Genomic DNA, 144,179 nt, shown 5'->3' with positions numbered 1-144,179 from the left:
TTGAGTCAAAATTTTTGTTTAGAACATCATGGCTAATGGTCGATCCACACCTACTGCTGCTCAAATTGAAGAGATGATCCAAGAACGTGTAGCCGCAGCCCTAGCTGAAAGAAACCTCCAAGCTCCACCGCCACCACCACCAGTTATCCCACCCGTTCGAAATGGGTGTACATACAAGGAATTCCAGAGCTGCAAACCACATAACTTCAGTGGAACTGAGGGACCGGTTGGTCTCACCAGATGGTTCGAGAAACTTGAATCAGTATTCCGAGTTAGCAACTATTCGGAGGAAAATAAAACCAAGTTTGCTTCGTGCACGCTATCGGACGGCGCGCTAACGTGGTGGAACACGTTAGCTCAAGCGAAAGGCATTGATGAGGCGTATGCTACGCCATGGGAGGAATTTAAAGCAGCTATGATTGATGAGTATTGTCCGAGGACCGAAATACAAAAGATGGAGATGGAATTCATGCAGTTAAAGGCCGTTGGGAACAACCTTGATGGTTACAACAGGAGATTTTTGGAACTAGCCCTGATGTGTCCGACAATGGTCACCCCGAAATTCAAGCGTATGGAGAGATACTTCTGGGGACTCCCTAAGTCTATCAAAGGAAATATCACATCGTCCAAACCACCGAATGTTCCCGAAGCAATGCGCATGGCGCATACTCTCATGAACCAAATCATTATTGATGAGCCGGAGAAGGCTAAGTTTGAAGCTGGTAGTAGCGAAAAGCGAAAGTGGGATAACAACAACAACCACCACAACAACAGGGGGAGAACCTATGACCAGACCCCCGCCAAGAGGCACAACAATGGTGGAAACCCTAACCCCAACAACAACACCAACTCCAATCCTAACTACAAGAAAACCTTACCACAATGCAAGAGGTGTTACAAGCACCATACTGGATATTGCAATGTTGTCTGTGAGAAGTGTCAACGGGCTGGGCATATCGGGAAAGACTGCAAGGTCACCACCTTGAATGGGAAGCCGAACACCAATGGACTGAAGAAGTGCTACGAATGCGGACAAACGGGCCATTTCAGAAATGCGTGCCCAAACAAGCGAAAAGATGGCGGACCACCCCACTGAAATGTCCTGTTCTTATTGATTAAAAACGTTCCATATTAATTGATTTCGTTGCGAGGTTTTAACCTCTATATGAGACGTTTTTCAAAGACTGCATTCATTTTTAAAACAAACCATAACCTTTATTTCATAAATAAAGGTTTAAAAAGCTTTACGTAGATTATCAAATAATGATAATCTAAAATATCCTGTTTACACACGACCATTACATAATGGTTTACAATACAAATATGTTACATCGAAATCAGTTTCTTGAATGCAGTTTTTACACAATATCATACAAACATGGACTCCAAATCTTGTCCTTATTTTAGTATGCAACAGCGGAAGCTCTTAATATTCACCTGAGAATAAACATGCTTTAAACGTCAACAAAAATGTTGGTGAGTTATAGGTTTAACCTATATATATCAAATCGTAACAATAGACCACAAGATTTCATATTTCAATACACATCCCATACATAGAGATAAAAATCATTCATATGGTGAACACCTGGTAACCGACATTAACAAGATGCATATATTAGAATATCCCCATCATTCCGGGACACCCTTCAGATATGATATAAATTTCGAAGTACTAAAGCATCCGGTACTTTGGATGGGGTTTGTTAGGCCCAATAGATCTATCTTTAGGATTCGCGTCAATTAGGGTGTCTGTTCCCTAATTCTTAGATTACCAGACTTAATAAAAAGGGGCATATTCGATTTCGATAATTCAACCATAGAATGTAGTTTCACGTACTTGTGTCTATTTTGTAAATCATTTATAAAACCTGCATGTATTCTCATCCCAAAAATATTAGATTTTAAAAGTGGGACTATAACTCACTTTCACAGATTTTTACTTCATCGGGAAGTAAGATTTGGCCACTGGTTGATTCACGAACCTATAACAATATATACATATATATCAAAGTATGTTCAAAATATATTTACAACACTTTTAATATATTTTGATGTTTTAAGTTTATTAAGTCAGCTGTCCTCGTTAGTAACCTACAACTAGTTGTCCACAGTTAGATGTACAGAAATAAATCGATAAATATTATCTTGAATCAATCCACGACCCAGTGTATACGTATCTCAGTATTGATCACAACTCAAACTATATATATTTTGGAATCAACCTCAACCCTGTATAGCTAACTCCAACATTCACATATAGAGTGTCTATGGTTGTTCCGAAATATATATAGATGTGTCGACATGATAGGTCGAAACATTGTATACGTGTCTATGGTATCTCAAAATTACATAATATACAATACAAGTTGATTAAGTTATGGTAGGAATAGATTTGTTACCAATTTTCACGTAGCTAAAATGAGAAAAATTATCCAATCTTGTTTTACCCATAACTTCTTCATTTTAAATCCGTTTTGAGTGAATCAAATTGCTATGGTTTCATAGTGAACTCTATTTTATGAATATAAACAGAAAAGTATAGGTTTATAGTCGGAGAAATAAGTTACAAGTCGTTTTTGTAAAGGTAGTCATTTCAGTCGAAAGAACGACGTCTAGATGACCATTTTAGAAAACATACTTCCACTTTGAGTTTAATCATAATTTTTGGATATAGTTTCATGTTCATAATAAAAATCATTTTCCCAGAATAACAACTTTAAAATCAAAGTTTATCATAGTTTTTAATTAACTAACCCAAAACAGCCCGCGGTGTTACTATGACGGCGTAAATCCGGTTTTACGGTGTTTTTCGTGTTTCCAGGTTTTAAATCATTAAGTTAGCATATCATATAGATATAGAACATGTGTTTAGTTGATTTTAAAAGTCAAGTTAGAAGGATTAACTTTTGTTTGCGAACAAGTTTAGAATTAACTAAACTATGTTCTAGTGATTACAAGTTTAAACCTTCGAATAAGATAACTTTATATGTATGAATCGAATGATGTTATGAACATCATTACTACCTTAAGTTCCTTGGATAAACCTACTGGAAAAGAGAAAAATGGATCTAGCTTCAATGGATCCTTGGATGGCTCGAAGTTCTTGAAGCAGAATCATGACACGAAAACAAGTTCAAGTAAGATCATCACTTGAAATAAGATTGTTATAGTTATAGAAATTGAACCAAAGTTTGAATATTATTATTACCTTGTATTAGAATGATAACCTACTGTAAGAAACAAAGATTTCTTGAGGTTGGATGATCACCTTACAAGATTGGAAGTGAGCTAGCAAACTTGAAAGTATTCTTGATTTTATGAAACTAGAACTTTTGGAATTTATGAAGAACACTTAGAACTTGAAGATAGAACTTGAGAGAGATCAATTAGATGAAGAAAATTGAAGAATGAAAGTGTTTGTAGGTGTTTTTGGTCGTTGGTGTATGGATTAGATATAAAGGATATGTAATTTTGTTTTCATGTAAATAAGTCATGAATGATTACTCATATTTTTGTAATTTTATGAGATATTTCATGCTAGTTGCCAAATGATGGTTCCCACATGTGTTAGGTGACTCACATGGGCTGCTAAGAGCTGATCATTGGAGTGTATATACCAATAGTACATACATCTAAAAGCTGTGTATTGTACGAGTACGAATACGGGTGCATACGAGTAGAATTGTTGATGAAACTGAACGAGGATGTAATTGTAAGCATTTTTGTTAAGTAGAAGTATTTTGATAAGTGTATTGAAGTCTTTCAAAAGTGTATAAATACATATTAAAACACTACATGTATATACATTTTAACTGAGTCGTTAAGTCATCGTTAGTCGTTACATGTAAGTGTTGTTTTGAAACCTTTAGGTTAACGATCTTGTTAAATGTTGTTAACCCAATGTTTATAATATCAAATGAGATTTTAAATTATTATATTATCATGATATTATCATGTATGAATATCTCTTAATATGATATATATACATTAAATGTCTTTACAACGATAATCGTTACATATATGTCTCGTTTAAAAATCATTAAGTTAGTAGTCTTGTTTTTACATATGTAGTTCATTGTTAATATACTTAATGATATGTTTACTTATCATAGTATCATGTTAACTATATATATATCCATATATATGTCATCATATAGTTTTTACAAGTTTTAACGTTCGTGAATCACCGGTTAACTTGGGTGGTCAATTGTCTATATGAAACATATTTCAATTAATCAAGTCTTAACAAGTTTGATTGCTTAACATGTTGGAAACATTTAATCATGTAAATATCAATCTCAATTAATATATATAAACATGGAAAAGTTCGGGTCACTACAGTACCTACCCGTTAAATAAATTTCGTCCCGAAATTTTAAGCTGTTGAAGGTGTTGACGAATCTTCTGGAAATAGATGCGGGTATTTCTTCTTCATCTGATCTTCACGCTCCCAGGTGAACTCGGGTCCTCTACGAGCATTCCATCGAACCTTAACAATTGGTATCTTGTTTTGCTTAAGTCTTTTAACCTCACGATCCATTATTTCGACGGGTTCTTCGATGAATTGAAGTTTTTCGTTGATTTGGATTTCATCTAACGGAATAGTGAGATCTTCTTTAGCAAAACATTTCTTTAAATTCGAGACGTGGAAAGTGTTATGTACAGCCGCGAGTTGTTGAGGTAACTCTAGTCGGTAAGCTACTGGTCCGATACGATCAATAATCTTGAATGGTCCAATATACCTTGGATTTAATTTCCCTCGTTTACCAAATCGAACAACGCCTTTCCAAGGTGCAACTTTAAGCATGACCATCTCTCCAATTTCAAATTCTATATCTTTTCTTTTAATGTCAGCGTAGCTCTTTTGTCGACTTTGGGCGGTTTTCAACCGTTGTTGAATTTGGATGATCTTCTCGGTAGTTTCTTGTTTAATCTCCGGACCCGTAATCTGTCTATCCCCCACTTCACTCCAACAAATCGGAGACCTGCACTTTCTACCATAAAGTGCTTCAAACGGCGCCATCTCAATGCTTGAATGGTAGCTGTTGTTGTAGGAAAATTCTGCTAACGGTAGATGTCGATCCCAACTGTTTCCGAAATCAATAACACATGCTCGTAGCATGTCTTCAAGCGTTTGTATCGTCCTTTCGCTCTGCCCATCAGTTTGTGGATGATAGGCAGTACTCATGTCTAGAAGAGTTCCTAATGCTTGCTGTAATGTCTGCCAGAATCTTGAAATAAATCTGCCATCCCTATCAGAGATAATAGAGATTGGTATTCCATGTCTGGAGATGACTTCCTTCAAATACAGTCGTGCTAACTTCTCCATCTTGTCATCTTCTCTTATTGGCAAGAAGTGTGCTGATTTGGTGAGACGGTCAACTATTACCCAAATAGTATCAAAACCACTTGCAGTCCTTGGCAATTTAGTGATGAAATCCATGGTAATGTTTTCCCATTTCCATTCCGGGATTTCGGGTTGTTGAAGTAGACCTGATGGTTTCTGATGCTCAGCTTTGACCTTAGAACACGTCAAACATTCTCCTACGTATTTAGCAACATCGGCTTTCATACCCGGCCACCAAAAATGTTTCTTGAGATCCTTGTACATCTTCCCCGTTCCAGGATGTATTGAGTATCTGGTTTTATGAGCTTCTCTAAGTACCATTTCTCTCATATCTCCAAATTTTGGTACCCAAATCCTTTCAGCCCTATACCGGGTTCCGTCTTCCCGAATATTAAGATGCTTCTCCGATCCTTTGGGTATTTCATCCTTTAAATTTCCCTTTTTTAAAACTCCTTGTTGCGCCTCCTTTATTTGAGTAGTAATGTTATTATGAATCATTATATTCATAGATTTTACTCGAATGGGTTCTCTGTCCTTCCTGCTCAAGGTATCGGCTACCACATTTGCCTTCCCCGGGTGGTAACGAATCTCAAAGTCATAATCATTCAATAATTCAATCCACCTACGCTGCTGTAGCGACCCCGACAAATCGTCAAATGACGGCGTCAGCTACCTACGGTCCCATTACATGGTTATAAGTATTTATAACAAGGTTTGACTGAAAATATGTCGCATTCATTTCATAAAAGGATGTTTCAACGTTTACAAAGTAATTCCCAAGACAAGTACACAACAAAGTTATAGTTCATATGAAACACGTGCGACATAGTTTAAAGACGCTCCACGTATGCAATTATACTCGACATCCAAAGCAAGTATCAAAAAGTATGAGCGGAAGCATGTATCACCTAAGTTCAAGGACCTGAGAAAAACATAGAGAATCTGTCAACGAAAACGTTGGTGAAATCATAGGTTTAAATAAGTAAGTGAGTAATAGTAAGTTGAACCACAAGATTTGCAACATCGATAAAGTCATAGTACATTCTAAAAGTTAATATTCACGAGCACTCAATTATCAAAGCTTAACATTCCGTCCGTTGAACCCCGTAATAATAGTGTTAGAACATACACTGTTTCCCGAAAATATATTTCACCCGTAGACGGTAGCGAACCGTCCGAAGTGAGGGTTTGTCAAACCCATATGGCCATATAACATAAGTTCTCGCTTACACCATCTGATGTAACTAATGATAATCGAATTGAGGATTTGTGTTCAAACTCGTATGTAGAATGTTTGTTTTCCCTGTACTTGTGTTCACGTAGTTTAAAAGACCGTTTATGTTTTCTCATCCCAAAAGTAAGTTCAAAAAGAGTAAAAGTGGGACTATGATCTCACCTTTGATTGCAAGAGTGAAATAGTACTTCAACAAGTAAACGTGCAAAGAACAATGCTAGTCTCGACCTAAACAATTAGGTTGTATCAATAACGATAGTCACGAAGGGTCAAAGATGTTCAATTAGTCCTATGGCTCAATACGACTCGATTAATATAGCATGTGAAGCAAATTGTCAAGTTTCATGCAAGATACAAGTATAAAAGCATGTTAGGAAGATTGCATAATTAATTGGTTAAGTTTGACAAAAAGTCAAACTTGGTCGGGTCAAAGTCAACGAAAAAGTCAACATGTTCGGGTCGGGTCCCGGACAAATTTTCCATGCTAATTATTCATATACAAGTATATTAAAACAAGTTTCATGTGAATCGGAGGTCGGTAGCTAGTCAAACATTTCACGTTAAAAGGGACATGGAGGTCAGAATCTGTCCAGGCCATTTGGCGCGCCGCGCGGGGTAGGGTGCGCGCCGCGCGACCTGTTGTTCAGCTATTTTTCTGTCTTTCAAACTATGCACGAGCCAAAACCAATTCTAACACAACTCTTGACCCGCAAACACTTATAACGTCTATCATACATCGTTGGAAAGGTATTTTGACGAGAAATGCAACTAAACACATATCATCAATCAAACTTCCACTTATAACAACCAAAAACCACAATTAATGTTCCCCATTCAATGCATACAAGTCATAAATGCAATTTAATGACTTGGCAACCAAATTACACGAACGATATGCCGTAGCGAAGGTAATTAAGCATACAACACAACCTAACACTTACAATCGACATTTTCAAGCATTTAAAGCATCAAAAATCCATTCCTAGTTCATGAAACCCTAACCAAAAATCACCAAATTTCATAATCAAGTTTAAGAGGTTTCTTTGATAAATCTTTACATCCAAATGAAGCTAGTAACACTAGGAACAAGATTAAAACATGAACTCTTAACATCAAACAACATATAACCACTTAAAATTCAAGATTAAGCATGTGAACTTTTAATGTGAACTAGTTACATTAAAATAGCAAGAACAAGCATACAAAACACATAATCAAACTAGACTTGAGCCATAGACACTAATTAACAACATTTTAATTCAAAAATCTCAAGAACACATAAAATTAGTGATTTTAGAAAGTTACCCAAATTTGATGAGGTCGGTATGGAATCGAAGAGGAGATCACGAGGAGTTCAAATATGTAATTTGTTTGGCAAGATGACCGCTAGCTCGATTTTGGATGATGAATCTTTGTATGGAAGTTGAGAGAAAAGTTGAAGTAGTAAGAGTGAAAGAGATGAGATTGAATGGATGAGGATGAGGGTTGACTCTTTGACCTAGTCAAAAGTTTCAACCCTTGGCAAGTTTGGTCCCTTAACTTTAAAACGGGTGTGGGAATTACCTAAACAAGATAATTCAAACACGTATCAACGAGACGTGTTATAAACATATAACGGAACATAAATAGTTAAACGGAAAAGTTGACGGAAAAAGGCGGGATGTTACATTACCTACACCTTAAAAGAAATTTCGTCCCGAAATTTAGGTAGGCGTAGTAGTCGTTGTTTCTTCCTCGGAATCTGACGTTTCCGGAACCGGGAATAGATGAGGGTGTTTCTTTCGCATTTGATCTTCTCTTTCCCAAGTAAACTCGGGTCCTCTTTTGGCGTTCCAACGAACCTTAACAATCGGGATCCGGCTTTGTTTTAATTCCTTCTCAACGTAGTCCACAATTTCAACCGGTTCCTCCACAAAATGGAGTTTGTCGTTAATAGTGAGTTCCTCAAGAGGAACGACGATATCGGGCTCGGCAAGACATTTCTCCAAGTTAGATACGTGAAATGTAGGGTGGACGGAGCTTAGTTGCGGCGGAAGATCCAAACGATACGCAACGGTTCCAACACGCTCTAAGATTTCGAAAGGGCCAACATACCGTGGATTTAGTTTCCCACGTTTCCCAAAACGAATGACACCCTTCCAAGGTGCGACTTTTAACATGACGCGGTCACCGACTTGAAATTCGAGGTCTTTGCGTCTTTTGTCGGTATAGCATTTTTGACGACTCCGGACCGTCCGAAGCCTATCTCGGATTTGAAGAATCTTCTCGGTGGTTTTGTGAATGAGTTCGGGCCCGGAAATTTGCACGTCACCCACTTCGGCCCAACAAAGAGGAGAGCGACATTTTCGACCATATAACGCTTCAAAAGGTGCGGCCTTAATACTCGCGTGATAACTATTGTTGTAAGAGAATTCGGCGAGAGGTAAGTGATTGTCCCAAGCTTTTCCAAAATCAACAACGCAGGCTCGTAACATATCCTCTAAGGTTTGTATTGTACGTTCACTTTGCCCATCGGTTTGGGGATGATATGCGGTGCTCATGTCCAAACGCGTTCCCAACGCTTCTTGTAACGTACGCCAAAATCTAGAAACGAAACGACCATCTCGGTCGGAGATAATCGATAAAGGTACACCGTGTCGGGCTACAATCTCCTTAATGTATAGTCGTGCAAGTTTCTCCATTTTGTCGGTCTCTTTCATGGCGAGAAAGTGCGCGGATTTGGTGAGGCGATCGACAATGACCCAAATAGTATCATAACCGCCCGACGTTTTTGGTAGTTTGGTGATAAAATCCATCGTGATCCTTTCCCACTTCCATTGCGGGATCTCGGGTTGTTGAAGTAACCCGGACGGTCTTTGGTGTTCGGCTTTGACTTTTGCGCAAGTCAAACATTTGGCAACGTATCTAGCAACTTCCTTTTTGATGTTCGGCCACCAATATTGTTCTTTAAGGTCATGGTACATCTTATTGGCGCCGAGATGAATCGAGTATCGTGATTTGTGGGCTTCATCTAAGATGAGGTTTCGTAAATCGCCATATCTAGGCACCCAAATCCTTCCGGCGTAATATCGAAGTCCGTTCTCCTTAACTTCGAATCGAGAGACGAGGATGTTTAAAAGTTCACGTCCGATGTGGTTGTCTTTAAGAGCCTCCTCTTGGGCTACACGAATTTGGCTATTAAGGTTTGAGTGGATGGTGATGTTTAATGCTCGGACGCGAAGAGGCACCGCTCTTTCCTTTCGACTTAAGGCATCGGCCACTACATTTGCCTTTCCGGGGTGATAACGAAGCTCGCAATTATAATCGTTCAAGGTCTCAATCCACCTTCGTTGTCTCATGTTTAGTTGCTTTTGATCGAAGATATGTTGGAGACTTTTGTGATCGGTAAAGATAGTACTCTTGGTACCAAGAAGATGATGTCTCCATAGCTTAAGTGCAAAGATGACGGCACCGAGTTCAAGATCATGTGTCGTGTAGTTTCGTTCGTGAACTTTGAGTTGTCGAGAGGCATAAGCAATGACTTTCTTTCGTTGCATTAGTACACACCCATAACCGTTTTTCGAGGCATCACAATATACAACAAAATCATCATTGCCTTCGGGAAGTGACAAGATAGGAGCGGTGGTTAGCTTGGTTTTCAAGATTTGAAAAGCGGTTTCTTGTTCGGATGACCAAATGAACTTTCGGTCCTTGTGAGTTAACGCGGTTAAAGGGCGAGCGATTAAGGAAAAGTCCTTGATGAATTTACGATAGTATCCGGCGAGACCCAAGAATTGACGAATTTGAGTAGGAGTAGTAGGAGTCTCCCATTTACTAATGGCTTCGATTTTCGCGGGATCGACTTTAATGCCTTGATCACTTACAACATGACCGAGGAATTGAACTTCCTTCAACCAAAATTCACACTTGGAGAACTTGGCATAGAGTTGTTCTTTTCTCAAGAGTTCAAGCACGAGTCGGAGATGTTCTTTGTGTTCCTCTTTGTTTTTAGAATAGACCAAAATATCATCGATGAACACGATAACGAATTTGTCGAGGTAAGGTTTGCACACGCGGTTCATGAGATCCATGAACACCGCCGGTGCGTTAGTGAGACCGAAAGGCATGACAAGGAATTCATAACTACCATAACGAGTCCGGAAAGCGGTTTTGGAGATATCTTCCCCCTTAACCCTTAGTTGATGATAACCCGAACGGAGATCGATTTTTGAATATACACGAGAACCTTGTAGTTGATCAAAGAGGTCATCGATGCGAGGAAGAGGATATCGGTTCTTAACCGTCAATTTGTTTAGTTCACGATAATCAATGCACATTCGTAGGGATCCGTCTTTCTTCTTGACGAACAAAATCGGAGCGCCCCATGGTGAATGGCTAGGTTGAATGAAACCACGGTCGAGTAACTCTTGGATTTGACTTTGCAATTCTTGCAATTCAGATGGAGCGAGTCTATATGGTGCACGCGCTACGGGTGCGGCCCCTGGAATAAGATCGATTTGAAATTCAACCGGTCGATGAGGTGGAAGACCCGGTAGTTCGTCGGGAAACACATCGGAAAAGTCACTAACAATCGGCACATCATCGATGCGTTTCTCGTCGGCCTCGACTTTCTTAACGTGGGCAAGAATCGCGAAACAACCCTTGCGAAGTAGCTTTCGAACTTTAAGGCACGAAACGAGATTGAGTCCGGTGCAATTTTTGTCGCCATAGACAATCAATGGTTCACCATTCTCGATAGGAATTCGGATTGCGTGAAGATCGCAAAGAATGTGAGATTTATTTTTGACCATCCAATTCATACCGATTATTACATCAAAACTCCCTAGTTCTATGGGTATCAAGTCAATTTCAAATTCATTACCCAAAATGTTTAAAGTACACCCCCGGTAATATGTGTCGGCACTTAAGAGTTTTCCGTCGGCCACTTCGATGGAATAAGTAGTATCTAAGGGGTGTGGTGGAGTACAAAGAGTAGGAGCCAAAGTCTTAGACACAAAACATTTATCGGCACCCGAATCGAATAAGCAAGTAACATAAGTGTTGTTGAGAAGAAACGTACCCGTGACTAGTTCATTGTCATCTCGGGCTTCCTCGGTGTTGATGTTAAAGGCTCGGCCTCGGTTGTTGGGGTTGGTTTTCTTTTTCGGGCATTCGTTCTTATAATGGCCCGTTTGGCCACATTCGTAACAAGTGACCGTTTTTGGAGGATTGGGCCCCTTTCGAGCAACGGGGGCGGCGCTTGTGCAATTGTTGGCCCTATGACCAACACCTTGGCAACGGTGACAAACTAACTTGTTACATTCGCCGTGATGATGCTTGTGGCATTTGTTGCAAAAAGGTAAGTTTCCGACATAACCCTTCTTGCCGTCGTTGTTGAAAGGCTTTTTGGTGAAGGTGTTGTTGTTGTAGTTGGTTGATGGAGTGGCTTCCCATTTCCTTTTGTTGCCACCCGACTTGTCCTCGGCCTTAGGAGCCGGCACTACGATTTCGTCAACCGTTTCGATTAATTGACGGGCCATGTTCATAGCGGCTTGATGAGTAGCGGGTTTGGATGACATCACCCCTTGTTTGATGCTTTTTGGAAGACCGAGCATGTAGAGCTCAATCCTTTGAGATTCGGGGTTAACAAGATTAGGACACATCAAGGATAGTTCGGCGAAGCGTTGATTATAAGCCTTAAGATCGTTTCCGACCGCTTTCAAAGCTCTTAGTTCTTCCTCAAGCTTTCGGGTTTCTTCGCGCGGAAAATATTCAACAATCATCTTTTCCCTTAGATCGGCCCAAGAGAGGGCATGAGCTTCATCGGTACCTACCGATTGAACATAGGTGTTCCACCATGTTAGAGCAATTCCGGAGAAAGTGTGGGTGGAGTATTTGACCTTGTCTTGATCCCGACAACCGCTTATGCTAAAGACGGCCTCGGTTTGTTCAAACCAACGAGTAAGCACAACCGATCCCCCGGTTCCATCATAAGTGTGGGGTTTGCACCCCATGAAAGCTTTGTAGGAGCACCCTTCGCTAGAGTTACCGGCTCCTTGGTTGTTGTTGTTGTTGTTATTGTTATTGTTGTTGTTGGACGAGTGACCGGCCATGGCCGCATCCACGGCGGTGGCTATCATGCGTTGCAAAGCTTGTTCGGGAGTTTCATTGCGTCGTACACGGCGAGGAGGCATTGTTCCTTCAAAACAAAAGAATACCGTTGGTTAGTATTCTAAATAATACTAACCGCGATATGGAATAAAGATAAAGAGAAAATTATCCTTGACTCGCCTTAAATTCTTTATGGCATAATGTCGGTATGTTCATATGAGTCACCGTAATATAATTTCCGGGAATTATATTACCCTAATTCATATGTGCATTCGACATTACATCATATAGTCAAGGTGGCGTGTCAATTAAATTATACAACGCAAGATTTAGATAGAATAAGAGTAGATATGAGTAGAAGAGTTAGAGTATAAATGCACAATTTGCCAAGTAATTCCTATGTCAAGTCTATATGCCGGTTGTAGTCTAGACTCACCAATGTACCCTATGACTCGGGGTTGACACCAATGAACTCTAAATCCCTACAACCAAGGCTCTGATACCACTTGTAGCGACCCCGACAAATCGTCAAATGACGGCGTCAGCTACCTACGGTCCCATTACATGGTTATAAGTATTTATAACAAGGTTTGACTGAAAATATGTCGCATTCATTTCATAAAAGGATGTTTCAACGTTTACAAAGTAATTCCCAAGACAAGTACACAACAAAGTTATAGTTCATATGAAACACGTGCGACATAGTTTAAAGAAGCCAAAAAGACGCTCCACGTATGCAATTATACTCGACATCCAAAGCAAGTATCAAAAAGTATGAGCGGAAGCATGTATCACCTAAGTTCAAGGACCTGAGAAAAACATAGAGAATCTGTCAACGAAAACGTTGGTGAAATCATAGGTTTAAATAAGTAAGTGAGTAATAGTAAGTTGAACCACAAGATTTGCAACATCGATAAAGTCATAGTACATTCTAAAAGTTAATATTCACGAGCACTCAATTATCAAAGCTTAACATTCCGTCCGTTGAACCCCGTAATAATAGTGTTAGAACATACACTGTTTCCCGAAAATATATTTCACCCGTAGACGGTAGCGAACCGTCCGAAGTGAGGGTTTGTCAAACCCATATGGCCATATAACATAAGTTCTCGCTTACACCATCTGATGTAACTAATGATAATCGAATTGAGGATTTGTGTTCAAACTCGTATGTAGAATGTTTGTTTTCCCTGTACTTGTGTTCACGTAGTTTAAAAGACCGTTTATGTTTTCTCATCCCAAAAGTAAGTTCAAAAAGAGTAAAAGTGGGACTATGATCTCACCTTTGATTGCAAGAGTGAAATAGTACTTCAACAAGTAAACGTGCAAAGAACAATGCTAGTCTCGACCTAAACAATTAGGTTGTATCAATAACGATAGTCACGAAGGGTCAAAGATGTTCAATTAGTCCTATGGCTCAATACGACTCGATTAATATAGCATGTGAAGCAAATTGTCAAGTTTCATGCAAGATACAAGTATAAAAGCATGTTAGGAAGATTGCATAATTAATTGGTTAAGTTTGACAAAAAGTCAAACTTGGTCGGGTCAAAGTCAACGAAAAAGTCAACATGTTCGGGTCGGGTCCCGGACAAATTTTCCATGCTAATTATTCATATACAAGTATATTAAAACAAGTTTCATGTGAATCGGAGGTCGGTAGCTAGTCAAACATTTCACGTTAAAAGGGACATGGAGGTCAGAATCTGTCCAGGCCATTTGGCGCGCCGCGCGGGGTAGGGTGCGCGCCGCGCGACCTGTAGTTCAGCTATTTTTCTGTCTTTCAAACTATGCACGAGCCAAAACCAATTCTAACACAACTCTTGACCCGCAAACACTTATAACGTCTATCATACATCGTTGGAAAGGTATTTTGACGAGGAATGCAACTAAACACATATCATCAATCAAACTTCCACTTATAACAACCAAAAACCACAATTAATGTTCCCCATTCAATGCATACAAGTCATAAATGCAATTTAATGACTTGGCAACCAAATTACACGAACGATATGCCGTAGCGAAGGTAATTAAGCATACAACACAACCTAACACTTACAATCGACATTTTCAAGCATTTAAAGCATCAAAAATCCATTCCTAGTTCATGAAACCCTAACCAAAAATCACCAAACTTCATAATCAAGTTTAAGAGGTTTCTTTGATAAATCTTTACATCCAAATGAAGCTAGTAACACTAGGAACAAGATTAAAACATGAACTCTTAACATCAAACAACATATAACCACTTAAAATTCAAGATTAAGCATGTGAACTTTCAATGTGAACTAGTTACATTAAAATAGCAAGAACAAGCATACAAAACACATAATCAAACTAGACTTGAGCCATAGACACTAATTAACAACCTTTTAATTCAAAAATCTCAAGAACACATAAAATTAGTGATTTTAGAAAGTTACCCAAATTTGATGAGGTCGGTATGGAATCGAAGAGGAGATCACGAGGAGTTCAAATATGTAATTTGTTTGGCAAGATGACCGCTAGCTCGATTTTGGATGATGAATCTTTGTATGGAAGTTGAGAGAAAAGTTGAAGTAGTAAGAGTGAAAGAGATGAGATTGAATGGATGAGGATGAGGGTTGACTCTTTGACCTAGTCAAAAGTTTCAACCCTTGGCAAGTTTGGTCCCTTAACTTTAAAACGGGTGTGGGAATTACCTAAACAAGATAATTCAAACACGTATCAACGAGACGTGTTATAAACATATAACGGAACATAAATAGTTAAACGGAAAAGTTGACGGAAAAAGGCGGGATGTTACAGCTGCCTCATATTCAGTTGTTTCTGATTAAATATGTGTTGAAGACTTTTGTGGTCGGTATATATAATACTTTTGACCCCATATAAGTAGTGCCTCCAAGTCTTTAATGCAAAAACAACCGCGCCTAATTCCAAATCATGCGTCGTATAATTTTGTTCGTGAATCTTCAATTGTCTAGACGCATAAGCAATCACCTTCGTTCGTTGCATTAATACACAACCGAGACCTTGCTTTGATGCATCACAATAAATCACAAAATCATCATTCCCTTCAGGCAATGACAATATAGGTGCCGTAGTTAGCTTTTTCTTCAATAACTGAAACGCTTTCTCTTGTTTATCATTCCATTCAAATTTCTTCCCTTTATGCGTTAATGCAGTCAAGGGTTTTGCTATTCTGGAAAAGTCTTGGATGAACCTTCTGTAGTAACCAGCTAGTCCTAAAAACTGGCGTATGTGTTTCGGAGTTTTCGGGGTTTCCCACTTTTCAACAGTTTCTATCTTTGCCGGATCCACCTTAATACCTTCTTTGTTCACTATGTGACCGAGGAATTGAACTTCTTCCAACCAAAATGCACACTTTGAAAACGTAGCGTACAATTCTTCCTTCCTCAATACTTCTAACACCTTTCTCAAATGTTCACCGTGTTCTTGGTCATTCTTTGAGTAAATAAGTATGTCATCAATGAAAACAATGACAAACTTGTCAAGGTATGGTCCACACACTCGGTTCATAAGGTCCATGAACACAGCTGGTGCATTAGTTAAACCAAACGGCATGACCATAAACTCGTAATGACCGTAACGTGTTCTGAAAGCAGTCTTTGGAATATCATCTTCTTTCACCCGCATTTGATGATACCCGGAACGTAAGTCAATCTTTGAATAAACAGACGAGCCTTGTAGTTGATCAAATAAGTCATCGATTCTCGGTAGTGGGTAGCGGTTCTTGATGGTAAGTTTGTTCAACTCTCGGTAGTCGATACACAACCTGAATGTACCATCTTTCTTCTTGACAAACAAAACAGGAGCTCCCCACGGTGATGTGCTTGGTCGAATGAAACCACGCTCTAAAAGTTCTTGTAATTGGCTTTGTAGTTCTTTCATCTCGCTGGGTGCGAGTCTGTAAGGAGCACGAGCTATTGGTGCAGCTCCTGGTACAAGATCTATTTGAAATTCAACGGATCGATGTGGGGGTAATCCCGGTAATTCTTTCGGAAATACATCAGGAAATTCTTTTGCGACGGGAACATCATTGATGCTCTTTTCTTCAGTTTGTACTTTCTCGACGTGTGCTAGAACAGCATAGCAACCTTTTCTTATTAGTTTTTGTGCCTTCAAATTACTAATAAGATGTAGCTTCGTGTTGCCCTTTTCTCCGTACACCATTAAGGGTTTTCCTTTTTCTCGTATAATGCGAATATTTTTGTAACAAACGATCTCTGCTTTCACTTCTTTCAACCAGTCCATACCAATTATCACATCAAAACTCCCTAACTCTACTGGTATCAAGTCAATCTGAAATGTTTCGCTAACCAGTTTAATTTCTCGATTCCGACATATATTATCTGCTGAAATTAATTTACTATTTGCTAATTTGAGTAAAAATTTACTATCCAAAGGCGTCAATGGACAACTTAATTTAGCACAAAAATCTCTACTCATATAGCTTCTATCCGCACCCGAATCAAATAAAACGTAAGCCGATTTATTGTCAATAAGAAACGTACCCGTAATAAGCTCCGGGTCTTCCTGTGCCTCTGCCGCATTAATATTGAAAACTCTTCCACGGCCTTGTCCATTCGTGTTCTCCTGGTTCGGGCAATTTCTAATAATGTGGCCCGGTTTTCCACATTTATAACAAACTACATTGGCATAACTTGCTCCGACACTACTTGCTCCGCCATTACTCGTTCCGACACCATTTGTTCCTTTCGTTCTATTAACCCCTGGTCCGTAGACCTCACACTTCACCGCGCTATGACCATTTCTTTTACACTTGTTGCAAAATTTGGTGCAGAACCCCGAGTGATTCTTTTCACACCTTTGGCATAGCTGCTTCTGATTGTTGTTGTTGTTGCGGTTATTATTGTTGTTGGGATGATTGTTGTAGTTGTTGTTGTTGTTGTTGTTGTTGTTGTTGGGTCGTTTGTTGTAGTTGCGATTGATGTTGCGATTGTTGGGATAATTGTTGCGATTATTGTTGTAATTGCTGTTGTTGTTGTATTGGTGATTCTTATCACCGTTTTCCTCCCACTTTCTTTTGACTTGCTTCACATTGGCCTCTTCAGCAGTCTGTTCTTTAATTCTTTCTTCAATTTGGTTCACGAGTTTGTGAGCCATTCTACATGCCTGTTGTATGGAGACGGGCTCGTGTGAACTTATATCTTCTTGGATTCTTTCCGGTAATCCTTTCACAAACGCGTCGATCTTCTCTTCCTCATCTTCGAATGCTCCCGGACACAATAGGCACAATTCTGTGAATCGTCTTTCGTACGTGGTAATATCAAATCCTTGGGTTCGTAACCCTCTAAGTTCTGTCTTGAGCTTATTGACCTCGGTTCTGGGACGGTACTTCTCGTTCATCAAGTGCTTGAATGCTGACCACGGTAGTGCGTACGCATCGTCTTGTCCCACTTGCTCTAGATAGGTATTCCACCATGTTAACGCAGAACCTGTGAAGGTATGCGTAGCGTACTTTACTTTGTCCTCTTCAGTACACTTACTTATGGCAAACACCGATTCGACCTTCTCGGTCCACCGTTTCAATCCGATCGGTCCTTCGGTTCCATCAAATTCCAAAGGTTTGCAGGCAGTGAATTCTTTGTAGGTGCATTGATGTCAAAGCAGAGGTGTATATAAAATAGTTATTATTTTACTAGAAAAATACTATTAAATACGATACAATTTTACACAAGATATTTATTTATTTATAGAATGGATATACTTAAACCTTGCTACAACACTTATAGGCAGTGTACCTAATCGTACAGTAGTGTAGTTTTTAGTAAGTCCGGTTCGTTCCACAGGGAAATCTTTAAACAAAGCTCAACGCTATATTAGTTTACTTTTATAAAAATACAAATATATATATAGGTAATATTATTATTATAAAGGGGGGTTTTTACCGTTTAATGACCGGTTTGTCGATTTTAAAACTTTAGTCGCAGTTAAAACCTAATGTAAAATATAAAATAAATACAAGACTTAAATTAAAGCGTAAAGTAAATAACGATAATGAAATTGCGAATAATAAAAGTGCGATAAAATGAAATAACAATAAATAAAAGTGCGATAATTAGAAGTGCAATTAAATATAAAATAAAGGAAATTAAATATGAAATAAAAGAATTATGCTTATTTAAACTTCCGTAATCATGATGTTTGACGTGTTGATTTTAGTTTTATGCCCTTGGGTTAATTGTCCTTTGTCCTGGATTATTCAATATGTCCGTCTGGTTTTTGTCCATAACAGTCCATCAGTCATAAATATAAATTGCAAGTGTCCTTGTCAAATTATTATTATACCCGAAGATAAATATTCCAACTAATTGGGGATTCGAATTGTAACAAGGTTTTAATACTTTGTTTAATGAATACACCAGGTTATCGACTGCGTGTAAACCAAGGTTTTACTACTTTGTTAACAATTACACCAATTACCCTTGAATGTAATTTCACCCCTGTTTTAATTATTCTAGTGGCTATTAATCCATTCCCGTGTCCGGTTAAATGAACGATTATTCGTACATATAAATACCCCGCCCATCGTGTCCGATCGAGTGTATATGGTAGTTTATAGGGACGCCCAATTGTAAATCTTTATATTAACATTAACAAACTTTCATTTAGTTAAACAAATATAAAGCCCATTAATAGCCCATAGCCTAGTTTCCACAAGTGTCGTTCTTTTGTCCAAACCCCAATTATGGTACAAAGCCCAATTACCCAATTTTAGTAATTAGCCCAACATCATGATTACTTCGTTTTAAATAAGCATAATAATAACTTAGCTACGAGACATTAATATAAAAAGGTTGAACATAACTTACAATGATTAAAAATAGCGTAGCGTTACACGGACAGAATTTCGACTTACACCCTTACAACATTCGCTAACATACCCTTATTATTAGAATTATAATTAAAATTAAAATATAAATTATAAATATAAATATATTACTTCGTATGAAGAGAAGAAAAAATATGATAAAAACTCGTCAGAAAACTGGCTATTTATAGGACCTGACCAGCAATCTTACACCATGCGACTCGCATGGTTTTGTGCTTCTGGCCATGCGAGTCGCATGGCCACCCTGGATTCAGCCAACTACTTTTGTTTTCTTCTTGCCGACGTAATATAATAATAATAATATATATAATATATAATTATATATAATTATATATATATTATATTATATTCTTGTGCATAGTAGACTAGATATTTTTGGTCCGTTGCGTCGGGCGTTTCTTCTTGGCTCAGGTCCCGGTTCCGGATTTTCGGACGTCCTCGCGTATTATTTTATATCGTGTACTTTGCGTTCCGCAACTTGTACTCTTGTCATTTTGAGACGTTCCTCATCAATATTTTGAACCTTTTTGATTGTCTTTTGTTCTTTTGAGCTTTTTGGTCGTTTGCGTCTTCAAATCGTCGAATCTGTCTTTTGTCTTCACCTTTTATTATTTAAACGAATATCACTTGTAAATAGAACAATTGCAACTAAAAGCTTGTCTTTCTTGAGGAATAATGCTATGAAATATATGTTCGTTTTTAGCATTATCAAATATTCCCACACTTGAGCGTTGCTTGTCCTCAAGCAATATCGTCTTGAAATACTAGAATCACTTTTTTATTCTTCACACTTTGTACATCAGTGATTTCTATACGGCGGTATAAACAATGGTAGTAACGATATGGTTTACAGTCCCACATGACTATAAAAATTTAGATCCATTAAGGAAATTGGATCTTTATGAAAACATTTGATCTTTCGAAATCTAGTTTTTACCCTAGATAAGTTTTCCGGAATAACCCTTTACCGGTGTTTGCAAAATATTTTTGTGGGTTTGGTGGGGTTCAGATTTGAAAATTTTAGCTCAAAACTTGCGGTTTTGTGTCACCCACTTGCTAACCTTGTATTTGGAAAGCAACACGTCCAGTTTACTTGTTCCGTATATTACCTTTCGGTAAACTACCGTCCGGTTGTAAAGGAAAGCGTTGAACAAGCAACTGTTAAGGCAATGTCTTGTGACATGCTTTTGATTATGGCCTATAACGTGTCGGACGCAATTACTATCCTTGGTAGGAGCAATAGTAAAGCTCACCCTTATAATTTGTCGGTTTGGCACAAGGTCCTGTCTTTGACCATGTTATGCAACCACCGTTCTTACGGTTGACACCCGATTTAGTTCAGGTGACCTAATGAATTCCAGGTGAATTCCTAGGATTTTACGTTCAATGGTAATGAACGCATTGAAAATAGGGTTTTCAGAAAACAAATCGGTTTGTATTTTTTATCAAAATATTTTCTCGTTTCAGCTCGAGTTTTAGATATCATTGAATTCCATGAGTTTGAATTCTCAATCTTTACGGTCAATCTCTAGGATTGAGTAATATCAGTCTTAAAAGCTGATTTTTAATCTTTAAGGAGATTATCCTTTCTGGGGATCTGATTCATTAGTCTTATCCAGCTAATTTGCACGGTGCCTCCCCATTGTACGAGATAAATCCTTCTCATGGTTAGGATAAATCTGACCACTTGGCGACCCTGTTTAATGCTGAGGTCCGTGGATTTCCTGCTGATTTTAGTGATGACTTTTCTAGATTTTTCGTCAACCTACAGCTGGTCTGAACGACAACTTCATGACCTAAATCAAGAAGCGCGTGTCTTTTTCGGAAGACTTTACTTCCTTTTAATGATGGAATTGATTCATCGTGTAGATCCATCTCTTCTTTTCTTTCATCGGGTAAAACAGTTTAGTTTAGTCCAAAGCAAAAGTATTTTCAGTTATTTGTTACAAATATATGTGACATATGTTTAAAATAACTTGGTAAATTTTCCCACACTTGGCTTTTATTTTCCTTTTTATCGTCCTCTATTTCATTTTAAATGAATTTTAACATTTTAGTTTGTTTCTCAATTTATGTCCTTTCCGAGGTAACAATAATTTCGGTGTTAAAACCTAGTTTTATCGTTCATAAATATGTATAAACATGATTTTGAATTCATTTAATTGAAAATTTTAAAAAATTTTACTAGAATTGGGTAGTCAGTATATAAGACTAGGGCTGTTCTTTTTTATCAGAGAGCACTAGATTCTAATACACTACTGCTTTACTAGTATTTTTAATGGTAACCAAGTGTTTAATATAAAAATTTTAAAATCCGAAAGAATTTAACCCCTTCCCACACTTAAGATCTTGCAATGCCCTCATTTGCAAGAAATCAGTAACAATTTAAATTATTGAGGGTGATTTGTGTGAAAATGATTAAATTTTTTACCAAAGTTTCCAAATATATTGGCGTTTGTTTGCTGAATGATAAATGGTGCACGTCATTTGTTCATTCCGTCTTGTTGTTATTTCACATACATTTTGCATCATTGTCGTCAAAATTACTTGCTTTTGCTGAACTTAATGCCAGTCTTTGAAAACGCGTTGTTTTACCCTGTTTTGTGCATAAAATAGAATACATACAATACAAATATAATCATACATGCAATTTGAAATGGAACTTTGGCATCCCACTTTCAAACTATAAGAAAAATATTAGTACACAATAATAATAAAATATCCAACATTACATAAACATAATAAAATGTTAAGTGTTTAAAATAAAAATAAAAATTACCAACTTATCTCATCTCTACTGATCAGGAGGTGGGTTAGGAGGAAAATTAGGATATGGATCCCAATTCATGTTCGCGTCCGGGTTCCATGGCTGATTATAGGTGTACTGGTATGCTGCGTCATAATCATATGAATCATAGGGTGGTCTCATCTCTGGCTGATGTGCGGGATAGTATGCGGGTCGGGTCGGATAATACATCTCACCAGGCTGCAACTGGCTTATAATTTGGCGCTGATGATAATCCCATCGGCCATGCTCTCGTTGCCGGGAATGCTCGTAGTCATTCCGGCGTTGCCATGCCTCGTACTGCATATGCCTATCATAGTTCGTCATGTATTCATCCTCCATACGAATACCTAAATCAAGAGCAGTCTCCCGAACAACTCCTATAATGTTGTTCGCCTCCTCCATCTCGTCATCCGAACCTCTCTCTACCTGTCGCTGAGGTCCCTCGTATCGATGTACCCGACCACGTCTCATCAATAATACCCTTGCACCGTGATAAAGGTTTGAACTTATGGTTTCACCTCCGTCCTCTATTTCGTTCATTGGACCCCCTTGGTGCTTATCTACACCTAAATACTCTCCAATGAGAGTAATGAAAATACCACCACCTATAATACTCCCCGATTTCATCCCCGAAACTACATTAGCGAGATAATAACCAACACAATAGGGAATGTTAACGAAACTCCTCGGGTCTCTAATACACTTGAGGTAGAACAAATCATTTACGGTCAATTTCTCCTTATTCCTACCCCTTTGTGTGATTGTGTTTGCTAAGAATCTATGAATCACCCGGAGTTCAGCTCTGTCTATATCTAAGTATGTATGATTTCCACTGGCGTGAAATTCATTAAAGTGTGACATACGCCTCCAGACAGCGTTAACATCAAATTCCCTATCTACCCTTTCTCCTTGGGCAATCAGGCTATTACAGTCGGGGCTCAAAAGTTCAGCAGGGGTGTAAATCTGTAAGGCCCTAGCTAAATCTATCATGGACATTCTGTACATGCGTCCACCTAACAGAAATCTAATAAAGCTTCTATCATCTATCCTCCTAACATCACTGTTTAACTTAATAGTACTAAGTAATTCTATACACCATTCCCTATATATGGTTCTACGAATGGAAAATAGGCGCATCCAATCGTTAAACTGAGAATTACCATACCTTTGCACCAATAATTGCCGAATCGGTTCGGCAAGGTCAACTGTTTCCAAAGGTACCCAGTCAATTGCCCTTGGCATTTCAACAACCTTAAAGTAGAGAATGTGCATGTTCTTTTGATAATCTGGATACTCTATCCAACATCTATCAAATCTCAGATTTGGGTGTAACTGATCTTCATTAATGTCTAAACTCAGAATCCTTTGATGTGGAGCGAATTGACGAAACTGATTCACGAATAATTGATCTTGATCGTGATAAGGAATATGTTGCTCCTCCTGTTCTTCTTCTTCTTGTTGCATATGTTGTTCCTGTTCATGAAACATTTCCGGTTCGGGCTCTGGTTGCCTGGACGATGATGCTCCTGATCCTCCAGTATCGGCTTTCTGCAAAACACATTAAACACAAAATTTGTGCATCCAAATATGCATTAGTGTTAGCAAAATAATAACTTGAAACAATTATGATGACCTGTTCAATTCATAACACATTTTATACACATTTTCTTAACGATAACAATTCTACACTTTTACATACGAAAATGTGTACAATGTTTTATCACATTTAAACTCTTAAACATGTCAACAATAATTATTATAACAATTAAACACTTGTTACATGGCATTCAAATCAAACTAGTGCTCATTTTCATATTTTTGTCAAGTCTACACTTTGTCAAATAAGCATATACGAAAAATGTACATCAAGTTCATAAGCATTTATCTCAAATAACATGCCAAAATAATCACTACTAGCAATGAAACAAGTTTCAAATGGCCTTTATATCAAATTATCCAAGTTCATGAATTTTTAGGCTTAAAAAGTCTACTTTAATTCTCAAAAACATGTTTAGGCTCAAAGTTTGGATCAATTAACTACCTAAACATGTTACACTACTTAATTTAGCAACAATTCATGACAAAAATCGGCCATAACCTGTTTATATCAAAAAGCCCCAAATTGCTCAAGAACACAAACCCTAGATTCTTAAAAATTTGAAGTTTTTAGCTTCAATTCATGTTAAATAGCTTCTATCTAGGATATACATGCATAATATAACATCAATTTAGCTCTAATTACACCTAAAAATTAACAAAATTCAAATTATGAAAATATGCTCAAGAACACACTAAAATTCGGATTTAAAGGTGATTTGGGGTGTAATTGTACCTGTTTTCTTGAGTAGTTCCTAGATATCATCCTTCTCAACATGATTTTAGCAAAAAATTTGGTGATTAACGGTTAAAAATTGAGATTTTTGGGGGTGATTTTCGTGGGTTTTCGGGTTCTGTTCGAGCTGTATTTGGGTGTTTATGTGTGTGTGAGAGTGATCAGTTCGAGCAGCTAGTTTTATTTTTTTTTTCTGTAATTTGGTCCCTCCGCGAGTCGCGGAGGTTTTCACTGAAAACTCCGCGAGTCGCGGAGTTATTTTTTTTTTTTTTTTTTTTTTTTTTTTTTTTTTTTTTTTTTTTTTATAATCTTTAACTTATAAAACAATTAAGAAATTAATTTTAAAATTTTGTTTCCCTTGTTATTTAGGACGAGGTCGTTTCGGATCGATGTCCTAGTCCGTCCTTCGACAAAATTTTAAAATTTGTCTTTTTGTAGCGATTGTTTTAAAAGCTAAGATTTTTGGGTTTTTTAATGTTTTTGGCATACTTTAAATCAATAAGATTAAAAATAATGATAATAAAAGTTCTCGTCCCTCCCTCGGGTAAAGCAATTTCGGTTCAAAGACCTAGTCTTCAACTTACGACGAATTTTAAAAATCATATTCTTAACTTAATGAGATAAAGTAAATTTTTGTTTTTAAATTCACACAACTTAAATATAAAATTCAAAATTAAAAATTAAAAATTCACACCAAACTCAAAATTTAAAATGCATAAAATTAAAAATTAATATTTTAAAAATTAAAAATTCACACCAAACTTAATTTTAAAAATTTATAAATTCATACCAAACTTATATTAATTTTTCAAATATTTACAATTTTAAATATATTGTTTTTATAAAGTTTACAATATTAATTTAAGGTTTAAATATTAAGATTAAAAACATAATAAAATTAAAAATCTTTTTGTCTTTTTATCCCACTTTAATCAATCAAATATTATCAAAAATATGCGCCCCTCTTTTCGGTAAAGTAATTTCGGTTCCAAGACCTAATTTAACTCATGACGAATTTTTGAAATATTTTGGGTTGATTGTTTAAAGATATTTATACCTTAAGAATAAACGTTAAATTTCGCAGTGATGTAATAAATTTTTGAACGATATCAATAATTTCGGTCGCCAAACCTAATTTTATTTAATACCAATTTAATACTTTTTAGCGAACAAATTAGCGTTTATTATCAAAAGGTTAAAAATAAAAATAAAAATAAAAAAAACTGTACAGACATACCTGTGAAATAGATTTCTTAGTTATATGATCTTTTATATTCATAAGATAGTCGGTTTAATTGGTCTTCCATGGCTGCATAGGCGTAACCTCGAGCATTCATTGTCTTTTCTTCTAAACATATGAACGGTCCGTCTCTGCATAAAGTAACAAATTCGGTATTTGAATAGGTTTGATTATTTGAACATTTACCTCCATGTGACCATTTTCCGCATTTGTGACATTTTTCTAGGTGTCGTGCTCTTCTTTTCGCTGCGGATTTTGATTTTCCTTTACCAAATTGTAACTTATTATCTTCGCATCTGGATCCTTTTCTAACTCCGTCCATTCTTTCTCTGATTACTGATACTAATTCACTCGGTAGTATGTCATTATTTCTTTTAGTGATCAAAGCGTGTAGCATTAGACCATGGTTTAGTTCACAGGCAGTCTTCATTTCGTAAAAACCTAAAAAAAATAAAAATTCAGAATGGGGGGAGAAGACTAGTTCTTTAGGGTCTGCTAGGGAAAGACCATACGTGTTCCATTTTCGAGAACTACACGAAAACAGACAATCTAACTCTAACAGAAATACATATTATCCTTTAAAAACTTGATTCTCCCCATACTTAGTTAGCTGTGGTGTCGAAATTGTGATTAACTTCGTTGTCGACTTCCATCGGACCCTGTATATAATGTTTAACTCTGTGACCATTAACTTTAAATTCAATCCCATTTGAATTTATTAATTCTATCGTTCCGTATGGGAAAACTCTTTTGACTATGAATGGTCCAGACCATCTTGATTTCAATTTTCCAGGAAATAGCTTGAATCGTGAATTGAAAAGAAGAACTCTGTCTCCTTCTTTAAATTCTTTTGAACTTCTGATTCTTTTATCATGCCATTTCTTCGTTCTTTCTTTATAGATTAACGAATTTTCGTATGCTTCATGTCTTAATTCTTCTAATTCGTTTAGTTGACTTAATCGTAGACGTCCAGCTTCATGTAAATCAAGATTACATGTCTTCAAAGCCCAAAATGCTTTGTGTTCAATTTCTACTGGAAGATGACATGCTTTTCCATAAACAAGTCTAAAAGGTGTGGTTCCAATTGGAGTTTTGTAGGCTGTTCTAAAAGCCCAGAGTGCATCCTCCAATTTAATGGACCATTCCTTCGAATTTGATCCTACGGTTTTCTCTAGAATACGTTTTAAAGCTCGGTTGGTATTTTCAACTTGTCCACTTGTTTGTGGATGATATGCGGTGGAGATTTTATGAGTTACTCCATATCTTTTAAGAACTTTCTCAAGTTGATTATTACAGAAATGAGTACCCCGATCACTTATTAAAGCTTTCGGTGTTCCAAACCTTGCAAAAAGACGTTTTAAAAAGTTGACTACAACTCGTGCATCGTTAGTTGGGAGAGCTTGTGCTTCCGCCCATTTAGATACATAATCAATGGCTACGAGTATATATAGATTATTATGAGATTTTGGAAATGGACCCATAAAGTCAATACCCCAAATGTCAAATACTTCACATACTTGGATGACATTTTGTGGCATTTCATCACGTTGACTTATTTTTCCGGCCCTTTGACATGCATCACAGGATTTGCAAAGAAGGTGTGCGTCTTTGTAAATTGTAGGCCAATAGAATCCAGCTTCATAAACTTTTCTTGCTGTTAGTTGAGGCCCATAATGCCCTCCTGTTGGTCCTGTGTGACAATGGTTTAAAATTTTACTAGCTTCATCTCCAAATACACATCGGCGTATTATTCCATCGGGACAACTTTTAAACAAATGTGGATCTTCCCAGAAATAGTGTTTTATATCACTGAAGAATTTCTTTCGTCTTTGGTATGATAATCCTTTTTCAAGGAATCCACAAACTAAGTAGTTTGCATAGTCCGCAAACCATGGGATTTCTTTATAATCTATCTTCAATAGATATTCATCAGGAAAGTTGTCTTGTATGGCCGATTCATTTAGAACTTCTAATTCAGGATTTTCCAGACGAGAAAGATGATCAGCGGCGAGATTTTCTGCTCCTTTTTTATCTCGGATTTCAATATCAAACTCTTGTAAGAGTAAGATCCAACGGATTAATCTTGGTTTAGCATCTTGTTTTGAAAATAGGTATCTAAGAGCAGAATGGTCGGTATAGACCACCGTTTTTGCTAGAACGAGATATGATCGAAATTTGTCAAAAGCAAAGACAATAGCAAGGAGTTCTTTTTCAGTAGTTGTATAGTTCGTTTGTGCTCCTTGTAACGTCTTACTAGCATAATATATAGGTTGAAATCGTTTTTCAATCCTTTGTCCTAAAACGGCTCCCATTGCAAAATCACTTGCATCGCACATTAGTTCAAATGGTAGATTCCAATTTGGTGTTATCATGATTGGTGCATTAGTGAGTTTTTCTTTAAGAATATTAAAAGATTTGATACATTCATCTGAAAAGATGAATGGCGCATCCTTTTCTAGGAGTTTATTCATAGGAGTGGCAATTTTAGAAAAATCTTTTATGAAACGTCGGTAAAAACCGGCATGCCCTAGAAAACTCCTAACTCCTCTAACATTGGTGGGATGTGGAAGTTTAGCAATTACATCTACTTTAGCTCTATCCACTTCAATTCCTTCTTTTGAAATTTTATGTCCAAGAACGATGCCTTCTTTAACCATGAAATGGCATTTCTCCCAATTAAGTACTAGATTTGATTTTTCGCATCTAATTAGCATTCGTTCCAGATTAACTAGACATGATTTAAATGTATCACCGAAGACTGAAAAGTCATCCATGAATACTTCCATGCATTCTTCTATCATGTCATGAAAAATCGCCATCATGCACCTTTGAAAGGTTGCAGGGGCGTTGCAAAGTCCAAATGGCATGCGTTTGTAAGCAAAAGTACCATAAGGGCACGTGAATGTGGTTTTCTCTTGATCTTCGGGTGCTATTGGAATTTGAAAATATCCGGAAAATCCATCTAGAAAACAATAGTAACTATTTCCGGCTAATCTTTCCAACATTTGATCTATGAAAGGTAAGGGAAAGTGATCTTTTCTGGTGGCGTCATTTAATTTTCTATAATCAATACATACACGCCATCCTGTTACAGTCCTAGTAGGAATAAGCTCATTTTTCTCATTTGTAATAACAGTCATGCCACCCTTCTTAGGCACGCATTGAACTGGGCTTACCCATGGACTATCAGAGATTGGATATATCAAACCTGCATCTAGCAGTTTAATAATCTCTTTCTTAACTACGTCTTGCATATTAGGATTTAGTCTTCGTTGGCGTTGCACATACGTTTTATGACCTTCTTCCATAAGGATTTTATGTGTGCAATACGAAGGACTTATTCCTTTAATATCATGAATCTTCCATGCAATGGCTGGTTTATGAGCTTTCAACACAGAAATGAGTTGTGATTTCTCATTTTCAGTAAGAGAAGACGATATTATTACAGGTAATTCAGATTCACCATGTAAATAAGCGTATTCCAAATGGTTTGGAAGTGGCTTTAACTCTAATTTCGGAGGTTCTTCTATCGATGACTTATATCGATATCTGTCTTCTTCTTTTAGCATTTGAATTTCTTCTGTTGTTGGTTCATATCCATTAGCTATAAGTGTAGCTAACATTTCAGCTTCATCAATTGGTTCATTTCCTTCTCCTAAAGAACATTCTCCCGTTCCTTGTAATTCTGGAAATTCTTCTAATAATTCTGCATGTGCATCTATAGTTTGAATATAGTAACATGTATCATCTGCAGATTGTGGTTGTTGCATGGCTCTATCCACTGAAAAGGTAACACTCTCATCCTCTATACTTAGGGTCAGTTTCTTACCGAACACGTCTATCATTGCTTTAGCCGTGTTTAAGAATGGTCTTCCTAATATGAGAGGAACTTGAGAATCTTCTTCCATGTCCAAAACAACAAAATCTACTGGAAATACTAAAGTACCAACTTTAACTAGCATGTTTTCCATTATCCCTCTAGGATATTTTATTGATCTATCGGCTAGTTGTATGCTTATTCTGGTTGGTTTCAATTCTCCAAGGTCTAGTTTAGCGTATAGTGAATACGGCATTAGATTTATACTAGCACCTAAATCTGCTAATGCTTCTATTGAACTAAGACTACCCAGAAAACATGGAATTGTGAAACTTCCTGGATCAGATAGTTTTTCTGGTATCTTATTCAACAGCACTGCTGAACAATTAGCATTCATAGTAACAGCCGAGAGTTCTTCCATTTTCTTTCTATTCGTAATTAGATCTTTCAAGAATTTAGCATACCTTGGCATTCCTGAAATCACATCAATGAAAGGAAGATTTACATTTATCTGTTTAAACATATCCAAGAATTTGGATTGCTCGGCTTCAAGTTTTTCTTTCTTCATTTTACTCGGGTAAGGAAGTGGTGGTTGGTATGGTTTAACATAAGGTTTAGCCTTAACTGTGTTATCTTCATTAACCTTTTCAACTACCGGTTCTTTTTCCTTATCTTGATCAGGTTGTGGTTCTTGTGGAGTAGGAATAGTTTCATCAGAAGTTACTGGTATTTCAGGTGTTTTAAGTGTTGTACCACTTCTTGTGGTAATAGCTTTAGCTGTTTCATTCCGGGGGTTAGCATTTGTATCGCTTGGTAGACTTCCCGGTTTTCTTTCACCTATTAACCTTGCTAGGTTACTTACTTCTTGTTCTAGATTTTGAATAGAAGCTTGTTGATTTCTAAATGCTTGAGCATTTTGTTCATTGGTTTGTTTCTGAGATGTGAAAAACTGCGTTTGAGTTTCAACTAGCTTCGTCATCATATCTTCTAAATTCGGCTTTTTATCATCGGTTTGTTGTGGTGGTTTGTTTTGAAAATTAGGTCTTTGCTGATTATAAGTATTATTGGATACTTGTTGATTGCTAGGACCTTGTTGGTTGTTGTATGGAATATTTCGGTTATAATTCTGGTTTTGATTGTAAATCGGTCTTGTCGGTTGATAATTATTCTGATAATTATTTCCAGGCCTTTGGTTTATGTATGAAATATTCTCTCTTTGTTCCATTGTTAATTCAATACTGAGACAATCTTTTGTCAAATGTGGTCCTCCACACTGCTCACAACTAATTCGTATAGCATGAATATCCTTAGTCATCTTTTCCATTCGTCTCTCGAAAGCATCTATCTTTGCGGAAATGGAATCTAAGTCATGGCTAGAATCGGCTCTAGCTGCTTTAGATGATCTAATGATATCTTTTTCTTGGTGCCACTCATGTGAGTGGGAAGCAGTATTATCAATAATTTTGTAAGCATCAGTTTCGGTTTTCTTCATAATAGAACCACCGGCTGCTATATCTATGTCTTTTCTTGTAGTGATGTCGCATCCTTGGTAAAATATTTGTACTATTTGACAGGTGTCTAAACCATGTTGCGGACATCCTCTTAACAACTTTCCATATCTTGTCCACGCCTCATATAGAGTTTCATTTGGCTTTTGTGTGAACGTAACAATTTCTGCTTGAAGTCTTACGGCTTTAGATGCAGGAAAGAATTGTTTAAGAAATTTATCAATTAAAACGTCCCATGTATCGATCGCCCCTTCAGGTAACGATTCCAACCAATCTTTGGCTTCTCCCTTTAAAGTCCAGGGAAATAACATGAGATATATTTGTTCATCCTCCACTTCTCGTATTTTAAATAGTGTGCAGATCCTATTAAAGGTACGTAGATGTTCATTTGGATCTTCCTTCGGCGCACCACTAAATTGGCATTGATTAGTCACCATGTGTAGAATTTGTCCTTTGATTTCATAATCTGGCGCATTAATGTCTGGATGAGTAATTGCGTGACCTTGGCCAGTGCGTTTAGCTCTCATTCGATCTTCCATACTTAGAGGTTCCAGATTCTCCATAATTGAATTTGTTGAATCGGTATCACTGAATGATTCTGATTTAATAGTTCGTTCCTCAACAATCTCTGTTTGAATGATTGGTGGTTCCGGAGGAAAGTTTAATGGTTCAGGATCTATGAACCGTTCCTGAATATTTTCTGGATTCTCAATTGTGAGGTTTGTTTCAAAAACTGGATTATCGGAAATTTGAACTGAAGTACTTGGTCGACTGGATGACGATTCTAAAGAAAAATCAACGGCGGTTATATTTGTTAAACGATGTCTTGATCTAGTTACAGGTGGTGAACGTACAAAAGGTGATGAACGTCTTGCTCGGTGCATTCACTGAATATCTTATTAGTTTTAAAAAGGAAAGAAAAATTATAATAAGTTATCCAATCAATAGACTTTTCTGATTTTGCCCACGTTTCGAATAGCCAAAAGATGCAGCAGAGGGGCAGGATTCGTTTGGTCTCAATATAATTGAGGACTGTTTGGCTCCAATAACCCGGTCCACGTACAAATCCAACTATTACTACGAACCAGAAAATTTTTATGTCTATCAATTTAACTACTTAAAATAAATTTTCGTAATTTTAAGAAATTTTAGATAAGAAGTAGAAAAAATTCTATGTCCTAAAAACTAGAATAGCGAGAAATAAGAAAGACAAAGATTGCGCGTCGAAAAATGTCGAAAAAGAAAAAATGGTTGAAAAATAAAAGGTGACGGAAAAATAAAAGAAACTTATAAAAACTTAAAAATACTTAACTAATTTAACCTTATTACTATAACTAACTTAAAATTATAATCGCAAATTGAAATTACTAATTGAAATGATAATTGGTACATAGTAAAAGGTCTCTAAAAATATTAAAGCTTACAGGAAAAACTAAATCCCAAATGGAAATAACTTAAAAAGAAACTAAAACTTAAAAAGGCGTCGCAAAATTCTAAAGCATCTAAATCTTAGTCTAAAGAAAAAGCACTTAAGGAATTCTACGGCAAAGCCTAAAAATCTAGGAGTAAAAATAACTATAGCAAAAACTAAGTTTAAAATTAATTATGAGCTAAAAAATACAAATATTATGCTACAACGATTAAAAAGGGACAAAATATAAAAGTTATAATAAGTTATAAAAATATTAGATTTTATAAAAATATTATTTTCATATTTTATAATAAAAGTATTAAGTAAATAAATAATAAAACTAAATAAAAGTAAAAATAATTAATTAAATTAAACTTAATTATAATAATAATAATAGAATTAGGGTTTAGTTATAATAATAATATAATATACTCCGTAATAAATGCGAAATTAGGGTTGGATGTGGCCCTGTCAGACCCCTCATGCGAGTCGCATGATTTAAGCCGGGGGGTCATGCGAGTCGCATGACTGAACTGGACCGGTTCAACTGGACAGGTCCAATTTTGACAGGTCACGTTTTATTTAATATTTATTTTCTTTTTTTTCTGTTTTATATTTAAAATATAAATATATATATAATTAAAATAAAACTTAATGATAAAAACTAAAAATAAACTTAAAATACTTTATAATTTTGTAAAAATAAAAGAAAAACTTAAAAATATACTTAAAATACCTTCTTTTTTTTTTTTCGATTTTAAAAGTTTTTTTTTTTTTATCTTTTTAATTTTTAAACAAAAATATAAATTTTACAAAAACTAATTATAACTTAAAAATTAAAAATATGGCGTTTCGCTTCGGCGAAGAGGTCCCCGGCAGCGGCGCCAAAAAATACTTGATGTCAAAGCAGAGGTGTATATAAAATAGTTATTATTTTACTAGAAAAATACTATTAAATACGATACAATTTTACACAAGATATTTATTTATTTATAGAATGGATATACTTAAACCTTGCTACAACACTTATAGGCAGTGTACCTAATCGTACAGTAGTGTAGTTTTTAGTAAGTCCGGTTCGTTCCACAGGGAAATCTTTAAACAAAGCTCAACGCTATATTAGTTTACTTTTATAAAAATACAAATATATATATAGGTAATATTATTATTATAAAGGGGGGTTTTTACCGTTTAATGACCGGTTTGTCGATTTTAAAACTTTAGTCGCAGTTAAAACCTAATGTAAAATATAAAATAAATACAAGACTTAAATTAAAGCGTAAAGTAAATAACGATAATGAAATTGCGAATAATAAAAGTGCGATAAAATGAAATAACAATAAATAAAAGTGCGATAATTAGAAGTGCAATTAAATATAAAATAAAGGAAATTAAATATGAAATAAAAGAATTATGCTTATTTAAACTTCCGTAATCATGATGTTTGACGTGTTGATTTTAGTTTTATGCCCTTGGGTTAATTGTCCTTTGTCCTGGATTATTCAATATGTCCGTCTGGTTTTTGTCCATAACAGTCCATCAGTCATAAATATAAATTGCAAGTGTCCTTGTCAAATTATTATTATACCCGAAGATAAATATTCCAACTAATTGGGGATTCGAATTGTAACAAGGTTTTAATACTTTGTTTAATGAATACACCAGGTTATCGACTGCGTGTAAACCAAGGTTTTACTACTTTGTTAACAATTACACCAATTACCCTTGAATGTAATTTCACCCCTGTTTTAATTATTCTAGTGGCTATTAATCCATTCCCGTGTCCGGTTAAATGAACGATTATTCGTACATATAAATACCCCGCCCATCGTGTCCGATCGAGTGTATATGGTAGTTTATAGGGACGCCCAATTGTAAATCTTTATATTAACATTAACAAACTTTCATTTAGTTAAACAAATATAAAGCCCATTAATAGCCCATAGCCTAGTTTCCACAAGTGTCGTTCTTTTGTCCAAACCCCAATTATGGTACAAAGCCCAATTACCCAATTTTAGTAATTAGCCCAACATCATGATTACTTCGTTTTAAATAAGCATAATAATAACTTAGCTACGAGACATTAATATAAAAAGGTTGAACATAACTTACAATGATTAAAAATAGCGTAGCGTTACACGGACAGAATTTCGACTTACACCCTTACAACATTCGCTAACATACCCTTATTATTAGAATTATAATTAAAATTAAAATATAAATTATAAATATAAATATATTACTTCGTATGAAGAGAAGAAAAAATATGATAAAAACTCGTCAGAAAACTGGCTATTTATAGGACCTGACCAGCAATCTTACACCATGCGACTCGCATGGTTTTGTGCTTCTGGCCATGCGAGTCGCATGGCCACCCTGGATTCAGCCAACTACTTTTGTTTTCTTCTTGCCGACGTAATATAATAATAATAATATATATAATATATAATTATATATAATTATATATATATTATATTATATTCTTGTGCATAGTAGACTAGATATTTTTGGTCCGTTGCGTCGGGCGTTTCTTCTTGGCTCAGGTCCCGGTTCCGGATTTTCGGACGTCCTCGCGTATTATTTTATATCGTGTACTTTGCGTTCCGCAACTTGTACTCTTGTCATTTTGAGACGTTCCTCATCAATATTTTGAACCTTTTTGATTGTCTTTTGTTCTTTTGAGCTTTTTGGTCGTTTGCGTCTTCAAATCGTCGAATCTGTCTTTTGTCTTCACCTTTTATTATTTAAACGAATATCACTTGTAAATAGAACAATTGCAACTAAAAGCTTGTCTTTCTTGAGGAATAATGCTATGAAATATATGTTCGTTTTTAGCATTATCATGCATCCTACACGATTTCCTGTACTGCTAGATCCAAGGTTATTGTTGGTATGTAGCGCAGCCTGTACTGCGGCTATGTTTGAAGCTAGAAAAGTACGGAATTCCTCTTCATTCATATTCACGGTGTGTCGAGTAGTCGGTGCCATTTCCTTCAAAATAGTTAAATGGAACAAGTTAATCATACAGAATATTAAGAGTAGTTAATAGTATTTCGTAGCATAATATGAACTCATTTATATAAGCTTTTTCTTCATATTAGCGTTTTATAAGTTTAAATTCGGGTAGTACCTACCCGTTAAGTTCATACTTAGTAGCTAATATACAATTCAACTACTACAATTCTATATGAAAAACTGATTATAATAATATTTCGCGTTCAAACTTTTATACAATATTTTACAAACTTACAATACCGCTTATTTTACATAAAGCATGAAATATAGCACACAATAACTTTGATACAAGATAGTTGTGAAGATAATTCTAGCTAGTACACAAGTCGTTCAGCAAAGGCAATAAAGACACGTAATTCATACGTCCAGAAACAAGTCATGCATTCTGGTTTTACTAGGACTACTTCCCATCCTTGGTCTTGTGCAACATAACCGTTATGGCCGTTGATAAGACAGCGTGTTGTAACGTCGTCAAAGGGACGAGGGTTACGTAATGTCCAACAGTCCCGTAATAATCTAAAAACCTCATTTCTTACCCCAATTACCGACTCCGTCACTTGTGGAAACGTTTTGTTTAATAGTTGTAGCCCGATGTTCTTGTTCTCACTTTGGTGAGAAGCGAACATTACTAATCCGTAAGCATAACATGCTTCTTTATGTTGCATGTTAGCCGCTTTTTCTAAATCACGAAGTCCAATATTCGGATATATTGAGTCAAAATAATTTCTTAACCCGTTGCGTAAAATAGCATTTGGGTTCCCCGCAATATATGCGTCAAAGTAAACACATCGTAACTTATGGGTTTCCCAATGTGATATCCCCCATCTTTCAAACGAAAGTCTCTTATAAACCAAGACATTCTTGGAACGTTCTTCGAATGTCTTACAAACTGATCTCGCCTTAAATAGTTGTGCCGAGGAATTCTGGCCGACTCTAGACAAGATTTCATCAATCATGTCTCCGGGTAGGTCTCTTAAAATATTGGGTTGTCTATCCATTTTGTGTTTTTAAACTGTAAAATAGACAAGAGTTAGATTCATAAAAAAATACTTATTAATACAAGCAATTTTTACATATATCATAAAGCATACGAACACTATATTACATATATTACACCACACGAATACAACTATCTTATTCCGACTCGCTCGTTTCTTCTTCTTCGGTTTTGGTTCGTTTTGCCAAGTTTCTAGGGATATATGATGTTCCCCTAATACGAGCCGTCGTTGTCCACATTGGTTTAGAAAAACCTGGTGGTTTAGAGGTTCCCGAGTCATTGTTACAACTTAAGGACTTCGGGCGTTGACGATACATATAAAGTTCATCGGGGTTGGAATTAGATTTCTCTATTTTTATGCCCTTTCCCTTATTATTTTCTTTTGCCTTTTTAAATTCAGTTGGGGTAATTTCTATAACATCATCGGAATTCTCGTCGGAATCCGATTCATCGGAGAATTGGTAATCCTCCCAATATTTTGCTTCCTTGGCGGAAACACCATTGACCATAATTAACCTTGGTCGGTTGGTTGAGGATTTTCTTTTACTTAACTGTTTTATTATTTCCCCCACCGGTTCTATTTCTTCATCCGGTTCCGATTCTTCTTCCGGTTCCGACTCTTCTTCCGGTTCCTCTTCGGGAACTTGTGAATCAGTCCACGAATCATTCCAATTTACATTTGACTCTTCATTATTATTAGGTGAGTCAATGGGACTTGTTCTAGAGGTAGACATCTATCACATAATATCAAACGCGTTAAGAGATTAATATATCACATAATATTCACATGTTAAAAATATATAGTTTCCAACAAAATTTGTTAAGCAATCATTTTTCAAGTAAACACGGTCGAAGTCCAGACTCACTAATGCATCCTAACAAACTCGATAAGACACACTAATGCAAAATTCTGGTTCTCTAAGACCAACGCTCGGATACCAACTGAAATGTCCCGTTCTTATTGATTAAAAACGTTCCATATTAATTGATTTCGTTGCGAGGTTTTGACCTCTATATGAGATGTTTTTCAAAGACTGCATTCATTTTTAAAACAAACCATAACCTTTATTTCATAAATAAAGGTTTAAAAAGCTTTACGTAGATTATCAAATAATGATAATCTAAAATATCCTGTTTACACACGACCATTACATAATGGTTTACAATACAAATATGTTACATCGAAATCAGTTTCTTGAATGCAGTTTTTACACAATATCATACAAACATGGACTCCAAATCTTGTCCTTATTTTAGTATGCAACAGCGGAAGCTCTTAATATTCACCTGATAATAAACATGCTTTAAACGTCAACAAAAATGTTGGTGAGTTATAGGTTTAACCTATATATATCAAATCGTAACAATAGACCACAAGATTTCATATTTCAATACACATCCCATACATAGAGATAAAAATCATTCATATGGTGAACACCTGGTAACCGACATTAACAAGATGCATATATAAGAATATCCCCATCATTCCGGGACACCCTTCAGATATGATATAAATTTCGAAGTACTAAAGCATCCGGTACTTTGGATGGGGTTTGTTAGGCCCAATAGGACTATCTTTAGGATTCGCGTCAATTAGGGTGTCTGTTCCCTAATTCTTAGATTACCAGACTTAATAAAAAGGGGCATATTCGATTTCGATAATTCAACCATAGAATGTAGTTTCACGTACTTGTGTCTATTTTGTAAATCATTTATAAAACCTGCATGTATTCTCATCCCAAAAATATTAGATTTTAAAAGTGGGACTATAACTCACTTTCACAGATTTTTACTTCGTCGGGAAGTAAGATTTGGCCACTGGTTGATTCACGAACCTATAACAATATATACATATATATCAAAGTATGTTCAAAATATATTTACAACACTTTTAATATATTTTGATGTTTTAAGTTTATTAAGTAAGCTGTCCTCGTTAGTAACCTACAACTAGTTGTCCACAGTTAGATGTACAGAAATAAATCGATAAATATTATCTTGAATCAATCCACGACCCAGTGTATACGTATCTCAGTATTGATCACAACTCAAACTATATATATTTTGGAATCAACCTCAACCCTGTATAGCTAACTCCAACATTCACATATAGAGTGTCTATGGTTGTTCCGAAATATATATAGATGTGTCGACATGATAGATCGAAACATTGTATACGTGTCTATGGTATCTCAAGATTACATAATATACAATACAAGTTGATTAAGTTATGGTTGGAATAGATTTGTTACCAATTTTCACGTAGCTAAAATGAGAAAAATTATCCAATCTTGTTTTACCCATAACTTCTTCATTTTAAATCCGTTTTGAGTGAATCAAATTGCTATGGTTTCATATTGAACTCTATTTTATGAATATAAACAGAAAAGTATAGGTTTATAGTCGGAGAAATAAGTTACAAGTCGTTTTTGTAAAGGTAGTCATTTTAGTCGAAAGAACGACGTCTAGATGACCATTTTAGAAAACATACTTCCACTTTGAGTTTAATCATAATTTTTGGATATAGTTTCATGTTCATAATAAAAATCATTTTCCCAGAATAACAACTTTAAAATCAAAGTTTATCATAGTTTTTAATTAACTAACCCAAAACAGCCCGCGGTGTTACTACGACGGCGTAAATCCGGTTTTACGGTGTTTTTCGTGTTTCCAGGTTTTAAATCATTAAGTTAGCATATCATATAGATATAGAACATGTGTTTAGTTGATTTTAAAAGTCAAGTTAGAAGGATTAACTTTTGTTTGCGAACAAGTTTAGAATTAACTAAACTATGTTCTAGTGATTACAAGTTTAAACCTTCGAATAAGATAGCTTTATATGTGTGAATCGAATGATGTTATGAACATCATTACTACCTTAAGTTCCTTGGATAAACCTACTGGAAAAGAGAAAAATGGATCTAGCTTCAATGGATCCTTGGATGGCTCGAAGTTCTTGAAGCAGAATCATGACACGAAAACAAGTTCAAGTAAGATCATCACTTGAAATAAGATTGTTATAGTTATAGAAATTGAACCAAAGTTTGAATATTATTATTACCTTGTATTAGAATGATAACCTACTGTAAGAAACAAAGATTTCTCGAGGTTGGATGATCACCTTACAAGATTGGAAGTGAGCTAGCAAACTTGAAAGTATTCTTGATTTTATGAAACTAGAACTTTTGGAATTTATGAAGAACACTTAGAACTTGAAGATAGAACTTGAGAGAGATCAATTAGATGAAGAAAATTGAAGAATGAAAGTGTTTGTAGGTATTTTTGGTCGTTGGTATATAGATTAGATATAAAGGATATGTAATTTTGTTTTCATGTAAATAAGTCATGAATGATTACTCATATTTTTGTAATTTTATGAGATATTTCATGCTAGTTGCCAAATGATGGTTCCCACATGTGTTAGGTGACTCACATGGGCTGCTAAGAGCTGATCATTGGAGTGTATATACCAATAGTACATACATCTAAAAGCTGTGTATTGTACGAGTACGAATACGGGTGCATACGAGTAGAATTGTTGATGAAACTGAACGAGGATGTAATTGTAAGCATTTTTGTTAAGTAGAAGTATTTTGATAAGTGTATTGAAGTCTTTCAAAAGTGTATAAATACATATTAAAACACTACATGTATATACATTTTAACTGAGTCGTTAAGTCATCGTTAGTCGTTACATGTAAGTGTTGTTTTGAAACCTTTAGGTTAACGATCTTGTTAAATGTTGTTAACCCAATGTTTATAATATCAAATGAGATTTTAAATTATTATATTATCATGATATTATCATGTATGAATATCTCTTAATATGATATATATACATTAAATGTCTTTACAACGACAATCGTTACATATATGTCTCGTTTAAAAATCATTAAGTTAGTAGTCTTGTTTTTACATATGTAGTTCATTGTTAATATACTTAATGATATGTTTACTTATCATAGTATCATGTTAACTATATATATATCCATATATATGTCATCATATAGTTTTTACAAGTTTTAACGTTCGTGAATCACCGGTTAACTAGGGTGGTCAATTGTCTATATGAAACATATTTCAATTAATCAAGTCTTAACAAGTTTGATTGCTTAACATGTTGGAAACATTTAATCATGTAAATATCAATCTCAATTAATATATATAAACATGGAAAAGTTCGGGTCACTACACCCGTGGTAGAGCTTTTAATGTTAATGCAAGGGATGCACGCGAAAACCCCGACTTGGTGACAGGTATATTCAAAATCAACAACCTTTTAGCTTCTGTCTTGTTTGATACTGGTGCGGATAGAAGTAATGTATGTAGACATTTTTGTGATAAGATTAATTGGTCGTTAGTCCCGTTAAAAGAAAGTATGCTTGTCCAGGTCGCCAATGGAAAACTTGAAAAGCTTGACCACATTAGTCGTGGAGCTATTATCAACATAGCTGGTTCAGATTTCGAAATTGACTTAATACCTATCAAACTGGGAAGTTTTGACGTGATCGTCGGTATGGATTGGTTGAGCAAGATAAAGGCCGATATTATCTGTAGAGATAAAGCACTTCGCATACCACAAGGAGATGGCGAACCACTGGTTATCTATGGAGAGAGATGTACCTTGAAGTTGAACCTCATTAGTTGCGTGAAAGAGCAAAAGATTATGAAGAAGGGACGTTTTGCTGTCCTAGCACATGTGAAAGTGGTAGAAACTGAGGTGAAGAGCGTGAACAACGTTCGAATTGTGAACGAATTTTTCGATGTTTTCCCAGAGGAATTTCCTGGATTATCACCGCAGAGAGTAGTAGAGTTTCAGATTGATTTAGTGCCAGGAGCTGCACCTATAGCTCGCGCACCTTATAGACTCGCGCCTTCCGAGATGCAAGAATTACAAAGTCAACTACAAGAGCTGTTAGATCATGGATTTATCCAACCAAGTTTATCGCCTTGGGGTGCACCTGTGTTGTTTGTGAAGAAGAAGGAGGGATCCTTCCGTATGTGTATCGACTACCGTGAACTCAACAAATTGACAATCAAGAATCGGTATCCTCTTCCACGAATTGACGACCTTTTTGATCAACTACAAGGATCGAGTGTCTACTCAAAAATCGATTTACGATCCGGTTATCACCAGTTGAGGGTGAAGGAAAGTGACGTGATGAAAACTGCATTCAGGACCCGTTATGGTCATTATGAGTTTCTCGTGATGCCATTCGGTTTGTCAAATGCACCTGCCGTGTTCATGGACCTCATGAATCGTGTCTGCAAGCCGTACTTGGATAAGTTTATTATCGTCTTCATAGATGATATCCTCATCTACTCTAAGAGCGAAGAAGAACATGAGCAACACCTCCGACTAGTGCTTGAACTCTTGAGACAAGAGCAACTTTACGCCAAGTTCTCCAAGTGTAAATTTTGGTTGAAGGAAGTCCAGTTTCTGGGCCATGTTGTGAGCGACGAGGGTATCAAAGATGACCCCACTAAGATTGAAGCCATCAGCAAGTGGGAGACCCCCACTACTCCGACGCATATTCGCCAATTCCTAGGTCTCGCCGGTTATTACCGAAGGTTTATCGAAGGATTTTCTCTGATTGCGCGTCCTTTAACCACGCTAACTCACAAGGGCAAGAAGTTCATTTGGGAACCCGCACACGAATCAGCATTCCAAACTTTGAAGAAGAAGTTGACCACCGTACCTATCCTATCGCTTCCCGAAGGCAGTGACGATTTCGTTGTTTATTGTGATGCATCGAAGAGTGGTTTTGGTTGTGTACTGATGCAACGATTAAAGGTTATTGCCTATGCCTCCCGCCAACTGAAGATTCACGAGCGGAACTACACTACTCACGATCTCGAACTTGGAGCCGTTGTCTTTGCACTCAAATTGTAGAGACATTATTTGTATAGAACTAAGAGCACTATCTTCACCGATCACAAGAGCCTCCAGCACATCTTTGATCAGAAGCAAATGAATATGAGACAGTGTCGATGGATTGAGACGCTCAACGACTACGATTGTGAACTCCGTTATCATCCTGGCAAGGCCAATGTTGTAGCTGACGCTTTAAGCCAAAAGAAGAGGACGACACCTCTTCGTGTTAGGGCTCTGAACATCACCATCCATTCGAACCTCAACAACCAGATCAGAGTAGCCCAAGTTGAGGCTCTCAAGGAGGAGAACATATCTCATGAACATTTGAACATACTTGTCTCTCGATTCGAGGTTAGGGAGTCTGGGCTCCGATGTTATGCCGGAAGAATTTGGGTACCTCTTTATGGAGATCTACGGAACCTTATACTTGATGAAGCACACAAATCGAGATATTCGATTCATCCTAGAGCGGGCAAGATGTACCACGACCTTAAAGAACAGTATTGGTGGCCGAATCTTAAGAAGGACGTTGCGACTTATGTTGGTAAGTGTTTGACTTGCTCGAAGGTTAAAGCCGAGCATCAGAGACCTTCTGGTTTACTTCAACAACCAGAAATCCCACAATGGAAGTGGGAACGGATAACAATGGATTTCAATACTAAGCTGCCGAAGACAGTGGGCGGATACGATACCATTTGGGTTATTGTTGACCGCCTTACCAAATCTGCACACTTCTTAGCGATGAAGGAGATGGATACAATGGAAAGACTTGCTCAACTTTACATCAAGGAGGTTGTATCTCGTCATGGTGTACCTTTATCGATCATCTCAGATCGCGATCCCCGTTTTGCCTCTAGATTTTGACGTTCTTTGCAAGAAGCCATGGGAACTCGTCTTGACATGAGTACTGCTTATCATCCTCAGACTGACGGGCAAAGTGAACGAACGATTCAGACGTTGGAAGACATGTTGCGTGCATGTGTCATTGATTTTGGAAAGGCCTGGGAAAGGCATTTGCCACTAGCCGAATTCTGGTACAACAACAGTTATCACTCGAGCATTAATGCTGCACCTTTTGAAGCGTTGTATGGCCGTAAGTGCCGCTCTCCTATTTGTTGGGCCGAAGTAGGCGAAAAGCAAATCACCAGACCCGAGGTAGTCCACGAAACCACGGAGAAGATTGCTTAGATTCAAGCTAGACTTAAGACTGCCCGTGATCGTCAAAAGAGTTATACCGATCTTAAACGTAAAGACTTTGAATTCAACGTTGGTGATCGTGTTATGTTGAAGGTTGCACCTTGGAAAGGTGTGATCCATTTTGGAAAACGTGGAAAGTTAAACCCACGATACATTGGTCCTTTTGAAGTCATGGAACGTGTTGGACCCGTTGCATACCGTTTGGATCTACCAGCACAATTGAGCTCAGTTCATCCTACCTTCCATGTGTCAAACTTGAAGATGCGTCTTGCTGCACCTGAACTTATCATACCACTTGAAGAACTTACGATTGATGACAAACTCTACTTTGTGGAGGAGCCTGTTGAAATTATGGATCGTGAGATCAAAACTTTGAAATGCAACAAGATTTCGATTGTACGAGTACGATGGAATGCCAAATGAGGAACTGAGTTTACTTGGGAGCGAGAGGATCAAATGATGCGGAAGTATCCTCACCTTTTCCCAACTCCTCCATCTACCTCAGCTTAAATTTCAGGACGAAATTTTCTTTAACAGGTGGGTAATGTAACGACCCTGGATTTTCCAACGTTTATTTATTAATAATTGTTATTATTAATACGTGTGATTAAACGAATGTATGTTATTACATTTACATGTTGCCATGATTGCCCGAACTTGACTTTAATTGCCCGAAACGTCTTTGTGACACCCGGAACTTTCACGAATAATATTTTTAGATATTATTTACATTCATGATTAGTTTATTAATCATTTTAATTAACTAAAGTTGTTAGTTAGTTACTTGGGCTTTTAATTGGAATAACTTGTTAACTACATACATACTTGGGCTTTTATTTGAACTTGGGCCTTTACTAGTGTTATTGGACTTTAGAAGCCCACCCTACCTTTTAAGTGGATTAACTAGCCCACTTAGTCTTGTAAGTATCATATTAGATGGTAACTAGTTAGTTTTATGCACATTGGAATCTAGTTGCTTGTTATCCCCATACATGGCCATCTAATAACCACCTTTGTAAGACTTTACATGCTTGTAACCATCAAACTTCTCCCTCCCTCTTCTTTTTCTGCTGCAGCCGTGAGATATGGGGTGCACAAGAGGGTTCAACACTTTTTTTTTACATTACTTGTTCACTAGTAAACCTCATTTATCTCACACACTTTTACTTGCTTTCATTTTTACTCTTTTTTTTCTCTCAAGGTTTCTTTCTTTCTTGTAAGTAAATGGAACTTCTTTTCTCTTCTTCTTTTCTTACAAAACCAAATTACACACATGTATCATCATCATCTTTGTTCCTTGTTGTTATTTGTTTGTAGTTGTTATTGTTCTTTATTGTTTTCAAGAATCAAACTTATTAGTTTGAATTCTTCATAATATCTTGAACTTTCAAGAACACAAGAACATAAACTTACTAGTTTATGATTCTACATTTATTATTTCAAAAGTTGTAAGTTCATAGTTGTTAAATTCATACTTGTAGTTCTTGAAGTAAACTTAAATTTTACTTTTCTTAAAGATCAAACCTTGGTTGAATCTTTAAAAGTATGAACAAACCATGAACCTTTTACTTGTTCATTTAGTTTATTATTTCATTTTATACACTTTAATTTCATGTTTGTTGTTGTGGTTGGTCAAGTACTACAAGTTAGTCTTGATCTCATATCTCATGGAACTAAAAGTTAACTTAAAAGTTCAAGAACATGTAAATAAGTTTTCTTTAAATATAACTTTGTATACTTATGCTTGATCTAGACTTTTGGGTCTTGGATCTTCAAGATCTAACTAAGAACTATGTTCTATATCTTAAGATCTTGATTAGTTAGTTTACTTTCAAGTTTGTAACTTATTATTAGTTTAAAAGTTCATGTATGTGTTAGATCTAAGACTTTGATGTAACTTTGGTTCATCAAAACACTTGCAACACTTAAGTGAGTTGTGCTTCATGTCTTAGACTTGCACTTGGATTATGATGGTCAAATCTTGGTCAAGATGATGCAAACACATCAATGAGTTGTACACTTGAAGCTATATGCATCAAGGATGAGAACCGTGATAAGCATCGAGCACCGGAACCCATTATTTTCTGTTTACTGTCTTCTATCTGCTGTTTTGGTGATTCTGTAACAGACCAGTAAACATGAGCTGTTGTGATTATGATTTTAAAATAGCGCTGTTCGAGTATATAACTTTTCATATAGGACTCGTCTTAATCCGAGTTACGGTTTAGGATTTATGGCCCTCCGATCGTCACTATGTCCTTTTAACGTTGTGCAGAAATTTCTGACCTACTCGCACTTAGACCGTCGCCACGGTCAAACGAAGACGAGTTTGCTTCTGTAAATTTTACCACCCTTAAAGGACTCATATACGGAGCCATGGCCACTGGTCTCACCTTAATTCAGTAAGGGTAGAGGCCGTGGTGACTGACTGAAGTCAGCCTTTGTTTTAAACTATTTTCATAAACGAAACTTACTTTACGCCTTTTGTTTGATGATGAATGATGATGACCCTTAAGACCTTATTTACATACTTTAAACCTATTAAGACGATTTACAGACTTAGTACTATTTGACTTAGGTTGAGGACCTTCAGACCGATTACTTGCACACTTTTCCCGACTCGACTTTACGACTACATTATCATTGTGAGTTATAGCATTCCCTTTTTACTTTAACTTATTTTGGGAACTGAGGATACATGCGGATTTTATGTTTTACATACTAGGCACGAGTACTTAAACTTATATATGTGTGGGTTATACAACGGCATAAACTTTTCCTTTAGCTCGGTAACGTTTAATCATTGGTTTTTGAACCGTGAACGCGAATCTTAGATATGGATCCATAGGGTTTGACATCCCCACTCGGGCTAGTAGCGCTAGCATTTAACGAGTGTTTAATACTTCGTAAACATACGCACTTGCCAAGTGTACTTTCAGGGGGTATAAACGTTAAGTTAGTTACCAAGTGCCCACGGTTAACATATACTTTATCATACTGTTTTGAAACGCTCTTTGTAGTACTGAAATCTCGTGGCCTACCTTACTTACTGTTATACTTAAACTATAGCTCACCAACCTTTGTGTTGACATTTTTAAGCATGTTTTTCTCAGGTGCTTGAGGTTAGCTTCCGCTGTGTACTAGTCGTGCTGTAGACACCCGCTGCTTAGAGTTGTCATCGCATGAACTACTTTACCTTGCATTCAAACTTTAGTACTTTTGAACTATGACTTGTAACGACCATTGTGGTCACATACACTTATTATTTGCTTCTACTTAGTGAAGCATGCTTTTGGATTATAAAACATTCGATGTTGGTTTAGACATCACTTTATTGATGAATGCAAACTCTTTTTGAAAACGCATATAGTACTTAACCTTGTAATGATCCTGTTGTTGATGATTCGTACACGATGGTTTTGTACGGGGCATCACACTTCGGCATCTAAGGAAGTAAAGTCTTCCTCTGTAGTAAAGTCTGCGTTGACTCAATCAATTGAGGAAACTCAATCATTGAAGTCCAGAACGGCCGAAGGGGAGCTGAAAAATCTTGAAAAGGCACCCTGCGTATCGGCTGGAAATCCTCCTGTGCCTCAACGTACAACAGGGTCTCGAGGTCTGGCTTATCTTGATGAGGGAGATCTGCCGCATCCCATGGAAACGAGTCAACATAATCCTTCGGGATATTTATCAGACTTCCAGCAGACTGATCCCTTGGTTCATGAAAGTGATCCATTGGATCAAACCACTTCTCTTCCGGATTCTGAAACTCAGAGTTTGGAGGAAGAGTCTTTAACTGAAAGAGATTTACCACCTCATGGTATATCAATGATTTCAGGAGTCAGAGATAGCAATATCTCTGCTAGAGCTAAACTGACGGGTAGTTCTGCTACTATGTCAGAGTCCCATGAGACTAAAGTCATGAAGGCGGATGCTTCGAAAGAAACTTCGCCGGTGACAACTCCGGTTGTTACCCAACCTCCATCAGAAGGGGATATCACGAATCTGACTAGTAGTATGTACAACCCTACATATAAGAATAATACCGCACAATCATCCTTACCTGCCCTCACGGCAACTCAAACACTTCCATCGACATCGCCTTCATCCGATACTGCTGCTGCTGCTGTTCCCATTGTTACTTTTCCATCATCACCCTCTCGTTTACCACATTTCTATGATGCTTTGGAGCAAGAATATTTCAGTCGTATGTTTTCTAGAGTCAATCTTGATGTTCTTCGACGCACTTCGTTTCAAGCATTGTTTCATGCTCGTGTTCGATATCCACTTACTTCCTGCTCTTCTCCTTTGAGTCCTCACCGTGATGATGAACATGACGATTCTGATCCTCAGAATAGCCATGAGGGGGAGATAGGAGTAGATGGAGAATATCCATCGGTGAACATTTCAACCAAGGGTGGTGGTGTGAGGTCTTCATTAGCTTCACAAGCTCAACAAGTTCAAACGGAATCAGAAATGGTTTCTACACATGATGAAATTGATGATAAGGAGCCTGAGCAAGTTATAATTCCAATTGTTCATAATGAGGCTGATAGTGGACCAGTAGATGAGGATTTGAACTTAAGTGATTTTTATCTTGAAGAGACGGATGATGATGGGTTTGTCATCTTAAGCAAGTTATCTTCAGTATCTTCAATTCCGGAAGATGTAGAGATTGTAGATGAAGGGAATCCTGATCCAGTAATTGAAAGTGATGATGAAATGGATTCTTCTAATGACGATGAAGACAATCTTTATGTTAATCCAAATGATGATGATATCTTTGATCATATTGAAGATCATGATGTTCCAAATGATGATGCAACAAATCCTACTAATCATTCATTGAATTCTACACCCTCATCGAATTCACATCCAACAACTGCTAATGAAAGCTCAACTTCTGGTACATCTACATCAAGTGAAACAGTAAATTCCAGATTCAAATACAACCATGGAATATTCTTTAAGAATCAGGAACAAAGATTGTTATTGGGAGTTGAACATGATTTTATAACGTTACGAAACACATTCATCGAAGAAAATGCTTACAAGATCTTCCGCATCAATGATACACCAAGGAGTAAAAGGTTTACTTATATAGGTTCACGATTGCTTCCAGCAAGTGAAAGGAATTGGTATGAGTTTATGTGGATTAAACATATCAACAAAGATGAAGATGATTTGTGGCTTCAAAGAAAATATCGTATTTCAGAAGTGTTGAATATTGCTCGAGTGGGAGTAGAGATAAGTGAAAAGAAAGACGTCATCAGTCAGTTCCACGTTATTAGAGAAGATGAGAAAGAGTACAAGTTCACAGAAGTAGATTTTCATAATCTTGATATGCTTGATATCATTCACATCTACAACTACCTCAGAATCATCACCATTTGACCTTTTGCTAAAGCTCAAGCTTTGGAAGCTGTGAAAAGATATATGATGGAGACAATTGAACTGATGAGACGTGAAGACTTTCAAATAGGTCTCGAAGCAAATAGGAAAAAGATTCGAATAACGTGTCCGAATCAATTTACGGAGGGACTGAAGGATATGAGGATGTTTCAAATGCAATTCGAACCCGGAGGGTTTGTATTTGTAAATTCTCAAAAGGAAAAGGTGTTCATTCGTACTGAAGAGCTGAACAAATATTCAGATGGAACACTTAAGGCTGCACTGAAGTATCTTAAAATTCGTCAAAGCAAGGTTGATTACTTTGATACAAAAATGGGTCTTGGAGAGTTTATAAAGCATATCAGAGATCGTTTAAAGCTCCGAATCCGTACAAGACAGTTTGAGATTCTTCGTGGCCAGAGAAAGAGAAGGTATTTCAAGTAAATGGATGAATATCCATTACATGAGGGAGATCCAAGGAAAGCGTGGGGAGTCTGGAAAACTTCTAAGCAAATTTCAGAAAATCAAGTAGAAGTTTCAAAACCAGATGGCTCACGATGGAAACTAACGTTTGGACCTCTCAAGATTTCACGATAGGATTATATTGTAAAGTTCACATTTAACACTAAGGGGGAGATTGTTAGGACCCCGAAGTTGTATAGTGTTAATGTGAATTAAGCTTAAATGAAGGTTCCTTAGAAGAGGGCTATCTAAGGAACCTAAGTAGTCCTAATTAGATAGCCATTACATTGTAACTGAGTTCTAGAAGCTGTGGAATGTAATTTTACCGATTCTCTCTCATACCGAGTCTTCTCCCTACATACCAAATCTCATTCTATCTTATCATTTCTCTCAATTTCAACATGATCTGACCTATCAGATCGGATACACTGCTCATGAGTGTGTTTAAATCTAATAAAAGGTATTTCTAACTATAAATTATATACATAATTTTACACATCAATACGGATATACTAGGTTTTAAAAAGGTGGTTTAATTAATAATTTGGGTCCATATGAAAATGGAAATCGTTAAATAAAAGATGCTACAATAGATAATTATTCGTGAGCTCGGTTTAAATAAAAATAATAATGATTTTTAGATAAACATCATTTACTGTATTTACTATAAGGCAATGCCCGTGCGTTGCAAGACTTGTCTCAAATTTCACTATTTTCAAATTCGTGTTCCGAATGGTTAGAGTCATAGCGGGAGTTGGTTAAAAACATATTAACCTTGAAGTGAAAGTTGATGTTGGTCCCATTATGCAAGTGGTCAAGTATGATTTTGTTCATATTTTTTGTTTGTCACTATGAAAATCTGCATATTGGAGTCATATGTATAAACATATGATGAAACTATATATAAACAAATGTTTACTAAAGGTGGTCAATGAGTTATCAAATGATGTCAAAATACATTATAAAACATACATATTGTAGTACGATTCATAATAATAAAACATACATTACCTTTACAATTTACCGTTAAATTTTTTAAGTTATCTCTTTATGACTTCATATGTGACAATAAGTAATTACATAATAATTGGAGTACATAAAAAAAATTCTAAATATAAACATTAACCGTTATGTATTACTACACCACACAATATAAAACTTGTGTATAAAATAAAATTGAAGATTTATAACATTGAATAACAATTGATATCAAATAAATAATTATTTATTAACTATTATAATAACGGTATGTAACACCACCAAGAGTAATAAACGTTATAAACATTCATTCATAAAAAGTAAAATTTATATGTCATAAATTATATAATTAGTTTCAATCTTTTCATTTTCCTTATCATAATTTTGTCATAAATTTAAAACTAAAGCTATGACATAAATAATAACAATAGTTTAAAACTTTTCATTTTTCATATTTACATTGATAGCTATCATTGCGCATATATATATATATATATATATATATATATATATATATATATATATATATATATATATATATATATATATATATATATATATATATATATATATATATATACATACATACATAAATTTAGTAAATAAACATGATTTATAAATTTACATAGATAACATTACACCTATAATAATACTACTTATATAATTTATAACTAAAAAGTAATAATAATAAAAATGATAATTATTATTATTATTATTAATCATAATCGTAATCATATTCATAATTATAATTATGAATAATTATTTATATAAATCAACATTATCTATATATTTACATGTATAAGAAACGTTACACCTATAATAATCATAGTTATATGAATAATAACTAAAATGTGATAATAATAAAAATAATAATCGTAATAATATTCATAATTATAATTATAAATTATAATAATAATCATAATCTTAATTATGAATCATATAAGTTATACAACCATACAATATAATAATCATAATATCATAATATTAACATTAAAAAAGAGAAGCTTCAGACGAATCGATCCAACATATAGTCAACCACATTTCTTCTTGCATTGTCCGCGGTTTACAATATTTTGAAATTGTTGTTTCTTCGATACCTACAAAAAACAAACAAACATATATATACATATACATATATATATATATATATATATATATATATATATATATATATATATATATATATATATATATATATATACATACATACATCATATAACTATATCTACTATAATATTCTATATATCATTTCTTCTTTCCATCTTAAAAAAAATCGAGAATACAACATTAGTAATATGGTGTACTCTTTTGTATAATTTATATGGAAAAATGGAATGAAGATGACATATTTATAGGCTAAAAAAATAACTTACGTTACTTAGAAGATGAAAGGTTTATATATATTTAGTGATTATTAATTACTTAAAATTTATTTATGACATTTAATTTAATATGGTTTTTATTTTAATTTTTACTTTTTTACCATAATAATTTTTAACCTTTTTTACCAGTCTATTAAATTGCATGGGTAAATTTTATTGAATTAAACGTATTTAATACATCATACTTATGATTCTAGGACTCAATTACTATAGATATATATAGATTACTCGATTCGTCTCAAAATAACTGTCCCGTTTGACGTTTCAAAGTCTTATTTCTAAATTCCAACTTTAAATATAATTTTATTTGTATTACATAATATTTAATAAAAATTATATGAATGGATTCATTTTTAAAATGTGTTTTCATTAGTATAATGTAACGACTCAACCCGTTATCCAACCAAATACGCAGCAAAAGATTTTTTTTTTATTTACAGTGGGGTGCACGGCGCGCAACCCCGTATGTGCGCGGCGCGCACAAAGGCCTGGACAGTTCTGATCAAAATGTTCATTTTACGCAAAAAGATCTACCACTACCCGACACTATTTGACAAAACGGCTTTCAAGACATATTACAATAAGTAAAACTAACACGTTCCAATAATAAAACGAGTTTTACGACACCGGGCCCACATATGCCCAAATTATCATTAAGTACAAAAATACAAGTTCAACCCAATCTACATTTAGACGAGTTAGGACTCTATAACCCAACCCGATACCAAGAGCATAATCCCGGGGACTACCAAATCCCCAAACCGCGTTCAAATATCCAATAGCTACCCCGTCGAGCCCCAGCGCTCCTACACATCTAGTCTAACGACTAACTAGCTTCATAACACGATACCTGTAAAAAGGTAAACAACGAGAGGGTAAGCTAACGCTTAGTGAATGCAATAATTATACATATACATATATAATATACCTACTTGCAAACACTTACACAAATACCTCATACACGCTAGCAATTTATATAGCATACCATCGCAAAGTATAAGGCTACAATCTTCAAGACCACAAGCTAGCACAACAATAGCATATATAACTCGAATAATATATTATGCTACATTACAACACGTAATTAAGGTTAACCAACACACAAGGGAATGGTACTTCGAATTTCCCATCGGTGTTCATAACAACCGTTAGTGTACAACGAAATATATCACTAACCCCGAGGTGACACGGACAACTAAATATCCGTTCAAGCAATCGTTAGTGTACAACGAAATATATCACTAACTCTTGGGCAATTTGGACAACGAAATATCCATCGTTAGTGTACAACGAAATATATCACTAACTCTTGGTGGTATAAACAACATATACCCCGGCCCCTTCCCCGCCCTACAAATAGATACATTATATACACACATGTATAATCATTCCACTCACCTCGAGATGCCCGCACAAATCATATATGTAAACCGCCTCCAAACGCAACCGAGCAAGCTTTTACCTATAATACGCATATAGATATACACACAATCAACATACATTCTCTACAAGAGAATTCGACTTCAACACCCTTAACCGAGGGTTTATACCTACTTCCACAATCCGCCCATTTAGACACCTAAAGTGGACTTCACCAATTACCACTACGGATGGTAATTCCGACCCATTCAACAAGTACAATTTAACCTAAATTATACTTGACGCCATTTAAACCAACCTAGGTCTTAACACTAAATTACTACTTAGGTAGTAATCATATCAAACGCCGTTAAACACTTAACAAAACTGCTTATCATCCAATTAATCCAAACTTAGTGTCATTACCAAATTTGACCTCATATCTTAGTTTGACTCCAAATCAAGGTTAACACCCATTTTAACCAACCAACATGTTCTTATGAACATTTAAATCACCAACACACTTACAATCTAGTGATTAACACCCAACCAATGACAAATGCTTCCAAATTTGTCATCTAACCCTAAACCCACAATAATTGGGTTTAATTACACTAACAATACCCATAACCCCCAAATTTCACAAGAAATGGGGTTTATAACCCTAACTAGCTCAAACCCTAACCCCAAATCAAAATCAAAGTAATTAAATCGAATCTAGGGTTTACCTCAACTCCAAAACCGAGCTAGTAACAAGAAACACCAAGGAGAACCAAAACTCGCTTTCAATTTGGGAAAAAATCACCATCTTCATCATCCATTCAAGCTTCCTCTCTCTAGAACTCTCTCTCTCTCTCTAAGATAAGATGGGAGTGTTTATGGATGTGAAAGTGATCCAAAACTACATCCAATCCAGCTGATATGGCCTCAGATCCGGCCTCAAGTGAAATGACCAAAAAGCCCCTCATTTAATTCAAATTGGAAAAAGACATAAATCTGTCGCAGGCATGGTGCGCGGCGCGCACCCTTAACCCTGCGCGGTGCGCACAAGGGTCTGCACAGACTGTCTGCTTTTAAATTTATACCACGCTTCACCCACCCTACGTACATCATTTTAACTCTATGTACCATAAATATTTAAGTGTTACAACTCTCCCCCACTTAGAATCGATCACGTCCTCGTGATCCGCACCACATACTAGAAGTTAAGCACTCCCCCTTGAACCTTCCCGCTTCCAACACGGGGTCATACATGTAGTAATCACGCATCCGAATCCTCGCCTCGTACACTAACGCATCACATTTTACATCAATATCGGGTAATCAACCATCGAGTCAAAACAACCGTTTGCGCCTACACCGAGTACCCAACTCGTACAATACATTTCACACTCAACCCAAAGTAGAACAATTCACCGACAACCATCGTCGTCACGCTTCCTTAAAACTCAGTACTCCATCGGTTCTTAAACGTACTACTCAACCGATCATTCATGAATATTATCTGGACCAAGAACCTAGCTTCCTCCGGTTCCACACCGGATCATTCCTTCAACGAAGAATTTTCGGGAATCCCAAAATAATCACTTCAGGGGTACCACCTTCCCACCGATCAATCCGCACACGACTATATGTCACTGGATTAATTCAGGACGACAATAGTACACCGCGAGTTAGACGAAACATCAACAAAAAATTTCCACAATTAGCCAGACGACTCACAAAATAGTCACCAAATCCGGGTGAACCTTCTTACCTAGACCGTCCGTTAGGGATGGTCTCGACATTTTGATGCGACCTACGGGTCACTTCACTAGGGTACACACTCGTGCAACCAAACAACATCCGCGTGTCTCTACGTGAGATAATCAATACCGACACTCTTGCCTCACAATCGTCCATAAAGTGGAATAATCCACTGAAAATTTCTAATATCACATTTCCCGATAGGGAAAATACAGCATTCGCCATGATATCAAACTCATTCTCCCTCAACAGTACTACCCGAGTTTCACACCAACCCAGATTTTTCAATACGGGAGCACCCGCAACGACCTCTTCATTCTCTCACTCCGGGATCTCAAACTTCACCTTTGGTCTCGTACCGCACATTGGTACTATATGACCACCTTACATAGGAAGTCTTACACTTCCTTCGATCCCATCATCACAATCTTCACGCATAACATTCCCAAATAATAACTCACAATCGTAATGCACTATCTCGAGTCGACATCAAAAACCCGTCACTCTTCCTCGTTAGGAACTCTGAACACCTATTGAGGTTTAGCAGGGTACACCCCGACATTTCACCATACAAACACCAATGAAGCTTCCTTGTTACATCAGTAAAAGAAACTCTCCCACTTAGGATTTAGCTCCATTTCTCACCGCCAAGATGATAATATCCTACGGAATTCCCATTTCACGAAACACCTGATCACCCTCATCGTTGATCATCCACACCAAACCACCGTAAATTTACTTTAGGCTCTCAGAGCCGTCATGCACAATCACTGGAGATGTTGTACAGGCGACGGCATCGCACCTTTGTACCACGATTAACAACTAACAGCCCTTCATCGTTCGCAAAGCGAACTCCACCAAAATCCTATGTACGCCTCTAAGCCTAGGCATACGCCACTCCGATTAATCAGTTGTGCATCTCGGTCTAGGTCACCCGACCTTCCACGCAACAAACTTTTATCAACTATTGCTCACTCTCATGGGGAAGAGTGACCAATCCGACACATTAATTATATCGACCGCAATATCAACACTTCATCATAACCTTTGGTCTAACCGACCATTAAATCCATCACCGGTCCATCGGTAATCTTCACCCGTCTATCACTTAAGAGTAATAAGATGCGCTCACCCATCACTTCATAAGAAGTATTTACCGCAATGCTCTTAAACTTCGACTTTCGCAATCGTCGAATCACTATCACCCGTCGATCACTATTGTAATCTCCGCTGCCTCTAAGGGTATATCACGGGCACCCTAAGCATAACGATCACACCATCACCGGAGTTGAACATCACACTAGCAGGTATAAGAAGGCACCTGACGCCGTGTCATGCAAACTCCCTCCGTAACCTACCGAATTTTAGAATCTCGAACCTTGGGTTACACACACCCGATGTCACCCGTCTCTCCACAATAATGACCCGAAGTTATACCTACTCGACAAACCTTACGGTTTATTGTATTATCGAAAGTTCCTAGCAATCACACGCTACCCGTAATTTCCACAAAGCCAATCGATATAGCCTAACGAAAAAAACTTCCATCTAACGCTGAGAGGTGCTTGAAAACACCAAGTCTTACGCCCTTCCACATATCGGTACAACCACAACAACAAGGTGTATTTCGTTAGGAGTGTTACCCTATAATCCACAACACACTAACACAATCATCATTATATGGGTCCCACTCCCATGAGTTTAATGACCTGAAGACTCCTCGATTCGCCAATTCCAAGGTGACTCATAATTAGAATCCTATCACGATTCTCTAACCACACACACTCTACCGAGTGCAACCCAACTAAAATCATTAGACTTGTCGCATTCCTTCACGGAATTCAAGTCCTCGACGCACACACGCACGCATATAAATTGGTCATCCTAGTTACGATGGATAACTACAACAAATGACAATCTCAATAGTGCACCCACTACATAGGGTGACTAAGTACGCGCCGAACTCGTGAGTTTGCTCACTCACATAACTAATCAAATCCACCGTAACACTTCCCGACCCGCAATGAACCCGATGTGACTACAAGCACATCACCTGAGATAACTATATCCTAGGAACCGATAGAAGATTCCTAATTTATCCCGAATCTACCCCAACCATGCCACGTTTCCTCCGTTCGGTACTCGTCATGTCATGCTTGAAGTCAAGATACACTTTCGTAATAATGGTGATCTGTCACTATTACAAATGCGTACCTTACCATTTTCACATGGTCACACAAAGTACTTTACCCGGACTGACGCAACATTCACACAAGATAACACGCGATAACTCCTCGTACCCGAATGACCAAGTCCTTACCGTGAACTTTGATGTCAAAGCTAAGGGGTATAAAATACTATTAAATTTTAGCAGGAAATACTATTAAATACGATACAATTTTACACAAGATATTTATTTATTCATTGAATGGATATACTTAAACCTTGCTACAACACTTATAGGCAGTGTACCTAATCTTAGAGTAGTGTAGTTTTTAGTAAGTCCGGTTCGTTCCACAGGGAATCTTTTTCCCAAAGCTTAGCTCTATATTAGTTTAAATTTATAAAAATAAAAATATATATATAAGTAATATTATTATTATAAAGGGGGTTTTTTACCGTTTAATGACCGGTTTGTCGATTTTAATTAGTCGCAGTTAAAACCAAATGTAAAATATTAAATAAAAGACTTAATTTAAAGCGTAAAGTAAATAACGATAATGAAATTACGAATAATAAAAGTGCGATAAAATAAACTTGCGATAATTAAAAAGTACGATAATTAAAAGTGCAATTAAATACAATAACAATAAATAAAAGTGCTATAATTAGAAGTACAATTAAATATAAAATAAAGGAAATTAAATATGAAATAAAAGAATTATGCTTATTTAAACTTCCATAATCATGATGTTTGACGTGTTGATTTTAGTTTTATGCCCATGGGTTAATTGTCCTTTGTCCTGGATTATTTAATATGTCCGTCTAATTTTTGTCCATAACAGTCCATCAGTCATAAATATAAAGTGCGAGTGTCCTCGTCAAATTATTCTTATACCCGAAGTTAAATATTCCAACTAATTGGGGACTTAAACTGTAACAAGATTTTAATACTTTGTTTAATAATTACACCAGGATGTCGACTGAGTGTAACCCAAGGTTTTAATATTTTGTTATCAATTATACCAAGTGTCCTTATACATAATTTCACCCCTGTTTTAATTATTCTAGTGGCTATTAATCCATTCCCGTGTCCGGTTAAATGAACGATTATTCGTACATATAAATACCCCGCCCATCGTGTCCGATCGAGTGTATATGGTAATTTATAGGGACGCCCAATTGTAAATCTTTATATTAACATTAACAAACTATCATTTAGTTAAACAAATATAAAGCCCATTAATAGCCCATAGTCTAATTTCCACAAGTGTCGTTCTTTTGTCCAAACTCCAATTATGGTACAAAGCCCAATTACCCAATTTTAGTAATTAGCCTAACATCATGATTACTTCGGATTAAATAAGCATAATAATAACTTAGCTACGAGACATTAATGTAAAAAGGTTGAACATAACTTACAATGATTAAAAATAGCGTAGCGTTACACGGATAGAATTTCGACTTACACCCTTACAACATTCGCTAACATACCCTTATTATTAGAATTAAAATTAAAATTAAAATTAAAATTAAAATATAAATATAAATATATTTACGTATACATATATAGAGAGAGATTGAATTCGGATGATAAAAATGATCAGAATTCGTTTGGCTTTATAGGGAATTGAGTTCAGGGGTACTCCGCGACTCGCGGCAATTTTTACCTTCAAACTCCGCGAGTCGCGGAGTTTGAAAATACAGCTCACCCTCCTTTGGCTTCTTTCTTGCTGACGATTTATAAATATATTATAATATATATTAATTTTAAGAATTAATTATATATTATATTATATTTATGTGCATAGTTGACTCGTAATTTTTAGTCCATTGCGTCGAGCGTTGAGAGTTGACTCATGTCCCGGTTCCCGATTTTCGAACGTCCTTGCGTACAATTTTATATTTTGTACTTTGCGTTTTTGAATCTTGTACTCTTGTAATTTCGAGATGTTTCTCATCAATATTTGGAACCTCTTTGATTGTACTTTGTACTTTTGAGCTTTTTGGACCTTTGCGTCTTCAATTCATCGAATCTGTCTTTTGTCTTCACCTTTTATTATTTAAACGAATATCACTTGTAAATAGAACAATTGCAACTAAAAGCTTGTCTTTCTTGAGGAATAATGCTATGAAATATATGTTCATTTTTAGCATTATCAAATATTCCCACACTTGAGCGTTGCTTGTCCTCAAGCAATATAGTCTTGAAATACTAGAATCACTTCTTTATTCTTCACACTTTGTACATCAGGATTTCTTTACGGTGGTATAAACAATGGTAGTAACGTTGTGGTTTACAATCCCACATGACTATATAAAAATTTAGATCCATTAAGGAAATTGGATCTTTATGAAAACATTTGATCTTTGAAAATTCAATCTAGCTTTTACCCTAGATAAGTTTTCCGGAATAACCCTTCACCGGTGTTTGCAAAATATTTTTGTGGGTTTGGTGTGTTTCAGATTTGAAAATTTTAGCTCAAAACTTGCGGTTTTGTGTCACCCACTTGCTAACCTTGTATTAGGAAAGCAACACGTCCAGTTTACTTGCTCCGTATATTACCTTTCGATAAACTACCGTCCGGTTGTAAAGGAAAGCGTTGAACAAGCAACTGTTAAGGCAATGTCCCCTGACATGCTTTTAATTATGGTCTATAACGTGTCGGATGCAATTACTATCCTTGGTAGGAGCAATAGTAAAGCTCACCCTTATAATTTGTAGGTTTGGCACAAGGTCCTGTCTTTGACCACTATGCAACCACCGTTCTTACGGTTGACACCCGATTTAGTTCAGGTGACCTAATGAATTCCAGGTGAATTCCTAGGATTTTACGTTCAATGGTAATGAACGCATTGAAAATGGGTTTTTAGAAAACAAATCGGTTTATAATTTTGATCAAAATATTTTCTCATTCAAGCTCGAGTTTAGATATCATTGAATTCCATGAGTTAGTAATTCCGAATCTTTAAGGTCAATCTCGAGGATTGAGTAATATCAGTCTTAAAAGCCGATTTTTAATCTTTAAGGAGATTATCCTTTCTGGGGATCCGATTCATTAGTCTTATCAAGCTAATTTGCACGGTGCCTCCCCATTGTACGAGATAAATCCTTCTCATGGTTAGGATAAATCTGACCACTTGGCGACCCTGTTTAATGCTGAGGTCCGTGGATTTTCTGCTGATTTTAGTGATGACTTTTCTAGATTTTTCGTTAACCTACAGCTGGTCTGGACTACAACTTCATGACCTAAATCAAGAAGCGCGTGTCTTTTTCAGAAGACTTTACTTCCTTTTAGTGATGGAATTGATTCATCGTGTAGATCCATCTTTCTTACAGTAAATCAGGTAAAACTTTTTAGTTTAGTCCAAAGCAAAAGTATTTTCAGTTATTTGTACAAAAATATGTGATATATGTTTTGAATAACTTGGAGAATTTTCCCACACTTGGCTTTTATTTTTCCTTTTTGTTCTCCTCTATTCCATTCTTAAATGAATTCTAACATTTTGATTTGTTTCTCAATTTATGTCCTTTCCGAGGTAACAATAATTCCGGTGTTAACACCTAGTTTTATCGTTCATAAATATGTATAAATATGATTTTGAGTTCATTTAATTGGAAATTTTGAAAATTTTACTAGAAGTGGGTAGTCAGTATATAAGACTAGGGCTGTTCTTTATTATCAGAGAGCACTAGATTCTAATACAACTACTGCTTTTACTAGCATTTTTAATGGTAACCAAGTGTTTAAGATCAAAAAAATTTTAAAATCCGAAAGAATTTAACCCCTTCCCACACTTAAGATCTTGCAATGCCCTCATTTGCAAGAAATCAGTAACAATTTAAATTATTGAGGGTGATTAGCATAGAAATGATTAAATTTTACCAAAGTTTTCAAACATATTGGCGTTTGTTTTCTGAATGATAAATGGTGCACATCATTTGTTCATTCTGTCTTGTTGTTATTTCACATGTATTGTGCATCTTGTCGTCAAAATTAGTTGCTTTTGCTGAACTTAATGCCAGTCTTTGAAAATGCGTTGTTTTACCCTGTTGTGTACATAAGATAAAATGCAAACATATATACATATTTTTGAAGTTTGATATATTACCCCACATTCAAATATTATTAAAATCTAAAAATAAAAATTAGTAAAAAAAAAAAAACTAATACAATTCCAACATAAGTATTAAATGTATCAACATTACAAATAATAAAATAAATAAAACTAAGTACACTAGGGATGATACTGATACCAGTAGGGGTTCCATGCAAAACCGTATGTGCTATAGAATGCTTCGGCAGGGTTATACGTAGGATACGGTGGTTGCATCTCTATAGACCAGGGAGGGAATATGGGCGTTGGAGTAGGAATATAGTTTCTACCTATATATTGGCAATAAGCTATGATTTGGTTTTGATGAACTTGCCAATCTTCAAATGCTCTATGTCTAGCATTTTCGTACTCCTGTGAAGCTATAAACCTTTGCATTTCTTGCATTTCATTTCCCCCTCCTACATTACCTTGCTGTTGGTTTCTCTCAACCTGTGGATGTCTACCATTATATCGTACTGCGGCGTTATTTCGCCTCTTCAAAACTTTAGCACCATGGTATAAATTTAAACCTATTGTATCTTGGGGTTCTGGTTCTTCTACTAATAATCCCCCCGACTTATATCCACATTGAGATACTCAGCAATCAAAGTAATAAATATACCACCTCCTATTATGCTATGCGGTCTCATCCCCCTAACCATAGCTGATAAATAAAAACCCACACAATACGGTATACTTACAGCGCTTTGTGGGTCTCGATTACATATGTGGTAAAACAAATCCTGTTCATTTACCTTTTCCTTATTCTTACCTCTTTGTGTAATCGAGTTCGCTAAAAACCTATGAATTACTCTTAACTCTGCTCTATCTATATCTAAATAAGAGTAATTCCCCCCTTTGAACCGGTGATGGCTAGTCATTTGACTCCATACACCATGTGTATCAAAATTTTCATCTATCTTTCTACCATTTAGTATCAACCCTCTACAATCGGCAGATGCTAACTCCTCAGGCGTATACATACGTAAAGCCTGAGTCATGTCTAGTAAAGACATGTGGCGCATCGAACCTCCTAACAAAAATCTAATAAAAGATCGATCGGTTAAACTAGCTACCCGATCATTTAATTCTATACTACACAGCAATTCTTCACACCATACTTTATATACAGGTCTACGCTTGGTGAATAAACGTACCCAGTCGTTAAAAGTAGAATTACCATACCTCTGTGCAAGTAATTCCCTAATTGGCCCGGCCAATTCTACAGCTTCTAATGGTCCCCATTCTATGACCCTAGGTACCTCAACAGCTTTAGAATGAAGAGTATGCAATCCCCGTTGGTATTTTGGATAATTTATCCAACGTCTGTCAAATCTCAAGTTCGGGTGCAAATCTTCTAAGTGCATATCAGAAAATGTCATTACTGGATGAGGTATATCTTGCTTGTAGTAGTTATCCACCTCCTGTTGGTCCGCATTCTCAGGAGGAGCATTGCGAGCTTGGGATGAAGATTCACCCCTTTCAGTCTGCAAAACACATCAAACACAATTTTTGTGCATCCAAATATGCATTAGTGTCAGCAAAATCATTAATCAAAATAATTACAATGACATGATCAATTTATATCAAATTTAAGCTCATTTTCATATTTTCATCAAATCTACACTTTTTCAAATAAGCATATAAGAAAATGTTCTCCAAGTTCATAAGCATTCAACTCAAATAACATGTCAAAATAATCATTACTAGCAATTAAACAAGTTTCAAATGGCATTATCTCTCAAAAATCAAGTTCATGAATTTTAGACTTGAAAAAGTCCACTTTAATTCTCAAAATCATGTTTAGGCTCAAAGTTTGGATCATTTAACTACCTAAACATGTTACACTACTTAATTTAGCAACAATTCATGACAAAAATCGGCCATAACCTGTTTATATCAAAAAGACCCAAATTTGCTCAAGAACACAAACCCTAGATTACTCAAAATTTGAAGTTTAAGGCTTCTAATCATGTTAAATAGCATCAATCTAGGTTATACAAGCATAATACATAAACAATTTAAGCATAATTACACTAAAAAGCATCAAAATCAAATTGGGTATAAAATTGCTCAAGAACACTAATTTTCGGATTAAATGGTGTTTAGGTGTAGAAATTTACCGTTTTTCTTGAGTAATTCCTTGATAGCATCCCTCTCAACATGATTTTAGTAAAAGATTTGATGATTAACGGTCAAAAATTGCGAATTTGGTGTGTATTTTTTGGTTTTTTTCGCAGTTTGTTTTGTGGGTGTTGTGTGGACTGAGCTGTTCCAGTTCCTTTATTTTTTTTCTGTAATTCGGTCCCTCCGCGAGTCGCGGGGTTTTTACCCTTCAAACTCCGCGAGTCGCGGGGTTTGTATTTTTTTTTTTTAATAAAATCTTAACTTATGAAACAATTAAGTAATTAATTTTAAAATTTTGTTTCCCTTTGTTTTAGGACGAGGTCGTTTCGGATCGATGTCCTAGTCCGTCCTTCGACAAAATTTTAAAATTTGTCTTTTTCAAGCGATTGTTTTAAAAACTTAGATTTTTGGTTTTTTTTTTTTTTTTTTTTTTTTTGGCATACTTTAATTCAATAAGATTAAAAATAATGATAATAAAAGTTCTCGTCCCTCCCTCGGGTAAAGCAATTTCGGTTCAAAGACCTAGTCTTCAACTTACGACGAATTTTAAAAATCATATTTTTAACTTAGCGAAATAAAGTAAATTTTTGTTTTTAAATTCACACCAAACTTAAATTAAAAATTCATAAAAATTCAAAATTAATATTAAAAATTCACACAAACTTAAAATTTGAAATGCATAAAATTAAAAATTCGTATTTTAAAAATTAAAAATTCACACCAAACTTAATTTAAAAATTCATATTATAAATTCACACCAAACTTATATTAATTTTTCAAATATTTACAATTTTAAATATATTATTTTTACAAAGTTTACAATATTAATTTAAGATTTATATATTAATTTTAAAAACATGGTAAAAATAAAATTAAAAATCTTTTTGGCTTTTATCCCACTTTAATCAATCAAATATTATCAAAAATATGCGCCCCTCTTTTCGGTAAAGTAATTTCAGTTCCAAGACCTAATTTAACTCATGACGAATTTTTGAAATATTTTGGGTTGATTGATTAAAGATATTTATACCTTAAGAATAAACGTTAAATTTCGCAGTGATGTAATAAATTTTTGTATGATATCAATAATTTCGGTCGCCAAACCTAATTTTATTTAATACCAATTTAATACTTTATAGCGAACAAATTAGCGTTTATTATCAAAAGGTTAAAAAAATAAAAAAATAAAAATAAAAACTGTACACACTTACCTGTGAAATAGATTTCTTAGTTATATGATCTATCCCATTCATAAGATAGTCGGTTTAATTGGTTTTCCATGGCTATATAGGCGTAACCTCGAGCATTCAGTGTTTTTTCTTCTAAACATATGAACGGTCTGTTTCTGCATAAAGTAACAAATTCGGTGTTTGAATAGGTTTGATTATTTGAACATTTACCTCCATGTGACCATTTTCCGCATTTGTGACATCTTTCTAGGTGTCGTGCTCTTCTTTTCGCTGCGGATTTTGATTTTCCTTTACCAAATTGTGACTTATTATCTTCGCATCTGGATTCTTTTCTTACTCCGTCCAATCTTTCTCTGATTACTGATACTATTTCACTCGGAAGTGTGTCATTATTACGTTTAGTGATCAAAGCGTGTAGCTTTAGACCATGGTTTAGTTCACAGGCAGTCTTCATTTAGTAAAAACCTAAAAAAATAAAAATTCAGAATGAGGGGAGAAGACTAGTTCTTTAGGGTCTGCTAGGGAAAGACCATTAGGGTTCCATTTTCGAGAACTACACGAAAACAGACAATCTAACTCTAAAATAAATACATATTATCCTTAAAAGACTTGATTCTCCCCACACTTAGTTAGCTGTGGTGTCGAAATTGTGATTAACTTCGTTGTCGACTTCCATCGGACTATCTATGTAGTGTTTAACTCTGTGACCATTAACTTTAAATTCAATCCCATTTGAATTTATCAATTCTACTGTTCCGTATGGAAAAACTCTTTTAACTATGAATGGTCCAGACCATCTTGATTTCAATTTTCCAGGAAATAGCTTGAATCGTGAATTGAAAAGAAGAACTCTGTCTCCTTCTTTAAATTCTTTTAAACTTCTGATTCTTTTATCATGCCATTTCTTCATTCTTTCTTTATAGATTAACGAATTTTCGTATGCTTCATGTCTTAATTCTTCTAATTCATTTAGTTGACTTAATCGTAGACGTCCAGCTTCATGTATATCAAGATTACATGTCTTCAAAGCCCAAAATGCTTTGTGTTCAATTTCTACTGGAAGATGACATGCTTTTCCATAAACAAGTCTAAAAGGTGTGGTTCCAATTGGAGTTTTGTAGGCTGTTCTAAAAGCCCAGAGTGCATCCTCCAATTTAATGGACCATTCCTTCAGATTTGATCCTACGGTTTTCTCTAGAATACGTTTTAAAGCTCGGTTTGTATTTTCAACTTGTCCACTAGTTTGTGGATGATAAGCAGTGGAGATTTTATGAGTTACTCCATATCTTTTAAGAACTTTCTCAAGTTGATTATTACAGAAATGAGTTCCCCGATCACTTATTAAAGCTTTCGGTGTTCCAAACCTTGCAAAAAGACGTTTTAAAAAGTTGACTACAACTTTTGCATCATTAGTTGATAGAGCTTGTGCTTCCGCCCATTTAGATACATAATCAATGGCTACGAGAATATAGAGATTATTATGAGATTTTGGAAATGGACCCATAAAGTCAATACCCCAAATGTCAAATACTTCACATACTTGAATGACATTTTGTGGCATTTCATCACGTTGACTTATTTTTTCGGCCCTTTGACAAGCATCACAGGATTTGCAAAGAAGGTGTGCGTCTTTGTAAATTGTAGGCCAATAGAATCCAGCTTCATAAATTTTTCTTGCTGTTAGTTGAGGCCCATAATGCCCTCCTGTTGGTCCTGTGTGACAATGGTTTAAAATTTTACTAGCTTCATCTCCAAATACACATCGGCGTATTATTCCATTGGGACAACTTTTAAACAGATGTGGATCTTCCCAAAAATAGTGTTTTATATCACTGAAGAATTTCTTTCGTTTTTGGTACGATAATCCTTTTTCAAGGAATCTACAAACTAAGTAGTTTGCATAGTCTGCAAACCATGAAATTTCTTTATAATCTATCTTCAATAGATATTCATCAGGAAAGTTGTCTTGTATGGCCGATTCATTTAGAACTTCTAATTCGGGATTTTCAAGACGAGAAAGATGATCAGCGGCGAGATTTTCTGCTCCTCTTTTATCTCGGATTTCAATATTAAACTCTTGTAAGAGTAAGATCCAACGGATTAATCTTGGTTTAGCATCTTGTTTTGAAAATAGGTATCTAAGAGCAGAATGGTCGGTATAGACCACCGTTTTTTCTAGAACGAGATATGATCGAAATTTGTCAAAAGCAAAGACAATAGCAAGGAGTTCTTTTTCAGTAGTTGTATAGTTCGTTTGTGCTCCTTGTAACGTCTTACTAGCATAATATATAGGTTGAAATCGTTTTTCAATCCTTTGTCCTAAAACGGCTCCCATTGCAAAATCACTTGCATCGCACATTAGTTCAAATGGTAGATTCCAATTTGGTGTTATCATGATCGGTGCATTAGTGAGTTTCTCTTTAAGAATATTAAAAGATTTGATACACTCATCTAAAAAGATGAATGGAGCATCCTTTTCTGAGAGTTTATTCATAGGAGTGGCAATTTTAGAAAAATCTTTTATGAAACGTCGGTAAAAACTGCATGCCCTGGAAAACTCCTAACTCCTCTAACATTGGTGGGATGTGGAAGTTTAGCAATTACATCTACTTTAGCTCTATCCACTTCAATTCCTTCTTTTGAAATTTTATGACCAAGAACGATGCCTTCTTTAACCATGAAATGGCATTTCTCCCAATTAAGTACTAGATTTGATTGTTCGCATCTAATAAGCATTCGTTCCAGATTAACTAGACATGATTCAAATGTATCACCGAAGACTGAAAATTCATCCATGAAAACTTCCATGCATTCTTCTATCATGTCGTGAAAAATCGCCATCATACACCTTTGAAAGGTTGCAGGGGCGTTACAAAGTCCAAATGGCATGCGTTTGTAAGCAAAAGTACCATAAGGGCACGTGAATGTGGTTTTCTCTTGGTCCTCGAGTGCTATTGGAATTTGAAAATATCCGAAAAATCCATCTAGAATACAATAATAACTATTTCGGGCTAATCTTTCCAACATTTGATCAATGAAAGGTAAGGGAAAGTGATCTTTTCTGGTGGCGTCATTTAATTTTCTATAATCAATACACACACGCCATCCTGTTACAGTCCTAGTAGGAATAAGCTCATTTTTCTCATTTGTAATGACAGTCATGCCACCCTTCTTAGGTACGCATTGAACTGGGCTTACCCATGGACTATTAGAAATTGGATAAATTAAACCTGCATCTAGCAGTTTAATAATTTCTTTTTTAACTACATCTTGCATATTAGGATTTAGTCTTCGTTGGCGTTGCACATACGTTTTATGACCTTCTTCCATAAGGATTTTATGTGAGCAATACGAAGGACTTATTCCTTTAATATCATGAATCTTCCATGCAATGGTTGGTTTATGAGCGTTCAATACAGAAATGAGTTGTGATTTCTCATTTTTAGTAAGAGAAGACGATATTATTACAGGTAATTCAGATTCACCATGTAAATAAGCGTATTCCAAATGGTTTGGAAGTGGCTTTAACTCTAATTTTGGAGGTTCTTCTATTGATGATTTATATCGATATCTGTCTTCTTCTTTTAGCATTTGAATTTCTTCTGTTGTTGGTTCATATCCATTAGCTATAAGTGTAGCTAACATTTCAGCTTCATTAATTGGTTCATTACCTTCTCCTAAAGAACATTCTCCTGTTCCTTGTAATTCTGTAAATTCTTCTAACAATTCTGCATGTGCATCTATAGTTTGAATATAATAACATGTATCATCTGCAGATTGCGGTTGTTGCATTGCTCTATCAACTGAAAAGGTAACACTCTCATCCTCTATACTTAGGGTCAATTTCTTACCAAACACGTCTATCATTGCTTTAGCCGTATTTAAGAATGATCTTCCTAATATGAGAGGAACTTGAGAATCTTCTTCCATGTCCAGAACAATAAAATCTACTGGAAATACTAAAGTACCAACTTTAACTAGCATGTTCTCCATTATCCCTCTAGGATAGTTTATTGATCTATCGGCTAGTTGTATGCTTATTCTAGTTGGTTTCAATTCTCCAAGGTCTAGTTTAGCGTATAGTGAATACGACATTAAATTTATACTAGCACCTAAGTCTGCCAATGCTTCTATTGAACTAAGACTACCCAGAAAACATGGAATTGTGAAACTTCCTGGATCAGATAGTTTTTCTGGTATCTTATTCAATAGCACTGCTGAACAATTAGCGTTCATAGTAACAGCCGAGAGTTCTTCCATTTTCTTTCTATTCGTGATCAGATCTTTCAAGAATTTAGCATATCTAGGCATTCCTGAAATCACATCAATGAAAGGAAGATTTACATTTATCTGTTTAAACATATCCAAGAATTTGGATTGCTCGGCTTCAAGTTTCTCTTTCTTCATTTTACTCGGGTAAGGAAGTGGTGGTTGGTATGGTTTAACATAAGGTTTAGCCTTAACTGTGTTATCTTCATTAACCTTTTCAACTACCGGTTCTTTTTCCTTATCTTGATCAGGTTGTGGTTCTTGTGGAGTAGGAATAGCTTCATCAGAAGTTACAGGTATTTCAGGTGGTTTAAGTGTTGTACCACTTCTTGTGGTAATGGCTTTAGCTATTTCATTCCGGGGGTTAGCATTTGTATCACTAGGTAAACTTCCCGGTTTTCTTTCACCTATTAATCTTGCTAGGTTACTTACTTCTTGTTCCAAGTTTTGAATAGAAGCTTGTTGATTTCTAAATGCTTGAGCATTTTGTTCATTAGTTTGTTTCTGAGATGTGAAAAACTGCGTTTGAGTTTCAACTAGCTTCGTCATCATATCTTCTAAATTCGGCTTTTTATCATCAGTTTGTGGTGGTTTGTTTTGAAAATTAGGTCTTTGCTGATTGTAATTATTGTTGGACACTTGTTGATTGCTAGGACCTTGTTGGTTGTTGTATGGAATATTTCGGTTATAATTCTGGTTTTGATTGTAGATCGGTCTTGGCGGTTGATAATTATTCTGATAATTATTTCCAGGCCTTTGGTTTATGTATGAAATATTCTCTCTTTGTTCCATTGTTAATTCAATACTGAGACAATCTTTTGTCAAATGTGGTCCTCCACACTGCTCACAACTAATTCGTATTGAGTGAATATCTTTAGTCATCTTTTCCATTCATCTCTCGACTGCATCTATCTTTGCGGAAATGGAATCTAAGTCATGGCTAGAATTGGCTCTAGCTGCTTTAGATGATCTAACGATATCTTTTTCTTGGTGCCACTCATGTAAGTGGGAAGCATTGTTATCAATAATTTTGTAAGCATCAGTTTCGGTTTTCTTCATAATGGAACCACCAGCTGCTATATCGATGTCTTTCCTTGTAGTGATGTCGCATCCTTGGTAGAATATTTGTACTATTTGACATGTATCTAAACCATGTTGCGGACATCCTCTTAATAACTTTCCAAATCTTGTCCACGCCTCATATAGAGTTTCATTCGGTTTCTGTGTGAACGTAACAATTTCTGCTTGAAGTCTTACAGCTTTAGATGCAGGAAAAATTGTTTAAGAAATTTTTCAACTAAAACGTCCCATGTATCGATCGCCCCTTCAGGTAACGATTCCAACCAATCTTTGGCTTCTCCCTTTAAAGTCCAGGGAAATAACATGAGATATATCTGTTCATCCTCTACTTCTCGGATTTTAAATAGTGTGCAGATCCTATTAAAGGTACGTAGATGTTCATTTGGATCTTCCTTCTGTGCACCACTAAATTGGCATTGATTAGTCACCATGTGTAGAATTTGTCCTTTGATTTCATAATCTGGCGCATTAATGTCTAGATGAGTAATTGCGTGACCTTGGCCAGTGCGTTTAGCTCTCATTCGGTCTTCCATACTTAAAGGTTCCAGATTCTCCATAATTGAATTTGTTGAATCCGAATCACTAGAGGATTCTGATTTAATGGTTCGTTCCTCAACAATCTCTGTTTGAATGATTGGTGGTTCCGGAGGAAAATTTAATGGTTCAGGATCTATGAATCGTCCCTGAATATTCTCCGGATTCTCAATTGTGAGGTCGGGTTCATAAAATGGATTATCGAAAATTTGAACTGGAGTACTTGGTCGACTGGATGACGATTCTAAAGAAAAATCAACGGCGGTAATATTTGCTAATTGTCTTGATCTAGTTACAGGTGGTGAACGTACAAAAGGTGGTGAACGTCTTGCTCGGTGCATTCACTGAATATCCTATTAGTTTTTAAAAAGGAAAGAAAAATTATATAAGTTATCCAATCAATAGACTTTTCTGATTTTGCCCACGTTTCGAATAGCCAAAAGATGCAGCAGAGGGGCAGGATTCGTTTCGTCTCAATATAATTGAGGACTGTTTGGCTCCAATAACCCGGTCCACGTACAAATCCAACTATTACTACGAACCAGAAAATTTTGATGTCTATCAATTTAACCACTTAAAATAAATTTTCGTAATTTTAAGAAATTTAGATAAGAAGTAGAAAAAAAATCTATGTCCTAAAAACTAGAATGACGAGAAATAAGAAAGAAAAAGAGCGTGTCGGAAAAAGGTCGAAAAAGAAAAGATCGAAAAAATAAAAGGCGTCGAAAAATAAGAAATAAAAAGAAATGACTTATAGAACTTAAAAACACTCGACTAACCCAACCTTATTACTATCACTAACTTAAAATTATAATCGCAAATTGAGATTACTAATTGGAATGATAATTGATACATATGTAAAAGGTGTCTAAAAATATTAAAGCTTACAAGAAAAACTATATCCCAAATGGCAATAACTTAAAAAGAAACTAAAACTTAAAAAGGCGTCGCAAAATTCTAAAGCACTTAAATCTTAGTCTAAAGAAAAAGCACTTAAGGAATTCTACGGCAAAGCCTAAAAATCTAGAAGTAAAAATAACTATGGCAAAAACTAAGTTTAAAACTAAATATGAGCTAAAAATACAAATATTACGCTAAAATGATTAAAAAGGGACAAAAATATAAAAATATACAAAAAGTTGTAAAAAGTACAAATTTTATAAAAATATTATTTTTATATTAATTATTTATTAAAACTATTAATTTTACAATTTAATTAAACTAATTTAACTAAAATATAAATTAAATAAAAAGTAAAACTAATTATAATAATAATAAGTAATTAGGGTTAATAATAATAATAATTAATAATTACTCTGTATTTAATGCGAATTAGGGTTTCAGTCACGGGTATCAGGGCTGCTCCGCGAGTCGCGGTATTCGAGGCTGCAAACTCCGCGAGTCGCGGGGTTCCAATTTTCAACTCAGGTACAGTTTAAAATTCGACGCGTTTTTTTATTTTATTTTATTTTATATTTTTTTCTGTTTTCTGTTTTAAAATCTAAAATATTTATATAATAAAAACTTATATTTAAAAACTAAAATAAAAATAGAACTACTTTATAATTTTAAAAATATCTTAAAAATAGATTTATATATATATTAATTTTTTTTTAATAAAAATATTTAAATAAAACTTATATTTTTATAAAATAAAGATAAAGAAACTTTATAAAACTTAAATATTTGACAAAATCTTAAAAAAAATATATAAATTTTTGTTTTCTTTTTATATTTTCGAATAATAAAAAACGTATTTTTACAAAAGTGAATTTTAATAAAAGTAATCTAAAAATAAAAATCTTTTTTTTTTTAATTATATTTAGCGTTGCGCTTTCGGCGTTTAAGATTCCCCAGCAGCGGCGCCAAAAATAACTTGGTGTCAAAGCTAAGGGGTATAAAATACTATTAAATTTTAGCAGGAAATACTATTAAATAAGATACAATTTTACACAAGATATTTATTTATTTATTGAATGGATATACTTAAACCTTGCTACAACACTTATAGGTAGTGTACCTAATCGTAGAGTAGTGTAGTTTTTAGTAAGTCCGGTTCGTTCCACAGAGAATCTTTTTCACAAAGCTTAACGCTATATTAGTTTAAATTTATAAAAATACAAATATATATATAAGTAATATTATTATTATAAAGGGGGATTTTTACCATTTAATGACCGGTTTGTCGATTTTAAAACTTTAGTCGCAGTTAAAACCAAATGTAAAATATTAAATAAAAGACTTAATTTAAAGCGTAAAGTAAATAACGATAATGAAATTACGAATAATAAAAGTGCGATAAAATAAACTTGCGATAATTAAAAAGTACGATAATTAAAAGTGCAATTAAATACAATAACAATAAATAAAAGTGCTATAATTAGAAGTGCAATTAAATATAAAATAAAGGAAATTAAATATGAAATAAAAGAATTATGCTTATTTAAACTTCCATAATCATGATGTTTGACGTGTTGATTTTAGTTTTATGCCCATGGGTTAATTGTCCTTTGTCCTGGATTATTTAATATGTCCGTCTGGTTTTTGTCCATAACAGTCCATCAGTCATAAATATAAAGTGCGAGTGTCCTCGTCAAATTATTCTTATACCCGAAGTTAAATATTCCAACTAATTGGGGACTTAAACTGTAACAAGATTTTAATACTTTGTTTAATAATTACACCAGGATGTCGACTGAGTGTAACCCAAGGTTTTAATATTTTGTTATCAATTATACCAAGTGTCCTTGTACATAATTTCACCCCTGTTTTAATTATTCTAGTGGCTATTAATCCATTCCCGTGTCCGGTTAAATGAACGATTATTCGTACATATAAATACCCCGCCCATCGTGTTCGATCGAGTGTATATGGTAATTTATAGGGACGCCCAATTGTAAATCTTTATATTAACATTAACAAACTATCATTTAGTTAAACAAATATAAAGCCCATTAATAGCCCATAGTCTAATTTCCACAAGTGTCGTTCTTTTGTCCAAACTCCAATTATGGTACAAAGCCCAATTACTCAATTTTAGTAATTAGCCTAACATCATGATTACTTCGGATTAAATAAGCATAATAATAACTTAGCTACGAGACATTAATGTAAAAAGGTTGAACATAACTTACAATGATTAAAAATAGCGTAGCGTTACACGGACAGAATTTCGACTTACACCCTTACAACATTCGCTAACATACCCTTATTATTAGAATTATAATTAAAATTAAAATTAAAATATAAATATAAATATATTTACGTATACATATATAGAGAGAGATTGAATTTGGATGATAAAAATGATCAGAATTCGTTTGGCTTTATAGGGAATTGAGTTCAGGGGTACTCCACGACTCGCGGCAATTTTTGCCTTCAAACTCCGCGAGTCGCGGAGTTTGAAAATACAGCTCACCCTCCTTTGGCTTCTTTCTTGCCGACGATTTATAAATATATTATAATATATATATTAATTTTAAGAATTAATTATATATTATATTATATTTATGTGCATAGTTGACTCGTAATTTTTAGTCCATTGCGTCGAGCGTTGAGAGTTGACTCATGTCCCGGTTCCGGATTTTCGAACGTCCTTGCGTACAATTTTATATTTTGTACTTTGCGTTTTTGAATGTTGTACTCTTGTAATTTCGAGACGTTTCTCATCAATATTTGGAACCTCTTTGATTGTACTTTGTACTTTTGAGCTTTTTGGACCTTTGCGTCTTCAATTCATCGAATCTGTCTTTTGTCTTCACCTTTTATTATTTAAACGAATATCACTTGTAAATAGAACAATTGCATCTAAAAGCTTGTCTTTCTTGCGGAATAATGCTATGAAATATATGTTCGTTTTTAGCATTATCAAACGTGATCACTCAAAACCGTCAAACATTCGAATCTTTCCAATAGATTCGCCCCTAGGACACCGCACAAATAGATACCTGTATATATATACACCTATATACAATATAATAATAGATATACACAGTACACCGCAACTACAAGTCAACCTACAACCTAGGTGACTATCACTAACACAACGTCCAAGTTCGCCTACTTACATTAGGCACTAGTAATCTAAGGCACTAATTTACTCACGAAATAAGGCCCCACATAATCCCGCATTGGACAAACACAAGCCCTAGTTAGTCACCTACTCTAAGGCACTAACAAATCTCAATCCGACCCGTATTCCTACAAGTCCCGCAAATAATGCATAACCGCCAATAAGTCTAAGACTAGGCACCTATTCCAAGGTCACCTAATTCCCTTAGACTATGCTCTGATACCACTTGTAACGACTCAACCCGTTATCCAACCAAATACGCAGCAAAAGATTTTTTTTTTATTTACAGTGGGGTGCGCGGCGCGCAACCCCCTATGTGCGTGGCGCGCACAAAGGCCTGGACAGTTCTGATCAAAATGTTCATTTTACGCAAAAAGATCTACCACTACCCGACACTATTTGACAAAACGGCTTTCACGACATATTACAATAAGTAAAACTAACACGTTCCAATAATAAAACGAACTTTACGACACCGGGCCCACATATGCCCAAATTATCATTAAGTACAAAAATACAAGTTCAACCCAATCTACATTTAGACGAGTTAGGACTCTATAACCCAACCCGATACCAAGAGCATAATCTCGGGGACTACAAAATCCCCAAACCGCGTTCAAATATCCAATAGCTACCTCGTCGAGCCCCAGCGCTCCTACACATCTAGTCTAACGACTAACTAGCTTCATAACACGATACCTGTAAAAAGGTAAACAACGAGAGGGTAAGCTAGCGCTTAGTGAATGCAATAATTATACATATACATATATAATATACCTACTTGCAAACACTTACACAAATACCTCATACACGCTAGCAATTTATATAGCATACCATCGCAAAGTATAACGCTACAATCTTCAAGACCACAAGCTAGCACAACAATAGCATATATAACTCGAATAATATATTATGCTACATTACAACACGTAATTAAGGTTAACCAACACACAAGGGAATGGTACTTCGAATTTCCCATCGGTGTTCATAATAACCGTTAGTGTACAACGAAATATATCACTAACCCCGAGGTGACACGGACAACGAAATATCTGTTCAAGCAAACGTTAGTGTACAACGAAATGTATCACTAACTCTTGGGCAATTTGGACAACGAAATATCCATCGTTAGTGTACAACGAAATATATCACTAACTCTTGGTGGTATAAACAACATATACCCCGGCCCCTTCCCCGCCCTACAAATAGATACATTATATACACACATGTATAATCATTCCACTCACCTCGAGATGCCCGCACAAATCATATATGTAAACCGCCTCCAAACGCAACCGAGCAAGCTTTTACCTATAATACGCATATAGATATACACACAATCAACATACATTCTCTACAAGAGAATTCGACTTCAACACCCTTAACCGAGGGTTTATACCTACTTCCACAATCCGCCCATTTAGACACCTAAAGTGGACTTCACCAATTACCACTACGGATGGTAATTCCGACCCATTCAACAAGTACAATTTAACCTAAATTATACTTGACGCCATTTAAACCAACCTAGGTCTTAACACTAAATTACTACTTAGGTAGTAATCATATCAAATGCCGTTAAACACTTAACAAAAGTGCTTATCATCCAATTAATCCAAACTTTGTGTCATTACCAAATTTGACCTCATATCTTAGTTTGACTCCAAATCAAGGTTAACACCCATTTTAACCAACTAACATGTTCTTATGAATATCTAAATCACCAACACACTTACAATCTAGTGATTAACACCCAAACCAATAACAAATGCTTCCAAATTTGTCATCTAACCCTAAACCCACAATAATTGGGTTTAATTACACTAACAATACCCATGACCCCCAAATTTCACAAGAAATGGGGTTTATAACCCTAACTAGCTCAAACCCTAACCCCAAATCAAAATCAAAGTAATTAAATCGAATCGAGGGTTTACCTCAACTCCAAAACCGAGCTAGTAACAAGAAACACCAAGGAGAACCAAAACTCGCTTTCAATTTGGGCAAAAATCACCATCTTCATCATCCATTCAAGCTTCCTCTCTCTAGAACTCTCTCTCTCTCTCTAAGATAAGATGGGAGTGTTTGTGGATGTGAAAGTGATTGATGTTATGCGAGGTGTATATAAAATAGCTTTATGTTTTAGCAGAAAATACTATTAAATACGATACAATTTTACACAAGATATTTATTTATTTAGAGAATGGATATACTTAAACCTTGCTACAACACTTAAAGGCAGTGTACCTAATCGTACAGTAGTGTAGTTTTTAGTAAGTCCGGTTCGTTCCACAGGGAAAATCTTTAAACAAAGCTTAACGCTATATTAGTTTATTTTTATAAAAATACAAATATATATATAAGTAATATTATTATTATAAAGGGGGGTTTTTACCATTTAATGACCGATTTGTCGATTTTAAAACTTTAGTCGCAGTTAAAACCAAATGTAAAATAATAAATAAATACAAGACTTAATTTAAAGCATAAAGTAAATAACGATAATGAAATTACGAATAATAAAAGTGCGATAAAATAAACTTGCGATAATTAAAAAGTACGATAATTAAAAGTGCAATTAAATACAATAACAATAAATAAAAATGCGATAATTAGAAGTGCAATTAAATATAAAATAAAGGAAATTAAATATGAAATAAAAGAATTATGCTTATTTAAACTTCCGTAACCATGATGTTTGACGTGTTGATTTTAGTTTTATGCCCATGGGTTAATTGTCCTTTGTCCTGGATTATTTAATATGTCCGTCTGGTTTTTGTCCATAACAGTCCATCAGTCATAAATATAAAGTGCGAGTGTCCTCGTCAAATTATCCTTATACCCGAAGTTAAATATTCCAACTAATTGGGGACTTAAACTGTAACAATATTTTAATAATTTGTTTAATAATTACACAGGATGTCGACTGAGTGTAACCCAAGGTTTTAATATTTTGTTTTCAATTATACCAAGTGTCCTTGTACATAATTTCACCCCTGTTTTAATTATTCTAGTGGCTATTCATCCATTCCCGTGTCCGGTTAAATGAACGATTATTCGTACATATAAATACCCCACCCATCGTGTCCGATCGAGTGTATATGGTAATTTATAGGGATGCCCAATTGTAAATCTTTATATTAACATTAACAAACTATCATTTAGTTAAACAAATATAAAGCCATTAATAGCCCATAGTCTAATTTCCACAAGTGTCGTTCTTTTGTCCAAACCCCAATTATGGTACAAAGCCCAATTACCCAATTTTAGTAATTAGCCCAACATCATGATTACTTCGGATTAAATAAGCATAATAATAACTTAGCTACGAGACATTAAATTAAAAAGGTTGAACATAACTTACAATGCTTAAAAATAGCGTAGCGTTACACGGACAGAATTTCGACTTACACCCTTACAACATTTGCTAACATACCCTTATTATTAGAATTATAATTAAAATTAAAATTAAAATATAAATTATAAATATAAATATTACGTATATAGATAGAGAGATTGATGGATATATATTTTTGCGTTCACCAAACTGCGAATTTATAGGAGATGTGGCCTGACTTTTCATGCCATGCGATCGCATGGACTTTCTTCTTCCTGGCCATGCGATCGCATGGCCAGCTGGGAGAGCTCACATGTTGCTTGTTTCCTTGTGCCGATGTTTTATAAATATAATATAATATATATATTAATTTTAAGAATTAATTATATATTATATTATATTCATATGCATAGTTGACTTGTAATTTTTAGTCTGTTGCGTCGAGCGTTGAGAGTTGACTCTGGTCCCGGTTCCGGATTTTCAAACGTCCTTGCGTATAATTTAATATCTTGTACTTTGCGTTTTGAATCTTGTACTTTTGTAATTTCGAGACGTTTCTTATCAATAATTGGAACCTCTTTGATTGTTTTTTGTACTTTTGAGCTTTTTGGTCGTTTGCGTCTTCAATTCGTCGAATCTGTCTTTTGTCTTCACCTTTTATTATTTAAACAAATATCACTTTTAAATAGAACAATTGCAACTAAAAGCTTGTCTTTCTTGAGGAATAATGCTATGAAATATATGTTCGTTTTTAGCATTATCAAATATTCCCACACTTGAGCGTTGCTTGTCCTCAAGCAATATCGTCTTGAAATACTAGAATCACTTCTTTATTCTTCACACTTTGTACATCAGTGATTTCTATACGGCGGTATAAACAATGGTAGTAACGATATGGTTTACAGTCCCACATGACTATAAAAATTTAGATCCATTAAGGAAATTGGATCTTTATGAAAACATTTGATCTTTTGAAAATTAAATCTAGTTTTTACCCTAGATAAGTTTTCCGGAATAACCCTTCACCGGTGTTTGCAAAATATTTTTGTGGGTTTGGTGGGTTTCAGATTTGAAAATTTTAGCTCAAAACTTATGGTTTTGTGTCACCCACTTGCTAACCTTGTATTTGGAAAGCAACACGTCCAGTTTACTTGTCCCGTATATTACCTTTCGGTAAACTACCGTCCAGTTGTAAAGGAAAGCATTGAACAAGCAACTGTTAAGGCAATGTCCCCTGACATGCTTTTAATTATGGTCTATAACGTGTCGGACGCAATTACTATCCTTGGTAGGAGCAATAGTAAAGCTCACCCTTATGATTTTTTTTGGTCTGGCACAAAGTCCTGTCTTTGACCATGCTATGCAACCACCGTTCTTACGGTTGACACCCGATTTGGTTCAGGTGACCTAATGAATTCCAGGTGAATTCCTAGGATTTTACGTTCAATGGTAATGAACGCATTGAAAATAGGTTTTTAGAAAACAAATCGGTTTGTAATTTTGATCAAAATATTTTCTCGTTCAGGCTCGAGTTTAGATATCATTGAATTCCATGAGTTTGTAATTCTCAATCTTTAAGGTCAATCTCAAGGATTGAGTAATATCAGGCTTAAAAGCTGATTTTTGATCTTTTAAGGAGATTATCCTTTCTGGGGATCTGATTCATTAGTCTTATCCAGCTAATTTGCATGGTGCCCCCCATTTTACAAGATAAATCCTTCTCATGGTTAGGATAAATCTGACCACTTGGCAACCCTGTTTAATGCTGAGGTCCGTGGATTTCCTGCTGATTTTAGTGATGACTTTTCTAGGTTTTTCGTCAACCTACAGCTGGTCTGGACGACAACTTCTTGACCTAAATCAAGAATCACGTTTCTTTTTCGGAAGACTTTACTTCCTTTTAATGATGGAATTGATTCATCGTGTAGATCCATCTCTTCTTTTCTTTCATCGGGTAAAATAGTTTAGTATAGTCCAAAGCAAAAGTATTTTCAGTTATTTGTTACAGAAATATGTGACATATGTTTTAAGATAACTTGGTAATTTTTCCCACACTTGGCTTTTATTTTTTTATTTTTTTTTTATTGTCCTCTATTCCATTTTAAATGAATTTTAACATTTTGGTTTGTTTCTCAATTTATGTCCTTTCTGAGCTAACAATAATTTCGGTGTTAACACCTAGTTTTATCGTTCATAAATATGTATAAACATGATTTTGAGTTCATTTAATTGAAAATTTTGAAAAATTTTACTAGATTTGGGTAGTCAGTATATAAGACTAGGGCTGTTCTTTATCTTCAGAGAGCACTAGATTCTAATACAACTACTACGTTACTAGTATTTTTAATGGTAACCAAGTGTTTAAGATAAAAATTTTAAAAATCCGAAAGAATTTAACCCCTTCCCACACTTAAGATCTTGCAATGCCCTCATTTGCAAGAAATCAGTAACAATTTAAATTATTGAGGGTGATTAGCGTAAAAATGATTAAATTTTACCAAAGTTTCCAAACATATTGGCGTTTGGTTGCTGAATGATAAATGGTGCATATCATTTGTTCATTTCGTCTGTTGCTACATCACATTTATTTGTCATCTTGTCATCAAAATTAGTAGCTTTTGCTGAACTTAATGCCAGTCTTTGAAAATGCGTTGTTTTACCCTGTTTTGTACAATTGACAATATACATACATACAAATATAATCATGCATGGCAATTTGAAATGGGACTTAATATCCCACTTTCAAATTCTAAATATGAAATATTAGTACACAATAATAATAAAAATTACACAAATATATCCAATAACATAAGTTTAAACATGAAAAAGTCAAAAGATAAAAACATAAAAATCATAAAAATAACCAAATGGAACTAAATCAGTCTGGATATGGGTTCCAGTTCATCTCGTCAGGTGGGTTCCATTGTTGGTTATAGGTGTTTTGATAGGCTTGGTTATAGTCACACCGGTTAAAGGGTGGTCGGATATCGGGGCTATGTGGCGGAAAATGAGCAGGTCGAGTAGGTACATAGTTATTTGGTACCTGATATGATAGCTGGCTCATGATTTGGTGCTGATGAACTAACCAGCTATCGTGTTGGCGTCGCCTATAATCCTCGTATACTCGCTCGGAGTTCCACTGCTCATACATACTATGTCTGGCCGCGTTCGTCATTGCTTCCTCATCTATACGAACGTGGACGTCAAGAATAGCATCTCGAAAGACATCCCTAATGTCTTCCGCCTCCTCCATTTCCTCGTCTGAGCCTCTCTCTACCTGAGGATGAGATCCCTCATAGGGTACTGCCTGGTTACGTCTACTTTTCAATACCTTAGCACCCACATAAACTTTTAATCCTAAGGGCTCAACCTGTTCTCTACAAAGCTGTAATGGACCCCTTTGGTTCCTATCAACACCTAAATACTCTCCAATGAGAGTAACAAAAATACCTCCTCCTATTATACTCCCGTCCTGCATTCCCTCTACCATTTTAGATAAATAAAAAGCAACACAGTAAGGGATATTGACAAAGCTTCTAGGATCCCGAATACACTTTAGGTAGAATAAATCATGTAAGGTAATTTTTTCTTTATTATGACCTCTCTGTGTAATCGAGTTAGCCAAAAATCTATGAATAATACGAAGCTCGGCTCTGTCAATATGTGTATAGGAGTGTCCTCCTGCTCGCGTAAAAACATCAAAATGTGACATACGCCTCCAAATGGCGTCAGCGTCAAAGTTACTATCTACCCTTTCACCATAATGAATCAAATTTGTACAATCGGGTAATAGCAACTCACCAGGAGTATATATCTGTAATGCCCTGGCCATGTCCAACATGGACATTCTGTACATCCTACCGCCAAGGATAAACCTAAGAAATCTTCTATCATCTATTCTAACTATATTTGTATCAAGTGATACAGTACTCATCAACTCAACACACCATTCCTTATATACAGGTCTACGAATGGTGAAAAGACGTTCCCAATCTGTAAAAGAAGAACTGCCATACCTTTGAACTAAAAGCTGTCTAACACGGTCAGCTAGATGGACCGTTTCCAAAGGGGCCCAATCGATTACTCTTGGCACCTCTACATTTTTTGTTACCAATTTGAATTTGTTCCTTTGATATGTCTCGTAATCTCTCCATCTCCTATCAAATCTCAGATTAGGATGCAGAGTGTGCTCAGGAATCGTTGGGAATTCTACTGGCGGCCTCATTGGGAATACTATGAATTCATCAACAAACTGTACCGGATCATAATAAGGTATGTGCTGATCAGGCTGTTGTTGTTCCTGTTGTGGTTCTTGTTCGTGTTGCATTTCTGGTTCTGGTTCTGGTGCTGGTCGTCTAGATGATGATGCTCCTGAACCTCCAGTATCGGCTTTCTGCAAAACACATTAAACACAAAATTTGTGCATCCAAATATGCATTAGTGTTAGCAAAATAACAACTTAAAACAATCACTATAACATGTTAAATCAAAATTAAACTTATACACATTTTCACAATTTTTCACAATTCTACACTTTTCAAATAAGCACATATGAAAATGTATACAAAATTCATAAGCATTTTACTTAAATAACATGTCAAAATATTCATTACTAATAATTAAACAAGTCTCAACTGGCAAATATATCAAATTAATCAAGTTCATGAATTTTGGACTTAAAAAGTCCACTTTAATCTCCAAAAATCATGTTTAGGATCAATGTTTGGATCATTTAACTATCTAAACATGTTACACTACTCAATTTAGCAATAATTCATGACAAAAATCGGCCATAACCTGTTTATATCAAAAAGTCCCAAATTGCTCAAGAACATAAACCCTAGATTTCTAAAAATTTTGAAGTTTTTGGCTTCAAATCATGTTAAATAGCATCAATCTAGGTTATACATGCATAAAATACTAACATTTTAACACTAATTACACTCGAAATTAACAAAATTGCATTAGGTAAAAAATTGGTAATTATCACAAAAACTAGGAATTTATAGAGTTTAGGGGTGTAATTTTTACCAATTTGCTGAAGAATGAGAATCTAGGCATGATTAGAGCAAGAAAAATGACGAATTACGGTGGAAAAATGGCGAAAATTGGTGAATTTTTGGGTGAGTTTCGTAAATGTGTGTGTTTTGTGAAGAAGAAACAGAACAGGCTGCTGTATGTATCAGGCCTGCACTTGGTCCCCATGCGATCGCATGGGTTCCAAGTGCAAACCCCATGCGATCGCATGGGGTGCCGGCTACAGTAATTTCACTTTTTTTTTATATATAAAACCTTATACTTTATAAAACTTATAATTAAGTAAATTTTAAAAATTTTGTTTTCATTTAGGAGTGAGGGCGTTTCGGATCGTTGTCCTAGTCTGTCCCTCGACAAAATTTTAAAATTTGTCAAATTAAAGTGTGGTTTTTAAAAGTAAAGATTTTTGGGTTTTTTTTAAATGTTTTTGACATACTTTAATTCAATAAGATTAAAAATAATGATAATAAAAGTTCTCGTCCCTCCCTCGGGTAAAGCAATTTCGGTTCAAAGACCTAGTCTTCAACTTACGACGAATTTTTAAAAATCATATTTTTAACTTAATGAGATAAAGTAAATTTTTGTTTTTAAATTCACACCAAACTTAAAATAAAAATACATAAAATTCAAAATTAATATTAAAAATTCACATCAAACTTAAAATTTGAAATGCATAAAATTAAAAATTCTTATTTTTAAAAATTAAAAATTCACACCAAACTTAATTTAAAAATTCATATTATAAAATTACACCAAACTTATATTATATTTTTCAAATATTTACAATTTTAAATATATTGTTTTTACAAAGTTTACAATATTAATTTAAGATTTATATATTAATTTTAAAAATATGGTAAAAATAAAATTAAAAATATTTTTGGCTTTTTATCCCACTTTAATCAATCAAATATTATCAAAAATATACGCCCCTCTTTTCGGTAAAGTAATTTCGGTTTCAAGACCTAATTTAACTCATGACGAATTTTTGAAATATTTTGTGTTGATTGTTTAAAGATATTTATACCTTAAGAATAAACGTTAAATTTCGCAGTGATGTAATAAATTTTTGAATGATATCAATAATTTCGGTCGCCAAACCTAATTTTATTTAATACCAATTTAATATTTTATAGCGAACAAATTAGCGTTTATTATCAAAAGGTTAAAAATAAAAATAAATAAAAAATAAAAACTGTACAGACTTACCTGTGAGATAGTATTCTTAGTTATATGATCTATCCCATTCATAAGATAGTCGGTTTAATTGGTTTTCCATAGCTACATAGGCGTAACCTCGAGCATTCAGTGTCTTTTCTTCTAAACATATGAACGGTCCGTCTCTGCATAAAGTAACAAATTCGGTATTTGAATAGGTTTGATTATTTGAACATTTACCTCCATGTGACCATTTTCCGCATTTGTGACATCGTTCTAGGTGTCGTGCTCTTCTTTTCGCTGCGGATTTTGATTTTCCTTTACCAAATTGTAACTTATTATCTTCGCATCTGGATTCTTTTCTTACTCCGTCCAATCTTTCTCTGATTACTGATACTATTTCACTCGATAGTGTGTCATTATTACGTTTAGTGATCAAAGCGTGTAGCATTAGACCATGGTTTAGTTCACAGGCAGTCTTCATTTCCTAAAAAAATAAAAATTCAGAATGGGGGGAGAAGACTAGTTCTTTAGGGTCTGCTAGGGAAAGACCATTCGGGTTCCATTTTCGAGAACTACATGAAAACAGACAATCTAACTCTAACAGAAATACATATTATCCTTTAAAGACTTGATTCTCCCCACACTTAGTTAGCTGTGGTGTCGAAATTGTGATTAACTTCATTATCGAATTCCATTGGACTATCTATGTAGTGTTTAACTCTGTAACCATTAACTTTAAATTCAATCCCATTTGAATTTATTAATTCTATCGTTCCGTATGGGAAAACTCTTTTGACTATGAATGGTCCAGACCATCTTGATTTCAATTTTCCAGGAAATAGCTTGAATCGTGAATTGAAAAGAAGAACTCTGTCTCCTTCTTTAAATTCTTTTAAACTTCTGATTCTTTTATCATGCCATTTTTTTATTCTTTCCTTATAGATTAACGAATTATCGTATGCTTCATGTCTTAATTCTTCTAATTCGTTTAGTTGACTTAACCGTAGACGTCCAGTTTCATGTAAATCAAGATTACATGTCTTCAAAGCCCAAAATGCTTTGTGTTCAATTTCTACTGGAAGATGACATGCTTTTCCATAAACAAGTCTAAAAGGTGTGGTTCCAATTGGAGTTTTGTAGGATGTTCTAAAAGCCCAGAGTGCATCCTCCAATTTAATGGACCATTCCTTCGGATTTGATCCTACGGTTTTCTCTAGAATACGTTTTAAAGCTCGGTTGGTATTTTCAACTTGTCCACTTGTTTGTGGATGATATGCGGTGGAGATTTTATGAGTTACTCCATATCTTTTAAGAACTTTCTTAAGTTGATTATTACAGAAATGAGTACCCCGATCACTTATTAAAGCTTTCGGTGTTCCAAACCTTGCAAAAAGACGTTTTAAAAAGTTGACTACAACTCGTGCATCGTTAGTTGGGAGAGCTTGTGCTTCCGCCCATTTAGATACATAATCAATGGCTACGAGTATATATAGATTATTATGAGATTTTGGAAATGGACCCATAAAGTGAATACCCCAAATGTCAAATACTTCACATACTTGGATGGCATTTTGTGGCATTTCATCACGTTGACTTATTTTTCCGGCCCTTTGACAAGCATCACAGGATTTGCAAAGAAGGTGTGCGTCTTTGTAAATTGTAGGCCAATAGAATCCAGCATCATAAACTTTTCTTGCTGTTAGTTGAGGCCCATAATGCCCTCCTGTTGGTCGTGTGTGACAATGGTTTAAAATTTTACTAGCTTCATCTCCAAATACACATCGGCGTATTATTCCATCGGGACAACTTTTAAACAGATGTGGATCTTCCCAAAAATAGTGTTTTATATCACTGAAGAATTTCTTTCATTTTTGGTACGATAATCCTTTTTCAAGGAATCCACAAACTAAGTAGTTTGCATAGTCTGCAAACCATGAAATTTCTTTATAATCTATCTTCAATAGATATTCATCAGGAAAGTTGTCTTGTATGGCCGATTCATTTAGAACTTCTAACTCAGGATTTTCAAGACGAGAAAGATGATCAGTGGCGAGATTTTCTGCTCCTCTTTTATCTCGGATTTCAATATCAAACTCTTGTAAGAGTAAGATCCAACGGATTAATCTTGGTTTAGCATCTTGTTTTGAAAATAGGTATCTAAGAGCAGAATGGTCGGTATAGACCACCGTTTTTGCTAGAACGAGATATGATCGAAATTTGTCAAAAGCAAAGACAATAGCAAGGTGTTCTTTTTCAGTAGTTGTATAGTTCGTTTGTGCTCCTTGTAACGTCTTACTAGCATAATATATAGGTTGAAATTATTTTTCAATCCTTTGACCTAAAACGGCTCCCATTGCAAAATCACTTGCATCGCACATTAGTTCAAATGGTAGATTCCAATTTGGTGTTATCATGATCGGCGCATTAGTGAGTTTCTCTTTAAGAATATTAAAAGATTTGATACATTCATCTGAAAAGATGAATGGAGCATCCTTTTCTAGGAGTTTATTCATAGGAGTGGCAATTTTAGAAAAATCTTTTATGAAACGTCGGTAAAAACCGGCATGCCCTAGAAAACTCCTAACTCCTCTAACATTGGTGGGTGATGTTTGCAGCGGGGTGTACGAAATACTATTAATTTTAGCAGGAAAATACTATTAAATACGATACAATTTTACACAAGATATTTATTTATTTATAGAATGGATATACTTAAACCTTGCTACAACACTTATAGGCAGTGTACCTAATCGTACAGTAGTGTAGTTTTTAGTAAGTCTGGTTCGTTCCACATGGAAAATCTTTAAACAAAGCTTAACGCTATATTAGTTTACTTATATAAAAATACAAATATATATATAAGTAATATTATTATTATAAAGGGGGTTTTTACCGTTTAATGACCGGTTTGTCGATTTTAAAACTTTAGTCGCAGTTAAAACCAAATGTAAAATATTAAAAATAAATACAAGACTTAAATTAAAGCGTAAAGTAAATAACGATAATGAAATTGCAAATAATAAAAGTGCGATAAAATAAACTTGTGATAATTAAAAAGTACGATAATTAAAAGTGCAATTAAATACAATAACAATAAATAAAATGCGATAATTAGAAGTGCAATTAAATATAAAATAAAGGAAATTAAATATGAAATAAAAGAATTATGCTTATTTAAACTTCCGTAATCATGATGTTTGACGTGTTGATTTTAGTTTTATGCCCATGGGTTAATTGTCCTTTGTCCTGGATTATTTAATATGTCCGTCTGGTTTTTATCCATAACAGTCCATCAGTCATAAATATAAAGTGCGAGTGTCCTCGTCAAATTATCCTTATACCCGAAGTTAAATATTCCAACTAATTGGGGACTTAAACTGTAACAAGATTTTAATACTTTGTTTAATAATTACACCAGGATGTCGACTGAGTGTAACCCAAGGTTTTAATATTTTGTTATCAATTATACCAAGTGTCCTTGTACATAATTTCACCCCTGTTTTAATTATTCTAGTGGCTATTAATCCATTCCCGTGTCCGGTTAAATGAACGATTATTCGTACATATAAATACCCCGCCCATCGTGTCCGATCGAGTGTATATGGTAATTTATAGGGACGCCCAATTGTAAATCTTTATATTAACATTAACAAACTATCATTTAGTTAAACAAATATAAAGCCCATTAATAGCCCATAGTCTAATTTCCACAAGTGTCGTTCTTTTTTCCAAACCCCAATTATGGTACAAAGCCCAATTACCCAATTTTAGTAATTAGCCCAACATCATGATTACTTCGGATTAAATAAGCATAATAATAACTTAGCTACGAGACATTAATATAAAAAGGTTGAACATAACTTACAATGATTAAAAATAGCGTAGCGTTACACGGACAGAATTTTGACTTACACCCTTACAACATTTGCTAACATACCTTTATTATTAGGATTAAAATTAAAATTAAAATTAAAATTAAAATATAAATATAAATATATACATTTAGATAGATGGATGGATATATTGGATGTGAAAAATGATCAGAATTCGGTTGGCTTTATAGGGAATTGAGTTCAGGGATACTCCGCGACTCGCGGCATTTTTTGCCTTCAAACTCCGCGAGTCGCGGAGTTTGAAAATACAGCTCACTCCAAATTGGATCTTAGTCTGCCGACGGTTTTAAATATTAATATAATATATATATAATTTTTAAGAATTATTTATATATTATATTATATTCATGTGCATAGTTGACTTGTAATTTTTAGTCCGTTGCGTCGAGCGTTGAGAGTTGACTCTGGTCCCGGTTCCGGATTTTCGAACGTCCTTGCGTACAATTTTATATTTTGTACTTTGCGTTTTGAATCTTGTACTCTTGTAATTTCGAGACGTTTCTTATCAATAATTGGAACTTCTTTGATTGTATTTTGTACTTTTGAGCTTTTTGGTCGTTTGCGTCTTCAATTCGTCGAATCTGTCTTTTGTCTTCACCTTTTATTATTTAAACGAATATCACTTTTAAATAGAACAATTGCAACTAAAAACTTGTCTTTCTTGAGGAATAATGCTATGAAATATATGTTCGTTTTTAGCATTATCAAATATTCCCACACTTGAGCGTTGCTTGTCCTCTAGCAATATCGTCTTGAAATACTAGAATCACTTCTTTATTCTTCACACTTTGTACATCAGTGATTTCTATACGGCGGTATAAACAATGGTAGTAACGATATGGTTTACAGTCCCACATGACTATAAAAATTTAGATCCATTAAGGAAATTGGATCTTTATGAAAACATTTGATCTTTTGAAAATTAAATCTAGTTTTTACCCTAGATAAGTTTTCCGGAATAACCCTTCACCGGTGTTTGCAAAATATTTTTGTGGGTTTGGTGGGTTTCAGATTTGAAAATTTTAGCTCAAAACTTATGGTTTTGTGTCACCCACTTGCTAACCTTGTATTTGGAAAGCAACACGTCCATTTTACTTGTCCCGTATATTACCTTTCGGTAAACTACCGTCCGGTTGTAAAGGAAAGCGTTGAACAAGCAACTGTTAAGGCAATGTCCCCTGACATGCTTTTAATTATGGTCTATAACCTGTCAGACGCAATTACTATCCTTGGTAGGAGCAATAGTAAAGCTCATCCTTATAATTTTTCGGTCTGGCACAAGGTCCTGTCTTTGACCATGCTATGCAACCACCGTTCTTACGGTTGACACCCGATTTGGTTCAGGTGACCTAATGAATTCCAGTTGAATTCCTAGGATTTTACGTTCAATGGTAATGAACGCATTGAAAATAGGGTTTTCAGAAAACAAATCGGTTTGTAATTTTGATCAAAATATTTTTCTCGTTCAAGCTCGAGTTTAGATATCATTGAATTCCATGAGTTTGTAATTTTCAATCTTTAAGGTCAATCTCAAGGATTGAGTAATATCAGGCTTAAAAGCTGATTTTTGATCTTTTAAGGAGATTATCCTTTCTGGAGATCTGATTCATTAGTCTTATCCAGCTAATTTTCATGGTGCCCCCCATTTTACGAGATAAATCCTTCTCATGGTTAGGATAAATCTAACCACTTGGCGACCCTGTTTAATGCTGAGGTCCGTGGATTTCCTGCTAATTTTAGTGATGACTTTTCTAGATTTTTCGTCAACCTACAGCTGGTCTGGACGACAACTTCCTGACCTAAATCAAGAAGCGCGTGTCTTTTTCGGAAGACTTTACTTCCTTTTAATGATGGAATTGATTCATCGTGTAGATCCATCTCTTCTTTTCTTTCATCGGGTAAAACAGTTTAGTTTAGTCCAAAGCAAAAGTATTTTCAGTTATTTGTTACAGATATATGTGACATATGTTTAAGATAACTTGGTAAATTTTCCCACACTTGGCTTTTATTTTCCTTTTTATCGTCCTCTATTCCATTTTAAATGAATTTTAACATTTTGGTTTGTTTCTCAATTTATGTCTTTTCTGGGGTAACAATAATTTCGGTGTTAAAACCTAGTTTTAACGTTCATAAATATGTATAAACATGATTTTGAGTTCATTTAATTGAAAATTTTAAAAATTTTTACTAGAATTGGGTAGTCAGTATATAAGACTAGGGCTGTTCTTTATTATCAGAGAGCACTAGATTCTAATACAACTACTGCTTTACTAGTATTTTTAATGGTAACCCAGTGTTTAAGATAAAAATTTTAAAATCCGAAAGAATTTAACCCCTTCCCACACTTAAGATCTTGCAATGCCCTCATTTGCAAGAAATCAGTAACAATTTAAATTATTGAGGGTGATTTGTGTGAAAATGATTAAATTTTACCAAAGTTTCCAAACATATTGGCGTTTGTTTGCTGAATGATAAATGGTGCACATCATTTGTTCATTCCGTCTTGTTGTTATTTCACATATATTTTGCATCTTGTCGTCAAAATTAGTTGCTTTTGCTGAATTTAATGCCAGTCTTTGAAAATGCGTTGTTTTACCCTGTTGTGTACATAAGATAAACTGCAATCATATATACATATTTTTGAAGTTTGGTATATTACCCCACATTCAAAAATTATTAAAATCTAAGAATAAAAGTTAGAAAATTATAAAAACTATTACAATATTAACATAAGTATTAAACGTATCAACATTACAAATTACAAAATAAATAAAACTAAGTAGACTAGGGATGATACTGATACCAATAGGGGTTCCATGCATAACCATAGGTGCTATAAAATGCTTCGGCAGGGTTATACGTAGGATACGGTGGTTGCATCTCTATAGACCAGGGAGGGAATATGGGTTTTGGAGTAGGAATATAGTTTCTACCTATATGTTGACAATGAGCTATGATTTGGTTTTGATGAACTTGCCAATCTTCAAATGCTCTATGTCTAGCATTTTCGTACTCCTGTGAAGCTATAAACCTTTGCATTTATTGCATTTCATTTCCCCCTCCTACATTACCTTGCTGTTGGTTTCTCTCAACCTGTGGATGTCTTCCATGGTATTGTACTGCGGCGTTATTTCGCCTCTTCAAAACTTTCGCACCATGGTATACATTTAAACCTATTGTATCGCGGGGTTCTGGTTCTTCGACTAATAATCCCCCCCGACTTATATCCACACCGAGATATTCAGCAATCAAAGTAATAAAAATACCACCTCCTATTATGCTATGCGGTCTCATCCCTCTAACCATAGCTGATAAATAATAACCCACACAATAAGGTATACTTATAGCGCTTTGTGGGTCTCGAATACACATATGGTAAAACAAATCCTGTTCATTTACCTTTTCCTTGTTCTTACCTCTTTGTGTAATCGAATTAGCTAAAAACCTATGAATCACTCTTAATTCAGCTCTATCTATATCCAAATAAGAGTAATTTCCCCCTTTGAATCGGTGATGGCTTGTCATTTGACTCCATACACCATGTGTATCAAAATTTTCATCTATCTTTCTACCATTTAGTATCAACCCTCTACAATCGGCAGATGCTAACTCCTCAGGCGTATATATACGTAAAGCCTGAGCCATGTCTAGTAAAGACATGTGGCGCATCGAACCTCCTAACAAAAATCTAATAAAAGATCGATCGGTTAAACTAGCTACCCGATCATTTAATTCTATACTACACAACAATTCTTCACACCATACTTTATATACAGGTCTACGCATGGTGAATAAACGTACCCAGTCATTAAAAGTAGAATTACCATACCTCTGTGCAAGTAATTCCCTAATTGGCCCGTCCAATTCTACAGCTTCTAATGGTCCCCATTCTATGACCCTAGGTACCTCAACAACTTTAGAATGAAGAGTATGCTAACCCCTTTGGTATTTTGGATAATCTATCCAAAGTCTGTCAAATCTCAGGTTCGGGTGCAAATCTTCCAAGTGCATATCAGAAAATGTCATGACTGGATGAGGTATATCTTGCTTGTAGTAGTTATCTACCTCCTGTTGTTCCGCATTCTCAGCAGGAGCATTGCGAGCTTGGGATGAAGATTGACCCCTTTCAGTCTGCAAAACACATTAAACACAAATTTTGTGCATCTAAATATGCATTAGTGTCAGCAAAATCATCAATCAAAATAATTACAATGACATGATCAATTTATATCAAACTTAAGCTCATTTTCACATTTTTATCAAATCTACACTTTTTCAAATAAGCATATACGAAAATGTTCGCCAAGTTCATAAGCATTCAACTCAAATAACATGTCAAAATAATCATTACTAGCAATTAAACAAGTTTCAAATGGCATTATCTCTCAAAAATCAAGTTCATGAATTTTAGACTTGAAAAAGTCCACTTTAATTCTCAAAATCATGTTTAGGCTCAAAGTTTGGATCATTTAACTACCTAAACATGTTACACTACTTAATTTAGCAACAATTCATGACAAAAATCGGCCATAACCTGTTTATATCAAAAAGCCCCAAATTTGCTCAAGAACACAAACCCTAGATTACTCAAAATTTGAAGTTTAAGGCTTCTAATAATGTTAAATAGCATCAATCTAGGTTATACAAGCATAATACATAAACAATTTAAGCATAATTACACTAAAAAGCATCAAAATAAAATTGGGGAAAAAATTGCTCAAGAACACTAATTTTCGGATTAAATGGTGTTTAGGTGTAGAAATTTACCGTTTTTCTTGAGTAATTCCTTGATAGCATCCTTCTCGACATGATTTTAGTAAAAGATTTGATGATTACCGGTTAAAAATTGTAATTTTGGGGGTGTTTTTGCGGGTTTTTGCGGCTTTATTTTCGCAGTTTTTTTTTCCTGTGTTGTGGGTTGGGACTGATCAATTCGATCAGTATATATTTTTTTCTGGATTTTTCATCCTCCGCGAGTCGCGGGGTTTAAACCTCCAAACTCCGCGAGTCGCGGAGTTTGTTTTTTTTTTGTTTTTTATTTTTTATAACATCTTATATTAATTAAAACAGTTCAGTAATTAATTTTAAAATTTTGTTTCCCTTGTTATTTAGGACGAGGTCGTTTCGGATCGATGTCCTAGTCCGTTCCTCGACAAAATTTTAAAATTTGTCTTTTTGTAGCTATTGTTTTAAAAGCTAAGATTTTTGGTTTTTTTAATGTTTTTGGCATACTTTAATTCAATAAGATTAAAAATAATGATAATAAAAGTTCTCGTCCCTCCCTCGGGTAAAGCAATTTCGGTTCAAAGACCTAGTCTTCAACTCACGACGAATTTTAAAAATCATATTTTTAACTTAATGAGATAAAGTAAATTTTTGTTTTTAAATTCACACAACTTAAATATAAAATTCAAAATTAATATTAAAAATTCACACCAAACTTTAAAATTTGAAATGCATAAAATTAAAAATTCATATTTTAAAAATTAAAAATTCACACCAAACTTAATTTAAAAATTCATATTATAAATTCACACCAAACTTATATTAATTTTTCAAATATTTACAATTTTAAAAATATTGTTTTTACAAAGTTTACAATATTAATTTAAGATTTAAATATTAATTTTAAAAACATGGTAAAAATAAAATTAAAAATCTTTTTGGCTTTTTATCCCACTTTAATCAATCAAATATTATCAAAAATATGCGCCCCTCTTTTCGGTAAAGTAATTTCGGTTCCAAGACCTAATTTAACTCATGACGAATTTTTGAAATATTTTGGGTTGATTGTTTAAAGATATTTATACCTTAAGAATAAACGTTAAATTTCGCAGTGATGTAATAAATTTTTGAATGATATCAATAATTTCGGTCGCCAAACCTAATTTTATTCAATACCAATTTAATACTTTATAGCGAACAAATTAGCGTTTATTATCAAAAGGTTAAAAATAAAAATAATAAAAACTGTACAAACATACCTGTGAAATAAATTTTTTAGTTATATGATCTATCCCATTCATAAGATAGTCGGTTTAATTGGTTTTCCATAGCTACATAGGCGTAACCTCAAGCATTCAGTGTCTTTTCTTCTAAACATATGAACGGTCCGTCTCTGCATAAAGTAACAAATTCGGTATTTGAATAGGTTTGATTATTTGAACATTTACCTCTATGTGACCATTTTCCGCATTTGTGACATCTTTCTAGGTGTCGTGCTCTTCTTTTCGCTGCGGATTTTGATTTTCCTTTACCAAATTGTAACTTATTATCTTCGCATCTAGATTCTTTTCTAACTCCGTCCAATCTTTCTCTGATTACTGATACTATTTCACTCGGTAGTGTGTCATTATTACATTTAGTGATCAAAGCGTGTAGCATTAGACCATGGTTTAGTTCACAGGCAGTCTTCATTTCCTAAAAAAAATAAAAATTCAGAATGGGGGGAGAAGACTAGTTCTTTAGGGTCTGCTAGGGAAAGACCATTCGGTTTCCATTTTCGAGAACTACACGAAAACAGACAATCTAACTCTAACAGAAATACATATTATCCTTTAAAGACTTGATTCTCCCCACACTTAGTTAGTTGTGGTGTCGAAATTGATATTAACTTCGTTGTCGACTTCCATCGGACCATGTATGTAATGTTTAACTCTGTGACCATTAACTTTAAATTCAATCCCATTTGAATTTATCAATTCTACTATTCCGTATGGGAAAACTCTTTTGACTATGAATGGGCCAGACCATCTTGATTTCAATTTTCCAGGAAATAGCTTGAATCGTGAATTGAAAAGAAGAACTCTGTCTCCTTCTTTAAATTCTTTTGAACTTCTGATTCTTTTATCATGCCATTTCTTCGTTCTTTCTTTATAGATTAACGAATTTTCGTATGCTTCATGTCTTAATTCTTCTAATTCGTTTAGTTGACTTAATCGTAGACGTCCGGCTTCATGTAAATCAAGATTACATGTCTTCAAAGCCCAAAATGCTTTGTGTTCAATTTCTACTATAAGATGACATGCTTTTCCATAAACAAGTCTAAAAGGTGTGGTTCCAATTGGAGTTTTGTAGGCTCTTCTAAAAGCCCAGAGTGCATCCTCCAATTTAATGGACCATTCCTTCGGATTTGATCCTACGGTTTTCTCTAGAATACGTTTTAAAGCTCGGTTTGTATTTTCAACTTGTCCACTTGTTTGTGGATGATATGCGGTGGAGATTTTATGAGTTACTCCATATCTTTTAAGAACTTTCACAAGTTGATTATTACAAAAATGAGTACCCCGATCACTTATTAAAGCTTTCGGTGTTCCAAACCTTGCAAAAAGACGTTTTAAAAAGTTGACTACAACTCGTGCATCGTTAGTTGGGAGAGCTTGTGCTTCCGCCCATTTAGATACATAATCAATGGCTACGAGTATATATAGATTATTATGAGATTTTGGAAATGGACCCATAAAGTCAATACCCCAAATGTCAAATACTTCACATACTTGGATGACATTTTGTGGCATTTCATCACGCTGACTTATTTTTCCGGCCCTTTGACAAGCATCACAGGATTTGCAAAGAAGGTGTGCGTCTTTGTAAATTGTAGGCCAATAGAATCCAGCATCATAAACTTTTCTTGCTGTTAGTTGAGGCCCATAATGCCCTCCTGTTGGTCCTGTGTGACAATGGTTTAATATTTTACTAGCTTCATCTCCAAATACACATCAGCGTATTATTCCATCAGGACAACTTTTAAACAGATGTGGATCTTCCCAAAAATAGTGTTTTATATCACTGAAGAATTTCTTTCGTCTTTGGTACGATAATCCTTTTTCAAGGAATCCACAAACTAAGTAGTTTGCATAGTCTGCAAACCATGGTATTTCTTTATAATCTATCTTCAATAGATATTCATCAGGAAAGTTGTCTTGTATGGCCGATTCATTTAGAACTTCTAATTCGGGATTTTCAAGACGAGAAAGATGATCAGCGGCGAGATTTTCTGCTCCTCTTTTATCTCGGATTTCAATATCAAACTCTTGTAAGAGTAAGATCCAACGGATTAATCTTGGTTTAGCATCTTGTTTTGAAAATAGGTATCTAAGAGCAGAATGGTCGGTATAGACCACCGTTTTTGCTAGAACGAGATATGATCGAAATTTGTCAAAAGCAAAGACAATAGCAAGGAGTTCTTTTTCAGTAGTTGTATAGTTCGTTTGTGCTCCTTGTAACGTCTTACTAGCATAATATATAGGTTGAAATCGTTTTTCAATCCTTTGTCCTAAAACGGCTCCCATTGCAAAATCACTTGCATCGCACATTAGTTCAAATGGTAGATTCCAATTTGGTGTTATCATGATCGGTGCATTAGTGAGTTTCTCTTTAAGAATATTAAAAGATTTGATACACTCATCTGAAAAGATGAATGGAGCATCCTTTTCTGGGAGTTTATTCATAGGAGTGGCAATTTTAGAAAAATCTTTTATGAAACGTCGGTAAAAACCGGCATGCCCTGGAAAACTCCTAACTCCTCTAACATTGGTGGGATGTAGAAGTTTAGCAATTACATCTACTTTAGCTCTATCCACTTCAATTCCTTCTTTTGAAATTTTATGACCAAGAACGATGCCTTCTTTAACCATGTAATGGCATTTCTCCCAATTAAGTACTAGATTTGATTGTTCGCATCTAATAAGCATTCGTTCCAGATTAACTAGACATGATTCAAATGTATCACCGAAGACTGAAAAGTCATCCATGAAAACTTCCATGCATTCTTCTATCATGTCGTGAAAAATCGCCATCATACACCTTTGAAAGGTTGCCGGGGCGTTGCAAAGTCCAAATGGCATGCGTTTGTAAGCAAAAGTACCATAAGGGCACGTGAATGTGGTTTTCTCTTGGTCCTCGGGTGCTATTGGAATTTGAAAATATCCGGAAAATCCATCTAGAAAACAGTAGTAACTATTTCCGGCTAATCTTTCCAACATTTGATCAATGAAAGGTAAGGGAAAGTGATCTTTTCTGGTGGCGTCATTTAATTTTCTATAATCAATACACACACGCCATCCTGTTACGGTTCTAGTAGGAATAAGCTCATTTTTTTCATTTGTAATGACAGTCATGCCACCCTTCTTAGGCACGCATTGAACTGGGCTTACCCATGGACTATCAGAGATTGGATAAATTAGACCTGCATCTAGCAGTTTAATAATCTCTTTCTTAACTACATCTTGCATATTAGGATTTAGTCTTCGTTGGCGTTGCACATACGTTTTATGACCTTCTTCCATAAGGATTTTATGTGTGCAATACGAAGGACTTATTTCTTTAATATCATGAATCTTCCATGCAATGGCTGGTTTATGAGCTTTTAACACAGAAATGAGTTGTGATTTCTCATTTTCAGTAAGAGAAGACGATATTATTACAGGTAATTCAGATTCACCATGTAAATAAGCGTATTCCAAATGGTTTGGAAGTGGCTTTAACTCTAATTTCGGAGGTTCTTCTATCGATGATTTGTATCGATATCTGTCTTCTTCTTTTAGCATTTGAATTTCTTCTGTTGTTGGTTCATATCCATTAGCTATAAGTGTAGCTAACATTTTAGCTTCATCAATTTGTTCTGTTCCATCTCCTAAAGAACATTCTCCTGTTCCTTGTAATTCTGGAAATTCTTCTAATAATTCTGCATGTGCTTCTATAGTATGAATATAATAACATGTATCATCTGCAGATTGCGGTTGTTGTATTGCTCTATCAACTGAAAAGGTAACACTCTCGTCCTCTATACTTAGGGTCAATTTCTTACCGAACACGTCTATCATTTCTTTAGCCGTGTTTAAGAATGGTCTTCCTAATATGAGAGGAACTTGAGAATCTTCTTCCATGTCCAGAACAACAAAATCTACTGGAAATACTAAAGTACCAACTTTAACTAGCATGTTCTCCATTATCCCTCTAGGATATTTTATTGATCTATCGGCTAGTTGTATGCTTATTCTGGTTGGTTTCAATTCTCCAAGGTCTAGTTTAGCGTATAATGAATATGGCATTAGATTTATACTAGCACCTAAGTCTGCCAATGCTTCTATTGAACTAAGACTACCCAGAAAATATGGAATTGTGAAACTTCCTGGATCAGATAATTTTTCTGGTATCTTATTCAACAGCACTGCTGAACAATTAGCATTCATGGTAACAGCTGAGAGTTCTTCCATTTTCTTTCTATTTGAGATTAGATCTTTCAAGAATTTAGCATATCTAGGCATTCCTGAAATCACATCAATGAAAGGAAGATTTACATTTATCTGTTTAAACATATCCAAGAATTTGGATTGCTCGGCTTCAAGTTTCTCTTTCTTCATTTTACTCGGGTAAGGAAGTGGTGGTTGGTATGGTTTAACATAAGGTTTAGCCTTAACTGTGTTATCTTCATTAACCTTCTCAACTACAGGTTCTTTTTCCTTATCTTGATCAGGTTGTGGTTCTTGTGGAGTATGAATAGCTTCATCAGAAGTTACAGGTATTTCAGGTGGTTTAAGTGTTGTACCACTTATTGTGGTAATGGCTTTAGCTGTTTCATTCCGGGGGTTAGCGTTTGTATCACTAGGTAAACTTCCCGGTTTTCTTTCACCTATTAACCTTGCTAGGTTACTTACTTCTTGTTTCAGATTTTGAATAGAAGCTTGTTGATTTCTAAATGCTTGAGCATTTTGTTCAATAGTTTGTTTCTGAGATGTGAAAAACTGCGTTTGAGTTTCAACTAGCTTTGTCATCATATCTTCTAAATTTGGCTTTTTATCATCGGTTTGTTGTGGTGGTTTGTTTTGAAAATTAGGTCTTTGCTGATTGTAATTATTATTGGATACTTGTTGATTGCTAGGACCTTGTTGGTTGTTGTATGGAATATTTCGGTTATAATTCTGGTTTTGATTGTAAATCTGCCTTGGCGGTTGATAATTATTCTGATAATTATTTCCAGGTCTTTGTTTTATGTATGAAATATTCTCTCTTTGTTCCATTGTTAATTCAATACTGAGACAATCTTTTGTCAAATGTGGTCCTCCACACTGCTCACAACTAATTCTTATTGAGTGAATATCTTTAGTCATCTTTTCCATTCGTCTCTCGACAGCATCTATCTTTGCGGAAATGGAATCTAAGTCATGGCTAGAATCGGCTCTAGCTGCTTTAGATGATCTAACGATATCTTTTTCTTGGTGCCACTCATGTGAGTGGGAAGCAGTGTTATCAATAATTTTGTAAGCATCAGTTTCGGTTTTCTTCATAATAGAACCACCAGCTGCTATATCTATGTCTTTCCTTGTAGTGATGTCGCATCCTTGGTAGAATATTTGTACTATTTGACAGGTGTCTAAACCATGTTACGGACATCCTCTTAACAACTTTCCAAATCTTGTCCCCGCCTCATATAGAGTTTCATTTGGTTTCTGTGTGAACGTAACAATTTCTCCTTGAAGTCTTACGGCTTTAGATGCAGGAAAGAATTGTTTAAGAAATTTTTCAACTAAAACATCCCATGTATCAATCGCCCCTTCAGGTAACGATTCCAACCAATCTTTGGCTTCTCCCTTTAAAGTCCAGGGAAATAACATGAGATATATCTGTTCATCCTCAACTTCTCGGATTTTAAATAGTGTACAGATCCTGTTAAAGGTACGTAGATGTTCATTTGGATCTTCCTTCGGCGCACCACTTAATTGGCATTGATTAGTCACCATGTGTAGAATTTGTCCTTTGATTTCATAATCTGGCGCATTAATGTCTGGATGAGTAATTGCGTTACCTTGGCCAGTGCGTTTAGCTCTCATTCGGTCTTCCATACTTAAATGTTCCAGATTCTCCATAATTGAATTTGTTGAATCGGAATCACTAGAGGATTCTGATTTAATGGTTCGTTCCTCAACAATCTCTGTTTGAATGATTGGTGGTTCCGGAGGAAAATTTAATGGTTCAGGATCTACGAATCGTTCCTGAATATTCTCCGGATTCTCAATTGTGAGGTCGGGTTCAAAAAATGGATTATCGGAAATTTGAACTGGAGTACTTGGTCGACTGGATGACGATTCTAAAGAAAAATCAACGGTGGTAATATTTGCTAAATGTCTTGATCTAGTTACAGGTGGTGAACGTACAAAAGGTGGTGAACGTCTTGCTCGGTGCATTCACTGAATATCCTATTAGTTTTTAAAAGGAAAGAAAAATTATAATAAGTTATCCAATCAATAGACTTTTCTGATTTTGCCCACGTTTCGAATAGCCAAAAGATGCAGCAGAGGGGCAGGATTCTTTTGGTCTCAATATAATTAAGGACTGTTTGGCTCCAATAACCCGGTCCACGTACAAATCCAACTATTACTACGAACCAGAAAATTTTGATGTCTATTAATTTAACCACTTAAAATAAATTTTCGTAATTTTAAGAAATTTAGATAAGAAGTAGAATAAAAATCTATGTCCTAAAACTAGAATAGCGAGAAATAAGAAAGAAAAAGAGTTCGTCGGAAAAAGGTCGAAAAAGAAAAATAGTTGAAAAATAAAAGGTGACGGAAAAATAAAAGAAACTTATAAAACTTAAAAACACTTGACTAACCTAACCTTATTACTACAACTAACTTAAAATTATAATCGCAAATTGAGATTACTAATTGGAATGATAATTGATACATAGGAAAAAGTCGTCTAAAAATATTAAAGCTTACAGGAAAAACTAAATCCCAAATGGAAATAACTTAAAAATAAACTAAAACTTAAAAAGGCATCGCAAAATTCTAAAGTACCTAAATCTTAGTCTAAAGAAAAAGCACTTAAGGAATTCTACGGCAAAGCCTAAAAATCTAGAAGTAAAAATAACTATGGCAAAAACTAAGTTTAAAACTAAATATGAGCTAAATATTACGCTAAAACGATTAAAAAGGGACAAAATATAAAAATATCCAAAAAGTTGTAAAAAGTACAATTTTTATAGAAATATTATTTTTATATTATTTATTTATTAAAACTATTAATTTTACATATAATAAAACTAATTAAAATTTAAAATACAATTTAATTAAAAAAAACTTAAACTAATTATAATAATTAAACTAATTAGGGTTTATTAATAATAATAATAATAAAATCCGTAATTAATGTGAAATTAAGGTTCTGTCACGTGTGTCAGAGTGTCTCCGCGAGTTGCGGTATTCCAAGCAGCAAACCCCGTGAGTCGCGGGGTTCCAAAATTCAACTCTGGTACAGTTTTGAAATTTGACTTTTTTTTATTTTTTTATTTTATATTTTCTGTTTTTATATTTTCTGTTTATATCAAAATATTTATATAATAAAAAGCTTATATTTTAAAAACTTAAATAAAAATAGAACTACTTTATAATTTTAAAAATATCTTAAAAATAGATTTATATATATTAAATTTTTTTTTTCGGTTTTTTTTATGTTTTATGTATGTTTTAAATAAAAACAAAATACTTAAATAAAACTTATATAAAAATAAAGAAACTTTATAAAACTTAAATATTTAACAAAATCTTAAAAATACTTATATTTTTGTTTTTCTTTTTATATTTTCGAATATTTAAAACGTATTTTTATAAAAACGAATTTTAATAAAAGTAAACTAAAAATCTTTTTTTTTAATTAGCGTTGCGCTTCCGGCTTTTAAGCTAAATTGTCCCCTGCAGCGGCGCCAAAAATAACTTGATGTTTGCAGCGGGGTGTACGAAATACTATTAATTTTAGCAGGAAAATACTATTAAATACGATACAATTTTACACAAGATATTTATTTATTTATAGAATGGATATACTTAAACCTTGCTACAACACTTATAGGCAGTGTACCTAATCGTACAGTAGTGTAGTTTTTAGTAAGTCCGGTTCGTTCCACAGGGAAAATCTTTAAACAAAGCTTAACGCTATATTAGTTTACTTTTATAAAAATACAAATATATATATAAGTAATATTATTATTATAAAGGGGGGTTTTTACCGTTTAATGACCGGTTTGTCGATTTTAAAACTTTAGTCGCAGTTAAAATCAAATGTAAAATATTAAAAATAAATACAAGACTTAAATTAAAACGTAAAGTAAATAACGATAATGAAATTGCGAATAATAAAAGTGCGATAAAATAAACTTGCGATAATTAAAAAGTACGATAATTAAAAGTGCAATTAAATACAATAACAATAAATAAAATGCGATAATTAGAAGTGCAATTAAATATAAAATAAAGGAAATTAAATATGAAATAAAAGAATTATGCTTATTTAAACTTCCGTAATCATGATGTTTGACGTGTTGATTTTAGTTTTATGCCCATGGGTTAATTGTCCTTTGTCCTGGATTATTTAATATGTCCGTCTAGTTTTTGTCCATAACAGTCCATCAGTCATAAATATAAAGTGCGAGTGTCCTCGTCAAATTATCCTTATACCCGAAGTTAAATATTCCAACTGATTGGGGACTTAAACTGTAACAAGATTTTAATACTTTGTTTAATAATTACACCAGGATGTCGACTGAGTGTAACCCAAGGTTTTAATATTTTGTTATCAATTATACCAAGTGTCCTTGTACATAATTTCACCCCTGTTTTAATTATTCTAGTGGCTATTAATCCATTCCCGTGTCCGGTTAAATGAACGATTATTCGTACATATAAATACCCCGCCCATCGTGTTCGATCGAGTGTATATGGTAATTTATAGGGACGCCCAATTGTAAATCTTTATATTAACATTAACAAACTATCATTTAGTTAAACAAATATAAAGCCCATTAATAGCCCATAATCTAATTTCCACAAGTGTCGTTCTTTTGTCCAAACCCCAATTATGGTACAAAGCCCAATTACCCAATTTTAGTAATTAGCCCAACATCATGATTACTTCGGATTAAATAAGCATAATAATAACTTAGCTACGAGACATTAATATAAAAAGGTTGAACATAACTTACAATGATTAAAAATAGCGTAGCGTTACACGGACAGAATTTCGACTTACACCCTTACAACATTTGCTAACATACCTTTATTATTAGGATTAAAATTAAAATTAAAATTAAAATTAAAATATAAATATAAATATATACGTTTAGATAGATGGATGGATATATTGGATGTGAAAAATGTTCAGAATTCGGTTGGCTTTATAGGGAATTGAGTTCAGGGATACTCCGCGACTCGCGGCATTTTTTGACTTCAAACTCCGCGAGTCGCGGAGTTTGAAAATACAGCTCACTCCAAATTGGATCTTAGTCTGCCGACGGTTTTAAATATTAATATAATATATATATAATTTTTAAGAATTATTTATATATTATATTATATTCATGTGCATAGTTGACTTGTAATTTTTAGTCCGTTGCGTCGAGCGTTGAGAGTTGACTCTGGTCTCGGTTCCGGATTTTCGAACGTCCTTGCGTACAATTTTATATTTTGTACTTTTCGTTTTGAATCTTGTACTCTTGTAATTTCGAGACGTTTCTTATCAATAATTGGAACTTCTTTGATTGTATTTTGTACTTTTGAGCTTTTTGGTCGTTTGCGTCTTCAATTCGTCGAATCTGTCTTTTGTCTTCACCTTTTATTATTTAAACGAATATCACTTTTAAATAGAACAATTGCAACTAAAAGCTTGTCTTTCTTGAGGAATAATGCTATGAAATATATGTTCGTTTTTAGCATTATCAGTGGGATGTGGAAGTTTAGCAATTACATCTACTTTAGCTCTATCCACTTCAATTCCTTCTTTTGAAATTTTATGTCCAAGAACAATGCCTTCTTTAACCATGAAATGACATTTCTCCCAATTAAGTACTAGATTTGACTGTTCGCATCTAATTAGCATTCGTTCCAGATTAGCTAGACATGATTCAAATGTATCACCGAAGACTGAAAAGTCATCCATGAAAACTTCCATGCATTCTTCTATCATGTCGTGAAAAATCGCCATCATACACCTTTGAAAGGTTGCAGGGGCGTTACAAAGTTCAAATGGCATGCGTTTGTAAGCAAAAGTACCATAAGGGCACGTGAATGTGGTTTTCTCTTGGTCTTCGGGTGCTATTGGAATTTGAAAATATCCGGAAAATCCATCTAGAAAACAATAGTAACTATTTCCGGCTAATCTTTCCAACATTTGATCAATGAAAGGTAAGAGAAAGTGATCTTTTCTGGTGGCGTCATTTAATTTTCTATAATCAATACACACACGCCATCCTGTTACAGTCCTAGTAGGAATAAGCTCATTTTTCTCATTTGTAATGACAGTCATGCCACCCTTCTTAGGCACGCATTGAACTGGGCTTACCCATGGACTATCAGAGATTGGATATATCAAACCTGCATCTAGTAGTTTAATAATCTCTTTCTTAACTACATCTTGCATATTAGGATTTAGTCTTCGTTGGCGTTGCACATACGTTTTATGACCTTCTTCCATAAGGATTTTATGTGTGCAATACGAAGGACTTATTCCTTTAATATCATGAATCTTCCATGCAATGGCTGGTTTATGAGCTTTCAACACAGAAATGAGTTGTGATTTCTCATTTTCAGTAAGAGAAGACGATATTATTACAGGTAATTCAGATTCACCATGTAAATAAGCGTATTCCAAATGGTTTGGAAGTGGCTTTAACTCTAATTTCGGAGGTTCTTCTATCGATGATTTGTATCGATATCTGTCTTCTTCTTTTAGCATTTGGATTTCTTCTGTTGTTGGTTCATATCCATTAGCTATAAGTGTAGCTAACATTTTAACTTCATCAATTGGTTCATTACCTTCTCCTAAAGAACATTATCCTGTTCCTTTTAATTCTGGAAATTCTTCTAATAATTCTGCATGTGCATCTATAGTTTGAATATAATAACATGTATCATCTGCAGATTGCGGTTGTTGCATTGCTCTATCAACTGAAAAGGTAACACTCTCGTCCTCTATACTTAGGGTCAGTTTCTTACCGAACACGTCTATCATTGCCTTAGCCGTGTTTAAGAATGGTCTTCCTAATATGAGAGGAACTTGAGAATCTCCTTCCATGTTCAGAACAACAAAATCTACTGGAAATATTAAAGTACCAACTTTAACTAGCATGTTTTTCATTATCCCTCTAGGATATTTTATTGATCGATCGGCTAGTTGTATGCTTATTCTGGTTGGTTTCAATTCTCCAAGGTCTAGTTTAGCGTATAGTGAATATGGCATTAGATTTATACTAGCACCTAAGTCTGCCAATGCTTCTATTGAACTAAGACTACCCAGAAAACATGGAATTGTGAAACTTCCTGGATCAGATAGTTTTTCTGGTATCTTATTCAACAGCACAGTTGAACAATTAGCATTCATAGTAACAGCCGAGAGTTCTTCCATTTTCTTTCTATTCGTGATCAGATCTTTCAAGAATTTAGCGTATCTAGGCATTCCTGAAATCACATCAATGAAAGGAAGATTTACATTTATCTGTTTAAACATATCCAAGAATTTGGATTGCTCGGCTTCAAGTTTCTCTTTCTTCATTTTACTCGGGTAAGGAAGTGGTGCTTGGTATGGTTTAACATAAGGTTTATCCTTAGCTGTGTTATCTTCATTAACCTTTTCAACTACTGGTTCTTTTTACTTATCTTGATCAGGTTGTGGTTCTTGTGGAGTAGGAATAGCTTCATCAGAAGTTACAGGTATTTCAGGTGGTTTAAGTGTTGTACCACTTCTTGTGGTAATAGCTATAGCTGTTTCATTTCGGGGGTTAGCATTTGTATCACTAGGTAAACTTCCCGGTTTTCTTTCACCTATTAACCTTGCTAGGTTACTTACTTCTTGTTCCAAGTTTTGAATAGAAGCTTGTTGATTTCTAAATGCTTGAGCATTTTGTTCATTAGTTTGTTTCTGAGATGTGAAAAACTGCATTTGAGTTTCAACTAGCTTCGTCATCATATCTTCTAAATTCGGCTTTTTATCATCGGTTTGTTGTGGTGGTTTGTTTTGAAAATTAGGTCTTTGCTGATTGTAATTATTATTGGATAATTGTTGATTGCTAGGACCTTGTTGGTTGTTGTATGGAATATTTCTGTTATAATTCTGGTTTTGATTGTAAATCGGTCTTGGCGGTTGATAATTATTCTGATAATTATTTCCAGGCCTTTGGTTTAGGTATGAAATATTCTCTCTTTGTTCCATTGTTAATTCAATACTGAGAGAATCTTTTGTCAAATGTGGTCCTCCACACTGCTCACAACTAATTTGTATTGAGTGAATATCTTTAGTCATCTTTTCCATTCGTCTCTCGACAGCATCTATCTTTGCGGAAATGGAATCTAAGTCATGGCTAGAATCGGCTCTAGCTGCTTTAGATGATCTAACGATATCTTTTTCTTGGTGCCACTCATGTGAGTGGGAAGCAATGTTATCAATAATTTTGTAAGCATCAGTTTCGGTTTTCTTCATAATAGAACCACCAGCTGCTATATCTATGTCTTTCCTTGTAGTGATGTCGCATCCTTGGTAGATTATTTGTACTATTTGACAGGTGTCTAAACCATGTTGCGGACATCCTCTTAATAACTTTCCAAATCTTGTCCACGCCTCATATAGAGTTTCATTTGGCTTCTGTGTAAACGTAACAATTTCTGCTTGAAGTCTTACGGCTTTAGATGCCGGAAAGAATTGTTTAAGAAATTTTTCAACTAAAACATCCCATGTATCAATCGCCCCTTCAGGTAACGATTCCAACCAATCTTTGGCTTCTCCCTTTAAAGTCCAGGGAAATAACATGAGATATATCTGTTCATCCTCAACTTCTCTTATTTTAAATAGTGTGCAGATCCTATTAAAGGTACGTAGATGTTCATTTGGATCTTCCTTCGGCGCACCACTAAATTGGCATTGATTAGTCACCATGTGTAGAATTTGTCCTTTGATTTCATAATCTGGCGCATTAATGTCTGGATGAGTAATTGCGTGACCTTGGCCAGTGCGTTTAGCTCTCATTCGGTCTTCCATATTTAAAGGTTCCAGATTCTCCATAATTGAATTTGTTGAATCGGAATCACTAGAGGATTCTGATTTAATGGTTCGTTCCTCAACAATCTCTGTTTGAATGATTGGTGGTTCCGGAGGAAAATTTAGTGGTTCAGGATCTATGAATCGTCCCTGAATATTCTCCGGATTCTCAATTGTGAGGTCGGGTTCAAAAAATGGATTATCGGAAATTTGAACTGGAGTACTTGGTCGACTTGATGACGATTCTAAAGAAAAATCAACGACAGTAATATTTGCTAAATGTCTTGATCTAGTTACAGGTGGTGAACGTACAAAAGGTGGTGAACGTCTTGCTCGGTGCATTCACTGAATATCCTATTAGTTTTTAAAAGGAAAGAAAAATTATAATAAGTTATCCAATCAATAGACTTTTCTGATTTTGCCCACGTTTCGAATAGCCAAAAGATGCAGCAGAGGGGCAGGATTCGCTTGGTCTCAATATAATTGAGGACTGTTTGGCTCCAATAACCCGGTCCACGTACAAATCCAACTATTACTACGAACCAGAAAATTTTGATGTCTATCAATTTAACCACTTAAAATAAATTTTCGTAATTTTAAGAAATTTTGATAAGAAGTAGAATAAAAATCTATGTCCTAAAACAAGAATAGCGAGAAATAAGAAAGAAAAAGAGTTTGTCGAAAGAGGTCGAAAAAGAAAAATGGTTGAAAAATAAAAGGTGACGGAAAAATAAAAGAAACTTATAAAACTTAAAAACACTTGACTAACCTAACCTTATTACCACAACTAACTTAAAATTATAATCGCAAATTGAGATTACTAATTGGAATGATAATTGATACATAGGTAAAAGGCGTCTAAAAATATTAAAGCTTACAAGTAAAACTATATCCCAAATGGCAATAACTTAAAAAGAAACTAAAAATTAAAAAGGCGTAGCAAAATTCTAAAGTACCTAAATCTTAGTCTAAAGAAAAAGCACTTAAGGGATTTTACGGCAAGGCCTAAAAATCTAGAAATAAAAATAGCTATGGCAAAAACTAAGTTTAAAACTAAATATGAGCTAAAAATACAAATATTACGCTAAAACTATTGAAAAGGAACAAAATATAAAAATATACAAAAAGTTGTAAAAAGTACAATTTTTATAAAATATTGTTTTTATATTATTTATTTAATAAAACTATTAATTTTAAACTTTAAATAACTAATTAAACATAAAAATACAAATTAAATATAAAAAATAAATTAAATTATAAAATATATAACCCTAATTAGGGTTTAAATATATTAATAATAATAATTATCCGTAATTAATGTAGTTGCAGAGTCAAACCTGGCGTGTCAGTTGGCTTCATGCGATCGCATGAGTCCTAAGTTACCCAGCCATGCGATCGCATGGGCTAGGGTTTCGGGCCAGTTACTGGGCTGCTACAGTACTGGACTCGAGTGTTTTTTTTTCTTTCTGATTTGTGTTTTATTTTTCTGTTTTATATATTTATATAATATATTTATATAAATTAAATAAAACTTATATTTTTATAAAATAAAGATAAAGAAACTTTTATAGAACTTAAATATTTAACAAACTCTTAAAAATATTTATATTTTTATTTTTCTCTTTATATTTTAGAATATTTAAAATGTATTTTTACAAAAGCGTATTTTTTTTATAAAAGTAAACTTAAAAATAAAAATCTTTTTTTTTTCTATAACGTTGCGCTTCCGGCTTTTAAGCTAGATTTGTTCCCCGGCAGCGGCGCCAAAAATAATTTGATGTTATGCGAGGTGTATATAAAATAGCTTTATATTTTAGCAGAAAATACTATTAAATACGATACAATTTTACACAAGATATTTATTTATTTAGAGAATGGATATACTTAAACCTTGCTACAACACTTATAGGCAGTGTACCTAATCGTACAGTAGTATAGTTTTTAGTAAGTCCGGTTCGTTCCACAGGGAAAATCTTTAAACAAAGCTTAACGCTATATTAGTTTATTTTTATAAAAATACAAATATATATATAAGTAATATTATTATTATAAAGGGGGGTTTTTACCGTTTAATGACCGGTTTGTCGATTTTAAAACTTTAGTCGCAGTTAAAACCAAATGTAAAATAATAAATAAATACAAGACTTAATTTAAAGCGTAAAGTAAATAACGATAATGAAATTACGAATAATAAAAGTGTGATAAAATAAACTTGCGATAATTAAAAAGTACGATAATTAAAAGTGCAATTAAATACAATAACAATAAATAAAAATGCGATAATTAGAAGTGCAATTAAATATAAAATAAAGGAAATTAAATATGAAATAAAAGAATTATGCTTATTTAAACTTCCGTAACCATGATGTTTGACGTGTTGATTTTAGTTTTATGCCCATGGGTTAATTGTCCTTTGTCCTGGATTATTTAATATGTCCGTCTGGTTTTTGTCCATAACAGTCCATCAGTCATAAATATAAAGTGCGAGTGTCCTCGTCAAATTATCCTTATACCCGAAGTTAAATATTCCAACTAATTGGGGACTTAAACTGTAACAAGATTTTAATACTTTGTTTAATAATTACACTAGGATGTCGACTGAGTGTAACCCAAAGTTTTAATATTTTGTGATCAATTATACCAAGTGTCCTTGTACATAATTTCACCCCTGTTTTAATTATTCTAGTGGCTATTAATCCATTCCCGTGTCCGGTTAAATGAACGATTATTCGTACATATAAATACCCCGCACATCGTGTCCGATCGAGTGTATATGGTAATTTATAGGGACGCCCAATTGTAAATCTTTATATTAACATTAACAAACTATCATTTAGTTAAACAAATATAAAGCCCATTAATAGCCCATAGTCTAATTTCCACAAGTGTCGTTCTTTTGTCCAAACCCCAATTATGGTACAAAGCCCAATTACCCAATTTTAGTAATTAGCCCAACATCATGATTACTTCGGATTAAATAAGCATAATAATAACTTAGCTACGAGATATTAAATTAAAAAGGTTGAACATAACTTACAATGATTAAAAATAGCGTAGCGTTACACGGACAGAATTTCGACTTACACCCTTACAACATTTGCTAACATACCCTTATTATTAGAATTATAATTAAAATTAAAATTAAAATATTAAATTATAAATATAAATATTACGTATATAGATAGAGAGATTGATGGATATATATTTTTGCGTTCACCAAACTGCGAATTTATAGGAGATGTGGCCTGACTTTTCATGCCATGCGATCGCATGGACTTTCTTCTTCCTGGCCATGCGATCGCATGGCCAGCTGGGAGAGCTCACATGTTGCTTGTTTCCTTGTGCCGACGTTTTATAAATATAATATAATATATATATTAATTTTAAGAATTAATTATATATTATATTATATTCATATGCATAGTTGACTTGTAATTTTTAGTCCGTTGCGTCGAGCGTTGAGAGTTGACTCTGGTCCCGATTCCGGATTTTCGAACGTCCTTGCGTATAATTTAATATCTTGTACTTTGCGTTTTGAATCTTGTACTTTTGTAATTTCGAGACGTTTCTTATCAATAATTGGAACCTCTTTGATTGTCTTTTGTACTTTTGAGCTTTTTGGTCGTTTGCGTCTTCAATTCGTCGAATCTGTCTTTTGTCTTCACCTTTTATTATTTAAACGAATATCACTTTTAAATAGAACAATTGCAACTAAAAGCTTGTCTTTCTTGAGGAATAATGCTATGAAATATATGTTCATTTTTAGCATTATCAGTTATCCAAAACTACATCCAATCCAGCTGATATGGCCTCAGATCCGGCCTCAAGTGAAATGACCAAAATGCCCCTCATTTAATTCAAATTGAAAAAAGACAGAAATTTGTCGCAGGCATGGTGCGCGGCGCGCACCCTTAACCCTGCGTGGCGTGCACAAGGGTCTGCACAGACTGTCTGCTTTTAAATTTATACCACGCTTCACCCACCCTACGTACATCATTTTAACTCTATGTACCATAAATATTTGAGTGTTACATATAACTTTCAACATATATTATGTAATACAAACAAAGGTATTTAAAGTTAAAGTTTTGCAAAAAGAACTTAAAAAAATCAAAGTGGGGCAGTAATTATGTGACGAATAGAGTATATTAAGAGAAAACGTCAATTGATAAGAGATATCGTGAAAAACTCAATTGGTGCCTTCTGTTTACTCTAGTTGATATGATGGAGAACATGGAGGAAGTCATTGTCGATGATGAAGAATATTCATTCTCTTACTCGGATTCTTAGAAGATTTTGAGTCGACAATTTATATAGATTAGCGATCGACTGTTTGGAGGTTTTAAGTAGTGAAATATGACTTTGTGGCCTTCGTTCGTGTGCTCTTTTGTAGTTTTGATGACGTGTTTTCGGCAGTTTTCAATGTTGTACAATATTTTTTTTTTGTAGTAATCTTTGAGTCCGCTATATCGTGAGTTCGTGTTTTCTTAAGGTCATTTTAGTAAAGGTCACCTTTTTTTTCATTTTACTATACTAGCTTCTATTGCTAGTCTCTTATAATATTTTCATATATAACTTGTTCCTTTTAACTAAATTACATCACAATCAATTATTTTTAAAATACGGAGCAGTTGATAGTTTTTATTAAAGCACCAGTTGTCGTCCTTTTAATATCTACGTTTTAAAAAATGAACACCGTTATTGACGATCCAGCAACACCCTCAAAGCCGATTTCAGTATCCATTTTCCAAAGTCTGAAAATATACATTGTAATTCAAGGACTTTTTTTAACTTTTATCAATTCTATTTTTTTTATCGGTCCACTAGATCAATTTCAAAGTGCTTATTCGACTTTAGACTTTAAATACATACCGAAATAGATTATCACGACATCTCGTGCTATTAGTAATAACCAAGAGTGTTCAATACCATAGAGTACTTATATTTTCAAAGAATTATAAATAACAAACACAGGCACAACTTTTTTACTTCCAGTTTTTCCGTTATATACCTAGGAAGCAAATGGAGAACAAAATTAAAAAAAGACATCTATCTATCTATATATATATATATATATATATATATATATATATATATATATATATATATATATATATATATATATATATATATATATATATATAATTACGGAGTAATATATTTATATTATACAATAATAATCTTATAATTAGTACACTCTAAATGTTAATTGTAACTGTAAGTAGTACTATAATAAGGATTAATTATATTACAATTACCAGCACTGATCAGTCTCCCAATTCCGACCACTATAACCACTAAATCCGTTATACGAATTCATCTGTCTACCACCACCACCACTAGAAAACGATCGAGATCGATTTAACCTCCGATCATAATCAGCGCGTTTATCGGGATCTGATAACGTAGAGTAAGCATCATGGATCTTAATAAACTCTTCTCCAGAACTACAATTCTTCACGTCAGGATGCGATATTCTCGCGAGCTGTCTATACGCGGTTTTAATCTCAAGTTCAGTTGCTACGGTTGATATGCCGAGGACTTCGTAAAGCGAAGGAGGTGAAATGATTGACGGAGCGAAGTACGCGGTTTCTGCGGTGGCGTACGCGGTGGCGGAAAGTGGTGGTGGAGTACGTGGTGATCGGATACTTGGGGATGGTGGAGACGGTAGAGTGCCGTGGGAGAGGTAGTGGAGTGGCGGCGGCGGCGGTGGTGATCGGAGACGGAGAGAATTAGTAGTAGATACAGAAAACATGATAATGATAATGATGATACTGGATTGTATGTGGTGGTTTGGATTGGATTGTGTACTCGATATATATAGAAAGATATAGTTGAAAATATGCATAAGGAGACAATGTTATTTTAAATTATTTTAGTTATCTTCAATTATTTAACTTTATTATTAGTTATTTTGTACTCTTTCTAAGCTTCTAAGAGTTCTTCTAACGTTGATATTATAGTATTATTTGTGTAAGTATATATGTGTGTATATGTATATATATCATAATGATGATGATGTGACTACTCCTCATCTACTGTTAGTCTCACTGTTTTTGGTCGTCTGATTAAATGAAACGACATCTCAAACATGTATTACTCAGCATTATCATCTAATCTACTAATCTATTTGTATTCTATCCCAGAACTAATCTAAATTAACCACGGTCGTCATCTTCATCTCTCCATCCACCACCATCTTCATCTCTTCATCACTCGATCCTCATTGCTCCATCTATCGTCAGCTTCTTCGTGACAATTTACAGCTGATTAAGTCGTGACATTCGAGATCCACAACCATATCTCAAACTGGCAATCTAGACACCATCCATGACCGTAAGTAGCGGTGAGACTCGTGAAAGTCATACGTTATCCGTTGTGATTATAGTTCATTATATACTTATATAATTTTTATGTGTTTTAATGCTTTCAAATGTGTGTATAGGAATACAACACGATATGTTATATTATAAATATATAATATTTAGTTTGAATAATAATAATTTTTATATTATTATATAATATAAATGGTGTAATGATACATACATTATATAGTTCATATTAGGGGTGTTCAGTATTTGGTTTGAAACCGTGGAACCCGAAAATCAAACCGAAACCAAACCGAAAAAAACCCAAACCGAAATTGAAAAACGGTTTTCGGATCATGTAATGACCCGGACTTTTTCGATCAATTTATACTTATAAGATTAATATTTACATAAATTAAACCTTACCAACATGATAAGCAATCTAAATTGTTGAGATTTATGTTTTTGAAAAGAGTTTTACACAACGTTTGACCGTCCAATTTGACCGATGATATCACGAACTATATAACATACGATAATTATACGTTTATGTATATATATGTATTTATATATATTTAACATGATCTAAGGATGTTTAACATCTCATTGGGTACTAATAACAATGAGTTATAAGTATATTTTGAAACTACTAACTTAAGTTTTCAAAACGATAACTATACGTAACGTTCTTCGACATAAATACTTATAACCTATAATACTTATACATGCATCGTATAGATATGTATTTTATCACTTTTAAAGGGCTTACATACATAAAACAATATAAGTATATTTACAAAAGATAGCTATATTTGAATCCTCGTTCCGTTTTCTCAAAGATTTCTACACGTATATCTAGGGTATATGTACCCGTATCATACGCAGCTTCTAGATGTATTTACTATTGGTATATACCAATAAAAATCTGCTCCTTAGCAGCCTTAAATGATTAAGAAACATGTAGAACCAACCATTTGTCAAGTAGCATGAATTATTTAGCAAGAAAACAAAGTTAGGTATCTTTTTTTTCCTTTATAACCTAAAAACGTTTTTATGCATGCACACTATTTCTTCACCCCATTTTCTCATACTTACACTCCCATTTCTCTCTCAAAATACTCTTAACTTCATACTTGATCATCTCCAAGCATTTTCCCCATCATTTAGCTTCAAAAACAACCCTTAATCATCATAAGAAAAACCATACAAGAACACTTCAATAATCCTTTCAAGAATACAAGTTTACTTCCAACCTTTCAATCCCACTCCACCAATCTTTTATCCCAAGATTATTTATTATATTTTCCAGTAGCCTTGTCCAAGTAACTTGAGGTAGTAATCTTGTTCATAACCTTATTCGATTCATATATATATAGCTATCTTATTTTGTGGTATAAAAATTTAACAACAAGAACATAGTTTGAATGTTTTCAAACTTGTTTGCAAACTAAATAGATCCTTCTAACTTAACTTTTAAAATACTTCAAGACCTGTAATATAACTTAAATATATGCTAATTTAACAAGGTATAACTTGGTTTTTCAAAGAACACCTTAAAAACTGTTTTTACGACGTCGGAGTGCAACCGGGGGCTGTTTTGGGTTGGATAATTAAAAACCATCTTGAACTTTGAATTGGAGGTTTATATTCTGGAAAAATGATATTTCTTATGAATATGTTAACACATAAAAATTTCATGATTTAACTCAAAGTATAAGTATTTTTAGAAAAATAATCATTTAAGGTTGTTTACATGATGGAAAATGATTAACTTCATAAGTTTCACTAAAGTTTGACCTATGACCTGTGATTTCGAATACAAACTAAGGTATTTACAGTTCATAGTCTTAAAGAGGGACTCGATCCAAGGAAGTGGCAAGTTGAACCAACGAAAACGGAGTTGTAACGAAGAAACTATGACCAAAACGAGATCGGATATCTAAGACTAGTTTAGCTACGAAAATAATTGGAGAAAATTAAATAAATCACATCTTTTTAAAATAACATGATATTTTATATATATGTACTCATAATTTAATTTTATATGGTTCAGGATCACCCGTAAACAATACGAGAAGATTAATCATAAGATCCCATGATTGTACGCAACACGTCATTTGACAACACTGGTACTTTATGTACGCAACACGTCATTTGACAACACCGGTACCGTGGGTCAAGATTAATCTCGACCAATACATATACGATGGGGTTTTATTTATTTCGTTGGGGGTTTTATTTATTTCATTGCGGGTATATTAAACATCTAAAAATGAACCATTAAAATTGAATTACTAACAACGAACTGCTAACTACGGACTAAGGAATTATTCAAAGTATTAAAAGTATAACAAGTATATATATGTGACGTTTGTTTAAAAAGAAAAGGTATTGATATATTATATATGGATAGGTTCGTGATATCAACCGGAGACCAAGTCAAATTATATATATATATATCTTCAAGACGAAAGTGAGTATATAGTCCCACTTTTAAACTCTAAGTATTTCGGGATGAGAATACATGTATTTTATGTTTTACGTTATGGACACAAGTAACTGAAAAATATATTCTACGTTGAGTTGTACCACTGGCATACTTCCCTGTAGCTTGGTAACTGTTATTTACAGCGGTATTGTAAACGCGAATCCTGTTGATAGATCTATCGGGCCTGACAACCCCAACCGGACTGGACGACCAGTATTCAACGGTTGCACAGTACTTCGTTTTGTGACTACACTTGGTACGGTGTAGTAAGATTTCATAATAAAGGGAATATACGACGTGATTAAATGTTAAGTATGGTTACCAAGTGCTCAACCACTTAGAATATTTTTATTAAACTGTTTATATACGAAATCTTGTGGTATATATATATATTGCTGCCGGCACTAAACCTATATCTCACCAACTTTATGTTGACCTTTTAAAACATGTCTATTCTCAGGTGATTTCTAAAAGCTTCCGCTGCATTATGTTGAATTTGAGCAGGATCTTGCGTACGCATATTTGTGTCAAAAATAAGACTGCATATCCAAGAACTTGTGTTGTAAAATATGCTAGAAATCGTGTTGTTATCATCATTTGTAAAGTTTGTAAGTCGAAGATTATCGCTAAAAGATAATCATCTTTATTTCGTCCAAAGCTTGTATCAAAAATAAGAATCATGGTTTGTAATGTATAATATATGCAGTTTTTCTTTTAAAAATGTCGCATATAGAGGTCAATACCTCGCAATGAAATCATACGTTATCTAACACGTTCTTACGGTTAAGGACGGGTTATGACATGTGGTATCAGAGCGGTGGTCTTAGCGAACCAGGTTTGCATTAGTGTGTCTAACCGATAAGTCGTTAGGATACATTAGTAAGTCTGGACTTTGACCGGGTCTGATTTAAAAACCATTGCTTATCATTGTTGGTTAAAATTTATATGTAAATATTATGTAGTACTAATGGGTTAGTTGTTGTGTGATAGATGTCGGGCTCAAAACTTGTCATCACATTCAGCGACTCCGAACCAGAATCTTCAGATGGTGTTCCAGTCATTAACCTATCCGATGACGAAAATAATATCTTTGGGGAAGACTCACAAATTCCGGATGAACCGACTATAGAGAACCCGGAAAGTGAACCCGAGGAGGAAAGTGAACCCGAGGAGGAAAGTGAACCCGAGGAAGAAATACAGGAAATTACAAAAGACGAGTTCGAACTAGGAAAGAAACGAAAGGCTAATGAATTAGAAAATTCAAATCCCGAGTTTAGTAAGGATGATGTGGCACCAACTCCACTAGACACTACTACCCCTATTCCCGCTATTCCTATTCGTTCTATCCCGGCATCCAGTTCTTCAGTCCCACAGCCAAAATATAGGCAGACAGCCAGGATAAGCGTTAAGCGATTCTTTGAACCAAAACGTCCTAGAAAATAGACCAAACGATGCGCTGCCATATTAAACCATGGGATCATATAATGTTTTGTATAATATTATTAGTGTGGTTTGCTTAATGTTCGATGTAAGATAAGCATATGTAAAATAGTGAAGTGTGAAATGCAATAATTTTCCATGGTTAAGTATTATTTAGATGGTAGTAATTGATTCTGTACTAAGCTATTAAGTATGGACATTAACGGGTAGGTACTACCCTAGATATAATTATAAAACGGTAATAAGAAGAAAAGGCTTTTATAATAATACCTGGTTCATATTATTAATAAGCTATAATGTACTGTAAATATACACTACATCTATAATATTCCATGTGAATAATTATTTTCTTTTCATTCTTATAGAAGAATATGGCGCGATTGAACCGAATGACGGAACAAGAAATCCAGGAACTCATCAATCAGCGAGTGAACGACAGAATGTTATGGGTCGAGGCTGCAAGAGGTGCTGCAGTTAACCCAAATCCTCGTGTGGGGTGCACTTACAAAACTTTTCAAGCTTGCAAGCCCTCATCATTCAGTGGAACAGAAGGACCGATCGGTTTAACCCGGTGGATAGAAAAGATGGAGACTGTGTTTAAAATAAGTGGTTGTGTTGAAAAGGACATGACCAAGTATGCATCGTGCACTTTACAAGATAGTGCACTCACGTGGTGGAAAAATTATGTGAAGGCTGTAGGAGGAGATGTAGCTTATGATACTCCTTGGGAAGAATTCAAAACAATGTTAATCAACGAGTATTGTCCAAGGAACGAGGTTAGGAAGTTGGAAGATGAATTACGAAGCCTGAAGGTTGTTGGTACTGAAATCACCAACTACAATCAGCGATTCATAGAATTAGTTTTGCTATGTCCTGAATTGGTTCCAACCGAAGAACAGAAGATTGAAATGTACAAAGATGGTTTGCCCAAAAAGGTCAAGGCAAACGTTACAGCATCGAAACCTAAGACAATTCATGAAGCTATAACCATGGCAAACGAGCTAATGGATCAGGTCATCATGGATAAGAAAGCATCCAATACTGATGTGAAGGTATCAGGTAACAAAAGAAAGTGGAATGGAAATTATGATCGAGGTAACCAACAACAATCTTTTAAGAAACAAGAAACCATGCAAGGTGCAGGTAGTGGTTCAAGCTTTGGTTACAAAGGACAAAATCCTTTATGCAACCGATGCCACAAACATCACTCTGGCTACTGTAATGTGGTATGCAACAAATGTAATCGAAAGGGTCATCTTGCTGAAGATTGTAGGGCTCTCGTTACAAATACAAATGGTACCAAGACTCCTGCCACCAATGCAAATAGAACTGCTTTGGCTACCATTACTTGTTATGGGTGTGGAAAACAAGGTCACTATAAGAGCCAGTGTCCGAATCCAGAGAAGAATAATGGATCTGCACGTGGAAGAGCATTTGTTATTAATGCTAGAGAGGCGTGTGAAGACCCGGAGCTTGTTACGGGTACGTTTACCATTAATAACTTATCCGCATCTATTATATTTGATACTGGTGCCGATAGAAGTTACGTGTGTAGAGACTTTCACGCTAAATTGAATTGTTCATCATTACCTCTAGATGCTAAGTACATGATTGAGTTAGCTAATGGTAAACTAATTAAAGCCGATAAAATTTGCCGTGATTGTAAAATAAATTTAGTCGGAGAAACGTTTAAAATTGACTTAATACCCGTAGAATTAGGAAGTTTTGATGTAATAGTCGGCATGGACTGGATGTCCAAAGTAGGAGCTGAAGTTGTGTGTGCCAAGAAGGCAATTCGCATTCCTTGTAAGGATAGAATGCCGGTGATGATTTATGGAGAGAAGGGTAACTCAAAGCTAAAACTCATTAGTTATTTGAAAGCTCAAAAGTGCTTGAAGAAAGGGTGCTATGCTATCTTAGCACATGTTAATAAAGTCGAAACGAAGGAAAAAGTGAAGAGAATCAATGACGTGCCTGTGGCAAGAGATTTTCCTGAAGTCTTTCCGGAAGAGTTGCCGGGATTACCTCCATTTAGATCTGTAGAATTTCAAATAGATTTAGTACCAGGAGCTGCACCAGTGGCTCGTGCTCCATATAGACTTGCACCGTCCGAGTTAAAAGAACTTCAGAGTCAGTTAAAAGAATTACTGGATCATGGATTCATACGACCAAGTACTTCACCGTGGGGAGCTCCGATTCTATTTGTTAAAAAGAAAGATGGATCTTTTAGGATGTGTATAGATTATCGTGAATTAAATAAGTTAACTATCAAAAATCGGTATCCACTACCGAGAATTGACGACTTATTTGATCAACTCCAGGGATCATGTGTTTATTCGAAAATCGACCTAAGATCGGGCTATCATCAACTACGTGTCAAAGAAGAGGACATTCCGAAAACTGCTTTTCGGACACGTTATGGTCATTACGAATTTTTGGTCATGCCGTTTGGATTGACGAATGCGCCAGCTGTATTCATGGACCTCATGAATCGAGTTTGTAGTCCGTATTTAGATAAGTTTGTTATCGTTTTCATTGATGACATTCTTATCTATTCCAAGAGTGAGCAAGAGCATGAGCAGCATTTAAGGTTGATATTAGAGTTGTTGAGAAAAGAACAGCTATACGCTAAATTTTTTAAGTGTGCTTTCTGGTTGAAAGAAGTGAAATTTCTTGGCCACGTTGTTAGTAGCAAAGGAATTCAGGTTGATCCAGCAAAAATTGAAGCCATTGAAAAATGGGAGACTCCTAAGACACCAACGCAGATACGCCAATTTTTGGGTTTAGCCGGTTATTATAGAAGGTTTATTCAAGATTTTTCCCGAATAGCTAAGCCGTTGACAGCGTTAACGCAAAAAGGGAAGAAATATGAATGGACTTCTGAGCAGGAGAGTGCATTTCAATTACTAAAGAAGAAGTTAACTACGGCGCCTATTTTATCGTTACCAGAAGGGAACGATGATTTTGAAATATATTGTGACGCTTCGCGACAAGGTTTTGGTTGCGTTCTTATGCAACGGAAGAAAGTTATTGCATACGCATCCCGACAATTAAAGATTCACGAGCGGAATTATACGACGCATGATCTAGAACTGGGAGCAGTCGTGTTTGCATTGAAGATATGGAGACACTACTTGTATGGGGTTAAATGCACTGTGTTTACTGATCATAAAAGCCTTCAACATATTTTTGATCAAAAACAGCTGAACATGAGGCAACGTAGGTGGGTTGAGTTAATAAATGACTATGATTGTGAAATTCGTTATCATCCCGGGAAAGCGAACGTGGTGGCCGACGCTCTAAGCAGAAAGGAACGAGAACCAATTCGAGTACGAGCGATGAACATAAAAATTCGCATGAATCTCAACTCACAAATCAAAGAAGTTCAACGAGAAGCACTTACTAAAGAAAATATAGGAAATGAAATAATGAAGAAGTATGAGAAGCAACTCGTTATGCGGGAAGATGGAATTCGATATTTTGCAAATCGTATTTGGGTACCGAAGTTGGGTGGATTAAGGAAGTTGATATTGAACGAGGCACATAAGACAAGATATTCGATACATCCTGGAGTTGGAAAGATGTACCAAGATCTTAAGACGCATTATTGGTGGCCTAATTTGAAGACAGACGTTGCAACATATGTTGGGAAATGTTTAACTTGTTCCAAAGTCAAAGCAGAACACCAGAAGCCATCAGGGTTACTTCAACAACCAGAAATTCCAGAATGGAAATGGGACGGTATTACCATGGATTTCATCACGAAGTTACCAAAGACTGCCTGGGGATACGACACCATTTGGGTGATTGTTGATCGTCTCACCAAGTCTGCACATTTCTTGCCTATAAAGGAAACGGATAGAATGGAGAAACTATTACGATTGTATATAAAGGAAATTGTTTCAAGGCATGGAATACCTATTTCCATTATATCTGATCGTGATAGTAGATTTACCTCAAAGTTCTGGCAATCACTACAGGAGGCCCTAGGAACTCGTTTGGATATGAGCACCGCATATCATCCGCAAACCGACGGGCAGAGTGAAAGAACAATTCATACTCTTGAAGACATGCTCAGGGCATGTGTGATCGATTTTGGAAACGGATGGGATAAATATTTACCATTAGCAGAATTCTCGTATAATAATAGTTATCATGCGAGCATTAAAGCTGCGCCATTCGAAGCATTGTACGGAAGGAAGTGTAGATCTCCTATCTGTTGGAATGAAGTAGGAGATCGACAATTAACTGGTCCCGAGATCATACATGAAACTACTGAAAAGATAGTACAAATCAAGGAGAGATTGAAAACAGCCCGTAGTCGCCAAAAGAGCTACGCCGATGTCTGAAGGAAACCATTAGAGTTTCAGATCGGTGACATGGTTATGCTAAAGGTGTCACCTTGGAAAGGTGTAATACGTTTCGGTAAAAGAGGTAAACTGAACCCAAGATATGTAGGCCCGTTCAAGATCATCGAACGCATTGGACCGGTAGCTTATCGACTCGAGTTACCGCAACAACTCGCCGGAGTACATAATACATTTCACGTCTCGAACCTTAAGAAGTGTCTTGCAAAGGAAGACCTCACCATTCCTCTTGAAGAAATTCAAGTTGACGAGAAACTACAATTCATAGAAAAACCAATCGAGATCATGGATCGTGAAGTTAAACGGCTCAAGCAGAGCAACATACCGATCGTTAAAGTTCGTTGGAATGCACGAAGAGGTCCCGAGTTTACTTGGGAGTGAGAGGATCAAATGAAACAAAAATACCTGCATTTGTTTCCCAATGACGCAAAATAGGTACGATTTTAAAATTTCGGGACGAAATTTATTTAACGGGTAGGTACTGTAATGACCCGGACTTTTTCGATCAATTTATACTTATAAGATTAATATTTACATAAATTAAACCTTACCAACATGATAAGCAATCTAAATTGTTGAGATTTATGTTTTTGAAAAGAGTTTTACACAACGTTTGACCGTCCAATTTGACCGATGATATCACGAACTATATAACATACGATAATTATACGTTTATGTATATATATGTATTTATATATATTTAACATGATCTAAGGATGTTTAACATCTCATTGGGTACTAATAACAATGAGTTATAAGTATATTTTGAAACTACTAACTTAAGTTTTCAAAACGATAACTATACGTAACGTTCTTCGACATAAATACTTATAACCTATAATACTTATACATGCATCGTATAGATATGTATTTTATCACTTTTAAAGGGCTTACATACATAAAACAATATAAGTATATTTACAAAAGATAGCTATATTTGAATCCTCGTTCCGTTTTCTCAAAGATTTCTACACGTATATCTAGGGTATATGTACCCGTATCATACGCAGCTTCTAGATGTATTTACTATTGGTATATACCAATAAAAATCTGCTCCTTAGCAGCCTTAAATGATTAAGAAACATGTGGAACCAACCATTTGTCAAGTAGCATGAATTATTTAGCAAGAAAACAAAGTTAGGTATCTTTTTTTTCCTTTATAACCTAAAAACGTTTTTATGCATGCACACCATTTCTTCACCCCATTTTCTCATACTTACACTCCCATTTCTCTCTCAAAATACTCTTAACTTCATACTTGATCATCTCCAAGCATTTTCCCCATCATTTAGCTTCAAAAACAACCCTTAATCATCATAAGAAAAACCATACAAGAACACTTCAATAATCCTTTCAAGAATACAAGTTTACTTCCAACCTTTCAATCCCACTCCACCAATATTTTATCCCAAGATTATTTATTATATTTTCCAGTAGCCTTGTCCAAGTAACTTGAGGTAGTAATCTTGTTCATAACCTTATTCGATTCATATATATATAGCTATCTTATTTTGTGGTATAAAAATTTAACAACAAGAACATAGTTTGAATGTTTTCAAACTTGTTTGCAAACTAAATAGATCCTTCTAACTTAACTTTTAAAATACTTCAAGACCTGTAATATAACTTAAATATATGCTAATTTAACAAGGTATAACTTGGTTTTTCAAAGAACACCTTAAAAACTGTTTTTACGACGTCGGAGTGCAACCAGGGGCTGTTTTGGGTTGGATAATTAAAAACCATCTTGAACTTTGAATTGGAGATTTATATTCTGGAAAAATGATATTTCTTATGAATATGTTAACACATAAAAATTTCATGATTTAACTCAAAGTATAAGTATTTTTAGAAAAATAATCATTTAAGGTTGTTTACATGATGGAAAATGATTAACTTCATAAGTTTCACTAAAGTTTGACCTATGACCTGTGATTTCGAATACAAACTAAGGTATTTACAGTTCATAGTCTTAAAGAGGGACTCGATCCAAGGAAGTGGCAAGTTGAACCAACGAAAACGGAGTTGTAACGAAGAAACTATGACCAAAACGAGATCGGATATCTAAGACTAGTTTAGCTACGAAAATAATTGGAGAAAATTAAATAAATCACATCTTTTTAAAATAACATGATATTTTATATATATGTACTCATAATTTAATTTTATATGGTTCAGGATCACCCGTAAACAATACGAGAAGATTAATCATAAGATCCCATGATTGTACGCAACACGTCATTTGACAACACCGGTACTTTATGTACGCAACACGTCATTTGACAACACCGGTACCGTGGGTCAAGATTAATCTCGACCAATACATATACGATGGGGTTTTATTTATTTCGTTGGGGGTTTTATTTATTTCATTGCGGGTATATTAAACATCTAAAAATGAACCATTAAAATTGAATTACTAACAACGAACTGCTAACTACGGACTAAGGAATTATTCAAAGTATTAAAAGTATAACAAGTATATATATGTGACGTTTGTTTAAAAAGAAAAGGTATTGATATATTATATATGGATAGGTTCGTGATATCAACCGGAGACCAAGTCAAATTATATATATATATCTTCAAGACGAAAGTGAGTATATAGTCCCACTTTTAAACTCTAAGTATTTCGGGATGAGAATACATGTATTTTATGTTTTACGTTATGGACACAAGTAACTGAAAAATATATTCTACGTTGAGTTGTACCACTGGCATATTCCCTGTAGCTTGGTAACTGTTATTTACAGCGGTATTGTAAACGCGAATCCTGTTGATAGATCTATCGGGCCTGACAACCCCAACCGGACTGGACGACCAGTATTCAACGGTTGCACAGTACTTCGTTTTGTGACTACACTTGGTACGGTGTAGTAAGATTTCATAATAAAGGGAATATGCGACGTGATTAAATGTTAAGTATGGTTACCAAGTGCTCAACCACTTAGAATATTTTTATTAAACTGTTTATATACGAAATCTTGTGGTCTATATATATATTGCTGCCGGCACTAAACCTATATCTCACCAACTTTATGTTGACCTTTTAAAACATGTCTATTCTCAGGTGATTTCTAAAAGCTTCCGCTGCATTATGTTGAATTTGAGCAGGATCTTGCGTACGTATATTTGTGTCAAAAATAAGACTGCATATCCAAGAACTTGTGTTGTAAAATATGCTAGAAATAGTGTTGTTATCATCATTTGTAAAGTTTGTAAGTCGAAGATTATCGCTAAAAGATAATCATCTTTATTTCGTCCAAAGCTTGTATCAAAAATAAGAATCATGGTTTGTCATTGCTTTAGGGTATAAATTGTTGGAAAATCGTGTGTACTTTTAAATCAGATAAACGCAGCGGATAGTTAAAATAATAATCAATTATTATTTTATAAACCATTTACAAAATTAAATATTCATATATTTAATTTTAATAAAACATGCACATGATTAACGATCCCAAAGATTCAGTTACACCACTAATAATTGTCAAAATACGTAATTCACAAAGTGAGTAAACGATATACCTTTCTTGAAGAAACTGATTGAAGGAGAGAAACATACGATCAAAAATATGACCGTCTCTTAGGATAGTCCACACTACACTTTCAAGCAACGTCAACGGATGTTAGTCCAAACCCCAAGTAACATATTATAATAATCATATTATTATAATAAAACATTGATACTCCCTGCAGGTGATTTTTCAAAATGAAAACAAAAATTGTACTATGCCTTTTGTTCTTTTGTGTCAACTAACAAAAGGACTTCATAAAATCACTCCGTATTATTTTCAAAAGGAATCAAAAGAGATGGTTTTCTTTCTTTAGTTTTCTAGTGACTCACACACACTGTTGTAAACGGCGTCCGTTCCGTCTGTTGCGACGCCCGTTGCGGCGTTTTGGTGAGTAAACCGTTTCGAACTCGTCCCGTTTTCTTATAAGCCGGTCAACTGTCAAAAGTCATGTCAAATGCAAGAAAAATTGGGTCAACGCCGGTCAAAAGTCTGAAATTCTGTTAAAATCGGTCATAAGTCGGTCATAAGTCGGTCAAATCAATCAAAATTGACTTAGTTTAGTATTCCATTTTGTATTGTATTAACGCTAATAGCAATTATAGGTACAAACTTGTCAACGAAGTTTTTTTAGCTCTAAAATATGTGTAAATATATATTTATATATATAAAAGTCAACATTAGTCAACATCCGTTTCGACCCCGTCTCGACCCCATTTTTTTGTTGCGATGTTTTGAGGTCGCTACCGTTTCTGCCCCGTCTCGCGTCTTTTTCAACCTTGCTCACACACTCTCAAAAAATCAATCAATGCTTATATTTATAATATGTGTAAAAGTAAATATTGAATTGTGAAGTCCGTAAAACAAAACGCGTACAAAGTTATTTTGTTTCTATCTATATTTTCATTTCCAAAATCCATTTCTTTTGATTTAGTTTTTAAAAAGTCGTATTTCTCAAATACTTTAGGGGTATGTTATGTAACTTATAATTAATAATTTCTATCATATCACTTTCATGTGAATAGTAAATTAATTAATTTCGATTTACTATTTTGTTACTTGAGTAATATATATACATTATATATATATATATATATTTTATTTGACGTCTCGGTGTATATGTGTGTGACCCCGAAGGCTCAAATGAAGTTAGCCATATAGTTATATGTTGTACCTTGCACATTAATCCTACAGACTCCCACTTGTGCATGGCACAACACCAAGTAACTATACAAACAATGGTAAGCGTCTAGCAACACGTCATTGTCCCCAAATTCATGTGAGGGTAGTTTCTCGAAACTGTTTATGGTAAGTTTTAAATGTCATTCATCCTTTTTGTTTCAGATACTTTAGTTAAACTTGAGATATGGATCATCGGTCATTCTCATTTGTTTAACAAATTTGTTTCTCGATTTTAGAACTGAATTAGATCACCAAATTAATTAAGTATCATCTTAATTACATCTGGGAGCGGCCACACAAATATCTTATTCATTCATAGAGGAGCTCAAAAAGTATCTAACTTCAAACATTTTAGAGGAACTGATGTGTTGAAATGTGTGCAGTAGTGCTTAGCTTATTCTTCAACTTTTAAATTTATAAAATCTTTATTTAATACACTTTAACACCCTAACGAGCAAAAAAACCCGATCAGAGGTAGTATGTAAGGTTATCGTCCCAAGAGAAGTGTGGTAACGATAAGAGTTGCTTTATTATTTAATTCTTTTTAAAGAATTAAAGATATATTTTTATGTCTTTTATGGGATAGATTTCTCTTAGGAAAGAGTCTGCTTTTAAAGATAAATAAAATAAGAATTGAAGATTCAAAATAAGATAAAATAAAGATACAAGTAAAGATACAAGTGATTACATGGACAATCAATTCATACGGAATTCATATTAGATAAGTTTCATAACTTATATTAACACAAAGTAGAATAATAATCATAGACCAATTATTATCCCTTAATAGGTTAAACTAAGTGTTGCATAATAATCAATAAGTAGGATTTAAAGCATATGCTAGATATGTGATGTGCATAACTAACATCTTAATTCTTCATGTTTAATTCAATTACATGATACATACCAATCTTGTGATGAGGATCAATATGAAAATAGACTGACAAATTATATAAGCTATTAAACACCAAGTAGATCAACTCAATTTACTAGCTGAAAGTCAATTACTACTAAGTTTTCATGCAATCATTAATTAAACAAATCCAAACGAAGGATCTTCGATTAAACCTAACAATATCAACTTCTATTATATAAGCGTAATTCAAATCAAATAAGTTTATCACTATTAAACTCTTTAACTTAGTTGCATGCAATTCAATTTAACAAGTTTGATGGACTAGATCTAAACAAGTAGCATGAATCAAATAATAGATTTATCAGATCAATGACTAATCAACCTTAAAATCATGTTATTTAATCATTAAGCATGGCAAATAAGTGTAATCAAGCAAAACAGATTCGAACCAGTTTAAATATCATTACAGAAACTCAACCATACAGACCTAGAAAAGAACCAGAAACTGCACAGAATGAAGCACGAAGCTGGCGGCTTCCTTCACACCAAGCCGGCGGCTTGGGTGTGAAGCCGGCGGCTTCATCTGAATCCCAGATGAAGTCTAACTTTCATCCACGTAATCACTATGAACGTTTAGTTCATAGTAAAAGACGAACAGAAACGAATACAGAAAATATAATAGACAAAACAATAAATTAAAGATAGAATCATACCTTGAAAAGAAGGAAGCTGTAAAAATATTTGAATAAAATCTCGAATCTTGATTACAAAAGAGTAAATCTAACCTAAGGGTTTAGAGAAAAACCCTAAAAAACGACCTATCTACTTCTAAACTTTTGAACATATGAAAACTGAGACCAGGGGCTTCAATTTATAGGATTCTTGGGCGGTGGCCAAGATGGCGGCTTCAGTGGGAAGCCGGCGGCTTGCCTTGAGTCGGTGATTCCTCGTGCAAGTTAAACTTAATCAGCAAGTCAATTCTTGTAACCGTCATACTGAAGCCGGCGGCTTCATTGCCATGCCGGCGGCTTCACTTGATTTACCGGATCTTTCTGATTTTATCTTGATTTTGTTTCCATTTTTACTTGAACTTGATCAATAAGTTGAGAAAACGTGTCAACCAGGCCGGCGGCTTCATTTGGAAGCCGGCGACTTTCTTTGCCTTTTTCTTGATCAACAAGTTCTTTCAATTTCTATCGATTCTGGAACATTCTGGTACTTTTATCCTCAAAGCCGGCGGCTTCCTTAGAACCATGCCGGCGGCTTCATACAGCCGATTCTTAATTTTCTTCATTTTTGATCCTGTTTAATACATAACTTGGACATAATCATTAGAAATACCTTTTTCCCATTTTTACCCATTTTAGTGTGTTTTGGCATCAAAATGACTCAAAAATACTAAGATAACTCCTCGAAATGTTATCAAAAAACTGTATAATTTAGGAGTTATCAAATTCTCCACACTTAAACCTTTACTTGTCCTCAAATAAACCTTATAAATTATATCATGGGTATTAAAGTAAAATTGCAAAGTTAAAAGTATGTCTTAATAAGAAGTTAGTATTTATTATTCATCAGAACTAGTCTGAACCAGACCAAGGATTACAAGTAATCCTAAAGGTTATTAAGTCAGATTTATACAGTTTGGTCATCATTGGACTCTTTTGTTTTCTAACTTTAAAAATGTGTATGGTTCTCATTGGAACTCTTTTCTTTTGTTGGCCTTCATTGGGCTCTTTTTTCTTTTCAACAATTGCTTTTAGCAATGTCTTTTTCTTGGTCCCAATTTGGACTCTTTTGATGCCTCAGTGGTCCATGCTTCTTATGCCATATGGTAGTGGCTATAAGCTTGCACTCGTTTCACAATTTTTGGCTTTTAACTTCTTATCTTAAACAAGTAATCCGATCTCGAAATTAAGAGTAGTTCTATTTATTATCATTAAGATTAAGTTAGTAGAAAGACATATATTTGACTAAGAATTTATACTTTCGAAAAATCGAAAAATTTTAAAATTATACCCATTTTGCAACCTTTTCGGGAAAATTTGATAGTATCTTTTATAATCTTTTTCAAGTTATTAATCACTTCCCTCCTCACACTTAGATTATGCAATGTCCTCATTGCATTTATAATAAAAGAAATGAAATAATTAAATAAAGGACATAATTAAAAATAAGGGAAAGAGTGATGTTACTCGATTTGTAGGATCATAGAATGATTTGCGAGCACTTTTGCGGACTTCTTTTGAATTGAATAAGTAACTTGACAAAATATTAAATAACACAAACATAATAGGAACATAATTCTTCATCACTTAAACATTTAAATACTTAGGAGCTATATTGCTCTTACATTCATAATAAAGAAATAAAATAAAAACACTCGGACATAATATAGTCCTAATGAACATATATAAAGGGATAGGTAGTTTTGATTATAGAGTCGTTTGCGCGTCTCTTTTCTTCTTACGGAATTACTCCTTAGGCTTATTCTCTTCACACTTACTTTTTTCATACTCATTTAATGCTTTAATTTGTTGCAAGAAATTCAATGTGATGTCAAGACCCCTACGAAAAGACATTTCAAATGAAACACTCAACTCATGGAATATGTTTTCTCACTTCAGTGCTAAGTTTATATTGATCTTTTATAAATTCAGTAACAATTCTATACACAGTAAAGTCATCATCTTCTTCTTTATCAACTTTAACCATTTTCACATTAGAGCGAGGAACTTTGGATCTTGGAACTAACAGAATAGATTCAAATATTGCACCATAACGAATAGTTAACGAATTATCAGCATAATTAATGGTAGCACGAGCGGTAGCAAAAAACGGAGATCCTAAGATTAAAGGAGTTATCAGATCTTCTTTCAAGTCCATCAAAACAAAATCAATTTTGTAGAAAGCATAACCAACAATAACTTCAACTTTTTTAACAATCCCCAATGGCTCATGTAAACGACTATCAGCAAAACAGACATTTTCTTTGATTGGTTCCAACGATGGTAATCCTAAGCGATTATAAACGGAAAACGGCATAACGTTAATGCTAGAACCAGTATCAGCTAATCCCATAACTAGAATTGGACCACGAATTAAACAAAGGATTTGAAATTCCGCAGGATCAGTGCACATAGCAACAAGAACTTCAGGTGATGAATACGGATCTACCGGATTGATTGTGAAGGAATAAAGAGGGCGGAAACCTTCCTTTCTTCTTTCTTCCAACTGTCTCATAGTATCAGCCAACCAATCATCTTTATCTTCACATTCCAATTTTTCAAATTTTTCACTATTAACTTCATTATTTTCATCAACCTTTTTATTAACTTCCTCTTCCTTCTCATCAAACAACTCATGCATGAAAATTACCTCATCACGATCAAGACCTCAAACCTTAGCATTTTTTGACTTATCTTCTTCAGTAGCAGTTAACTTCTTTATTTCTTGATCATATTCTTCCTCTACCATATCAAATTCTCACAAATACTTCAAACCAGGTTCATAAACATCAACCCTATTTATTTCCCTAATAACATTCACCTTTTCAAAATGAAATTCTTTAGAAAATTCAGATTCAACCGGAACTTTACCCTCGGCAAGTTTGAATAACTTAGTTACATTGCGCTCTAAGTTTTGAATGGACGCTTGATGATTATTTTGTACTTGGGAAAGTTAAGCCTTTATGTTATCATTAGCTAAATTTTGATTTTTGATGAAAGTGAGGATGCTTTCTTCAAGATTAGATTCTTATCATTAGAAAAATATGGAATGAAGGGTGCTCTAACAGGAAAGAAATCAGGTGGGTTTTTATTATTAGCAGGATAAGGCATATTATAATTATTACGGTAGTTCGGGTTTCCTTGAAATTGATTAACATATGAAACATTCTCAACTTGCTCCATGGTAAGACTAGCAACACAATCTTTAGTAGCATGAGGACCTTGGCATTTTTCACAACCTACCTTAATCATATGCATTTCCTTAGTAAGCTATTCAATTTGCCTTCCTAAATTACCCAATTGCACATTCATAGATTTAACCATATCTTCAGAATCAAAACTAACAGATTTTACCGAACGAGAAATATCTAAGTCTTGGTGCCATTCATGGGAATGAGTAGCCAACTTATTAATCAGAGTTTCAGCTTCTTTGGCAGTTTTGCTCATAATGTTTCTTCCAGCAGATGTATCAATCTCTCTTCTCGTAGCAATATCACAACCCTTATAGAAAGTAGTTACCTTTTTAAACTTATTCAAACCATGTTGCAGACAACCTCTAAGCATTTGACCAAATCGAACCCAAGCAGAATAAAGAGACTCGTTAGTTTTCTGACAAAAATTAGCAATTTTAGTTTGAAGGGTGACAGTTTTAGACGCATAAAAGAATCGAGTGAGAAACTTCTCAACCATCGTATCCCAACTAGTAATATCTCCTTCAGGTAACGAGTTTAACCATTCCGTAGCTTCATCTTTTAGTGACCATGGGAAGAGACGAAGATAAATAATATTACTCTCCACATTATTAATGTTAAACAGATTACAAATATCTTTAAAATTCCGAATGTGGGCATTAGCATCTTCCTTCTCCGTACCCCTAAATTGATTATCTTTTAGCAAATGAAAAATTGGACCCTTAATATCAAAATTTTCTTTTATTTTGGGTTGAGTAATAGCATGACCTAATCCTTCCCGACAAGCTTTCATTAACGCTTCCATTGAATCAATCATTTTAATTTCTGAACCAAAAAAAGATCCCAAATTAGAATCAGGACTAGACGGAGGGCTAGATAATGAATCATCACTAGAAGTAGTTCCTTATTGGAAATATAATTTCTTAACAATTTTTGAATCCTTAGAAAGTTTAAATAATATATCAGGATTTGACAACGTTCTTTGTAAGACCAGTTTCTTGGATCGAGTAATCATGTGATCTAAAATCATGAAAAGAAATGTTTTAGGAGAAAATCTTTTAAGCCTTAAAGGATTTATATATTTAAGTTTTCTATTTAAGAAATATCTTAGGATATAAGTAAATTTTAAATTAATAAATATATTAAATATTAAAGACGTAATTAATAATATAAATATTAAATAACAACTTTTATCGCATAACGACGAATAATCAAACATACACGGCCTATTGAATCTTTCAATACTTAAGTGACCCGTCAGCGTCTAGGTTCGGGCAGGAGCCTTTAAATCGGAACCCCATCAACCCTCTCCTAAAGGAAGACAGTCATCACCCATTTTCAAGAAATATCAATAGTATATCCAATCTCCATATTTACCGCGCTACACTTCCCCTAAAGGAAGGTGCTTCACTTCCCCGGCAGCGGCGCCAAAAAGTTAATGTGTTGAAAGTGTGTGCAGTAGTGCTTAGCTTATTCTTCAACTTTTAAATTTATAAAACCTTTATTTAATACACTTTAACACCCTAACGAGTAACAAAACCCGATCAGAGGTAGTATGTAAGCTAATCGTCCCAAGAGAAGTGTGGTAACGATAAGAGTTGCTTTATTATTTAATTCTTATTAAAGAATTAAAGATATATTTTTATGTCTTTTATTGGAAAGATTTCTCTTAGGAAAGAGTTTGCTTTTAAAGATAAATAAAATAAGAATTGAAGATTCAAAATAAGATACAAATAAAGATACAACTAAAGATACAAGTAATTACATGGACAATCAATTCATACAGAATTCATATTAGATAAGTTTCATAACTTATATCAACACAAAGTAGAATAACAATCATAGACCAATTATTATCCCTTAATAGGTTAAACTAAGTATTGCATAGTAATCAATAAGTAGGATTTAAAGCATATGCTAGATATGTGATGTGCATAACTAACATCTTAATTCTTCATGTTCAATTCAATTACATGATACATACCAATCTTGATATGAGGATCAATATGCAAATAGACTGACAAATTATATAAGCTATTAAACACTAAGTAGATCAACTCAAGTTACTAGCTAAAAGTCAATTACTACTATGTTTTCATGCAATCATTAATTAAACAAATCCAAACGAAGGATCTTCGATTAAACCTAACAATATCAACTTCTATTATATAAGCGTAATTCAAATCAAATAAGTTTATCACTATTAAACTCTTTAACTTAGTTGCATGCAATTCAATTTAACAAGTTTGATGGACTAGATCTAAACAAGTAGCATGAATCAAATAATAGATTTATCAGATCAATGACTAATCAACCTTAAAATCATGTTATTTAATCATTAAGAATGACAAACAAGTGTAATCAAGCAAAACATATTCGAAACAGTTTAAATATCATTACAGAAACTCAACCATACAGACCTGGAAAAGAACCAGAAACTGCACAGAATGAAGCACGAAGCTGGCAGCTTCCTTCACACCAAGCCAGCGGCTTGGGTGTGAAGCTGGCGGCTTCATCTGAATCCCAGATGAAGTCTAACTTTCGTCCACGTAATCACTATGAACATTTAGTTCATAGTAAAAGACGAACAGAAACGAATACAGAAAATAAAATAGACAAAACAATAAATTAAAGATAGAATCATACCTTGAAAAGAAGGTAGATGTAAAAATACTTGAATAAAATCTTGAATATTGATTACAAAAGAGTAAATCTAACATAAGGGTTTAGAGAAAACCCCTAAAAAATGACCTATCTACTTCTAAACTTTTGAACATATGAAAACTGAGACCAGGGGCTTCAATTTATAGGATTCTTGGGCGGTGGCCAAGTCGGCTGCTTCAGTGGGAAGCCGGCGGCTTGCCTTGAGTCGGTGACTCCTCGTGTAAGTTAAACTTAATCAGCAAGTCAATTCTTGTAACCGTCATACTGAAGCCAGCAGCTTCATTTCCATGTCGGCGGCTTCACTTAATTCGCCGGATCTTTCTGATTTTATCTTGATTTTGTTTCCATTTTTACTTGAACTTGATCAATAAGTTGAGAAAACGTGTCAACCAGGCCGGCGGCTTCATTGGGAAGCCGGTGGCTTCCTTTTCCTTTTTCTTGATAAACAAATTCTTTCAATTTCTATTGATTCTGGAACATTCTGGTACTTTTATCCTCAAAGCCGGCGGCTTCCTTAGAACCATGCTGACGGCTTCATACAGCCGATTCTTAAATTTCTTCATTTTTGATCATGTTTAATACATAACTTGGACATAATCATTAGAAATACCTTTTTCCCATTTTTACCCATTTTAGTGTGTTTTGGCATCAAAATGACTCAAAAATACTAAGATAACTCCTCAAAATGTTATCAAAAAACTGTATAATTTAGGAGTTATCAGGAACAAATCCTATATTGCATACACGTATCTATCACGAGCTTTACATTATACCCAATAATGGCCTTTATAATAGCCTTATTCAGGACAACGTTTAACCATATCAAAATACAATGCTACACTCATCAAGACGGGCGTGCATCTCAAGTCTAAGGACACAAAAACATAATCACTAAAAGATTTACCACTGACTACGATCCATGTAGTGACATCTCATGGTTGGGTCATTCCAATATTCATCATCAATGAATACCAATGAATTTTGGTCTCAACAAGTTAACTATTCATCATCAATGAATATAACCAAAATTTCACATTAATCTTAATTCATGTTATTCCCATAACATGACCGATTATGGAGATTTTGAATAATCAACAATTATTCATGGATTAAACATGCTAATATAGAACACAGTGATATAAATGAAACATACCAACTATATATCAATTCATTAATATAAAACTGCTTAATGTTCCAAAAATATCCAAATACTAAATTACAAATGAAAAAGATCAGCAGCATAACGAAGTCCAGTATTACTAGAATGATCATCATGCTTGTTGTGCATCATGGGCTTCATGAACGGGTCAGCCACATTATCATTTGTATGAACCTTTAAGAATACTAATATCATTCCTCTTAATGACTTAATGAATGTAGTCAAAATTTTGAAGAATGTGCCAGATACTTTTATGTACATGTGATTCTTTCAAAAGTATATTAACACTCGAACTATCACACTACATATTATAGAAGATTAAATGTTGTGTACTACACTGAGTATAACAACAAACTTCCTCATCCAGACAGCTTTCTGAGCAGCTTCTCAGTCAACTATGTATTCTGTTTTTGTTGTAGATTGTTCAATAGTGCTCTGCCTAGAGCTCTTCCAATCAACTGCCTTGCCCATCATGACAAAGAAACAACGTGACTGGATCGAGAATCATCTTGATCAGTTTGGAAACTAGAATCAGTATAAAACTTAATACTTAACTCTTCTTCCAAACCACCGTAAACCAAGAACATATCATTAGTACTCTACAAATACGAAATAATATTCTTAACAACAATTCAATGTACTTCACCTGGATTATGTTGACAATGACTCGTCAAACTCAAAACTAACGAAACATCGAGTATAGTACATATCATGGCATACATAATGGATCATGTAGGTGAAACATATGTGATATATTTTATTTGTCTCATCTCATCTGCTGTGATAGGACTTTTGAGACTTTCTCAAGGTTATGCCCTTTTGCATTGGCAAATGTGACGACCCAGAAATTTTCGATCAAATTTAAACTTAACATTTATATGGTTTCGACACGATAAGCAAAGTCTATTAAATCGAGTCTCAAAATTTTTGAACTGTTTCATGAAATCATTTGACCTTCGACTAGTTCTGACGATTCACGAACAATTAATTGTAACTTGATATGTGTATATATATATATATATATATATAATAATAATTGGAAATATAATTTGAAATATTATATGTTGATATTAATAAAAGTAATTATGTGAAATAAAAATATGATATTATGATAATTATTATTTAAAACATATCTATATATAAATAAAAGTATATTAAAAATAAATATTAAATAATTGTAGTACTCGTTTGATGTTTCGATTGATATTAAGCAAGTTAAATTCAAACTTATATAATTTTAAAATAAATGGTGATCCGAAAATGAGTTATATGAATCATAGTCCTATTAAAAATATATTTAGAAGCTAATTGTTAAATTTGAACACTTTTCATATTTTACCTGGAATAGAGCGCGAACAGTGATGTAATTTTTATTTAATAAATTAATGATCGAATTTTATACCATAATGACCAAAATAAATAAATATAGTTAATTTAAAAATATGTAATTTTTCAGAGGACTTTTATTCGCCACTAATTAACAACGGAGCCCGATATACAATCTATGTTAAAAACTTCGGTAACTAACCTCCAATTTTATCGATGGCTTAACTATGTATGTGTATGATTGAAATTAATATTATTATTCTATTATTACTTTACTTTATCAGTTATCATGTGTGAATATATTATATATTATAAAAATAAATATATAGATTATATATACACATATATATGTATATCGATGCATACAGAGTTATAGAATCACACAAAAACACACATACACTACCATCTAAACCTTGACCATCGACCACCCATATCGCCACCATCCTTGGACATCACCACCGTACAACAATCCCTCACCACAGGAGAACCACCATCACCTTTTACAATCTCCACCGCTACCATCTCCCTTTTCTCTCTTCTCTCTCTCTCCATATCTATCTCACTAACCTCCGTTGAAACCACCACCACCGCTATCAACCTTCAAACAACCATATCAATCGCCACGTTACCATTTTCGTTTGATGTTGCTTCTAAGATTTTGTTTTAAATCATACGGGTATCAAACAACTTACAAACCACCACTACATTTACTGTTTCCAATCTGTTTTCCTTCTGTTCTGGTCAGTTTAAAACCGAGTACCATCATCGAATTCCCATCACCTTTCCTTAAATTAAACCACAACCACATTGTAACCATGCTACAGCCACTTATTTGTTTTCTGTTTCAAACAAGTCACCACTAAAACTACCTTTTTGTTTCTTTTTCCTACTATTACTATCTGTCCGATCTCTTGCTACAGAGTAGTCGCTAGTAGCTACTGTTTGAACGACAAGACCACCCAAAAGCGACCCATAGTAAGCTGCTATTACGTTTCCTGTTTCATTAAGCACCCTCGCAAAACCACACCACCATCATCGATTTTCTTTTATTTCTTTTTCTTCTCCTGGTTCGTTTTTCTGTGCAAATACTATCATAAACCTGAATCCTATCATATATATTACTTTCTGTCACTTTCATCCTGTCACGTTTGATTGTTTTCGCTACAATTATCGAAGAACCACAACAGCTCAACACAATTGAAACCCATTTAATCACCACATACTGGCGACTGCCGCTATTTTCATTGTTTCTGTTTACCTGATACAGTGACAGCAATAATGATGATGACTGTAATGATAAACGAAGGAGATAAAAGAATGATGTTGAGGCGTACAGTGAAAATATTGAAGAAGAGGACGAAGATGACGGCTATTTGTTTATTTATTTAATTTTTTTACTTTTTCTCGTTGCTTTTCCCATCAACAGAAGTGTAAAAGAATCGATGGTTGGGCTGCCCTATTCTGTTGGGCCACGTGTTGGTGTTTTGGGCCAAGGTCCAAATATTATTTTGGTTGGTTGGTTTGGGCTTGTGAACCTGCTTTTGGGCCGAAAGAAACTGAGGCAGGACGAGTTATATAAATTAGATTAGGTATTACTTCATAAAAGCGTGACAGTTCAGAGGGTTGGGGTGTTTATGTGTAACCGAGAGGTCTTGGGTTCGAGCCCGGGCAGTGGCATTTTATTTTTAGAGCTCCTTTCTTCAAAGGTTGTACTCTTTTATTATTATTATTATTATTATTATTATTATTATTATTATTATTATTATTATTATTATTATTATTATTATTATTATTATTATTATTATTATTATTATTATTATTATTATTATTATTATTATTATTATTATTATTATTATTATTATTATTATTATTATTATTATTATTATTATTATTATTATTAGTATTATTATTATTATTATTATTATTATTATTATTATTATTGATATTATTAGAGTTATTATTATTATTATTATTATTATTATTATTATTATTATTAATTTTATGAATATTATAATTATTATTATCATCATTATTGTTTTAACATTAAAATTATTATTTTTAACATTATTATTATTACTATCATTATTTGTATTACTGATACTACTACAAATAAAATGGCTATTATTATTATTATTATTATCAAAATTATTATTATCATTAGCAAATATAATAATTATTATTTTATCATTACTTTTATTATTATTATTATTAATATGATTATTATTATTATTATTATTATTATTATTACAAAATAATACAACTCTTTATTTGTTAGTCCCTAAAGAAGCCTAGATCGACCGGGTTGTGAGTTGATTAGTGGGTTAGAAGTATTAGTTATTTAAGAACACTAGAGAGAAAATGATAAGATGAGTAAGTGCCAAATGGATAACTAGTTGTATTAGAAGAGGGGAGGTTGTTTATATATGACAACCTCCCAAGATACAAAAGATACATTGTTACCATGGTAAAACAGTAAATACGTTACATATACAAGATAAAACCGTGCGCCACTAATCTATTACATAAACATATGTCAACAATCTCCCCCTTGTCGTGCAGTTTTCAAAAAATATCATCACCTAATCATCAGCTTTGACTGGCACCTTCTGAGGCCTTTTTCTTTGGTTCTTCCTCAGCTTTCATTGCCTTGATCACGTCACTTCCCAGTGTGTAATTCCTTTCATAGTGTTTGGGAATGATGAACTGTTTGAGGATGGTGATTTTGTATTCAAATCGTGGTACATATTGAGAACCCATGAAGTAGTTCTTTTTCCTGTTAATCCCCAACAAAGTATCAAATTGCCTCATATACAGCCTAAATTCAAGAAGTTCATTGATGTGATTTGCCATCTTGTTCGTTACCAGATTTTGATAGTTCCCTATGTTCTCTGTTCGTTTGCAGATGTCGAAGAACTTTAGAGCACACTTGAGGGTTCCATCTGAGTATTTTGGCAGCTCAAATTTGTGAATGAATATAGGCCTTTTGATTTTGTTGCGAAAAATGAAGCCTTCTTCGGGGGCGTCCAAGCAATAGCATATCTTGAATTGAGACAAATCCAGAGTGTCGATGGTTTGATTAGGCACGGAGAGCAGGATCTTTTTTCAAATTGATTCGACACCTAGCTGAAAATTGTATTGAGAAGCCAGTTTAATTCTGTCTTTCATAAACCTTCTCACCCTTTTGATTGCCGTTTTAATAACCCAAGTCTTTCTTATTTTGTCTCTCAACCAATTGTATAGAACCAATACATCAACCGGATTGAGTTCAATCAGATCATACTCCGAGAACGTGTATTCTTGGTCGTTTGAATGAATCACTCTAAAAAATGGAGTAAACACTCTCTTAGATAATGATCTGCAAAACACACTGTTTATGACGATAATCGGATTCTCTTTCTGGTCTTCCATATCAAACTCATCCCATTTCTTATAAACCCGCCTTTAGTAACGGTACATTGTCAACTTGTCCTTGTCATTAAGAAAATCATAACACCCGATTGGTTTGAACCTTTCAGCTACTGGCACGTTTTTGAGTTTATCTTCACTTACGAAAATCCTATAAGCTTGTTCCTCCAGCCAACAGCCCTGTAATACCTCTTCAGATTGAGGTTCACCAAGTTTGATCGTAAGTGATCTGTGTTTGTTGACTTCTCCATGTTGAGGATCGGATGACGTGGATTGATCAGGAGTTGGTTGAGCGGTTGGTTTGGGAAACCTTGGTGCAGGTTCACCGGTGTATTCCTGAGTGATAAACCGATCAAATTCATTCAGCTCTTCCTCGTCCGGAGCTTCTAGGTTAACATAATTTTCTTTAGTGAATGCTCTTTCAATGACCATAGTAGGTTAGGGTTTCAAGTTTCTGAAGTACTCTTCCTCTTCTTCTTCAGATTTTGGTATGATAAGCTATGGTGCGGATGTGATGATTGTTTCAGACTGGGAGGTGATGGGTTCAATGTCAGTACTTGTGTACACCACCATAGCAAGGGTGGTTTCAGCTGAGGTAACAACTGCTTCAGACAATTCGATTTCGGTTTCTACTTCCTCTTTGATATCAACAAACAAAAGTTCATCAAAATCATCTTCCTCATCAGAGTTGATTGTGATCACATCATGTCCTTCGGGGGCAACATCATCTTCTTCTACTGTGTATTCGATTCCTTCGACCATTCCTTCAGGCACATCAGAGTCATCAACAATTTCTTTTGGTTTCCTGGAAGAGCTGGGTGGAGTTTGTGTTTGACTGATAGTTTGAGTGATATGCACAGTGGATCTTCCTCCGATATTCTCCCCCTCATGTTGGCCGCCAGAATCGGGGTCATCATGTCGCCTGGAGGAAGATGGTTGATCAACACGACACGGGATTGGTTCAAGTACTGGAGGATAATTCGGGATGAGTTGAAGAGAGTTGAGAAGACCAAAGATAGCTTTCCTGATGTAGTCACCCTCAGAAAGATTAACTGAGAGAAGATAAGCGTGAAATTCGTTTTCCCGTTGAATGTACGTGAGATTTGGTTGATGAGTGATAGTTTGGGAGATAGGATATGGTATCATGGTTGGAGGTGATAATGGTGGTGGTGAAGCATTGAGATCAGGTGCTGGTGATGTTAATCGCGGTGGTGAAAGAGCCGTGGAGATAATTGGTGAGGATGTGATGGAGCCCTGCAAAGAAGTGTTAGTGAAAACAACCTGAGATTCTTGACGAAACTCAGTTGTCACCACTGTTGAGCTAGAGAGCTGAGCAGTGAGGCCTGCTGAAACAGGACTTCCAAGCGATCTTAGAGAAGCAATTTCCGGAGATTTGCTAATCTCTACGCTTGTTGTTGCAGTCTGAGCTATAGACACTGAACGTTCGGTATAGGACTGCACCAAATCCCTACGAGCACTAGACACATTCTCAAATTATTTTTGGCGAATCTCATCTAAAGATGCCGATTCTAACTCATATGAAACAGATGTTTGTGCATCTGAGTGGCTTCCTAATGTTTGGGGGGGGGGGGGGTTAACGTTTTCTTTTTTACCCCATCTCACTCCCGGTCCGCACATTCTCTCTTAATTTTTCAACCCCACCCTCATTTCCATCCTTATCACTTCGATCAATATCATGAAGAACCTTCTGGAGTTGTTCAGAGGTTACCTGCTTTGGTTTTGTTTTACTTTTAGGCCTATTTTCACCCTCAATTCTTTTTCCCTCAATTTTTCTTTTCTTTGACCTTCGCTTACTAGACCCCTCACCAGGTGTCCTATCAGCTCCTGGGGCAGGATCCCCGGGTTGTAGAGGATCCATAGGAGCTCCTATCTCTCTCATATATGCAATGATTCTTGGATCGTCACGTGGTCCAAGATTGAGCAGATGAGCAGGAATTAGTTCACCTTGCACGTTCTTTGATCCGATTCGTTGTTGAATAAAGGAAATACCTTCTTGATCTGCATCGAGCTTACTCCTGTCATGTGGGAGAGGATTGGGAGATAGATGAGCGTCATGTAGGATGGATGAAAGGATAATGGCATAGAATCTTCGAAATTGGATGTAAGTTGGGAGTAGAGGGTTGGTGTGAATTTCAATCATCTGATCCTATAGAGCTTGGCCGAAATCAGCATTACGTAGAAACACAATCCCATAAAAGATCTTTAGCAGGAATATTGTAATGTGATCGGTTCCAGTTTTTATCGGGTTGAAACATCGGTTAATAAAATTGTACAGTACCGCCCACCGTTGTGCCATGTGTTGCTTCTTGAAAGCCCTTATGTTTCGGAGTTCACCTTCATACCCGAGCTGACGAACAACAGCTAACATATTATCTTCAGAAGGGAAGGCATCATATTGTTGTCTGTTGGGAATGCCTAAGTACTGTCTCACGTCTCTTAGAGTAAAGGAGGTTGAGTGATCAGGATTTCGGGCAACTAAGAAGGTGAAGTGATCGGGGTCATCCTCAGTGGCTGGGTGATAGGTCATGGTGTCCCTCATTAATTGGAGTTTTCGTTCAGAGACATTTTCTGTTTCAGTGAATAGGTGGTGTAATGGGTGGTTTAATAGGATAGGAATCCAGTAATCACAGGGGTAGGAACATCCTTAGTGAAAAAGGCGTTGTTTGACATTGTTGTGATATCATGAGTATGATTAGTTAACACACAGTTCATTTGGTGTTTTTGTGAAGATGGTGACAAAACATTTAATTGATTCAATTTAAAAATTTGTCAAAGTTCATTTGATACAGTATCAACACTTAGCAATTTTTTGGACAGAAGGGAATTTCGAGCACTTTGTAATTTTGAACAAAGAAAGGTTTTTGAGCATGAAGGTTTTCGCGCAAGCAATTTTTGAGCATTTCATACAACAAAGAATTTCAGTCAACACACAACAGAATTTCAGGTAACACTTTCTCGAGCAGTCAAAGTTTTTCAGTCAGAACACATTTTCGAGCAGAGAAGAGTTTTTCAAGCAAACCTTTTTCGAGCACATAAGATTTTCAGTCAATAGCTTTTTCAGGCACAAAAGGATTTTTCATACAGTCATTTTTTGAGCACATAATGTTTTCAGTCAATAACTTTTTTGGGCACAAAAGGATTTTTCATACAGAAACTTAAAGGTTTTCAGTCAATCACTTTTTCGAGCACTGTTTTCGAGTGCTCGAAAACATGTGATTTTCGAGCACTCTGTCTGTTTGAATACATATTCATTACTTAGCAGAAAAATTAACAAATTAGGCCAAATTAAGTTTTAATGAGTGAAATCTATGATAAATCTAACTCGATCAAAAGCATGAAATAAGGCTAAACATCTGATATGCTCAAAGTTAGTCATGAACCCTAAAATTGACCCATTTTCAAAGTTGGAATGACACAACCATCTAACAATGGATTAGAGGAAGTAATCATGTTCAATTCATCACAAACATGAACCCTAAGACAATTTATCCTAACAGATTAGAATTATAGGTGTAATTAATCAGAACAAGGTCTTAGGGTTCGAAACCCCTGTGCACACAAAACAGAGATTAAGAAGGTAATCATACAAATCATGGCATTTTTATGTATTTAAGTGATTACAGAGACTTTAAAGCTTCTATGAAACAACAAATTTAATCACAAACACATGAAATTAGAGAAAAATACTGATTTGATTTAAGTGTGAGGAAGGTGTACAGTGATGATGACGATGGTGTTCCTAGAGAGCAAGTGGGCCTTGGATATAATTATTTTAAAGTGAGATTTGAAAGTGATGGGTTAAAAAGTGAACTTTCATCCTTATATAGACACGTGATGACTGAAAAATTCATTTTTCAGTCAGTTTTGCTCGAGAAACAATAAGTTCAGATGCATTGCACGAAAATTTACACTTTATGCATAATTGCTCGAAAACCTTCAGCATATGAATTTGCTCGAAAACTTTAAGCAGATTTGGATTTTAATGGGATTTTGGTACAACATCATAACCTTTAAGAATTTTAAGAAATTCTGTGAAATAATCAAGTTAAAGTTTAAACTTTAATTATTTTTCAAAATTTAATTTTCTCAGATTTTAACACTTATTGAGACCAGGAACCATGAGGCGGTCATATAGACACATCCTCTTAAGGCAGTCACATGGACACATCCTTCGTCATTTGTTGACTGTGATTTTGAGGCAGTCATTTAGACACATCCTCTTGAGGCAGTTACAGGGACACATCCTCCGTCATTTGTTGACTGAGATTTTGAGGCAGTCATATAGACACATCCTCCTGAGACAGTCACCAGGACACATCCTCCGTCATTGCTAACATTTTGATGTTAACTCCCCCTAGACAGTTGCCGGTTTCAGGAGAGCTAGTTTGTAAGAGCAAGTTTTACATTATTATTTGTGTAAAAGTCAGTTTAGATTTTGAAAATCAAATTGTGATACCGGGTCTCACACTGTAATTTATGTGAGAGCCATTGTTCTCATCTCCCCCTCAAAATGTGAT

General features: G+C 34.6%; 1 protein-coding gene across 5 annotated transcripts; it reads right to left on the bottom strand.

Annotated features, from left to right (window-relative positions):
- Positions 1 to 51,592: 51,592 nt before the first annotated feature.
- On the bottom strand, positions 51,593 to 112,821 carry LOC139847084 (chaperone protein dnaJ 11, chloroplastic-like). Of its 5 annotated transcripts, none has more exons than XM_071836687.1 (2): positions 112,271 to 112,821; positions 51,593 to 51,641 (listed from the first exon to the last, which is right to left on the bottom strand). In XM_071836687.1, exons 1-2 carry the CDS (start codon positions 112,765 to 112,767, stop codon positions 51,608 to 51,610), a joined length of 531 nt encoding a protein of 176 aa, XP_071692788.1. In that variant the 5' UTR covers positions 112,768 to 112,821; the 3' UTR covers positions 51,593 to 51,607. The 5 variants fall into 5 exon arrangements, with proteins under 5 accessions (XP_071692788.1, XP_071692790.1, XP_071692789.1 ...); XM_071836689.1 differs by lacking the exon at positions 51,593 to 51,641 and adding an exon at positions 52,578 to 52,776; XM_071836688.1 differs by lacking the exon at positions 51,593 to 51,641 and adding an exon at positions 75,099 to 75,260.
- Between the last annotated feature and the right edge of the window lie 31,358 nt (positions 112,822 to 144,179).

This window comes from Rutidosis leptorrhynchoides, chromosome 5 (assembly GCF_046630445.1).
Source record: "Rutidosis leptorrhynchoides isolate AG116_Rl617_1_P2 chromosome 5, CSIRO_AGI_Rlap_v1, whole genome shotgun sequence".
Classification (NCBI taxonomy): Eukaryota; Viridiplantae; Streptophyta; class Magnoliopsida; order Asterales; family Asteraceae; genus Rutidosis; species Rutidosis leptorrhynchoides.
This window is presented reverse-complemented; position numbering and strand designations above follow the sequence as displayed.

Excerpts from the sequence above, each read along its gene's own strand:
- LOC139847084 (XM_071836686.1), bottom strand. The coding sequence starts at position 112,767 with ATGTTTTCTGTATCTACTACTAATTCTCTCCGTCTCCGATCACCACCG. Across the intron at positions 112,024-112,270 it reads TGGGAGACTGATCAGTGCTG|GTATATAACGGAAAAACTGG; the intron begins GTAATTGTAATA and ends TTTGCTTCCTAG.